The following is a 144,179-nucleotide window of genomic DNA, read 5'->3' on the forward strand; positions in this document are numbered from 1 at the left end:
CTGGACATAGTTGTATATTCTTAGTTGTGGGTCCTTCTAGTTGTGGCATGTGGGATGCCGCCTCACTGTGGCTTGATGAGCGGTACCAGTCTGCGCCCAGGATTCAAACCGACAAAACTCTGAGCCGCCTGCAGGGGAACGCACAAACTTAACCACTTGGCCCCGGGGCCGGCCCCTGTTCAACCACTTTTGTAGTTATGAGGAGTTGGAGACAATCTAGGAACGTTAAGTATCTATCTGTCTTGAAAGATCAACACATTTTTGGATTTTTACTGTTATTTACTTTTCTCCTATTTTTTAATCATTGGAAAAGAAATAATCTGTAGCCTATGGACACTCTTGGTAACCTGCTCTAGTAATTTGTCATTTTCCCCAAAAACTTTATTTGTGTTTAACTTTATATATGCTTCTGTATTCAAAACCATTTTTCCTGTGCTAACACACATGAGTATAAGAGGCAGACATCAGAGAAATACATTACAGTAACAGTTTGAGAATTTACAGAAAGTAGACTACTGCTTTCTTCTTTTCTCATTGTACATTTGTTTATTACTTATGTTATTATATTATGACATGTTATTTGTGTTTTTGAATTTTTAAATGTTTTATGTTTTATTTTTCTCAACTATTCTCCACAAAGAACTTGAATTTCTTCCCTTTCTTTCTTCCTCATACCTCTTGCTTCCTCTTCTACTTAATCTCTCCTGCCCTTCTTGTTCATTGTTAACTAATTTCTTAGGGAGATAGAAATCTCTTACAATTTGGAAAAAGTACTCAGTGCCTTCATTGAAGTTACCAAAATGCAAAAAGGAAGCCAGGCACACACTCGGAGCTATTGGAACACTAGTCGAGAGTACTTCTTCCCCTGCCAAGGTGCAGGTAATGAGCACAACTTGTTTATAAAACCTCCCCAGTACATCACATTCGCTGTTACTTAAGTAAACAGATAGTTCACAATAAATCAATTGTGAACTCGAATTAGATTGGTAAGCCCTACTCATATAAATGCATCAATTAAATAGAAGTTGTCCTACACATAAAGTAACAGCACAAGCATTTCCCAAGAAAGACCTTGCAAACATCTAGTTAATATAAAGATCAATTTTTTCTTCCATGCTTAAAAAGTATACAAATCATCTAATACCTAATGTAGTGTAATATAATTTCAACATAGCTTAGGCAAGTAAATTATCTGTCAGGACTTTCATAATGCTAACTAATCAAGTTAGCTTGTGAAAATAATTAGAAAGATAAATTACAATTCTAAATATCTCCATAAGGGTGAAAATCAATTATCACAAAATTTAAAAATTCATAATCTTATAATTTAAGGAACTCATTTTACCATATAAGAAAATCATAACACAAAAACCTACAGCAGATTAAGTGGGAAATTAGTTCAATTTATTACAGCAGCCAATCTTATTCATATGATCCTTAAGTAATAGATATTATTAATTGCATGTTAGTTTATAGAAACCAAGAGAAATAAACCAAACCAATCATTTCATTTATGGACGGTTTCATCTGATTTGCATAAACCAATTCACTGAGGCTATATCTGTATAGTTATTAAATTGTCATTTGAAGAGAAATCAATCAAAGATTTGTTTTTCACAATCTGCCAGTTAGCTCATGTTTTGAAATTAATAATAATAAGGATAATGCAATTATGAACGTTTAGTATGTTTCCAAAGACTGTATTTTACACTTAATGTTAATTATTATTTTTGCTCAGAATGCCCTTTAATGGGGTTCTATTTTTATCCCCATTTTAGAGATGAGAGATGTGTGGTGTGGCGCACACCTCGCCTTGCCCTTTGTTGTAGAGGTACCATTTGAATAACCGAGATTTGAATCCTGGCCATTTAAAAATACCACCTTGTACTCGAACATAGACCAATACACAATGTAAACCAATTTGGAAACAAGTTTGACAATTCACCACCATGAGAAATGAAAAACAGATGTTCAACAGAGTTGTGTATTCATATACATCAAAATTTTATTTATAATAACCAAATATTGGATACAACACAGGCCATCCGCAGGAAAATGGATGAACAAATTGTGGTACGGTTATATTCGTGGAATGGAATACTACTCAGCAGTAATAGCAGCAAACTATTGCTACATACAAAGTGGAAAAATCTCAAAATCAGTTCATTGATTAAAAGAAGACGGAGAGAAAATATTGTATATGATGTTAATACATTTTCATAAAATGCTAGAATATGCAATCAATTCAATGGTGGCACAAATCTGAGCAGTTTTTGCCTGGGGATAGAATAGAGAGAGGGATGTGCTAACAGGGTCATGAGAACCGATATGGTTTGATAGAAATGTTTAGTACCTTGAATATGATGGTGGCTTAGTATGTTCTAAATATGTCAAAAAATCATCAGAATGTACAATTTATGTGCAGTTTATTGTACATAAATGAAACCTTATTAAAGTTTTAAGAGGATTAAAGTCTTAAGTTTACATGAGATCTGACACCTCTGGTCTACATTATAAGCCTCAAATTTTTTTGAAGCTTTTCACTTAATGGGAATAAGAGATGATGAAAGATGTCATGCGTCTCATGGTTATTGTGGTGAAATAACTAGGCCTTTGACCCACAATGACTAGATTAAGTGTTTAATGCCAAGTGCTGTTGTTTCCCCAGCAGAGGGCTTGCACATATCCAGTGGCCATCTGTCTTGCCACAGCAAGACATATGATATGGAAACATGGCACACAGTAAGGATTTTTAATCTTCCTCCGCAATGCAGCTGAGAGCCTAGGCTGGTTATGCAAAATATTACATAACCTGACAACGGATGAGTATAGACAGTGAATAAGTGCCAGCTTATTCAAGGAAAGGCAGAATCAAAGCAATGTTTGTAATCGAATGCAAATGAAGTGCCTAAGATGAGAAATGAGAGTTAAGTCTAGCTAGTAAGAAATAAGGTGATGCTTCAGCGGAGTTAGCAGCACAGAATAATCACATGATAAGTAAGAGTGTCTAAGTCAATGACTACATGTGGATCTGGCAAAAAAAAAAAAAAGAGAGAGAGAATTTAATTGACTAAAAAAAAAAAAAGAATGGTGTACAAGATAACTCTGGGTTTAGTTTTATAGTGAACATTTTACTCTAGAATGATACCTTAACTGAATCTTGATAGATGCATGGGATACAAAAAGAAAAGGCACATTCTAGGCAGATAAAAGATGTGAGTATAGATTTGAAGACGTAAAATATTTTGGTATGTTCTGGAAATGGAAGAAGCCAAAAACAACTATAGTTTAAGAAGTGAGAAAAAAAATGGGGTATAGATTACAAAAGTAAGAAGGAGTAAATCATAAGGAATCTTCCCTTCCATTTCTAGAAGTTTAAGATTTATTTTGCAGTTAACAGAGGCCACTGAATGATTTTAAGCAGGGAAATAAATTACCTCAATTTGCACTTTTTTAAGTACCTAGTTTGCAGTTGGGAAAAGGCATTTTGTGGGGCACTCCTGGTCACGTGTCTTTACATTATAATGCTAGATACTATCACAGTACGTGCTAATGTCCAAGACACTATGAGACCAGAAACTGCGGAGGTAAGGATAGTTGATATATTAAGTTAAATAAAGAGAATTTGATAAATAGATCTGAAAGAAGGGATAAACGGTGCAAGAGTAGTCTAAATTGCTTCCGTAATTTCTGATTTGAGCAAGTTGATAGTTTATGGTGTCATACATTAATATAGGAAGTAGTAAGGACAAGTATGTTTCACACTTGATGAGTTTAGTTTCACAGGTCTTTGGGGGAGCTGGGAGAAGATGTAGTGCATTTAGTTGTATGTTTGTCTGGAGCTCAGGATAGTGACCTGGACTGGAGCTACACATCTAGGAGCCTTCAGAGTGTGACTAGTAAGCCAGGGAACAGATGAAATCATCAAGGGAGGCATTTTAGATTGAGGAGAGAGAGACAGAAGGAAAGACAGAGGTAACAACAGGAAATGGAAGGAAGAGGAGAAGAACCAGGTGTGGGGATTGAGAACAAATGTTCATAAACAACGAAAACTGCACAAAACTGGTTTTGCATGAGCAAAACAGGAGACAGTTTCAGGAAGAAAATTATGAATAATAGGTTCCAATGTGCAAAGAACAAGCGAAACATAAAGATTGAAATAATTCAGTAGAATAGGAAAATTTCAGTAGTGAAAGATGCCGGATTTCTACTTAATTAGAAAGTATGGGACCAAGATTTTCAGTTTGACTGGGTCCTGTTTGATGTTGAGTTGGAGAAGAAAGGAGGTGGAATACAACACAGTCAGAAACTAGTGCAGAGTAGAGACCAGAAATTTTACTCATCTAGCTACTTAATTTTCAGTTTATAAACATCCAATATTTATTCAGCACTAGGCATTTATCGTCACTGAGTACACAAATCAACTGACCACCTTTTTCGTTCCATTCAGTAAGAGCTGCTTGGATGGAATCTGAGTTAGTTTATCCAGTTTCAGGATCAACAGTTCTCTGCTCAGGGAGGTGGTGAAGGACGAAAAACACAATGAAAAACGAGAACTGACTTGGAAATGAGTAGGTAGGTTAAAAATAAGCCTTGAAAAAAGGTTTCACAGCTATTATTCTTGTGGAAAAGAGAATCAAAAGTGCTCTAATCCATTTTAATATTGTAACCTTTACTTCTTTATCTACTTTATATCATAATTCCAAACACCAAAAACACATCATAAAAAAGTGGGGAAGAGACCCATACGCAGAACCCCTAACATTTGCCAGGACCTATTATATGACTTACGTGGACTTATTGTTCTATATTTCAATAAATTTTTTGCATGTTATAGAGCCCTTTTTAATATATTATCTCATTTGATCCTAACGACAGCTAAGTAATTAGAATATCACTTTTTTTGCTTTGTTTCAGGTAAAGAAATTGAGGTTTCAAGGGCCCTGGGGAGTAGATTAAGATCATTATTCCAGAGTTCAATGCTTGAAGATTATATAAGAGCAATAAGCTACAGACATTACTAATATAGACTCCCAATTTATTCAAGTTTAAAGGAAAAAGAATGTAAGTAAAAGGTGTATTAGCATTCAGCTTATCAGAGTTTCCCAGTACACAGTCCTACTAGATTAATGATTCTCTAAAAATGGGCATTTAAAGCAGGAAAGACAGAAGATCGGCAGTAAAGAAGACTGTGGAGGAGTCATCTGTGGGGGTGGGCATGGCTGATGAGTCATGCTTCTTAGGGAGAAAATTGCTTGCTGAGCCTTTGACACTCTGTGCAATTAGTTTACGAGAGGCATTTGCAAAATCATTTTTTGCCTTGCTCTTGTGTTGCATTTCTGCTCATGCCCTCCAAGTTATGCTTTAATATTAACCACATTTTGATATTATCTAGCCTTAGACAAAATAAATGGTTTCAAGTTTAGGGTAAGTCTTCAACATAGCCCACTCTTCTTCAGATATATTCTAGTCTGATAATTTAGGATTATGTAGTTGAAAGAGGGCAGGGGTTTTATTTAGGTTTTCCTTTTCCAGATGCCACTTGCACCTCTTCCTTATTATATAATTTTGGGTAAGGCACTTGAATATCTCTGACCCTGATCATTTTTATCCATACTTTTGAGAATATAATAGCTGTCCTGACTACTTCACTGGGCTATACTGAAAATCAGATGAGATCACGGATGCATTAACAAAACATATATTGGAAGCAACATGGTACAATGGTAAAGAGCACAGGCTGAAGAACCAGATTCTGGGGTTAAATACTGATTTTGCCACTTTCCAGCTGTGCACTCTTACCAAGTACCTCAGCCCTCCATGCCTCAGTGCGCTTATCTGTAAAATCAGTCTGATAATAGTCGTTCTGATCTTATATGACTATGAGGATAAAAGGAAATAATGTTTCCAATGCTCTTAAAGACATGTCTAGAATATAGTAAGAATTATTTGAATGTTTGATGATGATGATGATGTGCCAGGAAATGGGGTACAATGGTGAAGAATTCACAATCATTTCTGTCAGTAGGACACCAGGAGAGACACAGAAAGCTCAAAATTATAATGCCAAAACTCTGTTAAAACCTCTGGTATTTCTGAAACGGAATGCATAAAGTCTACATATAAATTTAAGCTTCTTCAAATAATTTACATATTAAATCAAATGTAAGCATGTTGAGCCACTCTAAATTACTTTGTTTTGGCAGAATCCCCCTGTTCCCAGACTCTAAATCCCTAGGGATTTAAGGCAATGGGACGTGATATAAAGGTCTGAGATCTGCTCAACCAACTTTGTGTTGAGATCTTCTTATCTGTGAAACGAACTTGCCGAGTAACATGTTTCCTTAGGTCCAATACAGGCTGAAATTGAACCCTCTAGTCATTCTTTTATGTACAATTCTACAACTGGGTATGCAATCTTTAAGGATATGACCAAATATGGTAAGATTGGGTGTGAATTAGTGACTTAACTCTGGAAATACTGAGCATTAATACACATTTTTAAAAAGATATTCATACCACAAAGAAATAAAAAGGGAATTTCACTTAGCCTGATTATTTGGCACCATTGAGAACTCCAGTTTATTCATTTTGAATTGGCTGACTGGATATCCTGATTTGCTGGGATAGTCCCACATTATTTCTCTTGTCCTGGAACATTTATTATTAGTGCTCTTTTCACTCTCAAAAGTATTTCAGTTCACATGTAAAATATACAGTGACTTAATTTATAATTTGAATGCAACTTCTAAAGAAATCCAAATTAGGTTAAAGTTAGTATGTATGTCTTGATACAGAGTGCTGTTAGAGCTAATAATGGAATTCAGTGAAACTGAATCAAGTAAAGGTTGAGTACAGTTCATTCCATAAAAGGAAAGTGATTGGAATTTTGAAGATACTGAAGCTATACAATGCTCTCATAACATCGCCTACAACACAGTATTATTCAAATGTTTTATGATGTTGATGATGATGATGATGTGCCAGAAAGAAGAATACAATGGTTATGAATTCAAATAATTTCTTTCAATAGGTAGTAAATGGATGTGAATTAGAAAGGTAACTCTCGAAATACTGAACATTAGCACATATTTTTAAAAAGATATACAACACAAATAAGAGAAAAAAGAGAAGGCTTCCTAATTGTTCTAATTAAGAACTTCACATAATAATCATAATTCAGCAAGACACTGCATCTCACAGTGGTACATGAATTTTGAATTCAGACATTTTCATTTAATCTTGACTTGTGTTTGAGACCTTAGTTTTGTGTTTCTCACTTTCACACCCTGGGAGAATTAACTAAACCTCTTGAGACCTCAATTTGATAATCTATAAAGCAGATAATAACACAAGTCACCTCAAGGGATTGTTGTGGAGATGAAACGGCATGATGCAAGTGTTTAGCAGACTGACTGACATCGTTTAAATATAAATTATTAGCTATTGTGGCTACCAATTTTATGACAATGACAATTATTATTTTACAAACTACTTCAGAAAAGGTAATGACTTTTTATTGCAAATAAAATTCAAATGATACTATCTTAAGCATTATTAACACTAGTAGCAGTAGTAGATATAGTATTATCAGCAGAAATAATACTGATTATCGTAATTATCATAACTAAGTTTTATATAGGGCTTTTCCCTATCTGATGTTAGTCATTTTTATCTTCACCATAATCCAATGAGATAAGCACTGTTATTATCCTATTTTAAAGATGAGGGAGCTAAGGGACATGACTTGCCCAACTTCTGGTTAGTAGGAGGGCTGAAACTTGAACCCAGGAATATTCACTTCCAGAGCACATGCTATTTGTAATGATTTTATAGATTATTTATAATTTAGAGAAGCTCTATATTAGAGTTCCAATGGTATTTTTAGAAAAACTGACTGTTATTGCTTAACTAAACAGATGGAATCACTTGCCCGGTGAAGCATGTTTCACACAAGTACAATGCAGGCTAAACAAATACTTTAAATAACATACATCTGATACTTTAAATACTAAGACTTTCAATAACAGCATAATTTCCTGTTGCTGTTTCCCATTTCCACTGTAATGAAATGTAAGAATTTTATTTCTTGAGTGCCTTAATTGTGTAATGAACGTTTGCTATTTGTGCATATTCTACTTTATTTCACCATCTGATTAAAAGGTGAGTAGAAAAAATAATTTAATAATTGTGAGAAGCTTTGCAATTCTGGAGAGGATATTAAAATTGAAATTATCAACATAATTTCAATTTTTGTGAAGTATAATGCTTTCCAAATTCCTCATTTTCTGTAAAAAAAACTATTTCCTAAGTGTTTCAGGACAAAGAGAGTCAATTTTTCTTGAAGATACCAATGCGTTAGACAACTATTGAGAAAAATTCAATTGACTTTGAGGCTTCTCTCTGCCTACTCACTCTTGCGCCGATGGTCTAGTTTGCAGCAGAAGCTAATGTTTTTTGAATTATCAAACCATAGGTTTACTATTAACATTGATGAAAATTTCAAAAACACGTCTTACTACAAGAATAATTGTGAGGGAAAATAAGGTGCTATTGAGATTTGCACTTCATATTTTCATATTATAACAAATATAGCATCAACATGAATAATTACGGAAATATAGACACTGGAAATTATATTTTTTGGGCTCTTGGCAATTTTCCATATTTTTGTTAAAAACAGGCATTTTTAAGAAAAATAAAAACATAAAGAAGCAAAAGAATTGAAAAAATTTATTCTAACCAGGGTGGCTGTTACCACATAATACATGAGACAAACTAATGAACTTTACTGATTTTTTCTTGTTCTTGACTGTGTAATTTAGTGTTTACCAAATTGTTTATATTTTATATTTTGAATATCAACATTTATTTTGCCAGTTATAGACATATATGTTTAAATTATTAAATTAGAGGGTATGAGTTTCTATACAATTTGCATTTTTACTTAATTTTGTACTATCTTTCCATATTAGTAAATCTTCCTAAAAGTGAAATTGATACCACCCTATTTCCAGTTTTTTACAATTGATCCCTACATGTTTTAACTGATTTTCACTCTAAGCTTCAGCTTGTAAGGAGTCTTTTTCTTTACCCCAGCTAACAGTGTGCTTTATCACCAATTTAAAAATTTTAGTTTTGAAGAAAAAAATCCTATTTGTGCTCCACTTCTTCATAATGTTTTTTGAATCATCTTACAAAGTATAAATTACCCTGCAATGGTGGTTACATTTCAAGTAAAAAAAACATCTTTAAGTGAATATTTATAAGGTATTAATTTGTTGTTTTACTCCCTCCATTTAGAATTATTATAGGAGAGAGATCCAAGAGGGCATCTGAGGAAGACTCTGAACTCACTTCCTCACATGGTCACATTAATCTGTACCTAAATACAGAGCAATTTCACCTGAAGAAGAGCTGAGGACTGATTAATCAGCTTCTGTGCAACAAACAATAGAGGGACCACATAGAGATGGGTGGAAGAGATAGAGACAAGGTATCAGTGGGAAACCCACTCCTAACATGATAAACTGCAGCAGGGGGAGGAGCACTGAGGGGTCTGTGCTCAGGCTTGGCTTTCCTGGGGCACAGTGAAAAAAACAGCAGTTTGAAAGGTGCCTGGACTTTTCATGAAGGAAATTCATTTACTACCCTTAGGGCATTTGCCAAACAGGCAGGGAACTGCTGGAGCTTTCTCCGGGATCATAGGCACCAGTGAGTGTAATTTTTTGAGTTAAACACCTCTTTGACAACGAAGGCAGGAAAATGACCCTGACACTCTAGCCAGCCCACTAAGACTGCCCCAGCATACCCTGGGCCCCTGGCCCACACTAGCTCCTGCTGGCCCACAAAAGGGCCCTGCGCATGGGGAGCCCTAGGACTCCCCGAGCCCATGACCACTCCAGCTCCAGCTCTAGTCAGCCTGCCAAAGCCATCAGGCACACACTATCTACACAGGGGACACTGTTACACAAGGCCACTCCTTGAACAAAAAGAGAGGTAGCTCTTTGGTTTAAGTCATAGAAACACACCGAGAAAGTCAAACAAAATGAGGTGATAGAGAAATATGTTCCAAACAAAAGAATAAGACAGAACCCAAGAAGAAAAAACCCCAAAGAAACAGAAAGAAGGAATTTACCTTATAAAGAGGTCAAAGAAATGGTCATGAAGATGTTCATCTAACTTGAGAGAAAAATGGAGGAATATAGTAAGAACTTCAGCAAAGAGTTAGAAAATATAAGAAAGAAGCAATCAGAGTTTTAGAATAAAATAACTGAAATGAAAATTACACTAGAGAGAATTAACAGCAGATTAGATAATACAGAATAATGGATCAGTGATCCAGAAGACAAAATAGTGGAAATCACTTAATCAGAAAGGCAAAAATAAATAAAAAAGAATTTAAAAGAGATGAGGACAGTTTAAGGGGCCTCTGGGACAACATAAAACATACTAACATTTGCATTATAGATGTCCCAGAAGGAGAAAAGAGAGAGAAAGGGACAGAAAACTTATTTGAAGAAATAATGGTGGAAAACTTCCCCAACCTGAGGAAGGAAACAGACATGTAGGTCCAGGAAGCAGAGTCAAAACCAAAATGAAACCAAAGAGATCCACACCAAGATATACTATAATTCAAATGGCAACAGATAAAGATGAAGAGAGAATCTAAAAAAGCAGCAAGAAAAAAATAAGTTCCATAAGACTATCAGCTGATTTTCAGCAGTAACTTTGCAGACCAGAAGGGAGTGGTGTGATATATTTAAACTGCTGAAAGGAAAAAATTCCTATAACCAAGAATACTCTATCTGGCAAAATTATCATTCAGAACTGAAGGAGAGAGAAAAGTTTCACAGACAAGCAAAAACTAAAGTTCATCACCACTAAACTGGCCTTACATAATATATGAAAAAGTCTTCTTTAGCCTGAAAAGAAAAGGCCATAACTAGAAATAAGAAAATATATGAAAGAAAAAATCTTACTGGTAAAGGCAAATATAGAGTAAGGGCAAGGCATCAGTCACTTATAAAGCTAGTATAAAGGTTAAAAGACAAAAGTAGTAAAATCAACAACTACAATAGGCAGTTAAGGTATACACAAAATAAAAAGATGTAAAATATGACACCAAAAACATAAAACATGAGGGGTGGAGTAAAAATGTATGGTTTTTATTACGTGTTAGAACTTAAGTGATTATCATCTTAAAATAGACATTTTTATATATATGTATACATATATAGTTCAGTATATATGAACCTCATGGTAACTGCAAACCAAAAAACTATAGCAGATACACAAAAAATACAAAGGAGGGAACCCAAACATAACACTAAAGAATACCATTAAACCACATGGGATGAGACCAAGAGAAGGATAAAGGAACAAAGAAGAACTATGGAAACGACCAGAAATTAAATCTTCTTGGACAAAGGCAACAAAAGCAAAAATAAATGAATGGGATTACATCCAACTAAAAAGCGTTTGCACAGCAAAGGAAACTGTCAACAAAATGAGAAGGCAACCTACTGAACAGGAGAAGATATTTGCAAATCATACGTTTGATAAGGGATTGATATCCAAAAGATATTTAAAAACTTACACAAGTTAATATCAAAAAACCACAGAGAATCAGACTCAACTTGGCATAGTTGTGTATAGCAAGACTAATAACTGAGTCCAAAGAAAATGAAAACACTAATTCGCACCCCTATGTTCATTAAAGCTTATTTACAAGAAATAAGATACGAAGTAACCTAGGTGTTCATTGATAGATGAATGGATAAAGAAGATGTTGTATACATATACAATAGAATTTTACTCAGACATAAAACTAATGAAATCTTGCCAGTTCTCATAACATGGAGGGACCTCGAGGGTATTATGCTAAGTGAAATAAGTCAGACAGATAAAAACAAATATTTCATGACTTAACTTATATGTAGAATCTAAAAAACAAAGAAAACAAAACAGAAACAGACTCACAGATACAGAAAACAAACTGGTGATTCCAGAGAAAGGAGGTTGGGGGATGGACAAAAAAATAGATAAACGAGATTAAGAGGTACAAACTTTTCAGTTATAAAATTAATAAATCATAGGAATGTAATGCACAGCATAGCAAAAATAATGAATAATATTGTAATAACTTTGTATGGTGACCCATGGCAACTAGACTTATTGTAGCAATCATTTTGTAATGTATACAAATATCAAATCACTATAGTGTACTCCTGAAACTAATATAATACTGTATGTCAATTATACTCCAATACAAAAGAAATATTATAAATATTATAACTATAATTTTCACACCAAGGATATTGTAAACAGAACATATAAGTATATGTATCTGTGTATATGTGTTTGCACATAGGAAAAGAATAAATATAGAGTCTACAATGTTTATCACTTGGTTGCATTGATGTGATTTCTCCTTTAATTCCACTAAAACTTTACAGGTTTTTTAGTGTATTCCTTTTTTTTTTTTTTTCTGAGGAAGATTAGCCCTGAGCTAACATCTGCCGCCAATGCTCCTCTTTCTGCTGAGAAAGAGAGATCCTGAACTAACATCCGTGCCCATGTTCCTCTGCTTTATATGTGGGATGCCTACCACAGCATGCCATGCTGTGCTATGTCCATAGCCGGGATCTGAACCAGCGAATCCCGGGCTGCCAAAACAGAAAATACACACTTAACTGCTGCACCACCGGACCAGCCCTAGCGCATTCCTTTTGATTGGGATTTAATTTTGATAAACTATTGGAAAAATCATATAACTTGACCACGCAGAAATCTTGCTTTTGTCGTAGAAATGGACTTTTATCATATGTCATCATTTGATCAACAAGACAATTCTAATAGATGAAATAGGAGTTTCTCTTTTGCACGTGCTATGTTGAAGATCAGAAAAAAAAGTCTTGTCTAAAGTTCACAGCTAATATTCACCAGAATTTGGATTCTAAATGTTTTGACCCAACTTGTCCTTTGCCTTGTTCCACCAGCGTGAGAATAGAGACACGGTTTTGTTCATCACTCTATCCCAGGACAGTCAAAGAGTGAGTAAGCTCTTGAAGCTTACATATATTTATGTATCTGTTAAGTGTTTAGTGTTAAATATATACCTGTTAAATGTTTAGGATTAAAATCTGCAGAGAAAACATAAAATCCCTAACAAACTTAGCATTTAATTTTATTTAATAATTAAGCTGTGGCAGAGCTCTAGATAGAGTTCACTTTGAAGCTGTGAATTTTCTCTTGGTGATAGCCAACGTGAGGACCAGCTGTGGAATGGAGTGTGGAATGTCGGGGGGAAGGGACCGCAGGGAAGAGGCCGAGGCCTCCAGAGGCTGAGGGGACCGCCTGCTGACTTCAAGAACCTTAAGAGCAAATGAGAGGTCTTGACCCGCAGCCTCTAGAGAGAAGCCTTCCTTTTCACCTTTGACAGGGCATATGACTCTGTTTGAACTTCGAGAACTGAAAAGGGTTAGCATAGGTATGCAACCCAATTTTCATTAAAAAAAGATGACATCAAAAAATCACATTAAGACAGTAACATGATCATACCTAAACAAAATTAACAGTGATTACTGCCATCAAATATCCACTCAGTATTCAAATTTCCAATTGATAATGTTTTTGATTATATTTTTTCTCCATTGGGTACCTTGTAAATTAGTCTTCATTTCCAAGATTATTGTCTTTTATTCTCACTTCTTTAATTAATTGAGCCAACTCTTATTTTATATCCCCCCTTTATTTGCCCATTTGTAGTCAGAGATTTTGTATTTCTGATTTGTGGTCTTATTTCAATTCTACAAATGGTTGTTTAATTACATTTAATTCATATTACAATGGTGTGTTACACTTTTCCTTTTTTTCTTACCTTTGTTTTGAGAACTTTTTTTGGTTAGAAAATATAATGATAGTGCTTTCTTTTATTCTTATGGTAACTTTGATGCGTTCAGTGTTCACCTTCTGTTTGGTGTTTTTCATTATTGTATTAGATTTTCTGGGAATAGCAGTAGAAGGAGATACTATAGGGGTGAGGTTTGCTGACTTCCTTTATTTCTCAGTTCAAGAACAACCTTTCCTGTGGCTACAGTGATTTATACAACAAATGAAAATAAATGCAATCTCTTCTCGTCTAACATTTTACGATTCGTTGCTGTTTTCTAATATCGGCAAGACTTTGATTTTCAGCCACTTCTTTATTCGTCCTCACCACCAAGCCTCCAAGGAGCCCCTTTCCAAGGAAACTCCTTTGCCTCCATAATTAATGCCTGCACGACACTGCCATTTTTGGTATCATATATTTTTGAAGTGTTTTCCATTTAACTCCCTATTAATGTTCTCTGTGCTTTCTTATCTTGGTTAGTTCCCTCTACTTGTGAAGATGAATATCATTAGGTGTTATACGCAGTCATCTCCACTAGGACCCTATAGCATTCTCCTGCGTTCATCACAATTGCCCGTGGTTCTCCATTCAGATGTGGGCCCCACTAAGTACAGCATTAAACACACTCTGTAGTCTTGGGTAGTTATTTACCATTCAACTAAATTGAAGTAAATAGCATTCTCTCTGTCCTAGTTATGCTGTGGATATTAAGTATGGATGATTTTATTATCTAACCTTATTGATCTGCATTTTTCTCCCTTGGAGGTTGTGCAGATTTAAATTTAAAAAGCTCCTATTATCCTCGAGGTACTTGGAAATTCTACAATAATATTTGAATGGAACAAAGATGCCATAGTTTAGAAATAATTCTAAACCACAAAGTCCTCCAGAGAAGGAAGACAATTATAATTTACAAAGCAAAGCTTTTATTACAGGAATAATTCTTTCCCTCATTCAAAGTCCTTTCAATAGGCAGGATATGAAAATGAGACTGTTGTAAGTAATATAGTCCATACTGTACTGCAATCTAAGATGATGAAACCAAAGAAGACAAAGAGAACTGGAAATGTTTTATTTTGTCAAAAAGCAGAACTTGCTTGAGTTAAAATGTCTCATTGCTTTAAAAAAGGATTTTAAAATGTGTTATTCAGAAGAGATCTATTTATGGATAAAGAAATCAGATAAAAATATTTAGAGTTAGCTTATAACAATCTTTGTATAATTCTCCTTAACTAGTAAAATTCAGAAAGCATTTCAACAACTGGAAAAATTGGCACTAAAATATTTAGAAGACCTAAGATGAAATCATTTACATACCTTTAAAAATAAACATTATATACTATATTATTTTTGTCTGTTTATGACGATTTTTATTTTCTTTTTATAATTACTTTTGCATAATTATTTCATCTGTTGAATAAAATAACCACATATCTTAGTGTTTTTATTTAAATTATTCTTTGGTATTTAATATGTTCCTAATTTTTTAAATGTTTAGTTTAATTTTTAATTAATTTAATTGTTTTATGAATCTTGAATAATATTTGCCATATAGCAGTGTTATTAATTTGTTATTCCAAGAAATAAATACCTAAAAATGCCTCGTTTTATTATTTTCTTCTGTCATCAAATCAATAAATAGGATATATAAATTCTAACTGTAAACAGTCCATTACAAAGAAAATTCATTTAATCCAACAAAATTTAGAAAATAAAAATTAGAATACATGGTGAGTTTCAAACGTAAACAGCTGGAATAAGTATAGGGACATAAGAAATCACAATACATGTGAACATGTTAAATTACAAGATTCAAAGGAGAAATTCCTACATTTTTATATGTCATATAAATGATGAATAATCATAATATCTATGTTTAGCTACTTAAATTACACATACCTAAAACTAACACAAAAATATTAAATTTAAGGAAATTCACAGAAAAGCACCAGGTAAATACAATGCAGAAGCAAGCAAATGTAGTCAATAATAATGTCAGTTTAAAATTTGCAATAATATATCTTATATGTAGAAAATGTAACTTTTTTCACAAATATATAATAAATTTAACTTGGTTAACAAGCTTCCATTTCTACTTTTGGTAGAAAAATTAATCCTGCCAATTCCATTCTATTTTTTAAAAAGTCTAATTTTGGATAAATATACTTTCTAGTTTAGGATTCAGTCCTCTCATCTTTTACTGATCCACGTATTTACGGTAGCTTATGTGCTGTCCCAAGGGGGTGGGGAGGGTCTCCCGTCCTCGTGCATTACTCCTTCCTCTGGTCGCCACCTCCATGTCACTTTTCTGCCTTATGTCACAGCTCTGTCCTGGAATAATGTCCACACTCACTAATATCGCCTCTCTGCATAAAGTTTACTCACTCTGCAAACTCTTTGTCTTTAGTCTTTTCCACTGAACTAATCCTCCTAGAATTTCTTCCACTACAGTAGTATTTTTGTCATTGAAATTTTGTCCTAAGATCCAGATGCAGAGAGAACCCTCAGCAATCACTTCTGTTGCGGGAAACACGTCTAATATGAATATCCCCTAAGAGATTTCAAGATCTTTTTTCTACATCATGAAAGTGAAACAAAGTTCTCTTCTCTCAAATTTTCCTACTTCTCTGGACTTCCATGAGGGTAGTATTGTAATAATTTCTATCAGTGTGTTTATACTCAGGGAGATAATGTTTCTGAGCCCCTTTATGGAACCTATCAGCTTTAAAACCCAAGTCATGAGGATTGAAATTTTCTTCTCTTGTTTGGTTTTTCAAAAGCATATTTCTATTTGGGTGGAAAATGCTTCTTCTGTCATCACATGGTTGTCCATACTTCATGGATCCAGGAATAAACACTGTGGTCGAGGTGCTTAAATCCCTGGCTCATTAGAATCTAATATTTTTTTCTTTCTCCACAAATTATTAGTTTTGCAAATGGAAAATCTTGCTTTCATGGCTATTGTTTCTGTAATGCACTTAAGCTTTTACTAAAGATTTAATTGTCTCCTGATTTCCATTTTATAGATTACTGTTGTAAGAGTAGTGGAAACAAAGAAGGGATTGCAAAAGTGTAAGGAGAGAAAGGGAAACAACCTCTTTTAGAAATAAATGAGGTATAAAAATACCAACAAATGTATTACAAACTTTACCCTTCTGCACATAACCATAATCACAGAAAATATAGAATGCAAGAAATAATAAACAAAATAAAGAATACATAAGCTATAGACAAATTAAATATCTCAACTACATATTACAACAGTAGAGATTTGTGAATGATGAAAAAGACTAAGCTTTATCAAAAGCGAGTAAAACTGTCACAATAATTGATTGAATTAATCCTCATATGTTCCAATAGTAGAAATTTTATTGGTCATAGTCATGGATGTTATTAGTGAAGGAAAGTAATACTAGACGGTCCAATTTAAAAAAACCCTAAACCTCAAAGTTTTTTTTATATCTCAAATAAAAATTCACTGTGAATCTGAGATTATGCATGTATACCTGCAGAACACTTATCCCCACACAGCCATTCTGTAACTAAATACCATCACTTAGTGCACTGGAATTTTCCATCTATCCTCTTTATCAGATGTGCAAATGGAGATAAAGGAAATATGGAATGTCCTGTGAGAAGTACTTATAACCCAGTCATAGAAGTAGTGTATGTCACTTCCATCCATAGTCCATTGGCACAACTTAGTATTATGGCTCAACTTCATTCCAAAAGGCACAAGAAATATATTCTAACTGAATTTCCAGGAAAAAGAGTACGATGGGCTTTATGAGCACAGAGTAGTCTTTAACAAAAGCTAACATTTTGCTTACCAAGTCTGTATTTCACTCTCCCTCTCTTAGAATGTATTTAGCCACTTGTTAATGAAGACGCCCCACAATGTCATCCAATTCCTGCATATAATTCAAGTTCAAGGCTCTCTAGAGGATGTGCAATCCTCTCTGTCAGAGAGTAACGTGGATCTTTGTGTTTGCCCAACATAAGAACTGGAGAGTTTTCTATGTACCACCATCCTAAACAATCAAATTGCAGTGATAGAGCAGGAAGAAAGAGCCATAAAGGAGGAGTAAAACCAAGATATCAGAGCAGTAACCGGTCGCTAGCAATTCTTCCACCTTGCTTTCATTGGGGGAAGTTTCACTTTGGGCTCTGATTGTACTCTCTGGAAGGAACCTCTGTTCCTATTTTTCCCATTCCTGATTCCACTCTTGGAGGTTACTGCTCATGTGCTACCTTCTCTGGCTGTATCTGAAATGGACATTGGGGAGTATCCCCTTATTGCTTATTGGGCAGCCCTCACAAGCTACTTGGCAATTGCTTTAGGATCAATTGAAGAGTTACAGAATGTTCTAGATCAGGTTTATGATCTCCTTGGTAATACGATTCTCTCTAAATTTGTCTTAAAAACTAAAACCTAAAATGATTGTTGCTGCAGGGTATTAGTAAGTTTTCGCGAGCTTCCACTACTCAAAAACTTTTATAAGCTTATCTATTACAGTTTTAGTTTTATAAATGTGAAAATTTGCAAAGATTTTGTGCCTCAAATTGTAGGTCATCCGCTATTCCCTTTCCTTTGCTAAATGACCAGTTCTTTCCTGAATTTATATATTTTTTGCAACACTTTATGGATGCAATCAATAGTGGCTAATGTGCAATTCATTCTGACACTTCAGACTACTCTTAGAGCTAAGAAAACATGTGCACAGCTTTCTCAGTTGTTGCCAGTGAAGATGTACTGAAGATTTTGTCATGGCAAACAAATCTAACATTCTAACCTCTATTATTCACCAATTTTAAGGCAAAAGTACATATTTAACGTTTTATGCTAACATTACACTTCAAGATATAAATTTATGTATTAATTAGGAAAAGAGAAGCTTGTTTACTCACAATTTCTTAATACCTTTTGCATTTCTTTTTGTTAAATATAACATACATAAAGTAAATGACCAATCTTAAAGATGCATTTTGAAGAAATTTACTTATGTATACTCCTGTTATCATCACTCAGATCAGGATATAGAACAAATTCCAGCTCCTCAGAAATCTCCTTAACACTCCGCTCTACCCAGTTGCTACTCCTTTTATTACTATAGATTAGTTTTGCCTGTATTATATAAATGAAACCATATAATATGTATAATTTTGTGCTTGGCATTTTGATTCAAGACTCTGCTTGTGATATCCATCAGTGTCATAGTCTTTGGCAATGTGTGTTCTTTTCAAGGCTATGTAGTATTACTTATATAAATGTACGACTATTGTTTATTTATTTTACTGTTGATGGACAATTTAGGTTGTTGTAACTATGCCTCTATTATGTATAGAGGCTCTATAAGCATCACTGTACATATCTTTGGGTGGGAATAAGCTATCATTCTTCTTGGTTATATATCAGAAGTGAAATTGCTGGATTATAGGACATGCAAATGTTTAACTTAATAGACATTGCCAAAATTTCTCAAAGTTGTTGTATGAATTTATATTCCCAAGGCAAAGTGTGAGATTATTAGTTGCACCAAAGTCTTTCAAATAAGTGTATAGTCAGTTCTTTTGATTTTAGACATCCTCATAGTAATGCAGTTGTATCATGTGGTTTTATTAATATTTTCTTGAAAAGTAATAATTTTTGGCACTTGTTCACATGTTTATTTGTCAATTGCATAACCTATATTTGAAGTTCTGGTTAATATTTGGATCATTTATGTTATTGCAGTATTTATCATAAGTTTATAAAACTGTGCATGATGGATATGAATTCATTGTCTGATGAATGTACTATATGTAACTGTTTCCTTTGAAGTAGATTTTTGCAGCTAATTTCTTAATTTAGATTATAAATCTAATTCAATTTTTGACACAAATTTTTGAAACTGCATTCTTAATTTTCTTAAGTATAATTTATCAATTTGTTCTATTATAGTTAGAGAGATTATGATCTATGCAGTTAGTTTTGCCCTCCCTAAGTTTAAGAAGATATTTTATTCATTTAAAAGTTCCCTAACTTTAGCTGTCACTTTTGGGTTTATAATATATTTTGATTCAATATTTTGTATGATGAAATATAGTAAGCAAAATGCTTTTTAGTTTATATATATTTATATATATTATAGACCATGAAACATTTATTGAAAAGGCAATTCAGTTCCCCACTAAATTGTAGTGGTGTCTTTCATAAATCTGGTTACTATATTTGTACAGGTTATATATGTTAACTTGTTTTATTGATTATATAAATTTCATCACATAACTATCATATAACAAGCCTGATTATTTGGTAGATAATAAATCATCTAGTTTTGGTGTTCATAAACAAAATTTGGCTAAATATTTTCCATATAAATTTTAGAATCACCATGGCAGTTTCAAAAAACACATCACATGGAATTTTAATTAGGATTGTTTTAGTTTATAGATCTATTTGAGAAGAAATAAAATACTAACAATATTAAATCTTCCAATATATCTTCCAATCCATGATGACAAAGTTATATCATTTTATTGGTTTAAGGCTCATTTCTCACAGCGGTGATTTGTAATTTTTATTGTAAAGAGCCTCCACTTTTTTCTAGATGGATTTCTACATATTTAATATGTATAGGTAATATTTTTAAAATTTGGTCCTCTAATTGTTTGTACTACTGTATAGAAATACAATTAGCTTCATATTTAACCCTATATCTAGCAGTGTTTCAAAATCCATATATTAATTTTCATTGTTTGTTGGTAGATACTTTTGAAGTCTACATGGTCTCAGTCATGTCACTTGTGAATAGTAATAGTTTATTTTCTCATAAACTGGCTTGAGAAGTTTTGTTTTATTTCCCAAGTATTGGAAGAGTTTATAAGATTAATAAATGTTGAAAGAATAAACTAGTTAACTGTGTGTAGATTGTGTATAGTAGGAAAATTTTTAAGTAGAGATTGAATTTTTTGATAGCTATACAACTATTTACAGTTTCTATTTCTTTTGTTGTCAATTTTGGAAATCAAGGAGTCTCAATTCGTTTTCGTTCTCAAATTTATTAACATAAGTTTTTTTAGATTCTTCCTGTTATTCTTTTAATGTTTATAGCTCCTGTAATTATTTCCCTTTTCTATTTTGATATTAGTAAATTTTTATTTTCAGTCATCATCTTTTCATTATTCCTTGTTTATTTCTCTATTGTATACCTGATGTTGGGTTCACTAACTCAATTGCTTGTTGTTTCTAAATTAATTAATTTTCAATATCTTTGGAGGTTTTTTACTGTATTTGTCTAGCATTTTGAGAATATATATCAGATCAAGAATTTTATCTTTTATCCTTTTTGATGTGTCACCTTTTCATTATATTTCAAAATATCTTCTAATATCTGTTCTTATTCTGATTCCTTTTCATCCACAGGCTATTTTAAAATGTGCTGACTAATTTTCAAGCATTTACAAATTTCTAGATAACTTTCTGTTGATTTCTAGTGTAATTTCATTCTATTTAGAGAAAACCCTTCATTTACTTCAAGGTTTTTAAATGTTTGGGGCTTACTTTGTGGCCCATCATATGGTATATTTTTAGAATGTGGACTATATTCAGTCAAGAAGAATGGTTTGGTAGTAGTGTTTAAAAATATAAATTATGTGAGGTTGATTAGTGTTATTTCTCTTTGATATATTTATTCACTATTTTGTCTGCTTGCTCTATCATTTATTCAAAAATAGTGTGCTAAAAACTTCCAACTATAATTTTGAAATGTTTATATCGCTTTTTAAGTCTTTAAACTTATGTTTCGTGTGTTTTAAACTTGTCTCATTAGGTTCATATAAATTTAGGATTCTTATGTTCCTTTGAACAATCCCTTTTTTCATTATGAAGTTTTGAACAATCCCTTTTTTCATTATGAAGTGTTCCTCTGTATCTCTGATAATGTTCTTACATTAAAAAATATTTTTCTCTTTGCTTATTTTCTGTCATTTTGGATAATGTTTTCATATTGTTTTCTTGTCCATCTTATTACATTAAAGTTTCTGTCCTTTTACATATAATATGTGTTCATTGCAAATGTCCTATGTTTATTACTGATACAATATAGTGATATTTATCTTTCACTTTGAGTGTTTAATCCACTTACATTTGATATGAGTGCTGATATAATTAAGTACTTTTAAACTCACTTTATAAGTGGTATGATAGCCCCCAAACCAAAATTGGACACAGAATATCAAAAAGTTTACACTAAATTTTAAACACGAATACAATTATATAAAAAACTATCATACTGAAACTGCACATTACACATCATGGGCAAGTAGATTTTATTTTAAAAATTCAAGAAATTGGGGGCTGGCCCCGTGGCTGAGTGGTTAAGTTCACGTGCTGTACTGCAGGCGGCCCAGTGTTTTGTTGGTTCTAATCCTGGGAGCAGACATGGCACTGCTCATCAAACCACACTGAGGAAGCATCCCACATGCCACAACTAGAAGGACCCACAACGAAGAATATACAACTATGTACTGGAGGGCTTTGGGGAGAAAAAGGAAAAAATAAAATCTTTAAAGATTCAAGAAATTGGACATTGGGAAATTCCCCCAATTAAAGGATCAATAGCATAATAAAATCTCAATGAATGAAGAAAAGGCGTTTGATAACATCAAAAACATTTCTGATTTGTTTTCTTTACAATTGTAAAATGGGGCTGAAAATAATTTTACTGTGCTGGCTATCTATTAAAGAACCACAACATACCATATTTAATAAAGAATTAATTGAAAGCATTCACACTAAAGTAAAAAATAAGAAAAGATGCTACTATTTCCTATTGATATGCAGCAATTGGTTGCTCCAAAAAATATCAAGAAAAAGAAATAACAATTATAAATATTTGAAAAGACAAACACTTATGTCATTATTATTTAATACAGACATTTAATAAGAATAATTTCATAAACGTTTTCCTAACAAAGGAGTTTAGTGAGTATGACAAATTCAGACCTCACACACAAAAATCAATAAATATTTGATACACTGGGAATAAAAACTTTAAAATATAATGAAATCAAGATCTATCTTAATGTGTATGCTGTTGTTTTAAGAGTAAAATTGATCTCTGTGTACTTGCAGGAAAAGTTTTCCTAAACATACTTTTATTTGAAGCAAAATAAAATAAAAATATTTAAACACAAAATAACCTAAACTGATGAATAACTCACTTTAGTATTAACCTGTAAATTTAAAATAGACATATAGTCAAAATCAAACTACTGCAATACCTCAGGTTTCAGTTTCGGTTTCAGACCACCTGCAATAAAGCAAATATCTCAGTAAAGCAAGTTACACAATTTTTTGGTTTCCCAGTGCATCTAAAAATTGTGTTTACACCATACTGTAGTCTACTAAGTGTGTAATAGCATTATGTCTAAAAAAGCAATGTACATATCTTAATTTAAAAGTATTTTATTGCTAAAGAATGCTAACCATGAGCTTTCAGCAAGTTGTAATCTTTTCTCTGGTGGAGGGTCTTGTCCTGATGTTGACGGCTGCTGACTTATCAGGGTGGTGGCCGCTGAAGGCTGAAGTGATTGTGTCACTTTCTTAAAATAAATCTGGATTGGAGTTTGCCACATGGAGTGACTCTTCCTTTCACCAATGATTTCTCTGTAGATGCTGTTTGATAGTATTTTACCCACAGTAGAACTTCTTTCAAATTGGAGTCAGTCCTCTCAAGCCCTGGGGCTGCTTTATCAACTAAGTTTATGTTATACTCTAAATCCTTTATTATCATTTCAAACATCTTCACCAGGAATAGATTCCATCTCAAGAAACTACTTTCTTTACTCATCCATAAGAAGCAACTTCTCATCCATTAAAGTTTTATCATGAGATTATAGCAATTTAGTCACATCTTCAGAATCCACTTCTAATTCTAGTTCTTTTGCTAATGTCCACCATATCTGCAGTTACTTCCTCCACTGAAGTCTTGAATTCCTCAAAATCATCCATGAGGGTTGGAATCAACTTTTTCCAAACTTTTGTTAATGTTGGTATTTTGACCTCTTCCCATGAATCATAAATGTTCTAAATGGCATCTAGAATGGTGAATCCTTTCCAGAAAATTTTCAATGCACTTTGCCCAAATCCATCAGAGGAATCACTATCTATGGCAGTTATAGCCTTATCAAATGTCTGTCTTAAATAATAAGACTTGAAAGTCAAAATTGCTCCTTCATCCATGGGCTGCAAAATGAATCTCGTGTTAGCAGGCATGAAAACAACGTGCGTTAATCTCATTGTACATCTCCATCAGAGCTCTTGGGTGACCAAGCGCATTGTCAATAAGTAGTCATATTTTGAAAGGAACTTTTTTCTGAGCAGTGTGTCTCAGTAGCGGGCTTAAAATATTCAACAAACCGTGTTGTAAACAGATGTTCTGTCATCCAGGCTTTGTTGTTCCATTTATAGAGCACAGGAAGAATAGATTTAGCATAATTCTTAAGGGCCCTAGGATTTTCAGAATGGTGAAAGAGCATTGGCTTTAACTTAAAGTCACCAGCTGCATTAGCCCCAACAAGAGAGTCAGTCTGTCCTTTGAAGCTTTGAATCCAGCTGTTGACTTCTTTCCGGCTATGAAAGTCCTAGACGGCATCTCCTTCCAGTAGAAGGCTGTTTCATCTACATTGAAAATCTGTAATTTAGTGTAGCCACCTTCATTGATGATCTTAGCTAGATCTTCTGGATAACTTGCTGCAGCTTCTACGTCAGCACTGGCAGCTGCACTTTGTGCTTTTATGGTACAGTGAAGCTTCTATCCTTAAACCTCATGAACCAACCTCTGCTAGCTTCAAACTTTTCTTCTGCAGCTTCCTCAGCTCTCTCTGCCTTAAAAGAATTGAAGAGAGTTAGGGCCTGCCTCTGGATTACTCTTTGGCTTAAGGGCCTGGATTGATCTTCTATCCAGATCACTAAAACTTTCTCTATATCAGCAATAAGGCTGTTTCGCTTTCTTATTATTCATATGTCCACTGGAGCAGTACTTCTAATTTCCTTCAAGAACTTTTCTTTTGCATTCACAACCCGGCTAACTGGTGCGAGAGGACTGGCTTTCAGTTCATCTTGACTTTTCACATGCTTTCCTCACTAAGTTCAATCATTTCTAGCTTTCGATTTAAAGCAAGAGATGTGCTATTCTTCCTTTTACTTGCACACTTACAGGCCATTGTAGGGTACTTAATTGGCCTAATTTCAATATCGCTGTGTCTCAGGGAACAGGGAGACTGGAGGAGATGGAGAGAGACTAGAACAATCAGTCAGTGGAGCTGCCTGAACACATGCAACTTTTATCAATTAAGTTCAATGTGTTATATGGGTGTGGCTCCTGGTGTCCCAAAACAATTACAATAGTAACTTCAAAGATCACTGATCATGGATCACCATAACAAATAAAATAATAATGAAAAAGTTTAAAATATGCTAGAATTACCAAAATGTGACTCAGGGACTCAATGTGAGCAACTGCTGTTGGAAAAATGACATTGACAAACTTGCTCACATCAGGGTTGCCACAAATCTTCAATTTGCAAGAGATGCAGTATCTGTGAAGCACAATAAAGCGAAACATGATAAAGCGAGGTATGCATGCATATATTTTTATATGTACATATGTTTACAGAAACAGACAAATTAGGAAAAACTATTGTGTTTTCAACCAGAGAAGATAATGGAATTTGAGATAAGTAGATCAAAAGATACATTTCCTTTTTTTCTATTTTTTAATGTTTATAAGAATATAATTGTGAAATTAAAATTATTTTTAAGACATATTTCATTGTAGCTACTTTGGCAAAATTTTCAGAAGTAGGAGGAAATTTTTTAAATAGTTTTGAAAGCCTTCTGATCATTTAACAACTGGGTATTTTTGCTGGTCAAATTTTTGCTCGGCCACCTGTGTTAGAATAGGTTTCTCTACCAGGCAATAAAGTCTCACCTCTCTTTTTGTTTCTTCTACTGGCAATTCTGCTTCTTACAGAATATTTTAATTACTCTTGATTCCTCCTCTGGCTTTCATGATGTTCCATCTACTAATTGCTGGGTGATGTAAATTTCTAACACACGGAAATTTTTTGTTTTGTAGTGCGACCCAATTTGGCAATATTGTCTATGGATAGAAATCACTCAAGCTAAAATTTTATGATCCTTTTCTGCAAAAAAACACTCCACATGCATGGTATAAAAGAGGTATTTTTTTTCTGATCATATAATTAAACAGGAAATTGAGAACAGAGATGTACTGATATGAAAACCTAGCTTACCTTGTCCTTACTGGGAAACCCTAAAATGTAATAAATAAAGAAATTCAGAGGGCCAACCCTGTGGCCTAGTGGTTAAGTTCTGCATGCTCTGCTTTGGTGGCCCAGGTTCATGGTTTTGGATCCCAATCATGGACCTACACCACTTGTCAGCCATGCTGTGGCAGCAACCCACATATAAAATAGAGGAATATTGGCACAAAGGCTAGCTCAGAGCAAATCTTCCTCAAGCAAAAACAGAGGAAGATAGGCAATAGATGTTAACTCAGGGCTAATCTTTCTCACCAAAAAAAACAATTAGTAGTAAAATTCTGATCAGCCGTTGAATACCCATGGGTCTCAACAAGTTAAATCATCACTTAGAAACTATTTCTTTTTCTTTTTTTGAGGAAGATTAGCCCTGAGCTAACTACTGCCAATCCTCCTCTTTTTGCTGAGGAAGACTGACCCAGAGCTGACATCCATGCCCATCTTCCTCTACTTTATACACGGGATGCCTACCACAGCATGGCTTTTGCCAAGCGGTGCCATGCCTGCACCCGGGATCTGAACCAGCGAACCCCTGGCAATGAGAATTGGAACATGTGAACTCAACTGCTGCACCACCTGGCCAGCCTGAGACTATTTCTTTTATAGATGCCACATTTATCAAAACACCTTATCTACTTTTTTTACACAGATTCATAGTATTTTAAAATTAGTAGGTTTTATGGAATATATCTAATTCAATATTTTAATTTTTCACAAAGAAAAATTAATGATTATAGGCCAATCAACTTGCCCATGATCAAATTGCCAATTAATTATATGTGTATATTTGAACCTAGTTCATATGCCTGGTACTAGTAAAATATCTTCATTTTGTTTCTTTTTCTTTTCTTTTTAATAATGTGGCTAGGTATATGTTCCTGTTAAAATGAAAATATCCTAATTAAATAAGAATTACCATATAATCTATATAAATCATTCATGGACAAGGACCCTCACTATGGTGATATACACAGTCCTACTTAATAAGATCCACTCATTCTGAAATTCGGTGCATTGAGAAGATTCACTTATCAGTCAATTAAGTTTGTCTAAAAGATTAATCTTCCTCAAAAGGCAGTACTACAAAATATTTACATGTTCACAGACCAGTTCCACAAAAGCCTGCAGAATCTATAAAGTCTAATTCTGAATTTTAGATGCTTTAAAAGGGTAGACTGGATAAAAAAACACAATCCAGGGGGTGGCCTGGTGGCGCAGCAGTTAAGTGCGCACATTCCGCTTCTGGGCGGCCCGGGGCTCCTGGGTTCGGATCCTGGGTGCGGACATGGCACCGCTTGGCACACCATGCTGTGGTAGGTGCCCCACATATAAAGTAAAGGAAGATGGACACAGATGTTATTTCAGGGCCAGGCTTCCTCAGCAGAAAAGAGGAGGACTGGCAGTAGTTAGCTCAGTGCTAACCTTCCTCAAAAAAAAAAAAATGAAAGAAACCACAATCCAGTGGAATCTGTTAGTGGCTTAGAGCAATAAATAAACTCATGGTTTTGAGAAACAAGTCACCAGGACTTCAGGGAAACCACACTCCTTCCCATAAATGACTCAGCACTGTCCTCGTGGCTCATGGGAAAGAGTTTAAAAGCTTGTTTAACACTGCAACATGTTACTTACCCTTCAGATCTTCATCTGAATTTGTTAAATTAGAAAATCCACATCCTTAAAAAAAAGCCTGAAAGATTAAATCGATTAAAGAGCGTTATTTTTGGAATAGACTCTATTCCTAGTGGTTCTGTAACGAATCATAAGTATCTGTTACATATCAATGTGGCAGTATTTTCTATTGATACATTAGTAGATATAATTTAATTTTCTGTGTTATAGAAAACGAACACACACATTTAAATTTATGTTTATATATTTATATTTACAGTTATATATGAAAAACAAATTATATGATAATGAAAGCCTGCAATCCTTTAGGTTATTTTTTTCCTCAGATAGCACACAGGTCATAAGGAGTCATTTTGTCAACACATTATTTCTTACTTTTGAGTCACTGACTTTCATTAATGCTTCTCCCAGCCCTTCCAATGACTGTATATATATTTTGGTTGTTCATAACATGAAGTGAGTTCAAAACTAATGACTGTATTCTTGTAAATAAAGCAACTGCACGTGTTCAAGTTGCAGTTTCATTTCAGTGTCATTAATGTTTTCACTTGGGGCTATTCAGCTCTTTTGGGATTCCTGGTTGTTGGAATCATTTTTCTACTGTAGCATGAACTAGTGTAGCTTGGCATAGGAATCTTGCAACATGCATTTCTTCTCTTCCCTCTACTACCGGATTATGAGTATAGTCTTTAGTGATTATCAGAAATGAATGGAAAATTTCTTCCTACCTTCTCACACTAAATCTTTGAAATTGAATGATGTGTCTAAATAAACATGGCAATCTGAATATTCAAACCAAGTAATTGGGACTAAATTTCAATTAAGTCACATTCTTATAAAGCAGGCATCATATGTGAGGACAGATGATATATATTGAAGTTAATGTTTTCATGCACTACTTTGGTTCACAGAAGAAATAAAAATGAAACAGGAGTACACCAAACTGGAAATGTGTCACCCTAACCCTAACTCTTCAGTTATGGAAGAAATAACAAAATTTAACTACCACATCACCAGACAGAACAGGGGGCAAAAGATTTTATAGCCCCTGATGTTTAAAAAAATCACAAAGTTTGGACAGATGTCTTGTGTGACAATGAGTAAGGAAAAGCAACCAGTTAGGGTCCAATGGGGAAGAGGTACTGGAGAATAGAGAACACTGATTCACTGAGAAAACTCACAGAGGAGAGTAAATCTCTGAAAAGGAGGGCTGCAAATCTCAGGAGAAAAGTTCAGGAAGCTGACAGACTCAGTAAAGTTCATGATCACAACCTTTATGAAGCAGGAGCCGACACAAATAAAGAATGGGCTGGAATGAAATAGGACATAGTACAATAAGGAAGTACTGATAGGAAACTGTACATTTCACACTAGAAATGAGAAAGATGCATAATTTTAAAGAATCAGAATTTATACCACAGAAAATGGGGTCATCAGTGTGGAAGACATACATTTGAAGCTTTTCCAAATCTAAAGCAACAGGATAAAAATACAAAAATCTTAGAGCAAATATAAAATAAACATAATTAGCAAAATGAAGGGAAAAGGGCAAAAACAGAAATAGTGATCAAAGGCATTTGTGCTAGTCTCTGACTGCTGCCATAAGAAATCACCACGAATTTAGCGACTTAAAACAACACAAATATGTTATCTTGCAGTCTGGATATTGGAAATCCAAAATGAGTTTTATGTGGCTAAAATCTATTGGCAGAGTATCCTTCTTTCTGAAGGCTCTGAAGGGAGAAGTAGTCTCTTGCCTATTCCAGCTTCTGGAGGAGCCACACTCTGTGGCCCATGGCCTCTTACATCTTCAAAGCCAATGGTGTAACTTCTTCAAATCTCTATCTGAGCTCTGCTTCCGTCATCACATTTTCTTCTTTAAATCTGACCCTCCAACCTCCCTCTTATAAAGATCCTTGTGGTTACACTGGGTCAGCCTGTATAATCCAATTGTACAGTAATATTCCCATTTTAAGACTCTTGACTTAATCAAATGTTCAAAGTTCCTTTTGCCAAGTAAGATAACATCTTCACGAATTTTGAAGATGCGGACACGGACATCATTGGGAGGTCATTTTTCTACCTTCCACAGCAATAGAATAAAATTTTCCAATTGTGAGTAAGATAGCTTCTATGAATATTACAAGAGCTCACAATGTTCCAGGCAACGTAATTGAAAAGACATCCACATACACACACATATTGGTGAAATGTTTGAGCTATAAGAATAATGATAAAATTTAAAAATGCATTTTAAATTTCAAAAAGGAAAAAATAACTCACATTAGCTAAAAACATACAACAATCAAGCTTGACTCCTAATTCTGTCTCTTGCGAAAAACAGATCACAGTACAACTTTGGGTGGCCTAACTGGTACATATTTACTTGTTTTTCCTTTTTGAGACTCCTGAATTTGTGCAAGTATCCACATCTTTCTGTTAGGCAGTTGACCACATTATCAGCTCTGAGAATAAATACGGATTAGTTTAAATGAATAAACAAGATGTTTCCTAAAACTACAATTGTTATCAGAATGTGCACATGCTCAACATAGTACATTTAAACCAAAAAAAGAGATTTATCATTCATGAATAGGAAAGAGATTTCTTATTTTCTTCTTGCAGGTGAACAAAGGAACATTTATTCACAACTGCCACTGGAAGGTGTCTTGACAGAACAGGAAGCATGTCTCGAGATGAAGTTAAAGCTGAGAATAGCAGAATGAAGAGAGAAGAAAACATGGAGCAGTCCTTAAACCAATGAAGTGTTTATAACAATGTGCCTGCAACCTCTTAATTTCAAACTTTCATTTCTTTGAGGCATTAAGTTAATTTTTTAAGTGAAACAGTTTCAGTTATTTTAAATGAAAAATATATTAAACAAATAGAGTTTACACTGTTTTTTTTTTTTCTTTTTAGATTTAACAAATGTAAGCCTTCTATTTATTCACTTCAGACCATTTTTGTTTGGGTGTTTGTAACCACTCATTGTGATTGCATCTAACACTATCCTTTCCCATCTCTTTTCCATCCCTCCTGCCCTCCCCCCAGAGTCACTGCCATCCTGAATTTTTTGGGAAGTGTTCCCATGAAAGTTTTCAGGCTTTCACTCTATGTGTATATGTCCATGAACACATATAACAATATGTTGTGCTTTAAAATTTCACATGTGTGGAATCATATGTACCATTTTGCAACTTCAACTCGATCCTGTCTCTTCAATAATGTTTCTGAGATTTATTCACGTAGATCTTGTTCATTCATTTCAGAAGCTGCATAGTATTCCATTATATGAATAAACAACCGTCTATGCATCCATTCCTTACTTATGGAAATTGAAGTTATAGTCCATTTGCCCCTATTTCAAACAGTGCAGGAAAGAATATCTTTGTGCAGTTCTCCTTGGGCAAAGGTACAATTGCTCTAGGCTTGAAAAATGTACCTAGAAGTTTGATTAACGTGCTATGTACACTTTCAGCTTTTCTAGGTATTATCATATTGTTTTCCAAAGTAGTTGTGCTAATTTGTTCTCCTACACATAATATATAAATTCTCTTTCCCCACATTCTCTCCAACAATGGATCTTGTCAGCTGTTGTATTGTTTTCCCCCTAAATTCCATTGGTATGTAATGATTTCTCCTTGTTTTAATTTGATCCTAATAAGTTTGCCTGTCTTTTCTCATACTTATCGGTCATTGAGATATCTTTGTCCATAGATTGCCTGATTATATTATTTGCTTATTTTGTTTTTTTCTGTTAAACTTTTTGCATTTTTCTTATTATTTGCAGGAATTCTGTGTATATTCTGAATACTTTACCAATTACATATTTTGCAAATATCTTCTCCCAATATGTGACTTGTCTTAACTTTGCTTATGGTGACTTTTTTGTGGTACAGAGGATTTTGATTTTGACGTATAATATGAGTTATCAATATCTTCCTTTATTTTTTTTAGTATTCTGCCTTTTAAGAAATCTGCCTTAGAAACTGCTGTTATAAACATACTCCACCTATATTTCTTTTTGTAAAGGCTTAAAGTTTTGGTTTCACATAGAAGTTTTATATTCATTTTGTACTTATTTCTGTGGATGAAGATAAGTAGAAATCTACTTGTATCTTTTCCTTTTGCATAACCAGTTGTCCCAATGTCATTTACTGAATAATCCATATTTTAACTTTTGATTTTTTAAAATTTAGTTTTTATTTCAGGTCAAATTTATATATGTACAAAATATACATATTCAAAAATTTTACAATCTTTTTCTTAAAAATAGAAAATAGGAGTTCCCTGCTATTACATCCCTTACTATTTCCCCCGTCCCAGACACAAATATTATTTTACTCTTTTAGTTTTTATAAAATTAAAAAAATCTTTTATCTCTTAATAATATGCTTGTATTACCAATTCTTGATTTTTTACTTTGAGACATTATTTTTGTTGTTGTTGTTTTGTTTTCATGTGAAGCCATGTGTTTATTAAAACTTAAAACTCTTCAAATATAGATCAGATTGATGGAAATTAAATTTACAAGGCAGAAACCAAAGACCAATTATGAACAGAATATAACATTTGCTATTATGAAAGACTAGATTATATTCTCAATACTCTGTCAGCATAAAATAGGAGTATAGCTGGAAGTGTATTCAGTTAATATAATATCTAATAAAACTTACTCTTTACCCTAACATACTCACATGTGATCCTAATAAGTTTGGATCCTAATAAGTTATTTACTCACATACTCTAGTGGTATGTGATATAGGACTGGTGAATTCATAATCTCATTGTAAAGATTAAATGCCATAGGAAACAAAAGTTAAACATGTATCTAAATCTTTTAAGACCCTGTTCCTGGCAATTCCATAAAATTCTATAGTTAGAAATTCACTTCATGCTAGCTTTGCATCTTCTGTTTCTCTTTCTTGGCTTCCTTGCTAGAGTCTACTGACTTCTTGAGAGCTAACCATTGCTATCTGTGGATTGTTACGTTTAGGGTTTACACTCATTTTTAATTGTTAAAGTTTTTGCTGAAGAAATGTCATGCAGTGAAAGAATGACAGTCAATAGTGAGAGAATTTAAGATATATATATATTACTTTGTGCAATAAAAAATGATGATATAACAATATCTGAGATACAAAGTAAAAAGTGAAGAGCTCAAAAATAAGATAAAGTTGTTGCCTATGTACATGGAATTAACTTCCTTAATGAAATAGTTATATTCTGGGTTTCTGTTTTTTCTTGAGTTAATTTTGATAATTTGCATCTTTCAAGGACTTTGTCCATTTTATCTGATTTGTTTAGTTACCATCATAAATTTTATGATAGTCTATTATTTTCATTTTACTATTTGTAGGAATGGTAGTGATGCCTCCTCTTTCAATTATTGCATTGACAATTTATATCATCTTTTTAAACTTTTATTTTTACTAGCGAAAAAAGTAATTTAATTGTATTATTATTTAAAAACTCAGGTTTTGAATTCTTTCTATTGTTTTTCTGTTTTTTCTTTCACTGATTTTTGCTTTTTATTTTTTTCCATCTTTTTCCTTGCATTTATTTTGCAATTCATTTTCCTGAATATGAAGAAAAGAAAGAAAAAATAGCTAAAGTTATCTTAATTTTTGTGAGAATACATTCCAGTTGGTCACGTTCTTGAGTGTGTGTACACATGTCGTACATAAACACACTCATACACACAGACACACCTACCCCTACCTTGACAGGAATAAGGAACAGTTTATTCTTATCTAGTGTTTTACTTCTCACAAAATGTATAGATTGCTACCTTTCTCGATTCTTGCCTTTTTTTTAATGAAATGTTATTTTCAAATGTAAGGTGTTGCACTGATTAATGTGCAAGATAATGGTGTTTGACTATCATTTATTAATGTGAATATTTGTAACTCCTATCTATGAGAAGGATTATTCACTACTTTATTCCATTAAGCTGTCTATATCATTCTCTTGCCAAAAACAGTAATTAATAATGGCGATAGCTTAAATTATTATCATTATCATCATTGTCAATCAATATGCATATAATGCACCACTCAGGACATTTATTAATTTAGTTGCTTCCTTAATTTACTACAAAACTATGCATACAGTTGTCTTCTTCTCGTTACCTTTCCATTCCCGACTAGGACATATTGCTAACAATTGTATACCCAGAATTAGACTCTGAATTGATAAAAAACATAAAAATTTCCTGAAATATGAATGGCAGGACTACTTGTCAAATAATTTTCAAATTTATTTTGTTGTTTCATTTCTACATGTTTGTATGGTAAATCAATAGGAAAAGAATAAATTTCAGATTGTACTTCAAACAAAAAAGTGAGGGAAGGCCAAGATCAACAAAATGAAAATTCTGCTTTCTATGTCACATTATCCAACCTTTCTAAAAAGTTATAGCGATGCAGAGTGCAGACATCTATTTAGTTCCTAAAAGAGACAAATCCATGAAATGTTTACTACTCTTTTTGTCTCAACCCAGGATGGTGTACACTGTCCAAAGCCCCCTCTGCTCTCGGGTATTCATTATGATTCATCATATTCTTTGATAATCTGTATGCCTACTAATGTGTTTTAATCACCTTAGTGTCTTCTCCTGTATTAACAAATTGATTCTACCATCTATTTTCAAAAGCATCTCTAATCCAACGTGGACAGAGTGGTTTAGCTAAAGCAGGAAATCTTTTCCATTCATAGTACTTTTGTTTAATCCCATTTTGCTTAACTTCTATCTTGAGGCTACGGAAAAGTAGAGTGATTACATGAAAATAATAGTGGATTTTATAAGGTTTTATAAGTGATGGTGAGAAATTATTTAAATTTGAAGGTGCATTTAGTGTAACTGAGTGTCAACCAGATATGATTATAGAAAAATTATGAACATCAACTTCATTGAGAAGAATATTGCTTTCTTGTCTCAAAATTGTAGTCTTAAGCCTATGTTTTAGGGATTTTTACAAAGGATTAATGAGAGTCTAGCAATTAATTTTGTGGCTCTTCTAAACGGGTGATAAGTTTACCATGTTTTTTACAGCCTTTTGAGTATTGTGTGACCTGTATGATCATGTGATTTACTGTTTGTGCCATATACTTTTTGAGAACAAAAGTAATGTTAACCAGAGACAGTGCTGTGACAATGAAAATAAGTCTAGATTCTCCCAGGCAAACTATCATTTATGATTTATTAACCCACCTAATTTTTAATCTTACCTATTATTGGGCATACATATATATATATATATATATAGAATATAGAATAAAATCTAATATATATTCTCAATATCTTCTTTCTTAGAATCAATCAGTCTAATTCAAAATGCATTAGCTTTCTATTAATATTCCTTCCCTTCCTTCTTTCTTTTCTCTCTTGCTTTCTTTTTCTTCTTAAAAGAAATTTTCCTGGGGCCAGGTCTGTGGCCTAGTGGTTAAGTTTGGCACTCTCTGCTTTGGTTGTCTGTGTTCAGTTCCTGGGCACAGACCTACACCACTCATTGAAGGCCATGCTGTGGTGGCAACTCACATATAAAATAGAGGAAGATGGGCACAGACATTAGCTCAGGGTGAACCTTCCTCAAGCAAAAGGAAGAGAATTGATAACAGATGTTAGATCAGGGTGAATCTTCCTCAGCAAAAAAAATAAATAAATAAAATACAGAAAAATAAAATTCCTAAAGTAAAAAGCAGTTCTTGAAACATGGCAGTGCCAAGGTTTTCTTCTGGTATTTTTGCCATTTACTCTTGTTCAACTTTAGCAATGTCGGAGTTTTTATATATGAGTAATTATGTCAAATTCTATAGAAATAGAAATGCAAACAATGCCTCAAATTGCTTTTCATTTACATATATTTATTATTTCGATTAATATATATTACATAATATTTACATCTTGACAATGAAACATAGTTTAGATCAGTAAATTATATCTCTATGCTCTTAAATTTATTCAGGGAGTAAGTCCTGAATAAAGGCAGAAGAATGGCAGTGTTAACAGATTCATTTAATGTTCAGTGAAAGGTAAAAACTACTTGCCTTAGCGTTCTGCCTTCACAAATTTGTATTAGTATTTTCTTCTATATGTTACTTATATATCTGATAAATTTGCTCCTTTAAAGAAGTAAAGAAAAATTAATAAACAAAATCAGCTACAAGGAGCTAAAGCCAATATGATGAAATTAGGAACTTTAGTCATAGAGAATATTTTCATCTTTTAATTGTGTTTAATTCTCCACATGATCACCACCCTACTACACACAGTTTTACTGATATTTATGGCTTATTTTTCAAGATTAGAAAAAGATATTTATGAGATAACATATCTACCAAAACAAGAAGCAATGACTCCTTAGCCTAAGAACATGGAGAAGCCTTGACGTCTTTGGAGCAGGTGAATGACATGTCCTTTCACATTTTGAAAACTTCCTCTGTGTGTCACTGGAACACTGATGGGAATGGAGACAGATGAAACCAGGGGACCCAGGCAGCTGACAATTGTAGTTATCCAGGAAAGTCAGCATGATCTGCATTAGGGGGATGCTGCTGGGGTCGAAGGGGAGTATTTAATATTAAAAGGGGTAACATTGACAGCACTTGCTGAATTGTTTTTATTTGAGGATATGATGAGAATAAGCAAAATATTGTATTTCTGGCTTTCAAGACTGAGTAATATGTGCATACAATTTCTAAAATAATTCAGGAGGTAAATCTATTTTTTGTATTTGCGGTGATTTTCCTCCCTTATTATCATTAATTCACAATCAATTATTTTTTTTTCTCAGACTGTCCCTTATTTTTTACTTTGGAATTATGCAAATGTTTAACATTTAAAAACAAAATTAAAATGATATAAAAACCTTAACCCTCTAAATTAACAAACAACAAAAATAAATGCATTAAGCTATATATATAAAATTGGTGACATAATCATTGGGTGAAGAATACTTTAATACTTTAGAATACAGTATTTTGACCATACTTCCCTGGAAGGATAAATTGTAAGAATCAAAACCAAAACTAAAATACAAAGAAAATCAAAACAAAATACTCTTAAACCAAATTCAGCAATCTTATAAGTCATGACATTTGAATCATTAGATAAATAAAACCAATAATAAATTATAGTAATGTCTTTAGAAACTAAATGTTTTTAAAGATTCAAGTATAACAATCAAGATAGTTAAGTATAAACCATGTATTGTAACCTTTGATTGGAAATGTAGTATAAACTCATAATTTATCTTTTATTTCTAAAACAACATGAACTACCTCTCTTCACTGAGATGGCTTTAAAGCAGTGACAAGTGCATTCTAAGTGCCCAGATTGTGGTTTCTAAATACCCCAAAGAAGCAAGAGATTCTCGGGGGAATAGATAATGCAAAGTATGGGGCATAAAAGTTACAAGATAAGCCTTGGATAAGCTGTAATGCCAAAAAGTAATAATACTATCATAGAATAATGGAGTTTTGGCAAAAAGACACAGTATCCAACTTGAAAAGTTTCCAATGAGACCATTTAGGCACCAAGAAGAAAATGACAGCAATGTGGTTGAAACACACAAATGTGTAACAATCCTTGACTTCATAACAATACAAAACAAACTAATTGGTTGTCTTGGATAGTAGCAAAACACCATCTCAGGATTCTGAAAAACTAAAAAATAAAAGAGAAAAAAAGCAGGCATTTAGCTTGCTTTTCATGTACAAAATTTATTTCAGGATAAATAAATTATTGATAAATAAAGTTTCCTCTTTAGAGAAGAATTATAGCTAATAAATGCAGGAGGAATGATAGAATTAGAAAAATCACCATTTCATAATCCCTAATGACAGCAGTAGATCTAAAGCAACAATCGTCAATGGCTGCTGGAACCTTCATATGAGACATTGATGGGGAAATTTATCATACATGGACCAGGCTGACAATACCTGCATCCACTTCTATTAGCTTTCTGCTATTTATGCCTAAAAAGTAACACAAATTTAGAAACTTAAAACAACACAAATTTAATATCTGTGCAGTTCTGTAGGGGAAAAGTCCAAGTTAGTTTCACTAGGTTCCCTGCTCCAGATTTCAGAAGGCCCAAATCAAGGTGTCGGCCAGCCTAGGCTCTTACTGGGAGGCTCTGGGGAGAATCTGCGTACTCACTCAGGTTGTTAGTGGAATCAAGTTCCTTGTAGCAGTGGGCCTGAGGTCCCTTTCCTTGCAGGTAGTCAGCTGGGTACTGCCCTTAGCTCCTAGAGGCCTCAATTCACAATCAATTAATAAGCACCTGCTGCAAATAGCCTTAGACCCACAGAGGGAGTTGTTTTCTGTTTAATAGAGGTGATAAGATGAATATAGAAACAGCAAAGGGAAGAACATAAGCTGTAGTAAAGGTCATTTAAAACGGAAGATAAATCGTTACGAAAGTTCACAGGAAAGAAGTGTTACTTTAAGGGAGGAGTTTGTTAACTTAGTTTATTAATGACCAGATTAGTTTAAGTTTTAGGCTTTTAAAGCCAAAAGGCAAAATCGAGACTAGTATGTAGGTACTTATATATAAATCAAAGAAACAAATTTTCACAAATGTTTTATTGTTGAAACTGAAAAACATAATTGTATTAGTCAGTTTGGGCTTTCATAACAAATAACAAAGACTGGGTGGCTTAAACAACAGAGATTTATTACCGCATAGTTCTGGAGGCTCGCTGTCCAAAACAAGGCGCTGGCAGGTTGGATTTCCCCTGAGGCCTCTCTGCTTGACTTGCAGATGTCTATTTTCATGCTGTGTCTTCATGTGGTCTTTTTTCTATCTTGGCGCATCCACCGTGCCTCTTCTGAGAAGTTCCTAGAAGTCCTATCAGATTACAGCCCTTACCCTTATGACCATATTTAAACTTAGTTATCTCTTTAAAGACCCCATTCCCATATACACTGGGAGTTAGGGTATCAGCATATGAATTTCGGAGGAACATAGTGCAGCACATAACAACAATAACAACGAAACAATAATTATTTAAAATTATGTAATATAGGTCTATTAATGAGAATAATGGTAGTATTTTGGGGGGATAACATTTTGCTTAATTAGGGTTCAAAGTTAGTGTTTCCTATACCAAAATCTACTGCAAAAGTTCATTTGTTGATGTTCATGTGTAATGAGATTGTGTGTTTTTCATCTATAAAAATATCTTTTCATCCAGGTAAGTGATACATGATATACTTGAAATATTGTCAAATTATTACTGTATCACTGAGATTTGTAACACAGGAAGGCAGACAGGCAGACAGGTAGGCAGGAAGGAGGGAAGGAAGGAATGAAGGAAGGAAGGGAGGAAGGGAAGACAGAAGGAAGGCCAGAAGGCACAAGAACAGAACAGAAGAACATGGTGTTTTTATCAAGAGATTCTCCTCCTGTCTCCTTTGCAAACACCATTGAGTTCCCATTGTTAGAATCACCAGCAGAATAATGAAAAGCGAATACATTATCTAACATAATTAAATTCCTACAAGTTAAATGGCTGCTCCAACACCAAATGTATCATAAGTATAAATTAAGGCAGGTAATAGGCAGTAAAATTGATTAGAATTAGAATCTGAATTAATGGAAAGATATATTTCTAGTCAGATCTCAAATGTACTTCTATACATTGTTTCTGCTAAGTGATCATCCCAATGAATAGACCTGGTTAAGTGATTGTTTCAATGTCCTTCTATTGTTTTCTTCTTATCCAATTCAGTTTTATTCTTATCTTAAAATAAGAACTTTTTTTTATTCTTGTTCGATTTTTATTTTTTTGTCCACTTCAGGTACAGGTTTTTATTCAGCAATTTAATTGTTTGAGTCTAACTCCACTTTTCAACCCCCACAGAAATTCAAAAAGTTACTTCAACTACAATTTCAGCAAAGGACAATTGAAGTTGGGGTGATGAGGAAATGTAAGAAATAATGTGGCTAAATGTCCCATGAACAAATCATTTAACTTTGAGTTTTATTGAAAGAAAATCTGTCAGGAAAGGAAAGCACAGAAAATGTGCTGCTCTAGAGCCCACACCCAAGATAACCAATGGATACTTTTAGTCAAGTGAACATGTATTATGCTCCAAATGTTTTAATACCTAATAATTCAAAACAATGACTGCATAAAAGTAATAAAACATAATGCATGTGATTAAAAAAATCTTCAAACTCTTTTTATTTTCAAAATTGTAGTCAGTTTTTCAAGAACCAAATGCATTTTATGGAAATTTATGATTGCACATCAACATAACAAAAAAAATACATGTAAGTTTATTGTATTACACCAATAAGAATGCCAAATTTATTTAATCAGTATTTCAATCTTTGGATTTCTCTTAGATGCTATTTTGAAAAAATTATATTTTAGATTTTTGATAACATTATTTTAAACATTCCCGCCTATTTAAATATATAATATTATTTAAAACATGAAGTATAAAAGAAGCTATTTCTTAATAAAACTCCACTGAAGTTAAGTAATGATGTATTATATAATTCAGTGCATCAGATGGATTTCCCTGCAGGTTTTTTTAATGGATTATAATAAAATTTTGAAAGTATTCTGAGACAGAGTTAGAAGAAACAACTATATGTCATACTTTTTCATTTGAACAAGGGGCATATGAAAGCTTCCCACCACTGTCAACATTTATCTTTTCATGCTTGTGATATTTCAGGGAGAATCTCTTCTCATCAGAGATGAAAGTAAACTATCATTGCGAATTACATTGTTGAAATTTTTAAACATAAACATTAGTTGTTTTATGAAAATGTGATGCAAGATATTGCACGAGAGCACAATCCTTTGAAATTTGAAACATAGCAATTTCTATTTTCATAGAAGAGAAAAATTACACTAGGAAAATAGGCAGTTTGACAGAATTTTAGATTTCTGAAATATAAAATATATCTTAATTAACATTTAATAAAAATTATAGGACCTTGCTGTGTGGTCTGGTGGTTAAGTTCAGCACACTCCGCTTCAGCAGCCCAAGTTTGGTTCCTGGGCATTGACATACACCAATTGGTGGCAGCCATGCTGTAGCGGTAACCCATATACAAAAAGTAGAGGAAGATTGGCACAGATGTAAGCTCAGGGCAAATCTTCCCAGCAAAAAAAAAAAAAAAAATTATAATGTATGTATGTTATGAGCCACACTTAAAGCCATTTAGTCCAGATGTGACATGATGATATCTTCTATACATTATTTTTGCCAAGTGATCATCCCAATGAATACACTGAGGGATAAAAACTCAACATCTGTTAAGACATTGCATTCTATCTTTGAAAACCATATTATTACAAAGTTATCCTCAATGGAAAAAATAAAGAAAATGTTAGTTGGAAAATCTGGGAAAGAATACAAGGTTTCTGTGGATAACAATTACAACAATTTGAAATGATAAATGCTTTTTATCCTATTCGGTCTTCCTTATAGAGTCAATGAAGGAAATGTAAGTGGAAAGGATGATCCATATCACAGCATTGCAGCATATTTATTCCTTGCCTAAAGTATTATTTCTCTATTTCTATGTTCAGTTGGGTAAACATGCAATACTTTTCTTTATTAAATTATTTCATAGCTCTAAGTATACAGTGCTGATAGTTTATGCTGTAATTGTGTTCCTGTCTTTTAGAGTTTGGCTCAGTATTCAATTGCATTCTTTTTTATACTAAACTGTACATGGCATACATTAGGCATACTACGACAGTTGTTGAGTAGATAAATGACAACCTTACATGATTTCAATTGTTGTATTCATTTTACTCTCCTATTAATTATTTAATTCAACTTAAAAAGCTTAATATAATATAAACTGCTTACTGAATTTTTCAGTATCATATTAACATTTTATTATTATAAAAGTAATATATGGTAATTATAGAAAATTGTAGGTTATGAAAAATACACAGAAATATTTCTCTGCCTAAATAGAACCACTGCTCATAGATTTTTACACTGGAATTTTAAGTTAAACCACATGGGCTTTCAACACTTTTTATATATATTTGCATCATTTCCTTTTTCTAATGGTAAGGTGCGAGTACGAATATACTAACTTCTAATTTTCCTCTACATAATGCTCTTTAGTGAATACTATACAATGCACTCAATTCTCAGTTATGTCCTAGTTTTTGTTTTCAATCTTATTCTCCAGTATTCTTTTCATGTATATAGTACTCCATGATAATTAGAACTTACGCTTTAGCCAGTTTCAATTATTCCCTACAAAGAATTTCTAAACCAAGACCCATAGCACACTGATGTGTTTCTAAGATTATGTTGTAAAGAGGTATAATTATCACTATAATGTGGAATTTCATATAATCTCTCAAGGTAAAATACAGGGCAATTGCTCATTTAGAAGATTGTACATGCTGTGTACTGTAGTGTAAGAGTTGCTAAGAATCATTGTCCCATAGCACTCTTCTTCTATTGTCCTATGTAAATACAGAATTCAAAATAAAACACATTTATTCAGCCCTTTCTCAAGACCAGGCAATACGCTAAGCCTTTTATAGAAATTATATTGTTTAATCCTTACAAATAAAGTTAAATTATTAACCTTATACCTCAGAAAAGGAATCTGAAGCTCCTTTTATTATTATTAAAAGGATTTAATAATTTTTGGATGTGACATAGCTAGTAAAAACAAGGCTGGAAGTTGAAAAAGATTCTGTCTTAACTGAGAATCATAATTCTTCATGACTACTTCTCTATAAAATTGAGCTTTCCATTCAAAGAGCTCGAGTCATATATTCATCTAACTGCCTATTTCATACTGCTATAAAAAGGTATCTCTCAAAACTTTTTTAAATGAATGTGAAAAAAAAAATGAGAATTAATTTAGAAAAGAACAGCCAAGATGATCAATGGTATAGAAGGTAGGTGTAATAAGCCAGGAGAAAGAAAGGGTATCAATACAAGATAAGATGTAAACTAAAATTTCTAAAAATTTGTTCTGTTGCCTCATGGCTGATTTGATTGCCAGTTATAAGCTTATGGAACTGGGATTTCCATGAGAATTGTTGATATTCACATCTACACATTCAAGGGGAGCCAAATAGGATGAATTATTATTTAATGAAAGGAGAAGATACTCTTTAGACATTTATAGCAATCTTGAGATTGAAAGTAATAAATAATCAAATAGGTAACTGATGTGCCTATTTTTGAAAAAAGTCAAGAAAAAGGATAAAAAACTACTTGTGGTGGGTATGATAATGACCCCCTCAAAGTTGCCCACATCCTAATCATCAGAACCTGTAGGTATGTTAAGTTACATCAAAAAGGGGAATTAAGGTTGCAAATGGAATTAAGGTTACCAATAAGCTGACTTTAAAACAGATGGATAACAATGAATTAGCCAGATATGCACAATGAAATTAGAAGAGTGCTTACAATTGGAAGAGGAAGCCAAAAGGAGAGGTTAGCGATGAGCTGTGAGAAGGATTTGACCTTCTGTTGATGACTTTGAAGGTGGAGGAATAGGGCCATGAGCCAAGGAATAGCATGAAAACAGATTCTCCCCTAGAGCCTCCAGTAAGGAACACAGCCCTCCAGACATCTTGGTTTTAGCCCTTTGAGACTTGCACTGGACTTTCGACCTCCAGACTTGTAAGGTACTAAACTTGTATGGTTTTAAGCCACTAAGTTTGTAGTATTTTTTTTTTTTTTTTTTACAGAAGCAATATAAGAACAACATAATACTCTAGGGAAACAATATGGGCTATTGTAATAAATATTTTGAGCATTTTCATAATAATATATTTTACTCCAAAATAATTTCTGAAAATATTTTGGGAAATAAGGCTATTTTTAAGGCCACATATTCAATTTATTTCAAAAAATAAGTCAATTAATTATAAAAGCCATCTTATTTTAAATTTACAGATTATCTGCATTTTTCTAGTTATACACAAATTCATAGGGTAAGAAATTATATCTACATTGCTTTTTGAAACTGCTCATATTTTTCCATATTATTTTATAAAATTCTATTTATCTTTGTTTTTCCTGTCCTTTGATGTAAATTTCATTATATTCATCATTTTAGAGATTTACTGTTTCTCTTGAATATGTAGAATGAAGTGTTGCATCACTTTTTAAATAGTCCATATTTCTTTATTTCTTCTTTTCATTTCCCTACTCTTCTCTTTCTGGAAATTCAATTAAAAATATTTCAGATCTTCTGACTATTTCCTGGATGTACTTTAGCCTTGCAAATATATTTTCCATCATTTTGTCTCTCCCATTTATTTCTGGAATTTCTTTTACCTGATTATCAGTTCACTAATCTTTCCTTTAGCTGTGTTTAATCTGCAGTTAAACATATTCACTGATTTATTAACGTCAATTTTTTTCTATTTCTCAGTTCTACAATTATATTTTATTAGTTTTTCTTTCGTCGGCTATAGTTCTTAGTGTTTTGCTAGGATTTCAATAATTTCTTTTATCACCTTGAACATAATAAAGTCCTTTTAAAATCTGTTTCTAAAAATAGCCATATCTATACTTCATGTTATTCTATTTTCTGATGTTTCTTCTGCTTCTCATTTATGATAGTATTGTCATAGTGTCCCTGATTACATTTTATTGTGTGCTTGTCTTTGTTTATAAAATTTTTTTGTAGAAATAAACTGAGGCCTAGTTTCATTATATCATACTCCTGATTATTCTTTTCTGATTTCTATCTGCTATTGACCCTCACCTACTGACACATGCAATCTTATTTCTCCACAAAAAAATTTGAGACTGAATATCTTAGGGCCATTCATCTGTGTTTAAGACAAACTGCAGTCCATGTAAGAACTTGTTTATTTTTAGTTCACCCTTAATCTTAGAGCACAGCCCACTGTAGTCCCATACAAAGCACAAGTTGTTTACTAGTGCCCTAATTCTTGGCAAGCTATGGATTTCATTTTTTCCCTAATCCTTCAAGGTTTTGGGATTTGGGCAAGTAGGAATTACCTTTGCATTGAAAACTTTGCAAAACATAGAGAATTTTAGAGGCAAGTAAAAAAACTACCAAATGACTAAAAGGTTTACAATATAAGGCCTTTGAGAAAACTCAAAAACATTGCAATTATGTAGTTAGGAAGGGTAAATCTTAAAGACTATTTAATGAGATTTCAAAATATTTGTAAAGTCAGATATGCAAGCATAGCTATTAGCCTATTTCTATAGAATATAAGGTAATAAAGTGCAACCAAATCATTTAAAAAGTATGACAAAAAATGGAGACACTAAAACAATAAAAAAGAGAGAATATGCATCTATTCAAAGTAGACAGGCACTTGTGTATATGTTTGGGTCCACAGAGAAATAGTCTAGAGAAGCTCTTTCTCTGTGTCTATATTGACCTCCAATGAACGATTTTTTAAGTTGATTAAAAAGCACTATTTTACGTTATTAACCTATTAATTTTTGTGTAATTCATAGATAAAGCTTTGTCTGTATTGGGTTATAAAAGCCTATTAATCCAGGTTTCAGTAAAACATCTATTTTGAAATGATACTTTAGAATCACCCTACTTAGTAGAATTAACTCTACTATTTTTGAATGTGTTACATAGGCAGATTCATAATCAATACAAGGCAAAGGATGTCAAATAAAAATTAAATAAATAAGTAGGTTATATAGGTAATCACATAGAAAATGCATATAAGCAGAAATAATTGAAGATGATATTAAGATGATACTTAGCCATTTTGACCATTGAAAGAAGTGTTTGCTGATGCCCGTTTGTTATACAAAATTGTGAAATATTTATAGCTAATTTTCCTACATAATTGTCAATTTTATATGTTGCTCTGTGTGGTTTACATTGATAAATTGCCTCGAATTGGGTAAGTCCATCCTTAAGTGGTCAAAATATTGAACAGAATTTTACTATGGTGTTGAGGGCCAAGAAAAATTTAGATCTGTGTCATTACTAGTTTGCAGGCAAAAAACAAATAGATTCAAAAAATATAAAGAAAAATAAAGATAAATAATAAGGAATATTATATTTATATTTTAAGTTTTGCTAAGAGAGAAAATCGCAGCAACCAAATCTTTCCCCTACCTCTCCTATGCTCTAGATTTTTCCTGAAGATCAAATTCAAACTTTAAAAGCACTTGAAGGCTGGGAAACATTCTGTTTTGTGTTTTGTATATTGACATAATCTGTGCTAAGTATTTTGGACTATATTTTATTTAAACGTATTAAATGATGTCGTGCTGTGTTCAAAACATTGTGTTGGGTGATAATGTAAATATAAAGCTAAATATGACACAGTTCTTGACCTCAGAGTTTACAGTGTTGAGGAAAAAACAAGACATAAACACAAGTAGTATTGTAAGCATTTTAAAAGAAATGCAGAATATTATAACGATAAGTCTCCCTAGCAGAACGTGGCAAATCAATTATGTAGATCCAAGATATATTAGTAAATCACAAGAGAGAGTTGTTATTTTCAAATGTTTCAAGTATATTATTTCTTTGGGCCTTGAAAAGTATCTTTTCCATAACCTGTAACTTCATACAATGAGTGGTGTTTTATATTTAACGTTGTGAAAGTTTCCAACAAAATAATTTGTGTATACATGTTTACTATGAATTCTATTTTTATCTTTCACAAGCTGTACTCTTTGATTTTCCAAATTGTATTAATAAAGTTATAGTCTTTTATATGTAAATCAATTCAAAATTCATATCCTAGAAACTTTTAAGAACCTAATAATTCATTTAAAATGGAGCTGAAAAAGAAGAGCATACTTTCAGAAGAGATGAGAATAAGGTATAAGTAAATCTATTATGATGATGAAAAATGTCAGTCAACATTTTCATTAAAGTGTGGTATTTCTGAATGAAAATAAGATCAGCTAACAAAAAGCAGAAAACTCAATATAACTAACAAATAATAAGGTTAGCTTTTGGAAAGATAACTGACTAATCTGATTCAATCAACACATCAAATGGTATTGAGCATATATATATAGCCTAAGGTAGATGAATTCCATTTTTAGTAGGCTTTTTTGAATTCACTTCTTTAATCCATAGGTGAATTCAGGAGTATTGCTTCTCAAGGGATAACGATGAATGTAGTCCTATAACTTTGCTTCAAGCTTTCAACAAACCTCACTGGGAGTGATGGCTGCCTGCTTTCTTCCTGCACTCAGTGTCACCCTTTCACATGGAAACTCCTCCTCTCAAACCAATTAAAGATTTGGTAAATAAATGCCTTAAAAATTACCCTACCCAGGGCCAGGAAGCCTGCAAATGATTGGAGCCTCTGTTGTTCCTGATGGCCTTGCCTGTACTTGGAGATACAATGTGTACTGGGAGTGAACTTATTCAACTCTGCTCTTGTGTGTAACACATTAATTTAGACCCTAAATTGGTCCAAGACTATGCACATTTTAACTATTTGTAGATATATGGCAAAAGCTGATTATCACTGACAAAAATAAGTAACATAACTCTTCCTATAGTTTTTGTAAATCAGGAAACGTAATTTTAACAACGTTGTATTTAGGAAACAATTATATTAAAATCCTTATTATGACCACACATAGTGTCAAGGACTGTGGAGACAACGAGTTTACATTACATACAGGAGGGTAGATTTTTCCAGAGAGCTCAATGCACCAAAAATCGAGGGAATCCCAAGGAGTGCTTCTAAAAAGCGCATATTTCTGAGTCCCAGTTAGAAATGCTGAATCAGAAGCTTTGGTCAGGTGATTATGTGCATATTATAATTTGAGAGCCCTAGTAGAGGGTAAGGGAGGGATGTGTTATAAAGATAAATTCTATCTCATATTCATCCTTTATTATGATTGTTAAGAGAAAGAACGAAGCACTCAGAAAGTTCAAGAAGTGAGATGACTTCCTAGGACCAGTGGCTCTGTGATATGATTTTGAAGTAAAGTGTATTCCAGGTAGAGGAAACACATGCAGACATGTAACTATGGAAGCGTGGACATGATCACATAAAGATGAATATAACAAGTTAAAGTGTAGGGTGAGGAGTGTAACAGGAACAAAAGGAAACAGAAGATTACTTGGGGCCATGACATGGTCAAGTTTGAACGGTGGATGTATTAGTTTCCTATTGCTGCTGTAATGAATTACTATGCACTTGCCGGCTTAACACAATTTTATTATATTTCTGGAGGTCAGCAGTCCAAATTGTGTTGGCAGAGTGGCATTCTTTCTGGCAGCTCTAAAGGAGAATTTGTTTTCTTGCCTTTTCCAGTTTCTTGAGGCTTCCTATACTCCTTGGCTTCTGGACTCCTTCCAGCAATGGCATCATTCCAAGCTCTGTTTCCATTGCCACATCTCCATCTCCAACTCTGACTTTCTTATGTCACTCTTCTCCATTTAAGAATTCTTGTGATTACATTGTGCCCTCTGAGATAACCCAGGAAAATCTCCCCATCTCGAGATCCTCGATCACATGTGCAAAGACAATTTTGCCATTTAGGTAGCATATTCACAGAGTGTGGACATTCAACCGTGGACCTCTTTGGAGCTGGTGGGGATGTAGTATTCTGCCTAGCACACCAAACTGAATTATGTAACTACTTGGTCGAAAGTCTCAGACCCTGAATGTTTCTGCAGAGAAAAGATATCTTATCAGAACATTAGGTCTGAACTATTTGATTAAAAAAAATTAAAAAACCACTTTGGTTTAAATTTAACAAACTATTTTATGAGCAATCTCTAGGTAACACATTATTCTTGGTGAAAATTGACATAACACATTATTTGGAGAACCCTATTTGTCTATGCTATGTGTATTTTGTGGGTCAGACATATCAAATAACTGTAATATTAAAAATAAAAAGTAAAACTTCAATATAGGATTGTTGTGAATTTCAGTATATCATTCAGTGACAAATATGAGGATTCTTTGATGAAATAGTGTTAAAGTGTAAGTAGGGTATTGTAGGCCCATATAAATTATGATTGGGGCCAGTTTAATTTTTTCTGGGGTTACATATGAATGAGAAAATGGGTGTTAGCGTTTTTATGAGGTCACAAAATGTCAGTTACTGAATAATGACTATGAATAAATATCCTATCCACAGAATTTAAATCCTTCTACTGTTCTACTTTGAAGGAACCGCTTCGGTAATGGATAAGGGCTTACTACCTACCATCTCATTGCAGGACTCACTTTAAAAATGCACTTTACCATTTAACAGCCACTTTATACTTTTATTCATTTTACGTTAAAAAGCAAGTTATGTCCTTGCTATCTCTTTACTATGAATCACTTGATATAATTAATACAACAATGTGAAGAGTGAAATACAATATGATCCACGCACATCAGACAGGAAATAATTAATGGAAAAGGATCGCTATATCATGCGTTTGTGTAATCAGAGCATTTTATTTTATTGTATTTTGGAAATTCTACTTTATCTGATAGTGTGCTGGGAGATGGTGTCAAAGTGATCAAACGGAAAAAAAAGTAGAAGTCGTTCTTCGGCTATAGAACTTCAAGAAGATAGATTTTCTCTACAAAAGCTGCCTCAGATGCAATGTCAGCTACTGAGGCACTGTTTTAGAAAGACCCTTAATACCTAATTATGCAATCTAGGCTAAATTGGCTGTTAATTAGATTTGGACTAGCAAAAGAAGGACATGGCATACCAACTAGAAAAGGGGCTAAAAGATATGTAGAAGCATTATGGAAAGGAAAAGAGTTCAACTAATTACTGAAGGAAAAAACAAGGTTGCCCTTACCTGGGGACCTTGTCCCTTCAAATACTCCTTGCCAACTGCTTTGTAGCATCAGTCTTCTTTCCCCAGTTTTACTGAGATATAATTGACATATAGCGTTTAGTTTTACATGTACAACATGATGATCTTATATAAGTATATACATTGCAAAATTATCACCACAGTAAGTTTTGTTAAGATGCATCACCTCACAGAGTTATAATTTTTTTTCTTGTGATGAAAACTCTTAAGATCTAGTCTCTTAGCAACTTTCAAATATACTATACACTATTAACTTTAATCACTATGCTTTACATTACATCCCCAGACCTTATCTATCTTATAACTAGAAGTTTGTACCTTTTGACCATCTTTACTCATTTCCCCCACTACAATCCCCTACCTCTGGCAACCACCAATCTGTTCTATCTATGAGTATTTTGGGGGTTATTTTGGTGAAGAAGTTTGGCCCTGAGCTAACATCTGTGCCAGTCCTCCTCTATTTTGTATGTAGGACACTGCCACAGCATGCCTTGATCTTGTTTTTTAACATTCCACATACAGGTAAGATCGTATGGTATTTCTCTTTCTGTATGGCATCACTCTTGATGAATCAAGATGGAGGAATGAAAAGAACATTGATTCTTGAATCAGAGAGACTGAGACAATTCCTGGTTCTGTCACTCACCATATGAGATCTTTAGCAAGCTATGTAAACTTTCCAAGCCTCCGTTCTCTGTGCTTTACCAGAGGGATAATGTTATGTACATTAAAGATTGTTGTGAGGATAGATTTATGTGTGTAAATATTTAAGATTATCTAGCAAAGAGCAAATCTTAAACGTTTGGGACTATTTTAATTATCTTCCTTTGCAATTGCAATTGCAAATTTCAATTGTAATACACCATGCAATGCTTGCACATCGTAAACATTCAACAAATGTTTGATGCAGTGATATAAAATTTTAAAAAATGAGTAAATCTAATTATAAAATTTAGTTGAAATAAATATAAATCTCTTACAATTCAGGAAAAGCACACATGTGGCTGTGAAGGAGGAGGATAACATCTGCCTAAGAAGTTAAACAACTTAAATAATATTTGGTAATCAATATTTTAATTATATTCCTCTCAGCTTGCTTCTTAATTTTAATTTTTAAGCATATTTGTGCCTTCTTCATTCTGAAGACCTATTCTCTAGTCTGTGATCTCTCCATTAGCTATTCTATTTTTTTAATTCCTTCAATTTTTAATTCCCATAGTGTTCACAAGATTGATCTACCTCCATTTCCTTACCATCTTCTGACACCTTATACCTTGCTACAAGTGTCTTGCTCTCGCCGCACTATGCAATCTGTTGGAGGTCTGTCTGCTATGTTTCCTCATCCATTTTCAGTTCTTATACCACTCCCTTCCTTCTCAAAGCCTCTCTTCCTTTGGCTTCCTTAGCTCATTTTTTTTCTTGACGTTCTAAAGGTCTAACTGCACCTTCTCCATCCCATGCTAGACTCTTCCCTCATCTTGCCAACCTTAAGAATCTCACTCCTTAACATTATGCACCAGGTCTTTTCCAATTTTCTTTGAGCTCTCTTCTTAAATTAATCTGCTCCCACAAAAAACAACATGTTTATGCACCACTTCTGAATGACAGCTCTGACTTACTGAGTTTCAAACCTCTATTTTAGGCTGGGATAGCTATCCTAGCTGTTCAGAGCACATCACACATCCAGTATATTCAAGATGAAATGTTATTGGCTATCAAAAACTGATCCTCTCCTTGGGTTCTGTTTCATGTTCATCATCCTTTTAATTTCCCTAAATAGAGGTCTTGAGTAATTTGCAGTATTTCCTTTTCCTCACTAGAGCTTTCATCAGTTCTTGCTATTTCTTAGTTTTGACCTGGTGTTTCCACTTCCAGTCTATCACAGTTTCACCCTGTTTTTCAGAAAGAGATTAAGCTACTTTGCTCAGCAGACTTAAAAGTTTCCCAAGCAAAACTCTTTAGTGAGACATCAAATGTCTTCTTCGGTCTGATTTTGCCAATCTCATGTGGAAAATTTTATGCAGGCATCCTATGTCCCAGTTACATGGAAATAATGTCCATTCTCAACCAATTCATCTACATTTTCTCTTAACTTCCATTTCCTTTCCCATGCTTTTACCACTACGTGTGATGCCAGCTCTTCTTTTTCATTCTCCAGCTATTTCAATATAAACTGACCTCCAGAAATCATTTAGGATGTTGCTCAGCCTTCGGGAAATAGCCAGTTATGATTAGTTAGTATTGTTTAAGTAGTTAGTAGGCATATTGGTTTTTTAACTCATTTTTATTTTTTTATTTCAACATATATGGTACTTTATTTAATTAATTGTTTGTTACTCTCCCCTGCTAGACGGTAAAGTCAGATAGTTTTATTTCATCATTTCCCTCAATACATCATGCAGTGCTTACACATCATAAACATTCAAGAAATGTTTAATGCAGTGATTATAAATTTTTTTAAGAATCCAATAAATCTAATTATAAAATACAGTTGGAATAAATATAAATCTCTTACAATTCAGGAAAGGCACACATGGGGCTTTGAGGAAGGAGAAGAACATCAGGCTAAGAAGTAAAAAAATTAAGTAATATTTAGTAATCAATGGGATGGCAGATGTTGCAACATAATTACCCTCTTATTTTGGAACAAGTCTATATCCATGATATCTTCCTAATGGTCAAAAGGTAAGTTAACAATACTCTCCATCAAAGCTGTGCAAAACTTCTTATAACATGAACACAGAATCTAATTAATTTTCTATGTTTCAATTGTGAAGAAATCCAAAATCAGTGTTTAATTATAATTGATTCATATATGAAAATAGTAACTACTTTTTGGAAGTTGTGGTTATGGATGCTTATAAAAGTTTAAAATTTTACCTTGATTTTTCTTTTAAAGTTTTTTTAATTTTTTTTCCTTTTTCTCCCCAAAGCCCCCTGGTACATAGTTGTATATTCTTCGTTGTGGATCCTTCTAGTTGTGGCATGTGGGACGCTGCCTCAGCGTGGTTTGATGAGCAGTGCCATGGCCGCACCCAGGATTCAAACCAACAAAACACTAGGCTGCCTGCAGCGGAACGCGCGAACCTAACCACTCGACCATGGGGCCAGCCTCAATTTTACCTTGATTTTAGAAAAAGAAAGATCAATGAATCAGACTGAAAGCTTTAGCTCCAATGTGCACATTTTATGGAAGCTAAAGTTCACAAAATCCTCTTTAGAATTTTAGAGATTAAAAAAATTTAACTCTATTCTATTAGAAATAACAAAAGAATATTATTTATATTTTATTTTATTTCACCATAAACAATCAAGTCTTCAAGATAACATCCCCCAGGTAAAAATAGGTTAAATAAAAATAGATTAAATAAAAATAGGTTAAAATGAAAAACCTAAGTTTTTCTTAAATTTCATGCCTTTTTAATCCTCATTAACTGTCCTTCCTTTTCTTTCCTTCCTTTTCAAAACACTAGAAAGAGACGTAAGCCTCCATTTTCTTACAAGTATATGAATAATTCCATATCCCTATCCTCTTAAAATATAGATCTCTACAATTTGAGATTGACAAGAATCCTGAGACTTAACTAGCGCAGGAAAGGAGAAAAGTGTGCCAGCCCTTGGTCCATGCACATCGTCATTACTTTTGCCTCTACTGATGTACAATGCTACCCTCTGGAGTCCCTCCTATGTATTCTGGTCACTTTTCTATTAAGCTTATAAGTGGTCTCAGAGACTGGCATCAAGCCCTCTGATTATATTTCACATATCTATTGACTGACTTTCCATTTGTTTCCACAAATGAACCCATGGTGTTAGAGTTAAGCAACATTCCCAAGTTAGGTGGCAGATTATAATGGCGGTTCCATCACGAACTTGTAAGTCCCTACTTATTTGTGGCAACCATTAGTTTACTACTTTTTCAGACTTTATCTCTGTCTCTTCCTCTGTCCCACTTATGTTTTGCAAGGGCAAGCAGGTACAGGTAAATCTAATTAGTTGCAGCACTGCAGTTTCTCTGCTCCCTAAACCTTTCCAAAAACCAATTTGCAGGCCTGAGTTTTTGAATACATACTGTGGGATTTTTCCTTCTGTAATGTGTGCTAGAAATACTTTTTCTTAATTAGCCAATCTACTGAGAAGGGATAGTAACTTGGTTTGTGTCACTTGAATCTTATGAATTGCTCCACCCTCCCCAATTAAGCAATGTCCCTCTCATTTTCATTATGTGTCTGAGCTCCCTCCTGTATTCAGATTTTTGTTGGTGGTGCCCAGCCTTGTCATATTAATGGCACATTAAAGTGGGATACTAGATTCCTCTTGCCCCAGCAGCTCCATTTTAGGGAGCTTGAGGGAGGGTGCACTTACTGAATGCCCTCAAAGCCTGTAAATAGAAGTCAGGGCATTGAGCATCTTGATATGTCCTCAAGTACCCTAGATAGCAGCGACAGAATCCCTTCAGTATTAGGTTTCCCTCGTTTGTGAAGGTGGGCAGCTATTTCTTCTTACTTTACTTTTTTCCAACTTAATAACTGAAGATTATGGCTGTGTAGTATCCACTGTTTGTACATAGTTCTGCTCGGGCAAGCGTAAAGTCAAATATTGCCCTTAAATCAGCCACGACTCACCCTGCTCTACATGATACACCGACTGAACTATGGCTCCTCTTTCCATACTCTTGCAATGATGCTTTGTATTGCAAGCATACATCAACACACTTGCAGCTGTCCTCTGATGAGTGTTCAGAAAGCTGACTCTCACATCTCTGGAGTTCACGCTTTGCCAAATCCCTGGTTTAAAGTGCTTAGGTATTCAGACAAATCTATTAGTCATCAAATAAATTTGGAAAACATCACATACTCTATATCCCCCTCTGGAGATTTACAATACACACTAGCATCATAAATCCTCTAAACAAAATTGTGGTAAGGAATTCTGCTTAACTTTGTTTAACACAGCCTTTCTTAAAGTTATTTAACCCTAGAATCTTTTTTTTTCTCATAAAACTAGGGTTCTAAAGAACAAATTCTAAGAAATGTTGTTTTCAATCAGTAAACTGGGAGTCTCAATTTAAGGGGAAAAAAACCCCTGGAACACAAAGGGAATAACTAACACTACAGAAGAGTGACATTAGCCATTGGAAAAATTCACATGTGCCTAATTCTTCTATCCTTTCCACTTTTTTGCTGGTATTGCCCTTGGTACTGCCCAGTAGATGTCAAAAGGGTCAGAAAAAATATGGTGGAAACTATGAGCTCCCCCAAGAGCAGTATCTTTGCTTCCCAGCCTCAGCTGGTGTTATTATGAACAAAATAGAAGTTTAAAGTTTGCTTTAAAATTTTTTTTAATACAAAACATCTAGTTTATTTTGGAATTATTGCTATCCTTATGCAAACCACACAATGTGAAAACTGCAATGTATTATGTTTGATATAAAAATGTAAATGCTTTCTAAATTCCCTTATCCCAAAGAGTGAAGTTGCTCTTATTGAGCTTCTAAACAATTGATCTGTGGCCTTCAACTTTTGCAGCATTAGGTAGACTTAAAGACTTCAGATTACAAGGTCATCCTCTGGTGAGTCCTTGCTAGGTTCATCTCTTTAGAGAACAATCCATTGTAATGAATTAATGCTATCTTTTTACTTCCAACTCATAAGGACTTTCTAACTTGTGAATTCTTATGCTTTGAAGGTAACACTTTCATTTTCTTTTCAGTTTTTTTCCCTGATCAAATTCTAAACCTCATTTAAGGTAACAAAGAAAGACTAAGAAATTTGTGTTTCAATTTCAATTTTCATTAATATTTCCCTTTTTAAAAATACTCTTTTAAAGTAACTGTAGCTTTGGACAATGACAATCTTGTGAGGGGTGGAGTGATGCTTTTCCATTAATTTCAATTTTGCCTCCCTGTCTTTTCAGACTTATGCCACACCTATTTGCTATTCCTGCTTTGAGAAGTCTGGTTGGCCATGCTATAGCTAACATGCAATAAAGTGTGTGTTATGAAAGACTAATGAAAAAGTGACCTTTGATTTAAGCATACTGTTATGTAACATTTAAGCAGCTCCATAAGTATACTTTGCAATTTATTCCGCCGGTAACCACACGCAAATTTTACATTTTGAAATGAATTTCCCCTCCCACATGCCAACATTTCAATTCAATTCAATCCATCAGACATACGATAAAATCACCCTAAGTATTGTCACACATGTCACTCTAGGATATCAGACATAATTAAATCTCTTGCTTCCTCTAAGGGCTTCCAGGTTATGAGAAATAGGTAGACGTATAAATAAGTAATTGTAATTTTAAGTATGGGATCACTGAACAGGAAAACTCACTACCACTTTTGCTCAGAAATAGTTATCGAGAAGAGATCATAGTAGACCTAGGTCTTGAAGAAAGTTTCTTCTTATTCGCAGTCATCTACCTCATTTGAAATACTTTGCAGAGTGTAGGCCACCATAAAATTACTTATATTGGTAGACTCAGACGGCATTCAGTAGAGGCCTTAGATTATGTTTCAGAAGAATAGTTACAGATAATAAAAGAGGACTGACTCATTAGGAGCCTACAAGAGCCAACAACTTGTAAAAGCAGCAGGATGAGAAAAAAATATTGATTTCCTCTAAATGTTTAAAATAAAAATTCCTGGTTTTATACTTCACATTTAAAAATAACAGCTGTGTCACCTCAGCACTTTCAAATATTATGCCCAAGAGTTAGTTTATTTTTTACTTAGTGATGAAATTTTAATTTTCTGAATCATCAGCATGATCAACATTATAATCTCAAGTCAATTGATTGGATAATCATGCAATTTTGATATTACAGCAGCTTCATAAATACATAGAAAGCTTTTTAAAACAATATTCTATTCTAAATGAATATTAGTTTTATTAGTAAAGTGGAATATATCTTATTTTAATGTAAATTAAAAGTAAATAAACTTAATACATCTTTCATAATGTTGGTCTTTTGAAACAGTATCTTTGAAGCAAATACATGGGATTTCTTCAGTGCTCAATTCCATATTTTTCCTAAATACATCATGCTGAGTTATGAATCCTTAGTATCTTTAGATACGCTCTTCTGTCTTTTCGAAACTTCTCACCATCAATCCATCAGCTCAAGCCCTGTTCATCTTTCAAGTCCTGATCGAATAAAACTTCATCTGGAAAAGCAAGCCCTTGAGCTTCTACTCTTTCCCGTGTTAATCACTGCCTCCATAATGCTGACTCTGAATCTCATTTGTATTTCACATTTCTTTCTTATTACACTTTGTACTACAATTTGCTACTTATCTACCTCACCTTGTTTTGTGTTTCTATACCTATCTACTAGCACAATATTGGTATGTCACACGTGCACCAAAAAGGAAGTCAATATGAATAGTTTAATTCAAAGTATACTCAAAACTACATCCAATCTGTGTAATTACAAGGATCTTTTGTCCTGGGAGAAATAACCCGCTTTCCAGCATTTCTCCCTCTCAATTTCCATGACCATAGATATCAGTCTACCTTCCTTCTGTATTCTGGAAAGTACTCAATGTTGGAGGAGAATGATCAGAAATTCTGTATTAGGGTGGAGGCGGGTGGTACAGTACAAAGTACAGACTACAAGAATAAAACTCACATATTAGAACTGTCAACCTAAGGAATGTTTAGATTAGAGGCTTCTCCAACTGAATGGCCAGACTTTTGTAAATAAAGTTGCCAATGTATATCTATCTTTATTATGATATATTACTCTATCCTAGCTTTATGTTCTTCAGTTGTTAAATCATAGGACTTATTTTCCTTGTTCTAATTTCATGCTTACAAAGCATCTTATTGATTCCAATTTGGCTTCTTGTGTCTTTTGCCTATAATGAAAAATATATGCTAGCCTGACAAGCTGGTTCCGGTTCCATGAACAGTTAAGGGATTTTCTAGTAAATTATTCTATCTGTATTCTATTTCATTAGAACCAAAACAGGCAAAATTCTTGCTCGTGTGGTATGTGTATTGGAAATACGCAATTCCTCTCTTACACTTTGGAAAGTGTTGCTGTTTATAAGTTCTGTGTAAAAACGTGTAATATAATTGAACTTATCAGAGTTTCAGTTCTCCATTGTTTGGGGACATTTGACCTCCTTATGCTTTCTCTATCTCTAGCTCTCAGTCAAGATTAATGGCAAATTACCAGCAGAGCAGGATCTAGAAAAGCAAGGGCTTTGGAGGGCAATCCCACTTAGATGTACTTAGCTGTACCCTAGCGTTGCCCCAGTCATGTGTCCACTCATTTATTCATCTATCCACTAATCAATTATTTACTAGGATGTGCCAGTGCTAATGGAAGAGATATAAGGAAAAATAAGATACCATCACTATGTCACGGAGGTTACAGTGAAGTCCAAGGAGGAACTAAAATGTACTGGATGCCATGTTAGAAGTATATGCGAAGTATAGGGAAGGCACAAGGGAGAGAGTAATCACGTCTATTTGTTGAAAGTGGAGTAAATGTGAGTAAGTATTAAAAGCAATAATAGTTTGATATGGTTTAGAAAAGGGGTAAATGAACAGACTCAGGATCCCCATCATGAGGTATCATCTGTAATCATGCTATCATAACTACACCACTTTAAAGAATTCATTGTAAAATAAATCATGTTTTCCCCAATATATTTCAGGATAATGTTGCTAGAACTGTAATTACTGTTCTCTAGAGGTGCTCTAATATTCTTGGCTCTGGAGGTCTAAATGTGGAAAAAACTTCAAATTGCTTTTCTTTCTCCTTAAGGAATGATATAAAATTTTCAAAATGAACTTTAATTACAAACTGAGGAAGAATAAAATAGAACTAACACACACACAGAGACAATAAATAAAAGATTGTTCAAATTAGTATATACATCTACTGAAAAGTTCTACTTAGCTGTCTAATAATAATTTTAATCCTCAAACTTTCAAAACAGAAATCTTAATTCCAAAGGAAACTTGTCCTTTGTGAGTCAAAACCCTAGGAATCATCTTTGATTCTCCCTTCTCTGGAGCCTACATGAAATTCAAAAACAAGTGCACCACTACTTCCTGCAAAACATACATCAAGTTCCTGTCTCTTCTCTCTACTTCCATGGCCCTCATTTTAGCTAGGTGTCATCTGGATTACCACAATAGCCTCTTAATTGATCCCATGGATTCAACTTCCATTCACCATTCTCTAGAATGCATTCTCCACATAGGAATTACAGATTACTTTAAAAATATAAAATTAGGTCAAGTTCTTAAAAGAAAGAAAAGGAGAAGGTGAGGAAGAGGGAGGAAGGAAAGAAAGAAAGAAAAGAAGGAAGGAAGGAAGGGAGGGAGGGAGGAAAGAAGGAAGAAAGAAAGAAAAACATTGCAAGGTTTCTCCATTGCTCTTCAGATTAAATCTAAACTTATTACTGGGGCCTGTAAGATCCTTTTACCTCTGGTCTCTGCTAACCTCTCAGCTGTGGTCAACCATAGTATGCAGCATCCATGAGCTATGCTCTAGCCTCACTCACTCCTCTAGGTTGCTCCCATAGCCAGCACTTTCCTACCTGTGACTTTGGCACATGCTCTTTTTGTCTTCCTTGAATGCTTTCCCTTCAGTGTTGCCCTTGGCTGGTTTATTCTCAAAGATCACTATTAACTCTATCTATTTACTCTGTTCACAGAACTTAGAACGTTCTGGAATCATCTTTATACATTTATTTAATTTTGTCCCTCACTAGAATCAAGCTGTCTGAGGAAAGAGCAGTGTCTCTTTTGCTCATCACTAGGTCTCCAGTAGTCACCATGTTATCCAGTACACAGTAGGGATAAAATAAATTGTTAAGGTATGTATTAGTGATGTTAAGATAATTCAATTAGAGCCGTATACTATCTGGTTTGTCTTATTAAATGTACTTTTATGTTTCTTTCCACCACAGATGCCTCTGTTTCTTCAAGCAAGATTCACCTACGTAAACAACAAACATAAGACAGTTGCAGATGGAAAATGTTGATTCCACGTAAGAGTCTCAGTTTCTTGGACAACCTTTCTCATGTCTGCTTCCTAGATGTGTTCAGCAGCCTACCTCCTCCAGGGCCAGGCTTTGCTTCACTGCTTCTCTGCCTTAACTTCCAAGAGCCTTCCTGATCCTTAGTGGACTCAGGAGAGAAGCCTGTATCACACTTGGGCCTGGAGGCCTCTCCAAGTAGTCCTATTCTGTCCTTGGGCACAGCTCCATCCCATCTCCTCTCTCAGGTGCCTCATCTGAGAATTTCTACACCTTTGACATTTACCCTTGAGTTTTCAAGATCAGACAATGTCTGAAGTTTCCCTTTGGGTTCTATCTTCCAGGACAAAGATGCCTGACATATCAGACACTCACACAATAGTCACTATCTTTTCAAATCTACTTTTCAAACTCTCCTAATTTTTAAACTTCTAAATAACATTTCCTCAAATTAATAATTTAACACTGATTTAAAAGTAAAACAAACACACACTCACTGTAAGTAAAGACATGCTAAGGAATCATCTTTCATCAAAGTCCTGGCCCCTGTGTATGTCAAGCTTTCAGCAATAACATGGCATTGGAAGGAGCTGACTACTGTTAGAAATGCTGTCACATGAAGGTTGTTGATAAAGGTCACCTGCAGTAGAAACAAACTCTGAGATATGTCGGCTCCTTTAAGAGCAGTTGCCAAATCATCTGGAGTCAAAATTATTTCTCCTTCTCCATCCTTCATAGACTGCATTGGAAATGTCCAACAAAAAAATATTTTCTATAAATAGACTTGATTTATTACTTAGGAACTGCTATATTAGTGTATATCCTAGAAATGTGATCACCACCAACATTCACAATATTTTTGAGCACTTACTTGCCTATAATAATTTAATAAGAATTCTTAGAGTAACCCACATATTACACTGAACCCTGGGAATAATCCTAAATCAGGAAACCCAGATTTGGATATAGGTTCAAAACATACAGTTACGTTCAATCACAGTCCTCTTTTTTTATAGCCTCATGATTGTAAAATCTTAACATACTGCCTAAAGCCGACTCACCATGGACTTGGTATCTGGACATTCCTATATTCTTTTCTTTTTTTCAATTTTCTGAAAGTTTTTCAGTGAAAGAGAGATTGGAGAATTGATTGTCTGAAAATAAAGTTTTTGTTTTAGGCAAGGAAATGAATAGAGAAACTCTTCTTCAAAAACTTCGAGTTCCTCAGATTGATGTGAATTGATTCTTTCATATTTTAAACTATATTTCTTTTTCTTTTTTTCTCATTTCAACTGTGGAAATCCATTTTTAAAAACTGTGGCTCATATATACATTTTAATAGTGAAGATAAAATATATACTTTATACACACACATATATATATAGTCATGCATCACTTAATGATAGGGATACATTCTAAGAAATGCGTCATTAGCCAATTTCATGGTTGTGCAAAAATCAGAATGTACCTACACAAACCTAGATGGTGTAGCCTACAACACACCTAGGCTATATGGTACTAATCTTATGGGACCACCATCATATATGCGATCCATCATTGACCAAATCATTGTTATGTGGCACGTGACTGTATATTTTAAGAGAAGGTAAAAATGGGGAAAACGTAGGCAAGTCTTTCAAAATGAAGGTCTTTAAAGTATGTCTTTAATCACTACTTTCTAAAATTTAAAAAAACAAAGATATTTTATCTGCATCTGCAAGAGCAGATGTAAGTATTAATGAGGATCCTCCATCCTCCTCGCTCTAGTCAAGCATTTAGGCATTTACGTGAGAAAAAGCATACATCAGCACAAGGAGGAAGTATTTGGTTTCTCACTCATTTTGTTTGAATCTCCGTCATCTGTCTTTTCGCTCTTGAATCAGTGTATAAACATAATGAACAGATTTAAACACTCAAGTATGCCAGAGGCAATAAGCAATGAGCAGCATATTTAATAGTGAAAAGAATACAATCAACTGACTTTATGGCATTAGCTCTTCACCTCCCAATTTTCACTTAATCTTTAAATAGAGACAGTCATGTGATATGTCTTTTCCTGCACAGAGAAAGCATACTGCTCTGTATTGGCAAAAACAGAATCAGCACTGACACTGATCTTTTCTTCTGCAGAGAGCACAATTACTAGCAACAATTTCATAAATAAACCCATTAAATGACTAAATTTTCTTGGGCACTTTGTAAACGACTGCCAGCAAGCTTAGATGCATTTAGATGCAATTACACGTTTAATTATATCAAAAAATCTATGAATGAACACTATCACTAACCATATTTTATGAAGGAAATTGAGGAAATTGAATCTTGAGTATATTAAGTAATTTTAGCATTATTTAGTTTACTCAATTACAAACTCCCTGTTAGCCATCATTGTAATCAGTAATTGAATTTGCAGCACACATTTTTTTCATATTTTTACATAATTTTAATCTAGATGCTTCCCCTTGATGGCATAGTTTGTTTGTTCATACTCATCAACAAATATTTCAATAGGTATTTACTACATACTTATTATATGCTAGGCATATTCTAAATGCTGATGACACAGCAGATAAAAACAGATGCAAAGTGTAACATCTTTCACGTCTCCATTCCCCTAAACAACTACTCTTCTCCCAAATTACCCTTAAATAGTCCCTCCTTTTGATTATTTTTCTCAATTTTAATTCATAGCAATTTATTTTAATCTTCTCCTACTATCAATCCCGCTTAAATTTTGAGCTATTGATAACAATAAATACTTGTCTATCCATACGTCTCTACCCCAGATCTTCCTGTCCTCAATCTTGCAAACTCTCCTTCTAGGCCTTGACCAGCCAGCCAAGTCATTCTCCACTGCCTATGATCAGTGTGTGTTCTAAAATAGGTTTTCTTTCTATTCAAAGTGGATGACCAGTCAATACTCAAGGTTCCCTCCAGTGGGAAGATTTCCTCTTGTCACAGTATTCAAGGTAACCCATATACCAAACTAATCCATTCATGAACCAAACTGAATTCTTCCTCCCTCACTGATCATAAGGGAACCCCCATAAGGCATAAATGTGAGCACCCTCAGAGATTAATTTAAGAGGTGCTGGTGCAACAGAGGTTGACATGTGGTTGACATGAAAGATCTTAGTCACTTGGACATGCTGCTTTCTTATGTCCTCTGGTACTGCTCAGGTGATATCCAGGATGAACCACTTCATCCTACAATGGATTGTTCAGTTGTTTCTGGTGCTACATGACCTGTGATTTGGTGGGTCTGACATTAACCAACTCAGGATGGGCAGTTCTGGCCACACTTCATACACTATGATTAGGCCGCCTGTCTCTACCAGGGTCCAGCAGAATGCCAGAAGTTTTTGAAAGTTGTATAATTCTCTGATATATGTAGTGTGACTTTACTCCAGAACTCTAGTGGGCTTATTCCAATAACTTCGGTGAACTCTAATATCATAGGATCATGTTGGATCACATTGCTCGAAGTGGCAGAGTCTTTCGTACCATATAGACTGTTTACAGTGAAGAGCCTATCCTTGTTCTGGATGCCGCTGAAAGTTGGCAGTCCTTCAGTCTATGGATAAGAACAGTATTCCTGATTCAGAGTATGCTGCCTCTAGAAACCAAAGCAGCTTACAGGAAATTGTACAACCTTTCTCCTAGTTGAAGGAACAAGATAAAAATTATATCCTTTAACATTAGATGAGACTGTGATTTATTTCCCACCCTCTGAAAGCCTGTGTCCACAAAGGTCACTAATGCACTACTTCTCATCTGGCTTTCTTAACTTCGTGCTATTGATAGAGTGATCCAGTGTAATATTCTGCAGAATGTCCAGCTGATCCAGATCTCTTTAGATCATATTATGACAGAGGGCAGAAGAGTTATATAGTCCTGAGGCAAAGCTGTAAATGTAAACCACTGGCCTTTCTAAGTGAATGCTAACAGTCTGTAATCCTATTTGAGATAGGCATGAAAAGTACATACTTACCATATCAAGGACTCAATATCCTGCATGTGAGCCTGTGTTAATCTGCTCTAGCAATGACACGTTGTCTAGCACAACAGCTACAACTAGGGCTACTATTTGTCTGAGATTTCAGGCATCCACTGTCACCTACCAATTCAACTGGTTTTTACAGGCCCCAGGTTGGTGAATTAACTGGAAAGAGAATTATGACAGCTTACTGAATTCCCTAGATTTTTAGAAATATCACTTATTTCTGCCATCGTTTTAAGGATGGGATGTGTTTTACTTTTACTATCCTACCTGAGAGGAAGACGATTTTAGAGACTTATCTACTTAACCTTCCACAAAACACTCTCACCCTACACAGGCTCAACAGCAAATGTTGAAATTTTGCAATGTATCAGTATGTCAGTTCCAATTATATATTCAGCAACCAGGAAAATGACACTGGGTGTGTCCTCAGACCCTCTGGACCCACTGTGAGCTGGACCTAGACCAGACTCTACTTATTACTTCATCCTCATACACCCCCACTCTAACTGGAAGGTCTTAATACATTAAGACTCTGGGGATCATCGTTACCCTGTGTCCAACAGTTTCCAAAACATTTCATTTTGTCTTTTTTTCCTCGGTGTGCAACTACCTAAGTAAAATGATTGTAGTTCCCTTTGGGGAATCTTCACTGTGTACAATTGCTGTGGAAATATAGGTCATTCCTTCTGGGATTTTGATTGTTCCTTTAGTCTTTGTGTTTTCGGTCCAAAAGCTGGCTCAGTAATGGAAATGGCACAAGGAATTGTGATTATCTTTTCTTCTTTCTGCTCTGATCATCCGTTCTTGGCTGGCTTGTTTTCTTTTCTTTCTCTCTTTCTTTCTTCCTTCCTTCCTTATTTCCTTTCTTCCTTTTTCTCTCCTTCCTTCCTTCCTTTCTCTCTTCTTTCTTGTTTTCTTTCTCTCTCTCTCTCCCTCCATCTTCCCCCTTATTTTTGTTCCTTCTTGATTTCTTTTGATTGGAGAGTTTGAGTAGTAAGACTGTTGGCTGCTCATCTACCTTTCCCTTAAGAAGACTCCATGCTATTAACACACTTCATAACTCTGCAAATTAGGTTTCCATGGCTGCCACTGTCACTTCTCTGTTCATTACAAGTTGGTCTGCCCTCTGATGATTAAGTGCTACTGTATAACCTGTACTTTTTTTGGTCAAGTGGTGACACTTAACCTTTGCTGTCTGGGAGCTCAGTTCTTTTCTGGCTTTTTGTTGTTGTTACATATCAGGTACGCCCTATAAAGAAGAGCAACCAGAGGACTTCTTAGTGAGACTGGTACCTTCTCATCAACAGGTTCTTTTTGGATTTGAGAAATGGTGTATGCTTTGAGCCTTATATGGAACATGGCTTTTCCATGGGATTTTTGATCTTACATAGTATGTCCACATGAGCAAATCATTGCTTTTAGCCTTTTAATCCTTATCCCATCACCTGCAAGAACAAAGTTGGTGTTTGTACCTCAGTATATTAATTTCTCATTGCTGCTGCAACAAATTGCCACAAACTTGGTTAAAGTTAAAACGGCACAAATTTATAGTACCCGGAAGTTAGAAGTCCAAAATAGGTATCATTGTGTTAAAATCAAGGTATTTGCTGGGCAGCATTCCTTCCAGAGGCTCTAGTGGAGAATGTGTTTCATTATTTTTTCCAGATTTGAGAGGCTGACTGCATTTGGATCATGGCCCTCTTCCTCCATGCTCAAAGCCTGTAACATTACAAAAATTCTTCTCATGTTGCCATCTGTCTGTTTCACTCTCCAAACTCCCTTCTCCACTGTTAAGATCTCTTGTGATTACATTAGGCCTACCAGGATAATCTAGGATAACCTCTATATTTTATGGTCAGTTTATTAGAAACCTTAATTCTATCTACAATCTTAATATGCCTTTTCCTTATAACCTACATATTATAGTTTCTGGGGATTGTGACATCTTTGGCAGCCATTCTTCTGCCTTCCACAGTTAGTGTGGGTTATCACTCCTCTGTGCTTCTAGTAGCCATCTTATCAGTTTTTCTGCATCATCTCCCAGAGTTTCTGTCTGGTTGTTAAATCATGCACCCTTCGCTGGATCTCAGCTATTCTTACAATTAGGTACTGGGACCTGTTCTCCGTTTACTCTGTTCTCCCACTGCAGGAGATAAGAATCTCTTTGTATGATACCAAGGAGACCCTCTGGCTTTCATACTCAGAGTCAGCATTAATTGCCAAACAATCACTCTCACTCTTTTGCTATCTTTTCCCACTGCAAGCAAGCTTAACAATTCTACTGTAATTAATATTATTTATCTCATAATTCTCCAAAGCCTTGTACATTTCACCATTTACGTATTCCCACCAATAATACCACCCCCATGCACCACAGGTGACAGTGTCACTGCTCTCTTGGGCCAAGAACTCTTTCTTCTCCACACCACAGGGATGGGAGCCTCATTTCCAGCTAAGAGGCAGGTAATCTAGCTCCAAATCCCATCTAAATGTGTTCTTTTCTGGAACAATTCTGCACCAACGTTTCCTGGATTCCCCAGAAAGCAGAAGCTAAAATGCAGAGTAGCATACAGGAAGTATATTTGGGAATATTCTTGGATTAATTCTTTTGTAAGGGGAGGGAGGAAACAAAGAAAGGGCAAAGAGACAAATCAAGCAATACCAATGGAAACCCCACAAAATGCTATGAGGAGTTCTCAAGATGGTATGGAAGAGTGATGGCCTTGGGCCAGATGGCTCTCTCCCCCTGAAGCAATTCCTGAAGGATACTGAAAGTAGAGGTGGAGTAATAAATCCCACATTCCTGTAGGGGAACTATGAGAATCATAGCATCCACCATGTTACTGTATCTCTAATTCTCCCTTCCTCTCTTTTGCATTTTTTAAAACTTCCTTCCTCTCATTTGGATTATGTTTTTAGAAATAAAAAGCCAGAAAAAACTCCCACAAACCACCTCAAAGCAAGAAGGCACATACGCTATTAATTATTTGAACATTAGAAGGGGATGAAAGATATGCACGTAAAATACGTAAATTAAGATCTGCAAAGTTATATGTCATATTTCAGTTACTAGTACAGAATTTATTGAAAGTAGAAAATTGAAATTCTAGTAAAATTATCTCGCACTAAACACAGAGCCAAACTGCTTTCTTATATTTTTTAGCCAGAGTGTGCTCTGGGAATTTTACATAGTCGACTTAATCACCAATTATTTAAGTTAAAAAAATTTAGCCACCTGCTATGTGCCTTACCCTGACCTAGGTGTTAGGAATTCAAAAGGGTGTAAACAGAAAAGAAATCCACATGATGCAATTCATTTCCCATGTGGAGATAAACTGTAAGTAACAAAATACCAGGTTTAAAAAGCAAAAATAACAATCTCAGATTATAAGAAATTATTTGAGGTAAATAAACTGGGTGATATGATAAAGTATAATTTGGGAAGATATTTTAAATAAGAAGTAATTAATATTAGTCAGGTTACCAATAATCATTATTATAACTTTTAACGAATTAAAAGTTGCTTGAAGTCAAATATCCAGTTTGATCCTTACTCTTTCACATTTCCTTCCTTCCATTCACAATCCTTCACAACCCTTCCATGAGTTCTGACAAGGTTCTAAGAAAGTAGTGACACAGCACAAGGTTTACGTTAACTCTGAGATGTTAGAATATCCTAATCTATACCAACAGCTCAACAGCTCTTTTCTAGGATATAAATATCTAATATAGGCACTATACTATTGCTTTATTTCTAAAATTCATTTTCATTCTCCTTTCAATATTAATGGAAATAATTGCTATATTATTATTTAAAGGATTATAAACAATGACAATTAGTCAACAAAGGAAGTAGAAATTAATATTTTTATATATAATGTTGATTTGTTGTTTTGTGCTTTTTGTGTGTTTATCGTTTTTGCTTTGTTTGCTGTTTCTTAGTGGCCCCTCCTTGAGTCACTTTTATTATGCTCCAAATAATTTATCTTTCCTGCCATGGTTTGGCTGTGATCCTGTCATTACTAGACAGTAAAATGAAAGGAATCTGTCAATGTAGCCAACAAAATAATCTTAAAATAAATTGACTGCAAGAATCCCAAGATATGGAAAGTAGTGTTGATGGTCACTGATTTCACTCTTAAACCTTTTCCTAAAGAAACGAAACTCTGTAACAATGCCTAGACTTTGACAAGAGAAATATACTAAAAATAAAACCAAAAAGCTCAGGGACGCAATTTCTCATGTGTTTTGAGAACGTTAGTAGTTCTGCCAAATGAAGTAAAATTTTTTCTGAATATTTTCATAAATTAGTATTTGAATCAATATAGAATTTGTGTTTTCAACATATGGCAGACTTCATTCATTTTTTCTGTTAAAAAAATCCTAGATTGTTTGATTTTTGTGAAAATATAATCTAACGAGACTTCTTCAATGTTAAAAGAAAAAAGACCTTAATTATGCCTATGGATTTCAACATTCAACAGTTGGTCCATTGTCACTAACACTTTAAAGCCTACTATTTACTGTAATATTAGTTAAAATTTAAAGGAAAATAGGTTTACTATAATATTTTTTGTAAAATGAATATATTAGTTCAATTTTTAGATAAATTTTCCTCGAATATGATTGTATTATAAAAATAAAGCATATATGTAATATAGGAACTACTAGAGATTTAATATAAAATTAAACTATTTAAACTTGCATGTACATTAGCCATAGGATGATTATTATTTGTTTAGGAAATATGCATCTCATGAGATGGTAAAAATAAGATATGATTTTTTTATATAGACAGATCCCTTGTATGTATCTAGAAAAAATCCTTTTTAAAAAGAATACCAGTTACACATTTAGATATATGGATCTATACACATTTTAAAATAAATAATTCCAATCTACATAAATTCCTCCTCCAAATTTCTAGAAAATATTTTAAAATCCAGATAAAAGTTAGGCTTACAAACAGTATTAAATATTTCTATTCTAAGGAAGTGATTGATATAAACTTGCTCTACCTGCTGCTTCCCATAGGGCTTTCTCACCTCTTTCCAAATAAATTGCCACGTCATAATATATTTTATCATTTCCTACACTTGTTTCTCATGTTTATCTGTAACATCTGGATTAGAATAATATTTATTTAATAGTAAGGATCACTATTTTAGAAATACTGAAAAGTGTTTTGTTATCAATTGTGCTTTGTAACCTAAAAAGGGGTAACTAACAAAAATCTGATTCTACTTATTTACTTTGATCGATGTAAATGTTAGTGAAATACGTCCTTCAGATACAAATTTTATTATACAATCTCCCTCCAGAAAACTTTACCTTAATAATCCCAAGCATATGGGTATTTTAATAAGTTTTGTTAAAAGTGTCCATTAAATTTTTTATTATGTTCAAGTTAAGTCACATAGAAATTTGGTAATTTTTGAAAATACATAATTTCTTTTGATAGGTGTGTCAGTCTGCTAGGGCTGCTATAACAAAACACCATAATCTAGGCGCCTTAATAGACATTGATCTCTCACAGTTCTGGAGACCAGGAAGTTCCAGATCAAGGGGTCAAGAGGTTTGATTCCTGCTGAGAGCCCTCTCCTGGCTTGCAGATGGCCACCTTCTCACTGTGTCCTCACATGGCAGAGAGAGAGATCTCTGTTCTTTCTCCCTCTTTTTATAAGGACACTCATACCATCATGGGGGCTCCACCCTCATAACCTCATCTCAACCTAATTACCTTTCAAAGGCCCCATCTCCAAAAACCATCACATAAGCAATTAGGGCTTCTACTTATGAATTCTGGGGGGACACAAATATTCAATCCATAACAGTGAACATCTACTAAAACTTGGAGTTTTGTTTTTTATGGAAGACATACAATGATAAATTCTTACAGCTAGAAGGAACTAACGTGAAAATATCTATTAAAATTCTAGTATTATTTCCTGGAACAGTCACAGTAAGGGGAGGTCATCCCATCCCAAGACGGTCCATTCTACTTTGTGGACAGAATAAACAGTGGAACAAAGCACTCTGTCTGTTCTGTACTAACTGTAACCCCAGGGCAGGTTGGGTAAGCTTCTGTGAGCTTCAGTTTCTGCATCCGTAAAACAGATATTAATAAAACATCCTCTTCTTTCCCTCCAAATGTTTAAATACACAAATAAAATTGAAAAGCTTACATCATTTTTAAAAGCAAAATACCATAAAATTGTAAGATTAAATTATTAGTTCTTAATTTGTTTGGAAATAATAGATGAGAAGATCAAGATTCCTCTGTGTGTGTGTGTATTTAACCAGCTCTTTATTATATATTTTTGTGCTATATTTTATTATTTGTTATTGGACTACAGTATTTACATTGTACTCCTGTCTTAGCACTAAGAATAATTTTAATCTGGAATAAAAATTCACCTCAAGGTCAAGTTAAACCTTGAAATGTGTAGACAAGAGTCAATGCTTCTTTAAATCAGAGAGTTTTATCTGTCAAACACAAATTCCAAATGAAAATCACTTGTGAATATTAGAATAATATAGAAGCATGACATTAAAGTTGTTTGTATATGTTTTCATAACCCCCATGGGAAATTCCATTATACACTTGAAAAAATTCCATTGAAAAAGACCTAAGAGGAAGATGGCTGTTCCATGACATAGCCATACTTACCACCAAAACTTCTCAATATGATATATTTTCCTTCAAAATAGAAGAGAAGATACCTACTTCTCAATATATGCCTTTAAAAAATTCCCCATTCAATCATCTCAGGCAAAGCATCATAGTTGGACCCAGTGTTCTATTTCAAGAAGGATCATTTCATCTAATAAAATGGTTATATATGGAGCTTTGTTTTACACCTTTTCAATCATTAAGCAGTCGAGGTTGGTGACATAGGAAGGTGGGTAGTCAAACTGACAGGTAGATATGCTCTCAGAGGCAATTTGTAGAAAGGAAGAAAGGTCACATCACACTTTTTATTGTCTTTGCTTCTAAGAAAGAACGCTGGTTTCCTAGGCATCTGCACTCCAGCATTCAGTTGAAAGTGAGGCAATTATTTTAGGCAAAAGCATTTGCAATGGAAGTGTTCAGTTTCAATGCAAAACAGGGATCTTGTTCTGTAACCTCAAGGCTCTGACTTCAGCTGTGTCAGCTGAAAGAATTCTGATTCTGAATATAAAAATCAGATTCATAACGAGTTTGACACATGCCGCTTCAAAGAAGTGAAGGTGCCTGCAAGTCTCCTTCAGAGCTACCGCCTGGCAGAGATTTCACTTTTTGTCTTCTAAGTTGTTTTTCTTTCACCCCTTTGCTTCAGAGAAACCAGAAAATGAGTGTGAGAGGAACTGCACGCTGCAGCAGATGTGCTACACATAAACATACAGAAACACACAAGAGCTCTGGAGAATCGAGCTCGTATCATCCATGGAATGTCAGTTACATCAAACTCAATCCATAAAACAAAAAGAAATATTACACTGATCTTGCCAATTATGAACAAAAGAGCTTTACCTCCTAAGTAATGACTGTGAAAATCTGTGAGACAAAGAGAAAACAAAATCCGAAAGTGGACTATTCCTATAAAATACCAAAAGAATCAGTAGAGAATGTTTATTTGTTAGTAATTTTCCCTTTCTCACACCCCTGTGGAGCCATCTGATTTCTTCTTTTTACTGAATTGACTAATTGTTTAAATACCTCAACGTAATGAGAATTGTTAGCTTAAAATTATCCCAGTTCTGTGTACAGCTACATTTTCCATAGCTTCAGTTCAATTCCCTTCATTACATCAACACCCTCTAATCACAAAAACGATATGTCTAATTATTTGTGCTTCACTGTGTGCTGTAGATTGAAGGTGTCCCCGATCCTCAAATTCGTATGTGGAAAACCTAATTCCCAAAGTGATGGTACTTTGAGGTGGGGCCTTTGGGAGTTGATTAGGTCATGAAGGCAGAGTCCTCCTGAATGAGATTAGTGTCCTTATAAAAAAGACCCCAGGGGCCAGCCCAGTTGCATAGTGGTTAAGTTCATGTATTCCACTTTGACAGCTCAGGGTTCATGGTTTTGGATCTTGGGCACAGACCTACACACTGTTCATAAGGCAATGCTGTGGTGGCATCCTACATACAAAATAGAGAAAGATTGGCACAGATGTTACCTCGGGGACAATCTTTCTCCAGCAAAAAGAGGAAGATTGGCAACAGATGTCAGCTCAGGACCAATCTTCCTCATACACACACAAAAAAGAGTGTGACTATTCAAAAAAAAAAAAAAAGAACATAGCTTATCTACTCTGATTGTATTTAAAGTTCATCCTATTCCAGTTTTTGGCCATTTAGCAGACAGTTGTTTAAACCCTAGTTGCAATCAAAATAGTTACATTTTATTATTTAAATATTTAAAATTATTTTAACTTTGACCTTCAAAGAAGATTAGTTTCTGTAATCTAAAGAACATGTTAATCCCAAACACTTTATTTACTAATGAAAGCAGAAGAATATATATATTATAAATCTATATAATATATTCTATATCTATATAATCTATTACTACATTTGGGACCTGTATAAATGATGTCTTTATAAATGTGTGACCATCTAAAACACTAATCAACTCAAACCTATTGGGGACAGAGACTTTGTCCTATTACCTGTACCTATCATCATTCAAGACAATTTAGGATTTATTTAAATTAGTGATGGATTGAAATAAAGAAAAAAATAATCCATCAACCTTCTGTTTCTTTGACTGAGTACATGTGGGAAAAGCATTGCTGAGACAGGTAAATAACCAATTGTTAATTTAATAGACTTCTTAATCTTTATAAAATTCTAATTTTAATGAAATCCTAATATTGATAAAACAGTATCAAGAAAGAAACACTGCATAAAGAAATAATTCTTTAAAAATCATAATTTACCTATATAAAACTAAGTTGGATAGTAATAGCAAACAGATCTTCCTGGATTGACCTAACTTTTCCTGTAAGAAGTCAAAAATATCTATCATCAGTGAAATGCCTGGAGCTCTCCATGTGATCCCAGAAGAATAGGTATACAACAGAATAGTCCCAGAACAAAAATACAGAGCTTTGTACTAATTAGCATGAATTATAACTTTGACTTGTATTGTGACCAAAATAAGCAAGAGTGATGGGTTATGCAGGTGAGAAAAAAGGGGTAAAAATTAATAATTTTCATTGAATCAGTCAAACAGTGGTATGAAATTTGGTAATTACTCAATTCTGAGACCAGCACATTATGTATATAAATTATAAGTATTACATACAAATTTTTGAAAAACTATGCATTGTATACACTTGAATTTCTTATACAGTGATATATTTTGCTCATGTCTGTATTTTCTTATTTCTGTTTCATATTTCTCTGTATTTTACTTATTTTGGTCTTATTTCTGTTTATTTTATTAATCTGGGAATATAGTTCACACTAAGATTTATAGACCATTAGACTGTATATTTCATGATGCATAGTTTTCTCACAGCGAATAAACCCCTCCCTGACTGGGTTTTGGCAGTCTCGGCCCACCTCTGCTCCCATAAAACAAACTCAACACGAAACCAAAGGACACAGTAGGATTAAACACTGGATTAGGAAAAACGTTATCCACTCAAGTATTTTGAGGAATAAAAAAACGAGGAACAACTAGAGAGCACAGTGGATTTACTCAGGAATCAGTAGCCAATGATTAAAACCCCTGATTCTTTGCTATTTGGCTTTCAATAGGCTGAATGATTCCTTGACGTTGCAGTCATGTTAATATCACAAAACAAACAGAGTGATCGAGGATCCATTCTCTCTTTTTCCTTCCTCTCATGTCAATTACAAAGAGGGATACTACAGACGAAAGACTTAGCAGCTCCGTAGAGTTAATGACGTGTCATTGTCAAAATAGTAATATCACCTAAAGAAAGATGTTTCTCTTAAGGGAATAATTACGAGAAATGAGGATGACTATGATCTTTAATCTTTAATGGGTTTTTTAAAATTAGTCCTTGTTTAACACAAGGGTAACAGGACGGTTAGTTTTGTGTTAACTTGACTGGGCTGCAGGATGCTAAGATATTGGTCAAATATCATTCTGAGTGTTTCTATGATGATGTTTTTGGATGAGATTAATATTTAAATTAATAGTCTAAGTAAAACAGATAGCTCACCCTAATATCAGTGGGCCTCATCCAATCAGTTGAATAGAATAAAAGGACGACATTCCCCTAAGTGAGAGAGAATTCTGCCTGCCTGCCTGCATTCAAACTGAAACAACTGCTTTTCCTGGATCATAAGCCTGCCAGTCTTCAGACTGGAACCATATTATCCGCTCTCCTGCTCCTCAGGCCTTCAGATTTGGACCAAAACTACACCATAGGCTCTCCTAGGAGCTTGCTAATTCACCCTGAAAATCTAGGGAGTTGACAACCTCCATATTTGCATGAGGCAATTTCTTAAAATAAAATTCTTTCCATATATATATATATGGAATATGCATATGTACATATACATCTGATTGGTTCTGTTTCTCTGGAGAGCTCTGACTAATACAACTAAAATGAAATACTTTCTATATTTTAATCTTAGCTCTTGAAAGCCTGCTTCTGGAAAAAAAAAAATTGAAGGATGTTTCATACTAATTAACCACTAAGTTAAGTAGATAAAAGTAAAGTGTAAATGATATTTATCAGAATGGATGCTGTATCTACCGAGAAGACACTTCAATTATCTTTTTTCTCTCAGCAGCTCCTTAATCTATTATTATTATCCACATTTCCTGTTGACTGAGAGGATATCAGAGCATTTGTGGCCTGTGTGTTTCAGCTGTGTTGCGATAAAGGGCGAAGCAATAGCAAATAGAACTACTTTGGGACAAGGCATTTTCTTCAGTAAAATGTCCCTTAGCCTCTGAGCTGCCTGAGCTCCCTCCCGTCCAAGTATGAAAAGACCAGAGCTTTCCACCGAGAGGAGCCTCAGGGAGCATCAAAAATGATTCATTGAGGTAAATAAATAACAGAATTTATATTTCTATTTTTGTGTCTAGAAGTTAAAATATCTTTACTAATATTTTGTATTCAGGTTGACCCTGTGGCTTTCCCTTGGTACATTTCTCAGACATCACATGTGATGAGGTTTGGGTGAAGAATCAAGAAGGAAAGGTAGATGTTGTAGGGGAGAAAGCCCTTGACAGCGCTTCCGTCTCTGTTTCAGTCCCTTCATTTGCAATTTATTGAGGGCTACCTATGCCTGGTTAAGTGTATTTAGAAAGTGTATTATTAAGTTTTAACTAAACTAACTCTCACAAATAAGCAAATGGGTAAGAAAAGAAGTCTTCAAAGAGACCACAGATTGAATATATCTCTGAAAATACAAGCATAAGCGAACAAAAAGAAAATGGTGGTCTGACACTAGACACAAGTCTAAGACAAGTGCTTTGGGCAGGCATTGAGGTGAAAAAAGTCGTAATGTGTTTAAGTCTGATAAGTCAGTCATGAAGTCAGAAATTCCCATGGAAACAAGCTTCAACATGGATTGACAACCACGATTGTTAGCAATGAACAATGAACTTTACACTGTGTTTTTTGAAATGCCAGTAAACGATAAAGTCCTCATATTGGAATAATGTAAGAAATTATTAATTTTCATTCAATCCTTTTAAAATTTTACTTTCGTGGTATCATTAAGCATGTGAATTATAATCAAGTTAATAAATCTCTATATAGTAAATGCATGCTGTTTTTAAGTGAATGGACCTATAAAATTAAGTTGAATTGAAAAGAGCATTATCTCAGAAGTCAGTATACAAGACTCTTCACAGGTGACTACTATTTATTTAGGTCTTAGCTCAAATGTCAGAGCACATAAACTCAGAGAGGTTTCCCTTGATCCCTTGATGTTAAGAGACATCCTAATGAAATCAATCTCTCTCATATTACTTTTTTCCTTCATGGTAATCTATGATTTTCTGAAATTATATTATTTGTTTATTAGAATGCATGTTTCATGCAGGCTTCTTATTGTTAGTCCCTGCTCTTTTCCAACTCCAACTATTCTGTCAAGCAGAAAGGAAACTATATTTTGAATAAATGATCGCAACGATGTTTTAAAAACCATGGGTTTTGTATTGGCTCTGCCAACTTTATGAGGAAATCCTAAGTATCTACACATTTCTGTGCTTTGGTTTACTCATTGGTTAAAAAAATTTGTTATCCTGGAATATGTCTAGGTTAACTGGCTTAGAATTTACAGTAATAAAATCTGACGGCTATTTTCAATGATAGAGTTCCTTCATTTGCTTCCTAGTCACTTCTTGAACAGATGCTTAAGCCCCTTAGCATCTCTCTTCAACAGGGTGAATTTCCAGAGGAGAGATCGCCTATCTATATAACTCAGAAGTGTACACCCTGTACATCTCACGTCTTCAACATACTCATTTACTTTTGTCTCTCTTGAAAGTGAGAAATTGTTAGGTCCTTCATATAAGAAAAGTGGTAATAAATTACAACTTTGTGAAACAAAACTTCCATCAGTGAAGTGAACATTAGATGAACTCCTTGTTTCCATCATTGCAGAATAAAGCATCACATCTGGTTTTCCGTATTCATTGTTTCCTGCAAGATGGCTGTTATCGAAAATGACTGAGCAAGTTTAACAACTTCCTGACTTTCCACAAAAAGTGTTCCACGTATTGAGCAGGAGCCGAGGCAGAAGGCTAAATGATATTAGTAGGCTTGGCAAATTCCATTTTGACGTTTTAAATTAACCCTTATGCTACAAACAGAAGGGTCAGTTAGGACCTACCAATTTCAATAATCTACTACAAAGGCTATAATGAGGCAACAAGTATCACATACATATTATTACTCAACAAAATGAAGAAGAAAACTCAAATAATTTTACTCTGTGAATTCTGTAACAACACACTGGAATAAAAATTAGGCTATAAGTCTCATGCGTTGGTGTCATTAGATTATATTTAAAGAGCTAGTTTGTATCTCTTCATCTCAGATGAAGTGGTCCCTTTCCTTAGACTTCACTATTCTGGATAATCATCATTGCCGTTGGGACAGCAATAATGAACTATTTGATTCATTACTTTTATTTATACTAATATAACATGTTTTAGAGGCACCCTTTTTTTTTGAGGAAGATTAGCCCTGACATAACATCTGTCGCCAATCCTCCTCTTTTTGCCGAGGAAGGCTAGTCCTGAGCTAAATTCTGTGCTCATCTTCCTCTACTTTATATATGGGACGCCTACCACAGCATGGCTTGATAAGTGGTGCCATGTCAGCACCCAGGATCCGAACTGGGGAACCCCGGGCCGCCAAAGCTGAATGTGCGAACTTAACCACTGCCCCACCAGGCCGGTGCTGGGAAGCACACATTTTGATTGTGCACATATTCATATGTTTGCCTATTAGGTGAAACGATAAATAAGATTGAATTGTAATATAATCACAATTTTGTCTTTTGTTTTAAAAATAAAGAAATGAGTCTCCATTAGCTTCTCTGAGTCTAAATAACGTCAGTTTCTCCTCTATCATGAATAAATGTGAGAAAAATGTGTCTTTTTTAGAGACATTGTTCAAAAATGTACATTGAGTTTATAGAAGGACAGATTTTTATTTATAATTTTAAAATTTTAATTGAACTATGTATGAAAGCCTTCTTTCCAAAGTAACAAAAGTGAAAATTTACCTTCTATATCCAGAAGCTTTTACATCCATAACCATATGGAAGGAGCTATGATTAGTAGCTCACTGATAAAAACTATTTGAGAAAATTACTCCCAAGGAATCGGGGTTCAAAAAATCAGTCTAAGCTTTAACATCAGATGGGTCCTAATTTACATAACTTCATGGCATCATAGTCCTTTCCTCAGTGCCATTTCTTGTGTATAGTTATAGCCACAATCTCTGAGAAGCCTAATCTCTGAGTGTATTATCAAGTTAGTAAAGTTCATATACGATGACAAGCTTTGACTAGTCCAGATAATGGTTTATAAGAATTCTAACATGGATCTTTTTCATTGACTGGACCTTTGAAATTGTGGATATGATTTTCTGAGTTTTTATTCTAATAATAGTATTCATTTCAGAAATCTATCAGTAGTTTGTTTTAAAAGTATAGAAACTATTATTTATTAGGCATATATTCCAGGAACTATGATAATGATGATCATATCATCATCATCTGTTACTCAACACATTAATGACTCGGTATCCATTTAACCAATCAATATTTTGAGAGCTATTCTCTAATACTTTCCTTTAAAAATTTCTTTAGTGATTTTTATTTCTTTAGAAGCTTTATGAAAACATGAGTTCTTCTCTCCTTATTAATTCTTTTTTTTGAGGAAGATTAGCCCTGAGCTAACTACTGCCAATCCTCCCCTTTTTGCTGAGGAAGACTGGCCCTGAGCTAACATCCATGCCCATCTTCCTCTACTTTATACGTGGGATGCCTACCACAGCATGGCTTTTGCCAAGTGGTACCATGTCCGTGCCCGGGGATCTGAACTGGCAAACCTGGGGCCACTGAGAAGCACAACATGCGAACTTAACCACTGCACCACTGGGCTGGCCCCTCCTCTCCTTATTAGTTTTATTATTTATATCACTTTTACCGAAAATTGTAATATATATATTATAACTACGGTTACTCGAGATTTTTAAAAAACTTAGTTCTGTATATATACTCATTCTGTACTCACTATCAAACTTTTAACTTAATTTTCTCATTCTATTGGAAAGTTACAAACACATTGATCAGAGGCACTGAGAAGCAGACACCAAGATATTGCTGGGAATGCAAGAGATATACCGAGAGAAAGCAATGTATTTAGAGATTTATTGAGAGGAAAAACAAGAGGGAGAAAGCCAGAAAGGAGGGGTGATCAGGTCCGAATTCTGTGAAGGAGACAAGAAAGGAAGAATTTCAGACTGTAGAGCAGTTCTGGCTTTGGTCAGGCTGATGGGGAGTTCTCAAGCCCACGTCATCATTTAGAGGAATTCCGCAGTCTCACAGGAATAGGCCTGCCCTCTCTCCCCGCCTCACCCAGTTAATTTTTGGAAGCAACCATGGGAAGCAAGGGCTTCAAAACTAATGTGGTGATGGATTCTGAGTGCAGCACCTGAGGCTATCAATTACGGTCCCTGCTGTTAAACTTCATAAGCGCATTTCCGTGATCACCACCATCCACTAGACTTCTCTGCCCCGTGTGGAGGAGCAGCTCCTATAGCGGGTTTCTCTTTATGACAGGAACCACAGAAAAGAGACATTAGTGGCATGCACTATAGTCCCTACCGATGCAGCCGATCTCTGGGCTACACATCTTCCTCCTGTTAAATTAATTAAACAAGGAGCCCCTTAGAAAGAGATAGCTTTAATGCCTTAGTGGTTTACAGAGCAAACGGAAACCTAAACCTGTAACGCCTGGAGATGAGGAACTCGAAACCTAAGGGCAGCTAATCACAAGCAGCCAATAGGCTTTCTCACCGCTTAGTCTGTAGCCGGTCAAATAATTTATTTGCTTCGCCTCTACTTCTGTAAAAAGTCTTTCCCCCTGGCTTCTAGCAATGATATAAGTTTTCAGCAGTAAAGAAAGACAAATTTGGATTTTCAGTGGCTCGCCTTGTGGGACCACCAGCAGCTTTAGTGTCCACACTTTTTTTCTTTTAGCTCCCTATCTTTTCGAGTTTTTTAGATTTTTTTAATTGTTGAATATCTCTTGATAATCATGGCAGAATTTGTATATATATTTGTTTGTTTGTTTGTTTCTGACAGATGCCAAATCCTTGTAGATTTCCCCTTCTCTGGCGAACGTCCTAATACTCTGGGATCTTTCTTAGAAAGGCAGATATGACTTAGGTGCACCTAAAAGTGTGTGCGTATTGGTGAGGTGTATAGGATTTCCACTTCTTTTCACACATGTCTGGGTAAGATCTCCACATGGATTCCTAGAATCTTTTATTGTCTTTTTCCCTCGTGACAGCTTTTTAAATATTATGGCTGTGGTTTGAAGAGTTTCTTTACTTTGAGGTGAGTACTGCTGCTACTTGCTTTCCTTGTTTTAATTATTTTGTTCATTTACCTATGTTTGAGGTTAGAGGAATACGTTATGGTATCATTTAATATTTTATTATAAACTGGAACTCTTTATAGAGTCTTAAATGTCATAAAATAAAAGGAATTTGATTTTATGTTAAAGGTTTTACTTGCTGTAAGTAGTTTTGTTTAAGTAATTAGTTTCAGTTAGCAAAGCAATTATTTCAAGGAAATCACTAGAATATGAATAATTTTAGATTCAGGTAGACTCAAGTGACTATATTATTGAATAAGAACAGATTTATTTACTCATCTTATGAGTTTTAAAACTAAAATGTTTTGTAGAATTATTTTTTTCTTGAATTTTACCCTTAGAAATATGTGTTAAGAATAGTAATATAATGCCATCTACTTGTTACTTTGGAAAATGACTTGGTGAAATTTTGTCTTGCAAGTCATAATATATGAATATATGTGCAATTAGCATAGCTATTATATACTATAATAGGATAATACATTAAATCAAAAATAATCATTCATATTCTTTAATATTTCTTTCTCCCTTACATTTTCATGAATCTAGCATTTGCAGTGCTGATATAAATTTTTGAAAATCTGTATTGTCAGTTCTCATATTCTGACAATGCAAATGCTTTGTAGTTTATGAAATTTCTTTCCATAATATTTGAGTGTTTTGCTTAAGGGTACTGCTAGACTTAAATCTTCAAATTCAGTACTATGCACAAATGTTTATAGGCTTATTCCTTTGTGCTTTATTGGAAAAACAAAACACCCCACAAGTTAGAACTCTTTTAAAGACATTGTTACTAATTAAGTAACAGTTTTAGATAAATACAAATGGATTTGACTTAAATTACATTAATTTATTTTTATTCTCCTGTTTTGCCATCATAGAATTCAGCAATAAAAATGCCTTTCAAAAGTGAAAAACACTTGGGGCTGGCCCAGTGGCACAGCAGTTAAGTGTGCACGTTCCGATTCTCAGCGGCCTAGGGTTCGCTGGTTCGGATCCCAGGTGTGGACATGGCACCTTTTGGCAAAAAAGCCATGTAGTGGTAGGCAACCCATGTATAAAGTGGAGGAGGATGGGCATGGATGTTAACTCAGGGCCAGTCTTCCTCAGCAAAAAGAGGAGGATTGGCAGTAGCTAGCTCAGGGCAGATCTTCCTCCAAAAAAAAAAAAAGTAAAAAACACTATATATTCTTCATTTGCTTCTAAGTAAATACCAATCTTTTCTATCATGAGGCCAACCTTTTGAGGACTTTGATAATGTAATTTCCACCATCTGTTCTCCATTCTACATTTTTAGATAATAGACATTTTTGATGCCCCAAAACTCTGTTGCTTCAGTGTAGGGTTTTATTTCTCTTTGTATAACTTCTAGTGCTCTCATTCTCTATATAATCTGTAGCCTCCCAAGGGATGAACATGGAAAAGGGAAGGTAAATAAGATACAAAGAAAATAAGAATGAGAAATAAAAAGAATATGTCCAATTTTTATGTGCGAACATGTTACCTAAAAGTAAAATGAGAAAGTGTAGCCTTTCTTAATCTTGCTTAGTTATAGAAGGAGCTTAGGGGCAGGGACACAGCAGCATTTTTGAGATGCATATGGCTAAAATTTGTTGCTATATAAAATGAGACAATCATTCAGATTCTATAAACAGTTATTCCTAAGTAATATTTTACATTTCCTTGTGTGTTATCTCACTTAAGTGTCACAACTCACTTGTGAAGTAGGAATTATTATGCTTATGTCACATATGATAAACCAAGGCTCAAAGAGCTTCAAAGACTTGCCAAAAGTCATTCAATCAGTAATTTACCCTGCTAGAATTCCAACTATATACAGCAGAAAAGAGAGGCATTTAGATTCTTACTTGTCAATGCAGTCAAGAATAAATGATGAAAAGATCTAATTACTTTATACAAAAGCCTAGACTAATAACATTATACAAAGACATATTGGTCTAAAAATTCGGGAATAAGAAGACAGAGCTCAAATTGCTGTTGAGACTGACTCTTCCAAAAGCAAATCCTAAAGACAATGGGAATTGGACACAAAGAGCCCAGTGTGCATGCCTATTGATTCAAGGGTCTCCTAAAATGCTGACGAGCAAAGATCTTCAACATGATCTTGGCGTAATCTCCAGAATTGTCAGAGGTTGACATTCTTATTCAATATCTAAAATAAAGAACATAAACCTAAATGTATTTTTACTATAATTAGGGAGAGCTTGCTGGTCAAGCATAGTCTCTCCAAAGAGAGCCGACTACTGATTTTCTATGAAAGCTTGGAATCCAAGGATTGGTGGAATTTTACAGATGAGTGGGTTGACAAAATGTGTCTAGAGTGAAATTGCTGTTGAGTGGTTGACATTCACGAGGGAGTCTACTTTTAATTGCTTGACTTTTAGAAGCGAGGAGCCCTCATTGACTGGTAGGCATGCAAAAGTGTGTTCACTAAGGTGAGGTATTGTTACTTACTGATTAAATACTTTAAAAATGGTTCCAGTGACTATGACAGGACCACGGCTATGCGATAATCCATGTTTTCCTAAGAATGTGGGAATATTTTTTAATCATATATAAGTATTTACTGTTATTATTATTATTATTATTAATTTAGGTGCTCTGTGAAATATATTATACCCATATGTTTTTAAATGTGCACTCTCCTGAGAAGAATGTCAGCTGGTTTGACAGATTTCATTTAAATTAAGGCCTGTGTTTATCTACTTCAGCTTTACTTCTGAGGGCACAGTTGTGTTTTTAACTCATGTCAAGAGTCCTTGTTGCATAGCTTCATTACTTTTCAGATTATTATATAACTCTACTTAAGTTAATGAAGACTTCTAAGCTGCTACAGATATTATGAATTTACAGCATGGTACGTGATGGTCGGAGGGCTAAAATCTTCCTGGATCAATATATTTGTTCAATTTCCTAGTAGAAAATTTGTTTTTTTCCAAAGTTCCTAAAGAATAAAAACCTCTTCTTTTGTAAAGCTCATTAACTAGGAAATGTTGATAATATGGGCAAACGCTAAGAAAATGCATGCACTTTATAAATAAGGATGTTTCAATTTAACTTAGCAATGTAAACAATATTATGCAAGTAATAATTATTTTAGTTAACATCAAAGACCTTTCAAAGATGGATTTTTATGCAAGCCGTTAATTTAGCACGAATAATTTTTATTTATGGCAATTAATTTTACTTGACCGACTTCATTAGCCTGGTTAAAGTTAGTCTTCATATAATAAACCACACTGAGAATATAGGGCAGTCTTTTAAAAACGCAAATTGGTCTTCATCCAGGTAGTCTAAATTAACAGTTTTAATGAATGTGATCGAAGTAATGCAAAAAGATAATCTAGAATTAGGTGTCAAAAGGTCTTAGTTCTAACCTTAGCACTGGTACTAACTAGCTGCTTGACCTTTCACAAACTAATTGATCTTTCTGGGCCCTCAAGTTTTAACAAGTACTACAACTAATTTTGACAATAAAAAACAGAGCTCATAACATATATAAACATACATATACATATGTGTATATATAAATATATATAAGCATATATGCATATATATAACATTTATTGAATAATTTTGATGTATGTAGAATTAGAATATTCAGCTCATTCACAATAGGAAAAGGATTTATAAATTTTGCTCAGAAATATTCTTATTTTCCTTTTAACTCTCAGAAAAATGAAACAATTAATTGCAAAGCTCCTGGATCAATAGGCAGAAGACCTCTGATATTTGAGGACATTATTTAATAATGGAATGTATTTATCACAATAGCAAACTTCATAGGTGTTCAATTAGTGATAACTTCAATCTGCAGAATAACATCCGAATTTCTTAGAAAGTTATTCTGTAACCTGACTCCATCCTATATTTCTTGTATTTTCTCTCCTCTTTCTCTCTCACACTGTGTTCCAAATAAATAACTGACAATTGCTTGTTTGTACCTGTTCACCTCCATGCTTTAGTCATACAGCTTTTCCCAGTGAAACAACCTTTAACCTCTTCTGTCCTTGTCTAGTCTAACCCATACTATTCCTGAGGTTCTCTTCTTTCCCCAAATCAAAGTAACAGTACTATCTCCTCCTGCCAAGTATTGGAATTGTTTTTTGCTATCTCATACAATTTCGATAAAGAGACATTAATAAGTAAATAGCATCATTTCGATATGACTTAATTCCTCCATATATCTAAATTTCTTAATTATATATAAATAGTTATAGTCATCAATGTAAATGATAAAGGCAAAAATATTTTCACATAATAATCAAATTTGGGGAAATTAACTTAGTTTAGAAATATATGTTAATTATCTACTTCTATTTCTCAGTAAGAAACATTCTTAATATAAGAAACAGCTTAGGAGAATCCATTGAGAGTCGGTGGTTATAAACATAATCACATACAGAATTTGCTAATGGCAGAGGCAAATAACAAGTGATGCTGGAGAGGAAGAAACGAGATTCTAATTATTAATCAGAGTGATATTTTGTAGAAAAAGTCAAAAAATGGTCATTAATTTACATTTTAAATAACTTAGATTTATTGATCAAGTACAGGGGCAAGTTTCTACAGCTGAGATAATGAAAAAAGTTTAATTTAATGAATTCTTATGCGAATATATATATCACATTTGCTAAAGGTGCATTTTTTCTCAGATAAAAATTACCTTTAATCATCCCACACTAGGCTTTCACAAGTTCTAAAAGATGATTAAATTGTAATGAGACGATACATCTCAAAGTACTGTAATACCAAAAAGAGCTGGAGTAAAGGCTGAAATGTTATGGTTTGTGGCTTCCATCAAGATTTTCTGGGGATTTTTTTGCTTGGAACTTAAGCTTTAAGCTTTTGATAGTGAATCCTGTGGTAACAGAATTATTATTTTAGCAATTATTTAAAAAACAAATAGCATCTTCATTCTGGAAAACATAAAAGCTTGGTACATTTGAATTCCTTATGGGTTTTGTGTTTGAAATATGGGTTCTGAGTTAAAGAACAATGTGATGTTACAAATTGAAGCACATGAGAAAAATCACCTGAGACATTACAAAAATGCACATGCCCAAGACTCTGCCAGATAATCTGATTCAGTAGACCTGAGTTGGGGCCCAGGAATCTACTTTCTGGGTGATTCCAATACTGGATCAAGGAAAGAAGGACAGACTTCCCCTGAGAAGAATGTGGACCAAGGTTAGCCCCCTGTCACCAGTCCCTTAGAACAAGAACCTGCAGAATAGAAAGAACCCAATACAGTCGGCCCTCAGTATGTGCCCCCGGGCATTCGCTGATTCAACCAATCATAGATCAAAAAGCCAAAGATGGTTGCGTCTGTACTGAGTATGCACACTTTTTTTTCTTGTCATTATTCCCTAAACAATACAGTGTAACAACTGTTTACATACCATTTACATTATATTAGGTATTATAAGTAGCCTAGAGATGACTTAGAGTATAGGGGAGGATGTGCGTAGGTTATATGCAAATACTATGTCGTTTTATATAAAGGACTTGAGTATCTGTGGATTTTAGTATCCACGGAGGTCCTAGAACAACCCCCACCCCCCCACCCCCCGCAAATACTGAGAGATGACTGTGTGTTATTTGTCCATCTCCCTTGCCCCTAACATAGTAAGATGTTTTGGACTGCTGTTAGTTATAATAGCCCACAATCTCTCTAACGGTAGACAATCAGGTCCTGCTTGGAAGGGGCCTGTGCGTTCTTGAAGATGTCAGGTAGAGACAGTGCCAGGCACTCCAGAGCTCAGGAAGCATAGTCATATTGTGAGAACATACTCTTAGCTCAAAATGATTAACTGAGCAGCTTTGGGCATTCAGTGATCAGGTGGAGTGCGTTTCCCTGCAGGGATAGTGGAAACCATGTTTGTTGGTTATGTAACCAAAAGTTTGGTCTCTGAACCCGATGCCAATGCAAATAACGAGAACAGAGTCTTGAGTGGAAGAGGAAAGGTTTTTACTATGCCAGGCACAGGGAGCAAAGCAACGGCTCATGCCTCAAAAATTGCTAGCTCCCCGATGAGGAATGGGTGGGGATTTTTATTTGGGGTTTTGGGTGGGGGAGGGGGAACATGTAGCTTGTGTAGCTCGGTGCTTTTCCACCAGCCTGCGTTTGGCCTTGAGAGGCTACTTGCAGCCAGGCGGGGGTGGGGGGGTGGGGGGGGTGGAGGGGGGATGGTGAGATAGGAGGATGGCAGGTGGGCTCCTTTGCCTTTGTCTCTTGTCTCGTCTTCCTGTTTGAGGCGGGTTCGAGCGCCGGGAGTCCAGGAGTTGAGGTCTGGGAAGCCTCCGCTCCCTGATATTCTTGAGACAGCGGCTTTCCTGGCAAGCTCAAGGACACATGATTAGCTAAATTGCTAAATTTTAGTGTGCCTCCAACTCCAGGCCACCTGGGCTTTTCACAATTTGTCACTCCCATTTAGTTTTAAAGCTCAAGGAGTCCAAGTTTAAAGAAACAGGTATTTACATATGAGTGGAGCTAGAAAAGCAGGAAAGGGGGTGGTGGGTTTTAGTTTTACCCCCATATACGCTGGATTCATTGTGGGGGAACTGATATCGGGGCTGATGTTAAGAGCCTGTAACAGTTACTATAAGTAAACAAAGGGAGAATTTCTAGCCACTAAAGTTTAGAACTATCCAATTCAATTAAATCTTCTGTACCTTAATCTTATGTATTTCTGGAGCTTGATGAAGACAGAGTGTTTATCTTGGCAAAGGCATTATGAGAAAGTCATGATTTCTCTGTAACTTGAGAGTTAAACTCTGTTGTATATAGGTTCCTTCTTTTCCCTGAGACTGATTTAAGTGGAAGCACCGCGGACTAGGAAGAGGTGCCTGACCCAGGGTTATCTTCATTGGCATCCACTGGGGTCTATGGTCCTCCAGATCAACTTTCGATCATCTGATCTCCTAGTCCTGTTGATAGTAGCTGGAGCAAAGTCCCACTTTCCTGTCCACTTGGGCAAACTCATCTCCATTCAGCCTCTGGTATGCAGGATCTGCCCGTCACAACCATAAGACTGGTTTAGACACATGGCAGCCCTCCCTCAGCCAACATCTAAGCCCCCTACCAAGGCTTGGGACCTGGTTCTGCACTTGACCCTGGGCCTGTAGGTTTAGGTAAGGTTGTTTTTTGGCTCACTCACCGGATGTCTCACATAGCCATTGCTTCTGGAAGACCAAGGAACCATGTTGAACCTGGGTTCAGCTTTAATGGTTGCTACTCTTACCGTCATCCAGTATCTTCTCTGTGACATAGGGAAAGGATCTCTCTCTACCTGGTCTCTGAGACACAAGCTATTTTCCTTTCTTTCTCTATTGCTCTGTTCCCCGTTGCCTCTACTCAGGGCCAGCATTCGCTTTCTCTATAGAATACTCCACCGTGGGCCAAGATAGGGGAAATTTCAAGAAAATAAACATTTCATTCTGACCTATATTCTGCTTTGCCTGTTGAATATGTTAGTATCCTGCCTTAGGAATGCTCAAAAAGCCTCTTCTGTAATACTTTTGTCACTGTTCTGTTTGTCTTGAATTTCCAGAGTTTGTACAGAAAGTGAAAAACTGACTTTCTTTTTCTTTATACCTGCAATATCATTCCTCTCCTCAACTAGCTGTCATTCTACATCAGAGGAAACGTCAAACAGCACAAGTTCCAGCTGACCCTCATCTCAGCTCCAAGTACAAAACCTGGAAACTGTCCAGATTAATTGCCCCTGCAAGGGACTCAATGTTTCTGGCCCTCTCCCTACAAACTCGTGTATATGTTGAAACCCTAATCCCAGTAGGATAGTATTTGGAGGTGGGACTTTGGGGAAGCAATTAGGTCATGAGAGGGGAGACCTCCTAAATGGAATCAGTGTCCCTCTAAGAAGATGTCAGAGAGCTAGCTGGCTCTTTTTCTGCCATTTAAAGATACAAGGAGAAGTCAGCAGTCTGCAACCCAGAAGAGTGCCCTCACTAGAACCTCTCCATGCTGGCACCATGATCGCAGATTTCCAGTCTTCAAAACTGTGAGAAATAAATTACTGTCCTTGATAAACCACCCAGTTTATGATACTTTGTTATAGCAGTTCAAACTAAGACACCTCATTACCCTTCATAATAATGGGGCTGTTTGTAGGTTACTCTTTTTCTATTTATTAGTTTGTTTTACCGCAAATTGAAACAGAATATGAGAAAATAATAATAAAATAGTAACAGTGTAATCTAATGATAATGATGGCCATGATGATAAAGTGTTAAATGTCAATTCATTGAGTAGCCTTTGTGTTCTAAGCATTTTTCCTGAGGAATTTATGTGAATGAACACGTAGAGTTTATCACAACAACTTTATGAAATAGGCATTCTCAAGTATTCCCATTTTAAAGATGATAAAATTGAAGCAAAAAGTTAAATAACTTGCTGAAGGTCACTCGACTAACAATTTAAATAATCAGAATCTAAACCTGATATTCTGGCTCCAGAGGCTGTGAATTAATTCATTGTGTTATAGTCCTTACACCACCTAAGTGTCCAGTCCTATATTATGCAAATAGATGGACGTAGATCTATGTCCCAGTTTTATCGGTTAATAACTGTGTGTCCTGGAAAAGCTACTGATGATCTGTTTCAGTTCTCTTATCTATAAAATGCAAATAATAATATCATTTTCAAAGGTTTACTTAAATTCTTTAAGACAATTTATTCATTTATAGAAGGAACAAGGCCACTCATAGATTTGTAGTTGAAGTCAAATATTTGTATATAAAGTGCTTAACCCCCTGCTTAATTCATGATAAGCTATCAAAACATGAAATCAAAATAAATTAGAATATGTAGATACTATACTTTTCTTATAATTATATGTGTGTTAAATATGTAAGATCATAAATATTTAATAAAGACATGCATAATTCTGATTATACTATTTGGTATATATGTGTTACAAGTGAACTTTGCTTTGCCAGCCACTTTATATCTATGGTATTAGCAAAGCACATGGCTTCGCTTACTTAGTTTTCAAAGTGGGATAAACATAGCTTTTGCAGACAGACAGAGATTTAGCATTTTCTAGCTGTGTGATATTGAGCAAATAATTATACTCTCTTAGTCTCAGTTTCCATGTCTATGAAACTGGAACATAAAAACTACAGCTCAGGGTTCTTTTGGCAATTTGAGAAAAAATGTAAAGTTCTAACCCAATCCCAGGAGCATGGTGGTGTTTAATAGATGGATTATAGTTACTGATGCACATATACATATATATATATATACACACACACACACACATAATGATATGTATATATATATGTATCAGTAACTATATATATATTCATATGTATATTCATATATATATTCATGACTGAGCATTTTACACATATATTCGCACATATATATTTAAAAGAGTGAGAGTAGTGTGTGTGTGTGTGTATGACAGGGTAGAGAGTAAATGGAGAGAATGGTCTTTAATCTCATTGGGAACAGATTCTTGGAGAATCTGGTGACAACTATGTAATTTCCCTCAAGAAAAATGTGCAAAAACACCTATTCTCCAAAATTCATCTATGTTTAAGAGATTCACAGACTCATATTAGCCTTTCTATATCCTTCTATTTTACAAATCTGCTCTCCTGGAAGTTTCTTTTGAAATCTTCTCTGAGTCCCAGTAGGTCACAGAGTTTGGAGCAGACACATAGCTCTTGTTTTGTATTGTTTCCTATTTTATTTTGGTCAGGTTCATAACTAACAACCCATCTACCTACGTGTTCTTAAGCCCAGGATGATTAGCAAGATCTTTCAAATGATTTCGGTTTGATGTTATGACTTTTTTTACTGATTTGCCCCTAAAACTATGGCTGGTATTCAAAGGAAAAGGCCAAGGACTTGATCCTGAGGCAGAATGGTTTTCTGGAGGGGGCTCCAGCACTGGTTCTGCCTGAGGCCAGGACAACCAAATAATGGCCAAAATATTGGCACTTGATGTAAATCGTTTGATATTTGGGTCATCGATTAAACTCTTCTCTCCCCGTTTGGCCCTCTATGTCTAGAATCACAGAGGTTGAGACACCTGAAGGTGTGAGCCACCCCACCCCTCACGGCCTGTGTAATTTTGTGTATGAGCAGGAAGCCAGTTTGAGAAGTAAACAGTTGAATTGGGCAATGGCCCATTGACAAAAAACCCATGTCATGGACTCAGGAATATGAAAAACTGTTGCTTTCAAAAGCAGTATGTTTTCAATAATCCTGATTATTCCTTTTCATTTTGGCTCAACTTTTAGTAAGTTTATCTAAATGTACTCTTTAAAAAAAGATTTTTTTAAAAAAAAGTATTTTCTTTAATACCTACTTGAGGAGTAACTCTGACTAACATAAATAGAATTCTGAGGATATGTCTCTCCCGATAAATTAAATTCTAGAATGATTTAGATGTTAAAGTAATGGTTTTGAATTTGTAAGAGTTTCTTCAAAGAGAGGATTTCTACAATATTCAATCTTGGCGTACCACCAAGAATAAAGATACTTCTTTCCTGTAGCTATTGTTTGGAAAGGAGAGAGGGCACGAGTAACATTAAGGATTCACTGAAGCGCAACTTCAAACCACATAACTAGTTGAGACCTGCTGGGAAACAAGGTCTCAGACAAATGAGCCTGGTGGGTGGCCCTGAGGAGCCACAGAGTTGTTTCTAAGCATTACCTGCAGGAAGAAAACAAGGGGAAGAGGTGGGGTCTCAACCAACAACAGACTGTGGCGACAAACCAAGGAACGCTTCATAAACACACCGAGGGTACAAAATACTTGCTTTTTCACTGACATTTCCTTTAATAATAATTTTTTCCCAAAGATACACTGATACTCATATTCATGTATAAGTATCACAAACATATAAGCAGCACATACAACCTATATTTTACCACGATATGGAAAGAAGAGTGAGAGAGGAGACGCTTTCCCTCAGGAGTTAGAACAGAAAACGTCCTAGTCTCACAGGTATAGATGGGAAATTAACTCCTCAAGAAGGTTCCTAGCTATTTTAAGTCCACTTAAAGTATATATACGTAAAAAGGACTTTTCTTTTTCAAGAATCTCTTTTGAAAAGGGAGAGTTTTTCTCCAGAACTCTATTATGAGGTAACTGGCCTCTCACCTACCCCTAAGATCTTGCAGAGGTCCAGCCTTTCCTCTTCATCAGCTCTATAATATAGCATGTTCTGACTGTGACCTGAGTGTGGCAAGTCAAAACACCTGACCAGTGAGTTATACATTCCCAGAGCATCACCCTCCTTTCTCCTTTCTCTCTTTCTTCGCCATCTTCCTCTAACTCTGTTAATGCATAAACTTTGAGCCTTTTCTCAGATCTTAGAAATCAGTAAAGTCTCAAGTTCCCCTAAAAAGAACATTTTTCAATGACTTATCCAACTTGTTTTCTCTTCTACTTTTCACATCATTCTCCATTTCTAAAAAAAAAAAATGAGCTTCACACTATTGCCCCACTTCTGCATTTCTAGATCTGTCTCCCATTATGTCTCTCTGGGCTAGCCAAACTATTCACTGTTCCTTAACAGCTTGCTACATTTCCTCTTCTACTATTTCGTTTGTATTATTAACCTAACAGAAATCCATCCCATAGTTCCACTTACCATAGACTCATCATGTTGCAAGGATCACCTCACAGGCCTTCTCCTCTGGTAAAATGTCCCTGATTCCCTTAACCATATATGGTCTCACTCATTCATTTACATATCAAGCCCCATATTGGTAGCTCTCTTATGGACCATCTCTTTCTTCCACATCTGACAAAGTGGCCTACATACAGAATGAGTAAAAGCATTTTTTCACTGACGACTCAACTACTTTTTAGAATAAATCATGAAGTGTTATTAGAAGCCATCTTGACTCTTGGGAATGATGAGTTATATAGCTGACAAGAGGAAAAACTAAAAATCTGCTAAAGAAGCATTTCCAATTGTGGCCAGCTGTGGCTGTTAGAAAATGATTTATTAAAAATTTTCGAATACTCGAATAAAACTATGACAAGTCTCTTAATGTCTAGAATCTCCAGATTAGACATATACATTATACATATGTAGTCCTTTACAATGCAAACTGCTTTGTCTTAAACACATTCTACGCTGTCTATATCTAGGGAGACCCTATAATTTATTGTCCAAAGCAGAACACTTTTGAGAATGAAAAGGGCCTCTATTGATAATTATTTCATTAAATGTGTGTAAAGCAGGACTGTGCCAGGCTAACGATTATCTATATCCCTCTCAAAGTGATGTAGCTAGAATTCAACATGATATCGCATTGTGATCTATTATACAGTAAAATGTGAGCATGATTCTTTTTTTCTTATGTTTACAGAATCAAATTTCTTTTTTTGTTTTAATTTTTTATTTTTTTAATTGCAATAACATTGGATTATAACATTATATAGCTTTCAAATGTACATCGTAATATATTTCAAATTCTGTGTAGATTACATCATGTTCACCACCCAAAAACTAATTATAGTCCATCCCCTCACATGTGAGCCTAATCATCCCTTTTGCCCTCTCCCTTTCCCCTATGGTAACCACCAACCCAATCTTCATTGCTATGTGTTTGTTTGTCGTTGTTTTTATCTTCTACTTATGAGTGAGATCATATGGTATTTGACTTTCTCCCTATGACTAATTTCACTTAGCATAGAACCCTCAAGGACCATCCATGTTGTCACAAATGGCCGGATTTCATTTCTTATGGCTGAGTAGTATTCCATTGTGTATATATACCACATCTTCTTTATCCATTGGTTCCTTGATGGGCACCTAGGTTGCTTCCAAGTGTTGGCTATTGTGTATAATGCTGAAGTGAACAGAGGGGCGCATGTATCTTTATGCCTTTTCATTTTTAAGTTCTTTAAATGAATACCCAGCAGTGTGAAAGCTGGATTATATGGTAGATCTATTCTTAATTGTTTGTGGATACTCCATACTGTTTTCCATACTGGCTGCACCAGTGTGCACTCCCACCAGCAGTGTACAAGGGTTCCCTTCTCTCCACATCCTCTCCAACAGTTGTTGTTTCTTGTCTTGCTAATTACAGCCATTCTGACTGAAGTGAGGTGATACCTCTTTGTAGTTTTGATTTGCATTTCCCTGATAGCTAATGAAGTTGAGCATCTTTTCATATGCCTGTTGGCCATCCATATATCTCCTTTGGAGAAATCTCTGTTCAGATCTTTTGCCCATTTTTTTAATTGGGCTGTTGGTATTTTTGTTGTTGAGATGTATGATGCATGATTCTTATTTTAATATCACATAATATAAACTTCGGTTTTTGGCCATCATAGTGTAACGTTCACTTCATTCATTACTGTTCAGTGAGTTTTTCATCAACTAAAATTGTTACATAATTTGTTTCGAATTTCTGCTCGCTTCCTCCTCTGCTGGCCAGTTTCGTTTCTTAGACCCAAGTGACCTTTCAAAATATATATTTGCTAAAAGATTTAAACAGAACAAGTTCAAATAAACTATCCTGGATCACACCACTGTAAAATTTATTCCCAGGGGTCAATAATTGAACAGAAAGGTTAATTATGTGAGCAGTTATACAAATTGTTCAAATTTACATAGACATGATTGAGATAACACAAAGGACATCAGATTCTCATATTTTTCATCCCTTCTTTTTCTTAGTCATTATGATTCAGGGCTCTGAAAGATAATTCTCTCAGCAAAGGTGTGAGCTGACACGGATGATTGGATTGTCAAATCAGACACACAAATCAGAGATCTTATTTAGTATTAAGCTTTCTAATAATTGCAAGTGCACACATAACTGAGCAGCACAAGAGAATGAGAGAGAATCTGGGACCATTTAACCCCCAACTTTCTAGAGCCTTTCCTACCACATTCAGATAGACTCTGGTCAAGATTAACAAACAATGGCTCTAAGAGATGTCTGCAGCCATCACTCGTACATAAGGGAGCTGTTTGGTCACAAAACTTTTTATACTCGGTTAGTTAAAGGTATGTGATATTTCAGACAGTGTCATTTCTCATAAATCGATAGATTCCAAGTTTCTTCACCATAAGCAATTCTCAACAGAGCAGGTTCCTCCTGCTAAAGCATTCCATATGGAAAGACACCTCCACCGAAACATCCCTTCAGTGACTTTGGCAGGAGGTTTCTCATTAGCACATTTGCAAGGAGACTTAATTGGGTCATCTCTCTCTCTTTGCCAGGGATCTCTCAGTAAAAGGAGAGAATGGATTATAGGCCAGCTGCTAATCCTTTCCTACTCCATAGTGGGTGAGGTCAGACAAACATGATTTTGTTTGTTTTAGTTTTTTATTAGGTCACCTTCTCAAGAGCAGCTGTGAGCTTCTTGATGGCATTTCTGTGGAGTGTACAACTGTGTAGTTCAGCCAAAGAAGGCTGGGATGAGTGACTCCTTCATTTGCATTCAGGATCTGGGATATAAGTTAAAACAATAGCTAGTTTTTCATGCTTCTTAACTAGGTAGACACACTAAAAATCGGTAAAACTAGTTCTCTCACTAATTTGATAAATATTTTTAATTAATCTTAATTGCCTCTACCTTCATTAAGGGCTGAAAAATTCTTAGACTTTCTCAACAAAATTGGTATTTGAAGAGAACTCATTCGTTTTCCTCAAATAGGTATTTCTCTTACCTTGCTGTCTTGAGTATGCCAATCAACTAATTAGCCACGTGATTGAGACATGCGTTTTAATGGTTGAGGAAGTCTGTGGCCCAAATAAATGTAACTTCCAAGAGCATTTTAAAAATCCTAAAGAAAAAATAATTTAAGTTAAATTTCAAGAGACTTATCTTAATAAAATTAATTTTGCAGCAAACATGACTCCTATTATTTTATTCTACAAAATTATAAAATGATACCAGAAGTTTATACTTTTGCATTTAATGATATATAGCCTGGAGCCATTTCTAGCCATTTGAAGATGAGAACCAATGAATAGTCGGCCAATCAAATCATTCAGATTGCTCTAACCAGCATTCTATTTCATAACATGGTCTTCTATGATAACAGAGAATCTGGCCTTCAGAAATTTTGTAGCTTTTTCATTTTCTTGTAAAGTAATTATTATGGAAAATTTTACTTTTTCACTGCAAGGCACTAGAGAGAATGTCAGTCTATTGCTTATTTAATGCAAAGAAGACTAAACATTGATTGAAATATTGATATACAATTTTGGCCCCTATGCAGTTAGAATTACTATGGAAACCACTCCCATTCTGATTATGCACTTTGGAATTTGAAAAACCATTTTTGTAATACACAGAGAACATGAAAAGAATACAAATTGAAAGTCCACACTCACTCTGCCAATTTTTATCCTCCTTTCCTCTCTTCTTACTACTCTCCTTCAAAAAAATTACAGTTTCTTTACAGTGATTCATACATATATAATTCCCTCTGAGATTTTAGATACCTGGATGGTAACAGAAGCCTTTCTGACTCTGGGTGTACTCCAAGCTACCATCCAAAGGAAGAATGGCCATTACAGGATTTTTAAAGTTCATAAGGGATGTTTCCATTAGAACATGAGTAATATAATATAAACTACTTCATGATTTACAATAATTGTTTTCAAACCATTTATTTTTATCTTTTCTCACTAACATCTGTATCACATTGATATCCTCCATAAGTAAATATGCAAAATTATATGAATCTACCTGAAGCAAGATAATATTATGTTGCTTATAAAATACATATATATTTAATTATAACTAGTACCACTACACATTTGACAAGAAAATTAACGATGAGAATGTAATTTTTCAAAAGCCTCTGAGCGGGAAGAAAACTGAACCATAAATCAATGTGTTAAAATTTATATATTTTAGAGGAGAATGTATCAGGTCGTTTACTCTCCTTTTTAAAATAGTTTAAATTGTAAGTTTAGTTATCTAGGTTAGAAAAAGCCTTGCTAGGAAAAAGGGGTTTTATTAAGACATAAAGTGACAGCTAATAGCCTAAAAAAGAGAAGGAAAGAAAAATAATACTTTCTAGCACAAAACTCAAAGTAATGAAAATCACATTATGATTAATAAAGGAAAAAGTAAACACTGTGCATTAGTTTATAAGCTGCAGTGCAATAATTGAATCAATGACAATAACTCTGACATCAAGAAATGGTTCATGTAATGTGTTCATAAGGATATATATGTATATATAAAACATCATCATAAATGCACGCCATTCAAGTCCATATCTGGGTTAACACTAGAACAGAGTGATTAAGGTCCTAGTCTTTACCCAGTCTGAATTAAAAGTCTAGCTCTAAATCTCACTGGGTCTCTAAGCATATTGCTTAACTGTTTTTTTTTTTTTTTAATATTGGCACCTGAGCTAACATCTGTTGTCAATCTTCTTTTCTTTCTTGTCCTTATTCTTCTCCCCAAAGCCCCTCAGTACAGTATATTCTAGTTGTAGGACTTTCTGGTTGTGCTATGTGGGATGCCGCCTCAGCATGGGTTGATGAGCAGTGCCATGTTGATGCCCAGGATCCCAACCGGCGAAACCCTGGGCTGCCGAAGTGGAGCTCATGAACTTAACCGCTCGGCCACAGGGCCGGCCCCTTGCTGATCTTTTATATGCCTCCTCTCTCACATGTAAAATGTGGATTAAAAGTAACTTACAGGGGCTGGCCCCGTGGCCGAGTGGTTAAGTTCCCGCGCTCCGCTGCAGGCTGCCCAGTGTTTCGTCAGTTCGAATCCTGGGCGCGGACATGGCACTGCTCATCAAACCACGGTGAGGCAGCGTCCCACATGCTACAACTAGAAGGACCCACAACTAAGAATATGCAACTATGTACCGGGGGGCTTTGGGGAGAAAAAGGAAAAAAAATAAAAAAATCTTTAAAAAAAAAAAGTAACTTACAGATTTGGTGTGAGCAGTAAAGGAGTCAATACATCTAAAGGTATTAGGCTGAAGCCCAACACAAAGTAATTATAAGTAAATTTTTAAAAGTAATCATTCATATGAATAACCTCATTTAATTATCACCATAACTTTATGAAATAAGTAGAAGTGTAAAAGTTTTACAAATTCTGAAATAGAACCTATAAGGGATCAATTACATTTGCCAAATTACACAGAGTTCACCTGAAGACTTTAATTTGAACACTGTTTCATTTATCTCCAAAACCTATAAGCTTACCTGATACAGAATATCACTTCACAATTAATATAGTCATTGAATGCATAGGAAGAAAACGCATGCAAACAGACATAAATAGATAGAAATAATTAATTGATATTCATATATAGTATAGATCAAGGAAGTTTTGGTGTTTTTTTTAACATATGCACATCCAATTGTTTCAGCACGTGATTCAAAAGATCTTCCCTTTCCGTTGAATTTCCTTTTCAATGTCAAAAATAAATTGGCCACATATGTGTGGGTAAATTTCTCGACTTGCCTATTCTGTTTCACTTATGTATGTATCTATAATTTAACCAATCCCACACTGCCTTGATAATTTTAGCTTAATATTAACTGCTAAAATAAGGTAGGGGATTCCACAAACTGTTCTCTCTCTTTTTTAAAAATAATTTTGCCAACTCTAATTTCTTTATCTATTTTCCCTATAAATTTTAGATCCAGCTTGCCGACTTATGGAAAGCATCCTGCTGGGATTTTGATTGGAATAACATTGAATCCATATATTAATTTGGGGAAAGTGATATCTTAATTTTGAGTCTTCCAATTTATGATCAAGTTGTAACTCTTTAGTTATGTCTTCTTTGATTTATTTTGTCAGTGATTTGTATTATTTTGTATACGAAATTTTGCGTATATTTGGTTAGACTTGTACCTAAGTGTTTCAGAGAACTTGGCACTATTATAATGTTATATGGATAATTTTAATTCAAAGTCTATTTTCTCATTGCTAGTATGTAGAAATACAATAGATTTTTTTAATACAAACCCTGTCTCCTGCCAATATGACAAACTGAATTATTACTTGTAGTAGCCTTTTTGATTAATCTTTGGGATTTTCAATGTAGTCAGATATATTTTCAGCAAATATGCACAGTTTTGCCATTTTTTTTCCAATCTGTATGATTGTTTTTGTGTGGGTGATTTTTTTTTCTTTTGCATTATTGCAATGGTTAGGATGTGTTCCAGTTTGGAAAATTTCTATTGACCTGTCTTTAGGCTATATCCTCAGCTGTATTTATCCTGCTAATAAGCCTCAGCAAACAATTCCTTATATTTGAAATAATTGGCATGTGATGGTTACCCAATTAATAGTTCCATACATACATAGGTACACGTACACATGCACACATATATATGTGTGTGTGTCTGTGTGTGTGTGTACTGACAGAAAACAGAAGAGCTCTGGGCCAGAGACAAAGACAGTTTATTACTCACAGCAAAGGCAGCAGTCAGAGCAACATCTCAAGAATGTTCCCTGAACCCCAAAACTCCACAAGGCGACTCCCTGAGGGCACATACAGTGTGCTGTGTTACTGGAGAGAAACTCAGACAAGGAAAGTCTCATTTAGTGACCTACCTATCCTCCCCTCTGGAGAGAGAGAGACCTTATTTTTACTCTGAAACTTAAGCAAAGCTTCTCCAGGGAGGTTAAATAGAAAACTTTAACTTTACAACACTGGAATGTTCCTGGAAAGGGATATATCACTAAGCATTACTGCTGTGGAATGTTTCACACAAATGTCAGCCACAACCATGAATGGTTAAGCTAGAAAAACAGTCTGTCTTCATATTAAGCCAACATCATTTTCTGGACTTGTTTACATCTTATAAGATTTGAATAAATATTCTCCTCCTAGAGTTTATGCTAAGAATTAAATGAAAACACCTTTGAGAATGTTCTTTTAAAGATACAACTTGTCATAAAATTTCAGAGAATTTTCTAGAACCATTGAATGGCACTTTCTGGATCTGTAGTATACTTAGAATTTTCTAGTTCTTTACTCTTTAAATCTCATTAAGTCCTGTGGTGAACAGTCAGCCAACTAGGTAGAGAAACCTGTGGCAATATTGAGTGTAGAATTTTTCAGCAACAATGTGCTAATAAGTCACAGCACAAATGATTTAAAAGAGAATTTTATTTGAAGTCTAACATATGTATACACACATATGTATTTGCATATAAACACGTGTACGTGCAAGTGTGGGTACATATATACGTATGTGTGCCTATTAAAATCAAATTAGTCTTTGGGTGGGTAACATGATATAATCCACACAGAATTTGAAATATATTACGATGCACTCTGAAATTTGTATGATGTTATAGATCAATATTACTGCAATAAAATAATAATAACTTAAAAAATACAAAAAAGTTGTCCTACAAATTTTGTATCCTATCATCAGTGAATAAAGAAATTTAATTATAGTAAAATGCTATATTTTGTCTGTGAGTACTCTCATACACTGGTGGTAGAAGTGAAGCTTCACATAACATTTGTGGAAAGCAATTCTACAATATGTACTGAGATCCTTCTAATCTTTAAAATCATTGGCCTATGTGTCCCACTTTTGGTAATCTGGACAAATAAAAAAGTTAAAATTGTAAGACAATGATTGAAAGATGCTCACTTTAGCATTATAATATTGTTAAATGATGTTAAAATTAAAATTTCAATCAAGACACAAATATAAAATGCACATGAAATTCCATGTACGGATTAGTACAGTCACATTTTACAAAGCACATTTCCAGAAATCAGTTCCATGTCTGTTGACTCAACTATGTCATAAATTTAAAAAGAAATCAGACTAGAGAAAAAAGAGAAGATGTTGTATACAGATATTTCTTTAAGGAGAGTTGGAGGGCTTTGAGAAGGCCATGCCCCCATCCTCCTCCTCCCTTCACAGAGCCCCGAGAGGGTAGAAGAGGGACAAATTCTCCTCTCCTTTCTCGAGCTTAGTCAGAAGACTGTTTTCATGGAGTCACTCAGAGAGATGGAAATAGTCCCACATTGGGGGTATAGATGAGCTATTGCCTGACTTTCTGCAAATTTTCAAACATGGCAGAATAGAAGTGATTGTGACATAGAAGGAGGGTACTTTCAAGATAATCAGGGCAAGGGGTGTTCATGAATTTCCTCTGAGCCAGAAGTAGACTAGGGAAAGCAAAGATCGCCAGGAGCTGTTGACCATAGTGCCCAAGAAAGTGACTGCCAGAAGGCAGTGAGATTCCTACAACAAATGTCTACACGAGGCAGAAAGAAGACAAACAGGAGCCAAGGAGGCATCCTGAAAGAGCCACTGAAGCAGAAAGGAAGTTGCTCATTCACATGAATTAAAATTGAGGAGCTGCAGTTGGCAACTCAGAAGAGTCTCTGAAACCTCAGGGGTTTTCACCATCTCAAGGCCCAGTAAGCCTGAAGACACAGTCAGACCAGAAGAGTTTCATCTCACTACCTCTACCTACCACATGGAATCCCACTTAAGTCTGTCTTGCACACTTAGAGCTAGCAAGCGGGGACAGAAGTGAACTGGGAAAAGAGGAGAAGCCAAGCAGCATGAAAGAAAGGTGGAATAAATCTTACCCTTAAATGTTGACCAATTAAGCTCTACAATAGTTGAAACTCAAGCCCATAAATTATGTTCTCAATCCAATTTTTATAGCTAAGATTTGATATAGTGGCCAAACTAAAATTACTTTATCCCAGGTCTACTAAAAAACCTTGGTATACTGATATAACAAAATAGTATAGAAATTATTTAAATAATTACATTTCAATAGGAGAGGTGTTTTAATAAAAGTGTACTTTTCACTCTTAGAAATTTCCTTTTAGTACTAAGGACAGTATTTTCTACCTTTCTAAAATGGTAGGTGGGCTTTTTTCCCTCAGGAAAAGGAACGTTTTTTTGTTTGTTTGTTTTTCGGTGAGGAAGATTCGCCCTTAGCTAACATCTGTGCCAATTTTGCTCTATTTTGTATGTGGAATGCCACCACAGCAAGACTCAATGAGTAGTGTGTAGGTCCGTGCCTGGGATCCAAACTGGCATACCCCAGGCCACCAAAGCAGAGCATATGAACTTAACCACTACACCAACAGGCTGGCTCCCTGTTATTTTTTTTTAAACTAAAAATCTTGTTGTATCTATGAAGTAACTTAGCTTGATTGGAGGTGATGAATTAGGTCAAAATGATTTCTACAACTATGGACCACTGACAATTTTTTTCTCCCCTGGGAAAGATTCACCATGAGCTAACACCCACTGCCAATCTTCCTCTTTTTGTATGTGAGACACTGCCACAGCATGGCCACTGACAGATGAGTGGTGTAGGTCCATGCCTTGGAACTGAACCTGGGCCACCGGAGCAGAGCATGCTGATCTTAATCACTAGGCAATCAGGGCTGGCCCAGTAATTGTTTTTAATTTCAGCCCTTCACACATCTTGTGACCTCCATTCTCTCTAGTGAAAAGATAGCTTTTAACCATCTCATTGTTCACTCCTCATGCTGTGAATCATTTTTCTCTGGCTACTGTCAAGACTTTTCTCTCCAACTTGGGCTTGGAGGAATTTGACTATGAATTGCCTAGGCACTTTTTTTTTTTATAATTTATTAATTTAGATTCCTGGATCTAAATTTCAATGTCTTTCATCAAATTTGTGGCCATCATTTTGTCAAATATTTTGTCTTCTCATTTCTCTGTCCTCTTCTTTTTGGAGTACCTATATTGGGCCTGTATTGGTCTATATTGAAACACTTGCTATGTCTCTGAGATGCATATTTTTGTTTTTCTAAAAATATTTTTGCTCTCTATTGTTTGAGTAGATGATTTCTATTGATTTATATGCAAATTCACTCATTCTTTGTTTTTGCCATGTTCAATCTGTTGTGTTCATCTAGTGAATATTCATTTCACTTACTGTACTTTTCATCTTTAGAGCGTCCTTTTGTTCTTTTATTTCCATTTATTCTTTTCACTCATTGAAATCAGACTTTAATTATTTTCACATATCTTCCTTTAATTATTTTAGCATATTTATAATAGCTGATTCGATATCTTTAAGTAAAATCACAAAAGCAACATCTCAGAATCCATTTCTATAAACTGCTCCCCTCCCATATGAGTCATATTTTCCTTTTTTCTTTGCTTGTCTAGTAGTTTTTGGCTAAAAGCTGGACATTTTATATAATATTTTGTACCAAGCTCAAATTCTGTTATAGTCTTATAAGATGTGTTGGGTCTTAGTTCTAGTAGATAATTAACTTGTCTGGACTCAAAGTGAAAACTCTATTTCACCTGTAAAATGATATCTCTTTTCAGTTCTTTCAGTTTCTGTATGTTACCTTTAGCCTGGCTCCTAAAGACCTTCTCTGTGTGTACACACATAATTCAGGCAGAGTTTATTCTCAAAATTTTGGTCTCATCTATCTATGATTGTCTTATTTCTGGGGTTTCCTCTATGATTTCCAGCTTCTCTGCCATCTGTGTCCTCCAACCTGAGACTTCAAGACAATAAGGCTTCAACTTTCTGCTCCTGAAGCAGATCGTATGTTTCCGAATGCACAGTCAACAAAGCAGCAAACTTGCAAAGCTCATACAGTGCAGTTCTTTCTTTCAGGGGTAGATTACTCTCAGGTTTCTGTTTACTGTTTGTGGGAAGAAAAACCCTGAGGTCTCTCCCGGGCACTCACATGTTAGCAATCAGTGAAGCATTTGGGAGGCGTATGTACAAATTTTGAGTCTCATCTTTTCAGTTGTTCTATGGTACTCTTACTTCTGGGGCTTTCTGCTTAATTCCCAGCTGATCTTACATTCCTGAACTCTGCTCTCTGCCACACTGAGCATGTGAGGCTGTGGTTCTCTGCTGCTATGGCTGTGGTGCTGGGATTTGCTACTGGAGTGTCAAGTAAGACAGCCACCAGCTGTAAATTCCATGCTTCCTTTTCTAGTCTTTCAAAGGTAACTACATCCAAGTTTTTATCTGCTCTTGGTCACTTTCCAGTCATTTCCAATAGTTCTACTTTCTTATATTTTGTCCAAATTTCATAATTTTATTTCCTGTGTTCTCCTAATCATGTTTCTTCATCATTACTCATACACCTTTTAAACAACTAGAATGATTAAAATTTAAATGCCTGAAAATACCAAGTGTTAGTAAGGAGACAGAACAATTGGAACTCTCATATACTGGCAGTAGAAGTGCAAAATAGTATAACCATTTTGGAAAACTGTTTGCCACTTTCTTATAAAGTTAAATATACATCTACCTTAAAGCCTAGCATTTCCTTAACTAAATACTTACTAAAGAGAAATAAAAGCCTATCTTTACACACATAAAAACAATAAACTTGTACATGAAGATTTATTACAGCAGCAAAGTAGACACAACCAAAACATCTATCAAGAGGAGAATGGTTGCGGGCCGGCCTCATAGCTGAGTGGTTAAGTTCATGCGCTCCGCTACAGCGGCCCAGGGTCTCTCTGGTTCGGATCCTGGGTGCAAACATGACACCACTCATCAGGCCACCTTGAGGTGGCATCCCACATACTACAACCAGAAGGACCCACAACTAAAATATACAACTATATACTGGGTGGATTTGGGGAGAAAAAGCAGAAAGAAAAAAGAAAAAGAAGATTGGCAACAGTTGTTAGCTCAGGTGCCAATCTTTAAAAAAAAAAATGGAGAATGGTTAAGCAATTTATGGTATATTCATACATCTGAATACTACTAACACCACAAATAAAAAATGAACAGCTAGTGCACACAACTATATATATAGATTTTAAAGCACTATGTTAAGTGAAAAAAGATAGAAACAAAAGAATATACTCTAATGGGCGCTGGGTTTCATTTTGAGGACAAGAAAAGTTCTAAAATCAGATTGTGGTGATGTTCTAACAACCCTGTGAATATATTAAAATCATTGAATTGTACACTTTAAGTAGGTGAATTGTATCTTATGTTAATTGTATCTCAGTAAAGCTGCTAAAATATAGTCTATATGATTCTTACCATATGTTCTATTTATTGTACATATTTATATTTACATGAGATGTTCTATACATTGCTTTATATCTTATTACACTTATGATCTGGATATTTTACTGAACATAAAATTCTCCTGAGTTATAAAATAAGTCTTGTTACAATATTGTTATGAGAAAATAAAAAATGTTTAACGTTTGTAAAATTCTTTGTTTTAGATACTATTGTTATATTATTCTTTGTATAATCTCTATGTATTAATTTTTTTAAAAAAATAGGCAAAGAGCTGTGGTTTGTGATGTTGAATTTAATTTCTCCAATAAGTAAACACATAGTATTCAATTTGAGTATGAAATAACTATGGTAAATAAATTTCATGCCCATATTCCAAAAGAAAATGTGGAAAGCAAATTTCGTTTCACTGATTCCCACTTTCTCCACTGTCTCCTTTCTCAAATTCTATGTCTGTGTTTCATTCTTTCCAATAATTGTCAATCTATATTTTGTTCATATGTCCTTTATGTTTTTTCTAGCCTTTATTTCTCTACCTTTTGCTTTTTTAGTCACTCATAGGTGTAGGTATATAGCCATTATTGGCAGGGAGTGAGGATTATATATGTGACTATTTTTTAATAAACCTACATTCTCCATTGGTAATTTTTTCATGAATATGATCTCTAATAAATGAAGTTTTATTAACTTTATCATAAAAAACTGACTTCATTTTTGATGTTTAACTGCTGACACCTTTTAAGCATCACCTTTTCCTCTAGTCTGTTTAGTCAATCAATGATAGCAACAACAATTCCTTACCAAGGTAAGGAACTGGTAAAGAACTGTAAAAACACCTTGCCTCCCAGGTATCTAAAATATAAATATAGATCATACATGTCTCTACACTTGTAATACAAGCCACATTACAAGGCCTCATCAAGACACTCTTTATCTATCCTTTTTAGAGTTCCAGACATCATTGACAGTGCACTAGGCATTCGTTTCAATTCTCAGAATGTACAATGCTAGGCTCTTGAGCAAGGCATGCAGTAGAACTTTTACCTCCCTTACTGACCTTAGGTTGCAGGTCTCATAGATCACCATAATAACCTACTTGAAAAAGTTCAAAATCAATTAAATGCAACATAGCATGCTTCAGTCATTAGGCAAACATCAGAGGTGAACTGTAATAGAGACTCCCAATTTATTTTTGATATTTGACTGCTAATCACTTTTACAGCTCACACCCATCTCTTCCCTCACATATGGACAAGCTGATAAACAGCCTTGGTGTTCGCTCCTTTGACACCAGTGGGAAGTGCAAGGCATGCATGGGAATCCTCACCTGGCCCCACCCCTAACTATCTTTAAAAATACCCAACCAATCTCCTTTCCTTGTGCTCTCAAGACATTTTTGTACCTGCTTGGGAGCTGTCCTGCTCTCCCTGGAAAGCTTCATTATGTGAGTAATATGGCTGTTCACACCCTGTTAATATGTGGCTGGCGTCATCAGACTAGACATCCAAACCAGATATAGTTGAACTAGATGTGAACCCTCTGCAGGGTGGCCACATTTCTACTTTTACGTAGACATACTTTATATTAAAAAAGAATATTGCTTCTCAATTAAAAAAGCAAATAAAGGTGTTTGGTACACTTACAGCAGTGAAATTGGAGCCATTCTATTTTTTAGCAAACATTTCAATGCACTTGCACTTAAATTCAGTTAATTCTACTCTCCACATTGCAGTTAAGTAAATTTAGGCAGCCTAGGAGAAAAGTAGGTAAGTATACTTTAGCAAAAATAGAGAGAAGGCACAAAATCATATTGATGTAATACTATTCACATTCGTTAATAAAATATGCTGTGCCTGTTATCTGTGGTCTTCATAACCTTGTGAAACAAACCACACATAAATTCAATAGTGTAAAACAGTATATATTTGTCTCTGAAGTTTAATTGGGATCAGGTTTGGCTAATTGTTCCTGCTCTAGTTCACATTTCTGCAGTCACCTAACAAGCTGGCTGGGGGCTGGATCATGTCTACCCAGCAGGCTTCAGCCAGGATGAATTGGCCCTGTTACACATCAAATGTCATCCTCCAAAAGGTTTGCCGGGGATTGTCCTCATAGTAGTCTTGAGAGAGGAAGTTACCCTACACAATGCTTCTCCAGACCTAGCCCTACAAAGTTACCAGAACTAGCACGCTACAAAGTTTTATGCTTCTTTCTGGGAGGGAGGGGTCAAGTTGAAGCAAGGCACATAGCCACTCCACAATCTAAGAATGGAGCAGTAGGATCTATTTCTTGAGGAAAGTCTTTAAGGGCTCACATTGCAGGACTGTGGATACAGAAAGGTAATCTTCGCCTTTCAGGGCCATCTTTGTCAAAAATCCCTCACATTGATGTTGCGTATAAATATATAATCACTTGAAGAATATATTTAATGATAATTCCCCGTGTCCCTCTCCTCAAAATCTTAGAAAGAATCATGTCTTCTGGAACTTGAAATAGAAACCGACATATGGGAGATGAGAACATACCATTAACTGTCTCCTTAAAGAAACAAAATGATTTGTAGCTGAGAATAAAACTTGACATTAACTAAATTTATGGTATACACACATAAAAAGAATGATGCCTTCAGAGGGAAGTATGGTGAGGAAAAAAAGACAAATAAATGGGACTGAATTAGCAGTTGATTCTGTGAAGCAGTAAACCTGGCACGTTAATTTGAACGTCTATTGCTTCTTGAAGGCATATACATTAGTTTTGAATGCCACAGATTATACTTCTCGCCAAATGTTTGTCTTGTTCTGGCATCATAGTTCAGAAGTACTGCAAGATGGCCAAGCAAATCTGGTACAGCATTTTACTCAGCAGTTTCCAGGTGATTTTCCAGCCAGTCTCTGCTTTCCCAGTTGCCAGAGTTACTCTATTCAGGTGTTAGAATTCACTCTCTGGGAACTCATCGATTTCCCTGGTGATTTTGAAACTACTAAGGTGTAATAACCACTGAAGAACAACAACTAATGTGCTATTTCTCACCTCCGTACATTCTCACAGGCTGCCTCCTTTGCTTGGAATACCTTACTTTTGCCTTTTATATCTGAATAATTCTTTTTTGTATTTTAAAATTTAGCCCAAGCATCATTCCCTGTGGGAAAAATTTCTACAACTCCATGAATATAATTCCAATCACATCTGATACTCCCTTAGCTCTCTGTTTACTTGTATTACACTGACCGTGATTGTTGGTCTATTTTATGTCTCCTGTACTTTTAAAGTAGACTTCTTGAAGAAAAGATCCTTGTGGCAACGACAGTTCCTGGCATATATTTAATAGACAAAAGGCTCCCTCAAAGTCTATCATTAGTGACTACAAAATCTTGAGGGCTTTTCTGGAGGAGCCAGAAAGAAATCAGAGCAAACACTGCTCCTCGTTAAGCCATGGGATTTCCATCAGTCATACTAAACTCTAAACTTTCTGATACTAGAAGAGACCTGATACTCAGTGGAGTCTGTTCAGAGTACTGTTGATATACTGTGTAATTCACTAAGTACAGAAAATAAAATAAACACAGACGAAATAAAAACATAAAAGATTTTGTTTCTATCATGTAAGTGAAACCAATGCAAGACAATTGCCATTTAATATAAATTTTCTACTCAAAGAAATGAAATAAATCATCTTGGTTTTCTCTATACCATGCTACTAATCCGTGTTTTCCCAATAAGCAGATGGTTATTTAAAATTGTAGAGCATTCCAAAAATATTTTAGCCTTTTCTCTGAATATTATGGCACTTTCTAGGTTTAAGATTTAGGTTAAATGTGGTTTATATTAGATTGCCTTTCTATTTTATCCAAATAATTAATGGATTTTTACCCCAAAGAAAGCTACATGTATAACCTTCCCTTCAATTTTGAAATATATTTCTACTGAATATCAAATTACAAATTTGCAGGTTTGTTTCTTTCAGAACCTTAAAATGTTTCAACACTTTCTTATGGCTTCCATGTTTTCTGATGAGAAATATGGTATTCTCCTTACTTTTGCTCTTTTGTACAAAAGAAATGTTTTCTTTGACTGCTTTTATAATTTTATCATTATAAATGGTTTTTAACAATTTAATTATCATGTGCCTTGGTATTGTTTTATACATGTTTCTTGTGTTTGGGTTTGTTGAACTCTTTGGATCTGTGGGTATATATGTTTTATCAAGTTGGAAATTTTCCAGATATTATTTCTTCACCTTTTTTTTGTTAGCTCCTCTCTCTTTTACACTTCAGGGACTCAAATTACACATATATTCAGCCACTTGAACTTATCCAACAGTTCAAAGATGCACTTTCCATTTGTTTTAATTCTTTTTATTTGCATGTTTCATTTTGGATAGGTTCTATGACTACTCTTCAAATTCACTAATCTTCTCATCTGCAATATCTAATCTGCCTCTAATCCCATCCATTGAAGTTTTCATCTCAGACATTATCGATTTCATCTTCAGAAGGTTGATTTGAATCTTGCTTATGTCTTAGATATCTCTGTTTAACTTTTTGAGTATAAAATCTTCAATAATAATAACTATTTTAATATACTCGTGTCTGTTATTCCTAATATCTGTGTAGTTCTGAGTCAGTTTTGATTGATTAAATTTTCTCCCCATAATAAATCTTATTTTCCTGCTTCTTTACATGCCTGATAATTTTTGATTGAATACCAGGCCTTGTGATTTTACCTTCTTGAGCTTGTTCTGTGATGCAGTTAAGTTACTTGGAAACAGTTTAATCCTTTTGGCTCTTATCTTTAAGGTTTGTGGGATGAGACCAAAGCAGTCTTTAGGAATAATCAGTCCCCACTACTGAAGCAAAACTCTTCTCTATACTCTATCCAATGCCCCGTGAATTATGAGGCTTTCCAATCTGGTTGAGAGCAACAGCACAATTCCCAGTCCTGTGTAAACACTGGGTGATGTACCCTTTAATACTTTCAAATGGTTCTTCTCCAGTCGGGATAGTTTCCTTACAATTATGCTCCAGTCAGTACTCTGCTGAGTACTCAAGGGGGATATTCTGCAGGTTTCTGGAGTTTTCTCTCTACATATCTGCCTTCTCTCCAGTACTCTGTCCTTCAAACTCTTGCTGTCCAGATTCTCATTTCCATTTCCTTACTCAAGGAGTCTTTTAGGCTCTATCTGGGTTCCTCTTCCCTCTGCCACAGCCACAACTTCTCTAAAGATAGTAAGATAGGAAAGTCATAGGTCTCATCACATTTGTTCCCTGTCTCTCAGGGATGACTGTTTTATTCTAGCCTGATTTACAGTGTTTTGCAAACCATATATTTTTCCTTCTTCTTCTTTTTTTTTTCTTTTTGTAGGGGTTGTTTCAGATGAGAGTATTATCCAGTTTCTTCCTTGGGGTGGGAAATAGGGAACTGAGAAAAGAAAACTACCTAATATTAAGAAAAATGGGAGAATAATGATTATTTTTCAATATTAAAGATCAACTTGAGGTTTAGGACCATGAATTTAAAGTGAGACTCTCTCATTGTGCTTGTATATTTTTCTCCAACCAAATTTAGTTACACAAACACAGTTATACCATAGGCAAGGTAGATTCTGTAAAATTGCAATTTTTCTGAGCATACGGAGAAGCAAGTAGATGTCCAGGGGTCAAGGAAATATCAAGGGAATGATTAAATATTAGCCACAAAATTTAACATGGCTAATGAGGGAAGTTAGAAAATCAGATATCTGAAAGGTGATAAAAATGTGCTAAGATAAAATGATTATATGTCCTGGTGTGGTCAAAGAGTATCAAAGTTGAGGCATTAAGGAGAGTGGTCTGGAAAAATAGGAGTCAGAGTGACATAAAAATAGTGTTTAAGGTAGAGTAGAGGACAAAGTGAGTGGAGAATTAAGACAGAAGTGTGTTTGGTAAGAACGACTGTGAGCCAGAAGGTAAGATTGCAAAGAAATGAGGGGAATGTTCTAGGGATTGGGAGATAACTGCAGCAATGAGGGTGAATGGGCATCTGACATACAGAAACCAATTCTGGGAGTTTTTAGGGAGCAGAAAAGGGAAATTTCTAAAGTTGACAAGAGAAACAATAAGGATATTTATCTGCCCCATGTCCTCCCTGACTTCCACTGCAGCTTTAGAGGTAGATATAAGTACATGAGAGACAACCTCTTTAGAATGCCGCAATGTCCTCAGGGAGAGCCAAGTTTTCACTGGAGGAAGAAAGTAAGAGAAGTGTTTGGAGAATCGATTGACAATCTAAAAGGTTTTACTGAAAATGAAGAGTGAATTTCAGAAGGCACAATAGACAGGTTTCAGGATTTGGAAAGGTCTGATAGAAGAAAACAAAATAGGGAATGTGCACAGTGTCTGTGAAAGATTGAGATACTATATTGATCTTTTGGCAAACCCCAACAGGAGAATCACGATCACAGCAGAGGGTCCCTGTGTTTTTGGAGCAGAGCCATTCTCTCTTCAGCAAGTAAATATGCTCCTTTTGAGGAAAAGCTGCTGACTTTCTGCTAGCCCTCGTGGATACTAGTACCTGACCACAGGACACCAAGAGACTGTGTAAAACTTAAGCAATTCAATACAAAATAGGTGCTAAATGAGTCACCTAACATAAATGTGGGCATGTCAAAAGCATACAGCCCAAATTAGGAGAATATTAATCTACAATTGAATAGCCCCTGAAAGCTCTAACTGGGTGGAGGCAATTTATATCAACAAGATTGCCTACTCTGTGGAAGTCAGTGAGCCTCTTCCCCAGGTCCCGGAGCACTTCCTTAGTGGGCATACAAACAAAGAGATCCTGTAGGCTGTGCATGGTTCATCCTTCAACTATGCTGCTGCCCCTCCCAAGCACCCAAAATTCCATTGGCAATGATCAATCATGTGTCCTCCAGTTGATACTATACCCAAAGAGCATCAAGTTGATTGGAATAGATTATTTTCATTATGGAAAATTCAGTGAAATCTCCTTACCAAAATAATTGAGAATTTAAGTTTTCTTTCCCTGCTTGTATTTTGTTTGCCTTATCATTTTTTAACTTAATGACTGTTTCATGCATTGTTTTGGTTTAGGTATTAGAGTAGGCCAGACCATTCTTTCGTGACAAATAAACCCAAAAATCTCTTTTTGTATGGTCACATTCAAATTTATTTTTTGCTTGTGCCATAGCTCAATTCAGGTTGCTTGATTCTCCTTGGTGGCCCTCCTTCAAGCAATATCTCAGGAATCCATCATCCTTCCATCTTTGTGTCACTATAATCTTAAACAGATGGCCCCCAACTTACTACAGATAGGACAAAAGACAGAAAGCATTATTTACTAAGAAAACCTGGGGGCATACCTGGAAGTGGTATACACTACTTCCTAGTATATCCCACAGGACAGAATATAAACCTATGTCCCAAACCATACAACAAAGGATATTGGAAAAAAGAGTATGTGAATACTGGAAAACTATGTTTATTTTTATTTTGGACTAAACATTATCTCAATCTCTTTGCTAAATTTGGGAAATTCTTTTCCAGATGAGTTTTGGTAGTATGGATACAGAATCCAGCTAATTCACTCTGATGAGACAGGAAAGAAATAATGATGCTTAGTTTCAAATATTTCTCCAAAGCAAGCCGAGGGTCTTATATAATGAAAAGAGCCAATTGTTAAGACGTAGAAATCTTCTGGGATCTGATATTCATATAACAGAATGTTAAAATTTGACAATAAAATGAATGACTTTTGGTTTCCAGTCCAGCACATAAGGAGCTTGGAAGTAATCACTCTGATCTTGTCAAGAAAAAGCTAAATAAACTGAAAATCAGCAACTCTGAGATTCATCAGAGAGTTGAGGTCACAGGACAAACTACTGCCCCAGAAAATCAAGAGGCAGACGCAGAGAATCATAGCCCACCAGAGAGGAAGCCCAGCAACAGAAGCTTCTCTGGGAACCAGTACTGGGGTAGGAAAACTGAAACTGTAGCTGAATTGCTAGAGGCTCACTGTAGACAGGTTTGAGGCTTAAAAACTCCAGGGGAATCCAGTCCTACAAAGGGTCCCACCCATTCATGATTTTTACTTATAGGTGCCCTACCAGGTTCTCGTAGTGAAGATCAGAGAAAAATACCTTCATGCTACTGGAAGGAGAAGGCAGAAAGTAGCCATTTTGAAATATGCCCAAAGCATTCTGTTCCTCTTAACAAGGTTTGCCTTCAAAAGAAACTGTTTTACTAGAGCCTAACTGATCGAGGATTTCCCAGAGCCTAACCAACTTTGGGAAGGGAAATAGATAATAACAGCTCGCCTAGCTTTCCACATTGGGGAAGAGAAATACCTACCTCCATACCCTCTGAACTTCCACGTGGAAGAAAGGAAATGCCCAGCCCCAATAAGGTTAACTTTCCTCTCTCGTGTAAGGGGAGGAAAAACCCTAAAACTAAGAAACGCTTGTGAAGGTCACAGCCCATGAACACAGGCTTATGTAAACACTGAGACTATTCATAGGATTATAAAACATTTCCCCTCCACCTACACCTTCCCACTATAATAAAGGCAGAGCTGAGAAAAGAATGTGAGTCCAACAAAAGGCAACAAAAATTTCCAAAACTGAAATGAGAGGAAAAGAATGAAAAATGCAGAACAGAATATCCAAGAATTGTCAAATAATTATAAAAGGTGCAATGTATGTGTAATGGGAATACCAGAAGGAGAAGAAAGAGAGAAAGGAACACAAGAAATATTTAAAACAATAATTTTCCCAAAAGAACAATAGACACCAAGCCACACATCCAGGAAGCTCAGAGAACACCAAATAGGAAAAATACTGAAACAACCACCCCTGGACATATCATATTCAAACTGCAGAAAATCAAAGACAAAGAGATAATCTTGAAAGAAAAACAAGGAGAGAAATAAACAGTTTAGCAATAGAGGAGCAAAAAATAAAATTACGTTGGACTTCTCTGCAGAGACTATGCAAGCAAGAGGAGACTGGAATGAGACATTTAAAGTATTGAAAGAAAAAATCACCAACCCAGATTTCAGTATCCAGCAAAATTATTCTTCAAAAGTGAAGGAAAAATAAAGACATTCAGATAAATAAAACTTGAGGGAAATTTTTGCCAGCAGATCTGCCTTACAAGAATTGTTAAAAGAAAGTCTTCAAAAAGAAAAAAATAATATAGGCAGAAATGTGGATTCTAATATTGAAAGGAAGAGTGGTAGAGATGGAATAAATGAAGGCAAAATAAAATATTTTATTTTTCTCATTCTTAATTGATCTAACAGATAACAGTTTGCTCAAAATAATAACAATAATGCATTCAGTGACTACGGCTCATGGATAAGGGAAATGAATGTCAACAACTTTATAAGGAAAGGGACAGCGGAGTTGGGATTCCTATGTTATTAGGCACTACCTGTGAAGTGGTATAGTATTATTTGAAAGAGGACTTGAATTTGTTGTAATTGTATGTTGAAGACTCAAGGGAAATCACTAAAAATAAGTTCAAAAATTATAATTGATATGCTAAAAGAAGACAAAAATTTATATAAAATGTTCAATTAAAACCAAATAAGGCAGAAAAAAACGTGAGACAAAAAAAATAAATGAATAAACGAACAGAGACAGAAAGCAAGCAAGCAAAAAGAAAGAGTGAGAGAGAGAAAGAAAAATAAAGGAATAGGAAATCTTCTATGCACAGGTAACATTGTTCTCTCATGTACCAAAAAGGATTCAATTATTTTCATAATTATATGGCAATTCTGCTGTATATATTCCTATACCTAAAGTTTAATTTTAAGTCAAAAATTTTGAATGATTACATTTAAACATTGCATATTAGTGAAACTTGTATCAAGCTTCATTTCCAAAAATCGTATCCTTTACACAAATGTAATTACCTATATATGTGTGTGTATATATCTACACACACACACATACACATACATATATATGTGTGTCTGCAAAGAAGTACATTTTAAAATGTTCGCTCACATTTATTAGTGCAGTAATGCATCAATGTAAGAAATAGCTAAGGTGACAACATTTCCTCACAGTCTGTGATCATTCTATGAATATATGTGTTGTATGCAGAATAACATCTCCCCCAAAGATGCTCACTTCCTAATCCCTGGAACTGATGGGTATGTTATCATACATGGCAAAAGGGGCTTGCAGATACGATTAAGTTAAGGGTTTTGAAATGAGGAGATGATCCTGGAATATTCCTTCTTCCACTGAGCCCAATATAATGGCAAACATCCATGTAAGTGACAAAAGGAGGCACAGGAGTCAAAGTAGGAGAAATGACAATGGAAGCAGAAGTTAGAGTGAAGCAGTTGCTGGCATTCAAGATGGAGAAGAGGCCATAAACCAGTGAATGCAGGTGGCCGATGGAACCTGGAAAGGAGGTTTCCTCTAGAGCCTCCAGAAGGAATGCAGCCCTTCATTTTAGTCCAGTGAGACCCAGGTTGACCAGTCTAACCTCAAGAACGTGGAAATAATAAATTTATGCGGTTTTAAGCCACTAAATTTATGGGAACATTTTATAGTAGCAATAGGATACTAATACTATATACATGGAGGTATGTAGATACAGATAGATACATCCATTAGGAGAACTCATTTTAGTAATAGGTACTAGAAAAGAGGTTACCTCCCTTTATAAACGGTTACATCTTATTATACTAAGAACTGCTCACATCTTTGCATATACACATTTTCAGTATGGGTTCAAGGAAGCCACATAAAAGTATATGCTTGTCTTCAACTTCAATTTCCAGTATAATAATTTTCCTACCATTGTCCCATTATTACATGACTTTCCATTACAATGTCATTTACTGTATCTGCAATTGAATAACTATATCACATTCGCTTGTAGAAATAGGTAGTTATGAATGTCAAAAAAGAGAATTTGAAAGAATGGACAATAATATGTGATTGATTTAATATGTTTCGGTGAGGGTAAAGAAATAAAATTTGACTGTCAGAGTTTGAGTGTAGGTGACAATTTTAGAAGTTTTAAAGTTCACAGTTAAACTTTAAAGTTAGCACTTGGTGTGTGAAATTGCAGCTTTAGTTCTCCATAACAGAATTCAACTTAGCTCACGATCTCCCATTTACACTGAAAGTAGGAAAAAAACTCAAACCAGGTAAAGGAAGGTCACTTTCCATCAACTCAAGACTTAAACTGAGGCAAATTCATGGTTCTTCTTGCCTCTCATTTGCTCCTTTCTCTGAGTGTATGTGGGAATAGAAGGGAGCTACAAATCATCTTGTCATCAGGGGAGTGGTTTCTGAGCTTGAAGTAAATATAGTTTCCCCTGAACAGTCTGAAATCCTGCCGTCAGCTCCACTGTAGTCACTCCGCTGTAAATTACAATTTACCGGGCAGTGTGACTTGCGGTATATTCTCAGCAGCCAGGGCCTGGTGGGGAACTCGGAGTCTGCCTACTTGATCACTTGGCTCCATCTTTTTTAAGTCTATTTTCTGGCTTTGGATATCTAGCCCATAGCCTCTGCCCTCGCCCATTCATCCCATGCCATCGTTTCCCTCAGATAACCGCATTGTTTCGTCCTGGTGCTGTTTTCTCTGGTGCTCACAGAGGAGGATTGGGGATGAGGATACACTTTTCAGACCTTTCCACACCCCAGAAAAGTGGTGGTGGAAGGTGCTACTGGAGTCTTAGTATGTGTGCAAAAGGCAGAGACATTTCTGTTCTTGTGTCTGCCCAGGATGTGAGGAGCTCTCTGGCGGGCTGAAAATATGCTATTTCATCATTGTCTTGCATCGTCTCTTTAATGAGGTCTTTGTTTTTTAATTTTTCATTTTTTTAAACATTTACAATCTAAATTAGCCTGATTCTGAGTCTTGATGTTTGATAAAATTTTGAAATTAAAAATAACAAAATAAAACAAAAAATTATTCCTCTCTATCAAATGCTTTTAAGAAAAATTGCTTCAATTAAGTACTTAACAAAGGTGAATTTGAAACTCAAAGCTAATCCGGCCCCCTGAAGCAAAGACAGAAATTGATTCAATCAGTTGAATGCTATGGAGCAATTAGCAAAACTGAAAATACTGGTAATTAAAGCATAGCATATTTCAAGACCTATGTCTCAATCCAGACAGAAATAGTGAAATCAAGGGATGTACTTTGAGGAAGAACATGACTAGTCTGTCTTCACATGCACTCACTATAATATTGGAGAACTCAGTACTGTACAGCATTTTATTTTCACCATATCACTGTACAGTAGCATCAAGGTGAAGGCTTTGTGTTCTATAGATAGTATTTTTGAACCTGGGCTTGCCCACTTGCTATCTATGCGACCCTGTGCAAGATAATTATCCTTTCTAAGCCTCAGTTTCTTCATCCTAGCAATGGGATAATATTAGTTCTTGTAGGATAGCTATGAGTGAGTATGAAATGGAATAATCTATACAAATAATCAGTTGCCAATTCTGAGCACTCCTGTTCTATTGTTATTACTAGTATTATTATTGGTATATTTGAAATCAAAAGAACACTTCTCAAATACACATTCCGTCATACATAGATTCTTATTGGAAATACTGTTAGATAAGTTTTCTACTCTTTTTATAGGCTAGCTTCCTCTCATTCTACTAGTTATGGATTCTCAAGTGATCTTAACACAGGAGAAGAAAGTCATGCACGTTTGAATAAAAATGATCACAACATACTAAGTCAAATACAGAGCCATAGAAGAACACAACTTCTGCCCTTTGTGAGTTTTACATTCAAAAGCAACAAGATATTAGTATTTCTCAAAATTCTTATTTTGGTTGAGATTAGCAGATTGTTTGCTATGTGTAAAAACAGTCTTCTTTTCCATTTAAATGGATTATTTCTCTCTAAAATTTTTTGAATTATTTGACAAACCAGCCATCTAATTTTAAAGCTGTAAGCTGTAATAAACTTTGAAACATTTTAGAAAGAGACAGGGGATTTATTGAAAATTTTAGTGATGAATAAAATACACCAAAGGAGGTGATGTAATTTTTCAAAAGTTGCAGAGTGACATAATTCAGGGTAAATAATTAAATATTTCATAATTCTTCCTTTTGATATTTTCAATGTTACATAGTGTTTATTTCTGTTCCATTTATTTCTTTTCTACTGAAAAGAAAAAATAAACTCAGTAGGTCACATGAGGAAGAACATTTTTTAGATAAAAAAATTTCAAGAAGAGAAATTTTCCATTTTCTTACAATTTGAGAAGTTTGTGCAAAGTAGAGTTTAAGAAAAGAATTAAGAAAAGTAAATGATTAGAGCAGATACATAGTATGTACTCTAAGCTTTAAGGTTTGCAGTTTTATTTTTCAATAAAAAACATACAGCATTTGAATTTTGTCATTGTATTTTTATTCTATTTTCAAAAACAAAAGTTTGCTTTTATTGGGATATTATTGTATAGTGTCTATTTTAAGTTTTGACCTTACTGACTAATGTAATTTACTATTCTGTACTCTACTTCTAATTCTAACTTTACAATATGTTCACAAGCAGGCCTATGCTCCTGTTGTCATATTTAAAACTCAAACACGAAGCTTCTACAAATAAGTTTGGCATCTGTTGGATAGTTTGTAAATGGTTAGGTAACCCATGTTTTACCATCTTTGGCCCCCCCCACCCCCGCCTTTTTTCTGAGGAAGATTAACCCTGAGCTCACTTCCACCACCAATCTTCCTCTTTTTGCCTAGGAAGATTGTCCCTGAGCTAACGTCCATGCATATCTTCCTCTATTTTATATGTGGCATGCCTGGCACCGCATGGATTGATAAGCCGCACATAGGTCTGCGCTCAGGATCCAAACCAGGAAACCCTGGACCACAGAAGAAGAGCACGAGAACTTAACCACTGCACCACAGGGCCGGCCTCTTTTGTCTCCATTTTTTTTAATGCACAGTCTCAACTTTCTGCCAGAGTCTGTTGCAAATCTTGCCAAATACATCCTTAGATGACTTCAGTACACCCTTGAAATAAACCCAGCATCCCGATACTTGCTTTCCTCTCTCTGGTTTCCCCTCTTCTTCCACTTTGCCACTCTTCTGTGACTGTGCCCTTCTACTTTTACTAAGCACCATTGCATCCATTGTGTGTCTGAGTTGAGACTACTATCTTCTACTAATCCTTCTTTTTGGTGGTAGTAACCCCATTTTGCTGGGCTCTCTTTCATGTGGGAGTGGCTGTGTGCCTAGCCTTTAACCAAAGTGATATGAGGAAAGTAATAAATACCACTCCTTGCAAGTGCCTTAAAAAGATGCTACATGCCTCTGATGTGTTTCTGTCTCCTTCACACTATCATGAGCAGTCTCAGATGTCCCACAAGATAGCAATAGGAGCTATGTTCCATCACCTAAGGAATGGTAGAGCAATAAGACAGAAGACCAAGTCCTTGGATGACCTCATGGAGCAAAACAGCTCTCCCGCTGGATCACCTACCAGATCAGATGTTTATGTAAGGCAGGTTTCTATCTTCTTTAAGCTGCAGTTAAAGAAATTGAGCCAATATCTTACACCATTTCCGCTTTTCAGGTCTTCACACCTCTAAATAGACATGGCCCAACCACTGTTGTAGGTCATTTTGGGCATTGCCACTACATGTACTGGGCAATTGTGAACATTCCTGCGCCTATAGAGACCACAACTCATTCTGCTGAACACCACCCTTTATTGGGACCTTTTTGTCTATTAATTTCCCCGCTGACTGCCATTCAGGTGGTGTCACTGATGCACTGGGGCTCTCAATTTCCTGAAGTTCTTCAGTATTAAAATTAAAAGAATCTCACCTTTTATTCTATTATATTTGGAACACTGTGGTTTATCGATGAAGTAATGTCTTATTTACTATGTTTTTGCAGGAGTTGCCAATTAAATGGCCATTTCAACTTTTATTCACAGCCCTTTCTTTCCTTGGCATCCATAATGAATCTTTGGGAGGCAGAGCCAAATCTGATAAAATCATGGTATAGTCATAATTATTATTTCACTTTATTGATTCACATTATTGAGTCTATATTTCCATGGAATGAGCTCTCTCAGGGGATATATCAATCTCTTATGCAACTTTTGGTGGCCCCAACACAACAGTTAGTCAGATATGACAAGAATTCTCTCAACAAAAACCCCAGCTACAACTTTAGAGTCAAGTAAGGATTCTTACTAGGGAAATAGTTTTGCTACAAAGAACATATATTTCTTTAAACAGCAGGCCCTAATGGTGCTAAATACTTGAATGTCCCTACTAAAAGGCTCTTACTCTACAGTGAAGTAATCTATCTGAGTGTTCGCTAGCTGATAGATGTTTTCCAAATGATGCACTCAGAAATCAAGAAAATATCACTGGGTAGGTTTATGAATCCATTGGACCTGCTATAAATGAGATGAGGCCAGGATTACTTTATCACTTGACCTCCATAAACATCAAGTCCTATAAAGGACATGATGGCATGCTAGAGCTCCTTGTATCAGTGTCAGGTTACACTTTTTTATTTTGCAGCCCTGAAAATATCTGGCTATAACTCTCTGCCCTTTGAATTTATATTATATGTGGCCACAGGTCACTTTGTTCAAAAAAGGGTCAGGGGAGTAATGATTTTATATGTTTGTGGTGGCATCACAGGATATTTCCTTAAAGTGAGTCAGCATTCTATTCAGTTAGTGGGCTCTGGGTCAGTGAATGGACTTAGATCTAGAAAAAAACTTAAAGAATCATTATTTTTTTGTTTCTCATGTGGAGGCACATGTCAGATCTGTTCTCCAGATCTAGTATGTTTTTCTTTCAAGCTATATAAATAATTCCCTTTTAGATACTTTGCCTGTGTTGTCCCTAGAAATACCACATCTCTGCGGGTCAAGCCACCTTGACTGCCTCAGCCTTTGCCATCGTTAGGATAATTATCTAAGTTTTCTCTGACATTTAAGTGCTTCCACCTAGCTTCTGCCCTTCTCAAATATTATTAACAACATTTAAACTGGATAGTCTAGATTGAGGACAGTATCACCTTCTATCTATTCCAGCTTAAAGAAGTCAAAGGACACTACCAAATCACTTAATGATGTCTTTGGCCACATCACCAGCGAATTTATTATTGCCATAGTGTCAAAAACAATCACAGAATTTAGCAAGATTGCAAGATATAAGAGCAATAGACAAAATTCACTGCATTTATCCATAACAGAACAAACAATTTACAGTAATTTTTAAAAAGTTATAGCATTAGTGTAGACTGAGAGTTAAAAACTCGAGGGAGAATTAGTCATAGAGAGGCCCCTATAATATGGTGAGATTTATCTCCAGGAGCATGACCAGGTTCCCACAGCAAATATTGGAGAAAAATTTCCTAGTGTTTCCTGCAAGGGGAGGGAAAAATAAACCATTTTGAAATATGTCAGAACACTGTTCTTTTCAACAAGGCTTGCCTTCAGCGGAAACTAGTTAACTAGAGCCTAACCTGCTGGGAAATTATCAGAACCTAACTGACCTAGGGGAGGGGAAATCCCCCCAACTCCTGCTCTCTCTAGCCTTCCACAAGGGAGAAGGTAGACCCAACCCTAGCTCACTCTAGTCATCCTGTCTAACCTAAGGGGGGAGAAAAATACTGAAACACTTGTGAATTTTGTAATTCAGAGACACAGTTTCACTAAAAGTTTGAAACCTAATCATAGGACTATTGAATACTTCTGCTCCCCCAACACCACATCACCACATTACTAAAAGCCTTTTTACAGCAGCTTTTTTTACCCAGTACATCACATCTAGCTATCAAGAAAATTTACAAGGCATGCGAGAGGCAAAAATCACAATTGGAAGAGACAGAGCAAGCATCAGAATCAGACATGTCAGAGATTTTAATTATCAGACTGGGAATTTTTTAAAAAAACTATGATTAATATGCTAAGGGCTCTAGTGGAGAAACTAAACAACACGCAAGAATAGATGGACAATGTAAGCAAAGAGATGGAAATCCTAAGAAAGAAAAAAGGAAATGCTAGTGATAAATATATATATATATATATACACACACACAGTATAGCAGAAATGAGAATGCTTTTGATGCGCTTGTTAGTAGACTGGGCGTGTCTGAGGGAAGAAACTCTAAGCTAGAGATTATATCAATAGAATCCTTGAAAACTGAAAAGCAAAGAGAACAAAGACTGAAAAAAACCACCAGAACAGAATATCCAAGGACTGTAGGAGAACTACAAAATGTGTAAAATATGTGTAATAGGAATACCAGAAGAATAAGAGAGAAAGGGATAGAAGAAATATTTAAAACAATAATGATAGGGAATTTCCCTCAATTAATGTCAGACACCAAACCACAGATCCAGAAAGTGCAGACAGCACCAACCGGGATAAATAATAAAAATACTATACCTAGGAATATCATTTTAAAACAACAGAAAATCAAAGATAAAGAAATAATCCTGAAAGAAGCCAGGAGAGAAAAAATTATCTTATCTTTAAAGGAACAAAGAAAAGAACTGCATGAGACTTCTCAGAAACCATGCAAGTGAGACAACAGCAGAGTGAAATATTTATAGTGTTGAGAAAAAAAACCCCACCAACCTGGAATGCTATATTCTGCAAAATTATCCTTCAGAAGTGAAAGAAAAATAAAGATTTTCTCAGACAAATAAAGTTGAGGGAATTTGTTGCCAGTAAATCTGCCTTGCAAGAAATATTAAAAGAAGTTATTTAGAGAGAAGACAAATAATATAGGTCAGAAGCTTAGATTTACAAAAAGCAAGAAGGAGTATCAAAGAAGGAACAAGTGAAGGTAAAATTAAAATTTTACGTTTAAAAATTCTTAATTGATCTAAAGGTAACAGTTTATTCAAAATAATAATACCAACAATGTATTCAATTGTGTTTGCTTATGTATATATTTAATGTGTGTGTGTGTGTATATATATATATATGCTTATATGCTTATATGCATAAACATAATAAGCAACAAGAGGGAAGAATTAGTATTATTGTGTTATTATAAGATACTCACACTGCCCATGAAGTGGTATAGTGTTTGAATGTGGACTTGGATTAAAAGTATATTACAAACTCTAGGGCAACCAATAAAAAAAAAGTTAAAAAGTAGTATAATTGGCATGCTAAGAAAGGAGAGAAAATGGAGTCATATAAAATGCTCAATTAGCAATATAAAATGCAGAAAAAGAATGGAAGAAAAGAATAGGAACAAAGAACAAGGGCAACAAAGAGAAAACAGGAATTAATATTGTAGATATTAATCCAACCATATCAATATTTACTTTGAATGCCAATGGTCTAAATGTGCCAATTCAAAACAGATATTGTCAGAATTGATAAAAAGCAAGCCCCAATTACAGTCTAGAAAACGTCACTTTAAATGTAAAGACATATATAGATTAAAAGTAAGTGGATAGAGAAAAATATGCCATGTTAACACTAATCAAAAGAAAACAGGAGTAGCTAAATTAATTTCATGCAGAGCAGACTTCAAGGAAAGGAAAGTTATCAAGGATAAAGTAGAGCATTACATAATGATAAAAAGATTCAATTCTCTAAAAAGACATATTAATCATTAATGTGTATGCACCTACCTATAGAGCCTCAGACTATGTAAGATGAAGACTAATAGACTTCAAGAAGAAACAGATGAATCCACTATCATAATTAGAGACATCAATACCCCTGTATCAGGAAAAGGACAGAAGAGGCAGTAAATCAGTAGACAATTAAACTCATTAACACCATCAATCATCAACTGGATATGATTCATATCTTTAGACTACTTTATCTAACAACAGCAAAGTACACATCAAGCTCTCAAGAAACATTCACCAAAATATACCTCATTCTGGGCTGTAAACACATCTTAACAAATTTAAAAGAATATAAATAATGCAATGTCCCCTTTCAGACCACAATGGAATTAAACTAGAAATCAAGAACAGGAAGACAACTAGAAAATTCTGAAATACATGGAGATTAAACAACACATTTCTAAATAACATATAAGTCAAAGAGGAAGCCTCAAGAAAAATTTTAAAATATTGTAAACTAAATGAAAATGAAAACACAACTTATCAAAATTTGTGGGACCCAGCAAAAGCAGTGCTTAAGGAAAATGTACAGTATTGAATGTATATATTAGAAAAGAATTTAAAACCAATGATCTAAGTTTCCTTAGGAAAGAAGAAAATGGAGAGCAAATTAAATTCAAAGTAAACAGAAGAAAAGAAATAGAGAAAAAATCAATGATATTGAAAACAGAATATCAAGAGAAAATCAATGAAACCAAACTCTAGTTCTTTGAAAATATCGGTAAAATTGATAACGTCTAGCTGGGTTAACTAAAACAAAAAAAAAGAGAGGACACAAATTACTGATATCAAAAATGAAAGAGAGGAGGCCAGACCTGTGGCCGAGTGGTTGAGTCCACATGCTTGCTTTGGCAGTCCCAGGTTTCACCGGTTCAGATCTTGAATGTGGATATGGCACCGCTCATTGGGTCATGTTGAGGTGGCGTCCCATATAGCACAACCAGAGGCACTCACAACTAGAATATATAACTATATATTGAAGGGCTTTGGGGAGAAGAAGAAAAAGAAAAACTGAAAGAGGTAACATCACTATAGATCCCATGGACATTAAAATGATAGATGAACACTATGAAAAATTGTATGCCAACAAACTTGGTAACTGAGATGAAGTGGACTACTTCTTCGAAAAACACAATCTGCCAAACATTCTGAATAGGTCTGTCTCTACTATAGAAATTGAATCAATAATAAATAATCTCCCAACATAGAAAGCACCAGGCCTGGATGAGTTGGCTGATGAATTTTCCAAAAAATTTAAGGAAGAAATAACAATTCTCTACAATCTCTTTCAGAGGATAGATGCAGAAAGAATACTTCTTAACTCATTGTTTGAACCCAGCGTTACTCTAATACTAAAACCAAAGACATTACAAGAGAACTATAGACCTATATATCTCATGAACATAGAGTTAAAAATTCTCAACAAAATATAAGCAAATTGAATCCAACAATGCATGAAAAGAATTATAAACCATGATCAAGTTGGATTTATCCCAGTTACCAAGACTGGTTTACCATTCAAAATCAGGTAATGTAATCCATCACAGCAACAAGCTAAAGAATAAAAATCACATAATCATCACAAGATGCAGAAAACGAATTTCACAAAATCAAACACTTATTCCTTTTAAAAACTCTCAGTAAACTCGGAATAGAGGGGGACTTCCTAAACTTGATAAACAATATACAAAAATTAACCTACAACATCATATTTAATGTGAGAAACTCAAAGCTTGACACTTATACCAGATACAAGGCAAAAATTTCCCCTCTCACCACTCCTTTTGAACATGATACTGAAAGTTCTAGCTAATTCAATAAGACAAGAAAAGGAAATAAAAGGTATACAAATTGTAAATGAAGAAATAAAACTGTCTTGTTTATAGATGACATGATCATCTATGTAGAAAATTGTTTTATAAAAACAACTCCTGGTGGGGCTGGCCCCGTGGCCGAGTGGTTAAGTTCGCACGCTCCACTGCAGGCGGCCCAGTGTTTCGTTGGTTCGAATCCTGGGCGCGGACATGGCACTGCTCATCAGACCACGCTGAGGCAGCATCCCACATGCCACAACTAGAAGAACCCACAACGAAGAATACACAACTATGTACCGGGGGGCTTTGGGGAGAAAAAGGAAAAAATAAAATCTTTAAAAAAAAAAACAAAAACAACTCCTGGAATTAATAAGTGATTATAGCAAATTTGTAGGATACAAAGCTAGTATAAAAAGGCCATTGCTTTCTTATATACCATCCATAAACAAGTGGAATTTAATATTTGGAGCACAATAACATTTACACTAACATGCCCCAAAATGAAATGCTTACATAAAAATCTAACAGAATACGTACAAGATCTATTTGAGGAAAACTATAAAACTCTGTTGAACAAAATCAAAGAATTAAATAAATGGAGACATGTTGCATGATCATGTGTAGGAATACTCCATATTATCAAGAAATCAGTTCTTTCCAACATGGGCTATAGGTTCAATGTAATCCCAATCAGAATCCCAGGAAATTTTTTTTGTGGACATTGATAGACTAATTCTAAAGTTTATTTGAAGAGGCAAAAGACCCAGAATAGTCAACACCATACTGAAGGATAAAAATAAAGTTGGAGGACTGACATCACCCAAGCTCAGGACATATTACAAAGCCAGAATAATCAAGACAGTGTGGGGGCTGGCCCCATGACCGAGGAGTTAAGTTAGTGCACTCCGCTGCAGGCGGCCCAGTGTTTTGTTGGTTCAAATCCTGGGCGCAGCCATGGCACTGCTCATCAAACCACCCTGAGGCAGCGTCCCACATGCCACAACTAGAAGGACCCACAACGAAGAATATCCAACTATGTACTGGGGGGCTTTGGGGAGAAAAAGGAAAAAACTAAAATCTTTGCAAACAAAAGACAGTGTGGTACTGGCAAGAAAATACACAAATAGATCACTGGAACAGAACTGAGAACACAGAAATAAACCCACATACATATAGTCAACTAATCTTTGACTAAGAAGCAAAAAGGCAGTACAATGGAGAAAGACAGTCTTTTCAATAACTGGTACAGAAACAATTGAACATCCACATGCCAAAAAAAAAATTATAGACACAGAAGTTACACTCGTTAGAAAAATTAATTCAAACTGGATCACAGGCTAAATGAAAAATGCAGAATTATAAAACTTATGGAAGATAATGCAGGAGAAATCTTAGATGACCTTGGATATGGCAATGACATTTTAGACACAACACCAAAGACACTGCCCATGAAATAAATAATTGATAAGATGGGCTTCACTAAAATTAAAAATGTCTTCTGTTTGAAATTCACTGTCAAGAGAATGAGAAGACAAACCACAAACTGGGAGAAAACATCTGCAAAAAACACATCCTATAAAAGATTGTTATCCAAAATACATGAAGGAAACTTAAAACTCAACCATAAGAAAAGAACAACTTGTTTAAAAACTGAGCCAATGACCTTAACCAAGACTTCACCAAGAAGATACACAGATGGCAAATAAACATATGAAAAGATACTCCACATCATACGTCATCAGGCAAATGAAAATTAAAACGACAATGGAATACCACTACACACACATTAAAATGGCAAAAATCAAAATACTGACATCACCAAATGATGTGGAGGAATGGGAACTCTCATTCATTGCTGGTGGGAATACAAAATTGTACAACCACTTTGGAAGACATTTTGGCAGTTTCTTGTAAAACTAAACATACTCTTACCATATGATTCAACAATCATACTCTTTGGTGTTTATCCAAAAGAGTTGAAAACTTATGTCCACACGTAAGCCTGCACATAAATGTTATAGCAATTTTATTAACAAATGCTAAAACTTGGAAGCAACCAAGATGTTCTTTGGTAGGTGAATGGATAAATAAACTATGGTATATCCAGAAAATGAAATATTGGTCAGCTAAAAATAAATGAGCTATCAAGCCATGTAAAGATATGGAGGAACCCTTAATGCACATACACTAACTGGAAGAAGTCAATCTGAAATGGCTATAACTGTATGATTCCAACTATATGACATTCTGGGAAAGGCAGAACTATGAAACAGTAAAAAGAACAGTGGTTGCCAGAGATTGGAAAGGTAGGGATGAATATAGGCAGGGCACAGAGGATTTTTAGGCAGTGAAAATACTCTATATGAGACCAAAATGATGTATACATACCATTTTATATTTGTCAAAACCTGTGAAATGTATACAACACCAAGAGTGAACCATAACATAAAATGTTGACTTGGTTGATGATGATGTGTCTATGTAGGCTCATCAGTTTTATCAAATGTAGCACCCTGCTGGGGGATTTTGATCATTAGGGAGGCTGTGGATGTGTGGGAGCAGGAAGCATGTGGGGCATCTCTATCTCTGTCCTTCAATTTTGCTGTGAGCTTAACAATGCTTGTAGAAAATAAAATGTTAAAAAACAAAAAAAGAAATAGCCACAAATAAAAAAAAGTATGGGAAGAAGGAAAAGAGAGAGAAAAGAAGGAAAGAAAGAAATAATATTTTTCTCTGGAGCTAGGAAAAAACCCAAACCCTCTAGGGATTCTCTAGGGAGATAATTGTAAACTCTAATAAGAAACATTAAAAGAAACCTAAATAAAATGTGGTGATATATACTATGTTCATAGATAAGAAATCCCAACAGTATAAAGATGGTAAGTGTCCCTAAATTTATTTATAGATTTCAAATACTCCCAGTCGAATTCTGAATGCATGTTTGTGGAAATTTGTAAAGCTGACCCTAAAATTATATGGGAATGTAAAGGATGAAAAATAACAAAGATACTCGGGAAAAAAATGATGGGAAGACTTGCAATGGGAACACAAAACCTTCTTATAAAGCTACATTAATTTAAAAAAGTGTAATATTAGTGAAGTTAGAAGAAAAAAATGAACCAATGGCACTAAATAGAGAACCCATCTACAGGGTTTTTTTTTTTTACTTGCACATTGGGTTCCTGGGCTGGGGTGACTCCAAGACTAAGACTGTCAATGTAAGTGTCCAAATGTGGCCTCTTCAAGTTGCTTCTTCACAGCCTGACAGCCTTAGGGAAGTAAGATTTTTGCACGGCAACTTGGAGCTCAAGATTCCACATAGATGTGCTTGAGAGTGCAAGGTAGAAGTCACACCATCTTTCATATCCCCGGCTCACTAGGGATAAATTATGTCTGCTACACTCTATTGGTGAGGCACAGGTCCACCCCGATTCAAGGTGAGGGAACACAGAGCACACATTTTGATGAAAGAGTGACAAGGTCACATTATAGATCACATGGGATGGGCCATGTTCTCATCTTTTGTAAATATAATGTACCACGAAGGACTTGCTAATATGGTGTTCTAGTACTGCAGGTATCCATACGGCTTAAAAAAAGAAAAAGGCTTATGTCCTTATTCCATACATGCAAAACCATCAATTTCAGACAAATTAAATATATAAAAATAAAAGGAAAAACTATAAACTTTTCATAATAGAATTAAGGAGAATGATTTCAAATCTTGGGAGAGAGTAGAATTTATTTAAAAAGAGAAAAAAATCAGTAACCATAAAGAAACATAGATTGATATGTTTTACTACCTTACAATTAAGAAAATCTATTCTTCAAAACATAAAATTAAAAGAGTGAAAAGACACTCTACAAACTGAGAAAATATGTTTGAAATACATATACTAAAAAAAGGACTAAGAGCTGGATATTTAAAGAATTGCTATAAATGTATAAGTTACATATAAACAACTGGTAGAAAATGAATAAAACTCATGAGCAGGCATTTTATTATAGAAAAGGTTCATTAATTATTTATCAGGAAAATAGAAGTTAAAACCACAGTGAGATACCACTTAGTATGTCATAAGTAAAAAATAGGCAGGAAGTAAAAAGTCTGTTGGTCACAAACTTTGGTAAAGCTGTAAAGATGTGGAACAACAGATTCTCTCACCCTCTGCTGCTCAAAGTGTAAAATATTAATGATTCATATTCCTACAACTCAATTCTGTGTGTGTGAGTATGTGTATGTGTGTGTATATAATTATCATAGTTCTTGGACATATGACTTATGAGCCATATGCAAAATTATTCAATGTAGTTTGCTAATAATAGCTAGGAACTAGAAAGAAACCAAACATCTAGCAATGGAGAAATAAATTTTGGTACATTCACACATTGTCAAAAATAGATTCCAACCAAATACATTAACACGAAGCATCTCGCAGACGTAATATTGAGTGAAAAATCAAGGAAGTTGTCTACTATGAGATTGGATTTAGATAATTCATCAGTTTGGATATTGAAGTTGACTCTAATGGAAACAGGAGCCAAACAAGAAAAAGCATACATCAAATAACTCAAAGAACATACCACAGAGGTCAGAAGATGAAAACTAAGGAGTTAGACTATAAGGTAAATATAACAGAAATAAAACAGGGATAAAATGAAAGGATGATTTTGGGTGATGCTATAAAAATAACCTGGAGATAGTGATGATGATCCAAGAGAATGAAAACCTACTTAGCCCTAATGTAGGAGCAAATTTAAACCTTCAAATTAGAATAAGTTGTCAGGAAATTCACCTTACTCTGTTCTTTTGTTGTTTTAGAAATGTAAATGGTTTCCACTTTTATATTCTTCTGCAATCCCTCCCCTTCCTTCTTTAGATTTCTATTCAATGTTGCTACAAGAAACTATTAATTTTTATCCTGAGGAATGTGATATGTCATAAGATTCCAGTTATTATTGCTTCTTAGATTCTAGTTATCTGGTGTCCAGTATAAAGATGTGGGAACAACTTGATTTCTGAGGGACTGCAGTATTGACGGAAATTATTTACTTTGAGAAGCCTGAAACTTTTATTGCTACATGATTTACTTTATTGTTTGAATATCCACAAAATACCTAGTCTTATGATATCTCTATGTAGAATCGCCAAAATAATTTTATTGATATAAATGTTGTTTTATTCTGTTTCTTTGCATTTCTTTGTTCTCACTAAACCCTTTACATGGCCAAGAAGGTAAAGCTAGAATGAGAAAAGAGTGTTAGGATTGCAGAGAAAGAAGGGTGTGAAATTTATACATTCGTTTGCAAACACTTATCAAGTGCCTAATAAGCGCTAGACATTACAGCAGGTATTATAGATTACAAAACGGAACAAGACTTGGGGGTTTTGAGCCTCCATGAACTTTTAAAGACACAAAAGATGAAAAAATTACAATAAAGCATTGCAAGTAAAATAGGAATTTTTCAACGTGCTAACTGGAGTACATTAAAGGATTAGGGAGCGTTCACTATAAGAGACGAAGACTTGTTATCTTGCAGTTGGTTTATTTCCCAAAATAACTCCTTTATTTTTATAGACATTTTTAGAATCTGTGAGGTTTTATAGGCTTTATGTGTAATTAAAGGCATTTCTAAGAGATTTGCTTCCTCCTTAAGTGCCTATGTTTAGGATGCGGAAGACAGGAATATTGGAGAAAATTAGGGAAGAAGCAGTTTCCTTTGATAACATCTGTGTTAGAATAGAGCTGTGCTGTCCAAATTCCCCCTCCAGGAAGGACTCAGTGCCCACTGGCTGTAGGGAGTACCATCAGCACACAGACAGCCTCCAGCTACCAACTCCTTCAGGATCTGCTTCAGCTCTGGAGAACTGACCAGCCTGATTGACCAGGCCAATCTACATCGGTCAGACTCTTCCAATGCCTGATATTACTTCTGCCTCTCTTCCTTTCAGATGAGTTTACCTTTATAAAAATCTTTCAGTCCACACTTCATCCCAATATGCGTTTCCAGAAAGCCCAAACTGCAAAATCACCATTCGGTGCCAACGGGAGCAAGTGTAGGATCGTGAAAAAGCACTGGAATTGGAAGCAGATCTGCTTCTCCATATGTTTAAAACACTTTTTTTCCCAAAGTGACTAAAATTCCAAGAAACCTCTGTTTCTGTTTCTTCGCGGGTTTAATTGACGATCAAATAAGATAACATTAACTGTAAGATGTGGTGCAATCTTGACGAATATGAATACTATACTTTACACAGTAGGAGGGGTGGGATAAGATTTAATTCCCAATATTTCAAGTCAGATTTTGCATTATTTCCTACATTGGGCCACTAAAAATCTTCCTTGGCTTATTGGCGGGGGTCTGGGGAGAACCTATCAGTTCACAAGTAATTCAGGAACTGAGAAACTGAAAATCATACTCTGGAAATATTCAGTTTCTGTAGGATTGTTAGATACTAAAACAGAAAAAAAGCTGAGGTCAACATCAGCCCTGTGGAGGACTCCATGTTGTTAACACTAATCCTTTGACATAGTGCTAGGGAAGACATTGAGAGATTAGCTGGAGTCACACACGCAAGATTTCTTTCAAATGAACCTGGTATTACAAGGCAATATTTGAAATGTGAGGTCCATTGACACTGAAGGCTATGAGAACAGGTTGGTGCTTCCATTTGAAAACCGCCTTTCCCTAATCCATCTCTTCTTACTTTACTCTTGGAAGTTGATGGTAGGGATTAGATCTGGAGGTTGGCTTAGGCTAGCATTGGAAGATGAACAGATATCTAGGTTTCCAAATATTAGACAAGATATTTATTAGAGTAATTGCCATATTGGAGCCTTCTGCATGTTTTATAATTCTCTCAGCCCATAGTAATATATGACCTGTAGAGGTCACCCATATCAACTTCTTATTAGGAAGCCTAAGCACAGTATCCCGAAAAAATCAAGAAAGGAAGCTGAAGGTTATTTTATTTTATTTTTATTTATTTATTTATTTTTATTATTTCATTTTTTTTACTTTTTTTATTTGAGGAAGGTTAGCCCTGAGCTAACTACTGTCACTCCTCCTCTTTTTTGCTGAGGAAGCCTGGCCGTGAGCTAACATCCATGCCCATCTTCCTCTACTTTATGTTTGGGATGCCTACCACAGCATGGCATGCCAAGTGATGCCATGTCCACACCCGGGATCCAAACCAGCAATGCCCAGGCCGCCTAGAAGCGGAACATGTGAACTTAACTGCTGCACCACCGGGCTGGCCCCTGAAGGTTTTTTTATGGCTTAGCTATGGCAATCATTTAAAATAGCTTATACAATATTCTATTAGTGTAAGCAAGCAAGATGAGCCCACATTCAAGGAGTGTGAAATGAACTCCATCTCCTGATAGGCAAAGTAGGAAAGTCATGTTGCAGAGGGACACTTATTGTTGATCATATTTATTACCATATTTTGCAATTTACGCTAGCCCACTCTGCCATATGGCCACAATTATTTCCATTTCTTTCACATGCAAGATAAAACCATCACCTCCAAACCCCCAAAAATCTCACTTAGTTATGGCACCAGGCTCAAAGTTTAGTATCCTGTGATCTGTATCTGGTCTACACACAGATAAGGCCTACTAGGTGCACTCCTTCAGTTGCACTCCCTCCTATAACATCTCTCTTCTTCCTGTGTTGAGAATGGAATATAAATGACCAAGGATGGAAGCCAGGAGACTCCAGCAAATTCAGTGAGAAATGTTGAGGATCTGACCAGGGTGAGCAATGGAGGTAGGTATAAAAGGTCACATTTTGAATACTGATTAAGATACAGGGCAACAGATTTTCTGATGTGGAATGTGGGAGAAAAAGACAATTCAAGGGGAGTGACATCAGTGTCATGGCAGAGTGAGCTTGCCTGGGACTCTCTTCCCTCCAATGCACAACAAAAAGATGCAATCGTATTCCAACAGAAAATATCCTAATAGCACAGGAATCCACAGAGAGTCACAGCGGCCAAACGATGGAGGACAGAGAGGCTGGAGACTCCCTCAGAGGAGCTGGAATAGGGGAAGAGAGAATTTCACTCCCTTCCCTAAAGACTCTGGTCACTGCCATGGGAAGCTCCATGAGGGAAGGAGTAGGGGAGGGGTCATGCATTCGTGGGATCCTAACCCTAACCCTAACCCTAACCCTAACCCTAATTTTTCCAGACTGGATGGTAATCCCTAGGAATCCCTAGGGCCCTTGCTTCCTACAGGGAAGCTCTCTAACAGGGCTACAGCTTTTGCATGGGGTGACGTCGTCAATCAAGACCCCAGGAGACCAGACAGCAAGAGCTGATTGGGAAAATGGGGACTGCTCACAGGAGAAAGTGCCGCCCTCAATCCATGCCACAATGTGCTGTGGCATCTGGGCTGAAGGCAGAGGGTTCAGAATATGCAGCTCTCGACCCCATCCAGTGACAATAGGCTGCAACCTAACTGCAACCGAATAATATCACAATGGGAAAACCCTGTTCTTTCAGCATCAGTCAGTTCATCAAAACCCCAGACCAGAAAGAAAACAATAAATACCCCAAATTCTGTCCTGAGGACTCAGAAATAAGTAAACTAAATGACAATGAATTCAAAATAGCTATTGTCAAAAAACTCAAGGAGGAGCCAGCCGTATGGTGCAGTGGTTAAGTATGCACATTCCACTTTGGCTGCCTGGGGTCACCGGTTTGGATCCTGGGTGTGGATGTAGCACCGCTTGACATGCCATGCTGTGGTAGATGTCCCACATATAAAATAGAGGAAGATGGGCACAGATGTTAGCTCAGGGCCAGTCTTCCTCAGGGAAAATAGGAGGATTGGCAGCACTTAGCTCAGGGCTAATCTTCCTAAAAAAAAAAAAAAAAACCTCAATGATGTAAAAGAGAATATAGTGAAACAATTTAATGACTTCAGGAGCTACTTCAGAAGAGATAGAAACTATAAAGAAGAATCAATCAGAAATACTAGAGATGAAAGACACAATGGAAGAGATAAAACAAAATATGTATTCCCTGAATGCTCGTGTGGACACCATAGAGGAGCAAATCAGCATAACTGAAGGTAGACATGTTGAATTGCTCCATACAGAGGAGAGAGAACTGAGACTAAAAAGAAATGAAGAAAGTCTCCGAGAAATATCCAACTCAATTAGGAAATGCAACATAAGAATTATAGGTATCCAAGAAGGTGAAGAGAAGGAGAATAAAGCAGAAAGCATGCTCAAACAAATAACAGCAGAGAGGTCCCCAAATCTAGGAAATGAGATGGAAAGGTGTGTGGAGGAAGCTTTCAGATCTTCTAGATTTTTTAATGTAAAAAGACCTACGGCAAGGCATATAGTAGTAAAACTGGCAAAAATGAATGACAAAGAAAGAATAGTCAGGCCAGCAAAGCAGAAGTAAAATAACCTACAAAGTAATCCCTATCAGACTTCAGCAGATTTCTCTGCAGAAACCTTGCAAGCTAGGAGAGCAAGGAATGACATATTCAAAACTTGAAAAGATAAAAATCTTCAGCCAAGAATACTCTATCCAGCAAAAATGTCCTTCAGATATGAGGGAGAAATTGAATCTTTCCCAGACAAACAAAACCTAAGGGACTCTGTAGCCATGAGACCCACCCTACAAGAAATCTTCAAGAAGGCCCTCATACCTGAAAAAAGAAAAAAAAAGGAGAAAGGGGTCACAAAACACAGAGTAAGGAGACAGGTAGATAGACAGAATCAGAATGGGATAGCAAATATTCAACTATAGCATTAGGCTAAAGGGAAGGAAAACACCAAAAACAAAGACAATCTTATAACTTTAACCACAAACTCACAGTAGAAGTTGGAATTAGATATGAGAATAATAACTTAGGAGGGGAGGAAGAAAGAGACTGAATCAGTTTAGACTAAGGAAATAAGAGGCCATCAGAAAATGGACTATGTTATGCACGAGATTCTGAATACAAACTTCAGGTAGCCACTAAACTAAAAAGCAGAACAGAGACACAAAAAGTAAATAAGGAAAAAACAAGAAACACAGCTGCAGAATTCAATGGGTAGAGAAAAACACAAAGAATGAGAAACAAAGGAAATACAGGACAACCAGAAAACGAGAGATATAATGAAAGCTTTAAGCCCTCATACATCAATAATCACCCTCAATGTAAGTGGATTGAACTCTCCAATAAAAAGACACAGAGTGGCAAGATGGATTAAAGAACAAGATCCAACAATTTCTTGCCTCCAGGAAGCACATCACAACTCCAATGGCAAATACAGGCTCAGAGTGAAGGGGTGGAAGATGATACTGCAAGCTAATGGAAAACAAAAGAAAGCAGGTGTCGCAATTCTTATATCACACAAAGTAGACTCCAAGATAAGGCAAGTAAGAGAGACAAAGAGGGGCAATATATAATGATCAATGGGACACTACATCAAGAAGAAATAGCACTTATAAATATCTATGCACCCAACACAGGAGCACCAGAGTTTATACAGCAACTATAAAAAGCCTAAAATAAGATATCAAAAATAACACAATAATAGTAGGGCACCTCAACATCCCACTCACATCATTGGACAGATCACCCAGACAGAAAATCAACAAGGAAACAGTGGAATTAAATGAAGCTAAAACAGTTGGACTTAATAGACATATATAGAACACTATCCAAAAACAGCAGAATTCACATTCTTCTCAAGTGCACACAGAACATTCTCAAGGATAGACCATATGCTGGGAAAAATGCAAACCTCTATAAATTAAAAAAAAAAAAGAAATAATCAGAAGCATCTTCCCTGGTCATAATGATATAAAGCTAGAAATTAATTACAAGAGAAAAGCTGCAAAAGGGACAAAGATGTGGAGACTAAACAATATGCTATTGAACAAGCAATAGATCATTGAAGAAATTAAAGAAATCAAAAAATATCTGGAGACAAATCAAAATGATAACGTGCCATACCAACTCATATGGGATACAGCAAAAGCTGTATTAAGAGGGAAATTCATTGCTATACAGGCACACCTTAAAAAACAAGAAAAATAAACAATCTCAAATTACACCTCAATAAATTAGGAAAAGAAGAACAAACAAAGCCAAAAATCAGCAGAAGGAGAGAAATAATAAAAATTAGAGGAGAAATAAATGCCATTGAAACAAAAAAAGCAGTAGAAAGGATCAATGAAACAAATAGCTGGGTCTTTGAGAAGATAAATAAAATTGACAAACCCATAGCCAGGCTTACAAAGATAAAAAGAGAGAAATCTCAAATAAACAAAATCAGAATTGAAAGAGGAGAAATAACAACAGACTCCACAGGAATACAACAGATTAGAAGAGAATACTATGAAAAACTGTATGCCAACAAAATGGATAACCTAGAGGAAATGCATAAATTCTTAGACTCTTACAACCTCCCAAAGCTGAGTCAAGAATAAACAGACAATCTGAACAGACTAATCACAAGGAAAGATACTGAATGAGCAATCAAAAGCATCCCAAAGAATAAAACCCAAGGACCAGATGGCTTTCCTGGGTAATTCTACCAAACTTTCAGAGAGGATTTAATACCCATCCTTTTCAAGCTATTCCAAAAAAATTAGGGAAGATGGAACACTTCCTAACACATTCTATGAGGCCAACATCACTCTGATACCAAAGCCTGACAAGGACAGCACAAAATAAATGAGAACTACAGGCCATCATCACTGATGAACATAGATGCAAAAATTCTCAGCAAAATTTTGCAACCTGAATTCAGCAATACATCAAAAGGATCATACATCATGATCAAGTGGGATTCATACCAGGGACACAGGGATGGTTCAACATCTGTAAATCAATCAATGTGATACACCACATCAACAAATTAAAGAATAAAAACCATATGATCATCTCAATAGATGCAGAGAAAGCATTTGACAAGATCCAACAGCCATTTATGATAAAAACTCTTAACAAAATGGGGATAGAAGGAAATTACCCCAACATAATAAAGGCCATATATGGCAAACCCACAGCCAACATCATACTTGATGGGCAAAAACTGAGCGCCAACCCTCTGAGAACAGGAATGAGACAAGGATGCCCTCTATCATCACTCTAATTCAAGATAGTGCTGGAGGTTTTGGCCAGAGCAATTAAGAAAGAGAAAGGAATAAAAGGAATCCAAATGAGGAGGGAAGAAGTGAAACTCTTGCTCTTTGTGGATGACATGATCTTATATATAGAAACCCCCAAAGAATCCATTGGGAAACTATTAGAAATAATCAACAACTACAGCAAAGTTGCAGGGTATAAAATCAACTTACATAAATCAGTAGCATTTGTATACTCTAATAATGGACTAACAGAAAAAGAACTCAAGAACACAATATCACTCACAATCACAACAAAAAGAATAAAATACCTTTGGGTAAATTTAACCAAGGAAGTGAAAGACCTATACAACGAAAAACTACAAGACTTTCCTGAAAGAAATTGATGATGACATAATGGATAGAAATATATTTTATGCACATGGATTGGAAGAATAAACACAGTTAAGATGTCCATACTACCTAAAGAAATCTACAGATTCAATGCAATTCCAATCAGAATTCTAATGACATACTTTACAGAAATAGAACAAAGAATCCTAAAATTCATATGAGGCAACAAAAGACCCCGAACTGCTAAAGCAATCCTGAGAAAAAAGAGCAAAGCTGGAGGCATCACAATCCCTGACTTCAAAACACAGTACAATGCTACAGTAATCAAAACAGCATGGTACTGATACAAAAACAGGTGCACAGATCGATGGAACAGAATTGGAAGCCCAGAAATAAAACCACATGTCTATGGACAGCTAATCTTCAACAAAGGAGCCGAGGGCATACAAGAGAAAAGAAAGTCACTTCAGCAAATGCTGCTGGGAAAACTGGATAGCCACATGTAAAAGAATCAAAATTGACCATTCGTTTTCAACATTCACAAAAATAAACTCAGAATGGATCAAAGACCTAAAGGTCAGACCTGAAATCCTAAGGCTTCTAGAAGAAAATATAGGCAGTGCACTCTTTGACATCAGTATTAAAAGGATCTTTTCAGACACCATGTCTTCTCAGACAAGGGAAACAATAGAAAGCATAAACAAATGGGACTTCATCAGACTAAAGAGCTTCTTCAAGGCAAGGGAAAGCAGGATTGAAACAAAAAAACACCACCACACCAATTGGGAAAAATATTTGCAAGTCATATATCTAACAAAGGATTAATCTCCATAATATATAAAGAACTCACACAACTCAACAACAAAAAATCAAACAACCTGATCAAAACATGAGCAGGGGGCATGGACAGACATTTCTCGAAAGAAGATATACGGATGGCCAATAGGCACATGCAAAGATGCTCATCATCACTGATCATCAGGGAAATGAAAATCAAAACTGCACTAAGATATCACCTTACACCTGTTCGAATGACCAAAATAACCAAAACAAACAATAGCAAATGTTGGAGAGGTTGTGGAGAAAAAGGAACCCTCATACACTGCTGGTGGAAATGCAAACTGGTGCAGCCACTATGGAAAGTAGCATGAACATTTCTCAAAAAATTAAAAATAGAAATACCATATGACCCAGTCATCCCACTACTGGGTATCTATCCAAAGAACTTGACGTCAGCAATTCCAAAAGTCCCATGTACCCCTGTGTTCATTGCAGCATTATTTACAATAGCCAAGATGTGGAAGCAACCTAAGTGCCTGTCAACTGATGATTGGATAAAGAAGATATGGTGTATATATATACAATGGAATACTACTGAGCCATAAAAAAAGATAAAATCATCCCATTCACAACAACATGGATGGAGCTTGAGGGTATTATATTAATTGAAATAAGCCAGATTGAGAAAGACAATCTCTGTATGACTCCACTCATACGTGGAAGATAAACATGTAGACAAAGAGAACAGATTAGTGGCTACCAGGGGAAAGGCGGGGTGGGGGATGGGCACAAAGGGTGAAGGGATGCACCTACAATATGACTGACAAATAATAATGTACAACTGAAATTTCACAAGGTTGTAAACTATCATAATCTCAATAAAAAGTTAAAACAAAGAAAAAGGCGATTCAAGAAGGACTCCATAGTTTTTGGTCAAAACATCTAGAAGAAAAGAATTCCTGTAACCTGAGAAGGTGAAAATGGAGAGTAGAGCAAGGATCCCATTTGGTCATGAGCGTTAGATGTTCATCATGTATGCAAGTAGAGATGTTGGTTAAAGAATTGGGTATAAAGCCTGGAGATGAGAAGTTCTAGAAAAAGTTTGGGAATTATTACCCTATACATAATGCTTAAATTTGTTGGTCTGGGATGATTTTACCAAGGAAGTGAGTGTCATTTGAGAAGAGAAGAGCAATAAAGACAGCGTGGGAGCACTCCCATGTTAAGAGGTTTGGTAGAAAAAGAAGACAATACAAGGGACTGAGAAATGGATGCCAGTAATTTGGAAGAAACCTATAAATTGTCTAGGAAACTAAGAGAAGAAAATTACAAATAAGAGGAGGTGGTCCTCTGTGTCAAATATTGTGTATAAATTAAGTATAAATAAAATTTACTATTGGATTTAAAAACCTGGAAGTTTTTATTTCAAATTCGGGCATTAACTCATATTTGTTATTTATTTCAGTGTGATAAGTATTTTCACACATTATATTTCAGTTATTCCTCAAAGCAGCCCTATGATGCTCAAGGGAAGCTAAATAAATTATAATGACAATCAAATATTACTCCTACTGCCACTGCACTATATTACAGTGTTTTTCCATAATGACAAGAAAATTGGATTGAAAATAAGTTCACCTGGTTTTACTTCTGGTCCAACCAACAAATCAGAATATATGTATCTTTCATTATATAATATATAAATCAATCCATTCTCCTCTCAGAGTCTCAGTTTTCTAAAATATATTTTTAAAAGGTATATTATAGACTGATCTCTTTAGTAATATTCATTTTAACCTTCTTCCTTTATTAATGCAGCTCTTGAATTTAGGTGGAAACAGGTCATCCAACTTTACAGTCTATTTCACATCCTACATACAGCTAGATGTGGCCTTGTGACTGATGTAAGGCCAATGAGATTTGAGCAAAAGCAGCATGTGTTACATCAGGGTCAGTCATGAAATTCAAAGGAAAATACTCCTCATCTGAACTTCCAATCTCCTGCCGGCTTGTACGCAGATGGGACACAAGCTGCCACCAGAGACAAGGCCCAGAGAAAGAAGTGATGTTAGGATGCAAGAAGGAAAGAAAACAGGAATGAGACACTTACTTCTGGATTATTATTTTCAAAGAAAAAGACAGTTCTATATTATTCAATTCAATGAATTTTAGTTGTGTTGTTGCTATTGCTGCTGCTGCTGTTGTTACAGCCATATTGATTGCATCACCTTTTAGTAAAAATGGTATGAATCCTTTCTGTCTTAGATCTCTGAAACAGTCTATCATCTTCTGTGACATGTGAACTTTTATAAAAATTAAAATAGCTCCTTAACCTAGAGTTAAAAACAACATAATGAGCATATGGTAGGAAAGCATAAATATTGGAAAGACAATGAAATTACCTCCCCAAATAAGAGAAGATATAGTGTTAGGTGCACAGAAAGTTGTTGACCTACAGAACAAGAAAAATTATGAGTCATCTTTGTCCAATGTACAACCAAAAGGAGAAAAATTAAAATTCTAAAAGAAATTTTATTAGAATTTTCTTTTAATGAAACTATAATTAATATTGGCCTGCGTTACCAGTAATGTAACTTAGAATGCATTTTCATTTCAACAAATTCTAAGATCTAAAATACACTGCAATCTTCAAAAGAATAAAGAGCTAAAATCAAAACAGTGAAAATAAGTATGCATGTATACATATATATTTTTTTCCAGATAACTTACTATTCATTATGGTTTAATTAGGAAAACATGCTTAATAGTTAACTTCCATAGGTTTACCACGTGTCCAAGATTCTTTGTGAAAATTAAGTTTCCTGATTGTTTCTTCCTACTTTGAATACTTTCTAAAATACTTTGAAATAATTTTGGTCTTCAATAACAGGTAAACTGTCTTTTGTTGTCTGAAACTCAAACTTTATAAAAAGAAGGTGAAGTTTAAGAGGTGTTTAGTCTGCCCAATTTTGTTTCCACTGTAGAGTAAAATAGGTTAAAACTAGTGCCCAAGCATGACTCAAAGAAATTTAAAAAGACTTAAATAAATGGAAATACATTCCATACTAGTATTTATTAGTATTTAGTAAGGTTAAGATGATAATATTCCCCAAATTGATTCCCAGATTCAACACAATCCCTATTAAAATCTCAGATGATTTCTTTGTACAAATTCATAAAGTTATCCTAATAAGCTCTTATGGGAATTCAAGGAACCCAAAATAGTCAAAATAATCTTGCAAAAGAAAAACCAAGAAGGAAGACTTACCCTCCCCAAATTCGAAACTTACAACGAAGCTGCTGTGCTTAGGATACTGTGATATTGGCACAAGGATAGACATAAAGATCAATGGAATAGAATTGAAAGTTCAGGCACCCCCTAGCATTTATGGTCAACTGATTTTTGACAAAGTCACCAAAACAATTCAGTGGAGAAAAGAATAGTCTTTCAACAAATTGGGTTGTGACAAATGGATGACAAGATACAAAAAAATGAAGTTTATCCCTTATTTTACAGCATGTACAAAAATTAACTCAAATGAACCAAATAGCTAAATGTCAGAGCTAAAACTACATACTCTTAAAAGAAATATATGCATAAATCTTTGTCACCTTAAATTAGGCAATGATTTCTTAGCTATGATGTCAAAAGTACAAGCAACAAAAGAAAAACTAGATAAAATGGATATTGTCAAAATTAAAAACTTCTATTCTTCAAAGAATATCAACAAAAAAGAGAAAAAACTGTCCACAGAACGGGAAACATGTTTGTAAATTATATATCTTATAAGAGATTTGTACCCAGAATATATAAAAAACTAGTAAATCTCAATAATAATAAGATAAATGACCCAATTAAAAATGGGCAAAGTATTTGAATAGGTAGTTCTGCAAAGAAATTTGAAAATGGTTAATAAGCAGATGAAAAGATGCATAACCTCATTGGCCATCAAGGAAATGCACATCAAAACTGTAATAAGATACCACTTCTTACTACGATGGCTATAGTAAAAATATGGATTATAACAAGTGTTGGCAAGGATGTGGTAAATTGGAATGCTCACACACTGTTGGTGGGAACATAGAATACTACAGCTACTTTGGAAAACATTCTGACAGTTCCTCAAATGGTACAAAATAGAGTTACTATAACCCAGCAATCTCTCTCCTGGATGTATATCCAAGAGGAATGAAATATATGTCCACACAAAAATATACACAAATGTTCATAGCAGCATTATTCCTAATAGACAATAAGTGTAAATAATCCAAATGTCCATCAGCTGATGAATGGATAAATAAAATCTGGTAAATTCATAAATAGAATATTACTTAGCCAAAAAACAAACAAAGTACTGATTCATTTTACAGTGGGGATGAATCCTTTAAAATATTATGTGAAAGAAGTCAGTCACAAAGTACCGCACACTGTATGATCCCATTGCATGAAATGTCTGTAATAGACAAATCTATAATGACAGAAAGTAGATTAATGCTTGTACAGGGCTGGAGAGGATGGGGAGATTGGGAGGTAATGGCTAAAAGAAGGGGGTTTTATTTTTGGAAATTGAACATAATAATGAAAATATTCTAAAATTTCTTGTGGTGATTGATGCACAATTCTGTCAATATACTAAAAGCCATTGGCTTGTATACTGTAATTGAGTGAATTGTATGACATGTGAATTGTATCTCAACAAAGCTGTTTAAAAAACAGGGAGGATGTACATGGAAAACGAAAAGCTGAACTCATAGAAACAGAAAGTCATTGGTGGAGGTGGGGTGGAGGGGAAATGAGGTGTTAGTCAAAGCGTACAAACTTCCAGTTATAAGATGAATACATTCTGGGGATGTAATGGACAGCATGATGACTATAGTTAATGAAACTGTATAATAGACTCGAAAATTCCTAAGACAGTAGAACTTAAATGTTCCCACAGCCACCACCACCACAACAGCAAAATTGTAATTATGTGAGGTGATAAATGTCTTAACCAACTTTATTGTAGTAACCGTTTTTCAATGTATGCGTATATCAAATCATCACATTGCACATGTTTCACTTACACAATGGTATATGTCAATTATACCTCAATAAAGATGGAGAAAAACGTGAAGAGTACTAATACAAGCTCAAATTGTAAATTTTACTGCTGTAGCTATTAGAACATGAACAAGAGGCTCTTTTAATATGCTAGGCAATATATATCTTTCTATGTAAATTTATAGTCTTGGTTTCATGCTATTTCATTTTAATTTTTTGTACACTGTCTTCAGAAAATCCATCATAAAATATGTTATAGCAAAGGCAACTAATTCTTAGAGTAGTTGGATCAAAACATCATAAGGTTTTGAGATTTTGGATTTAGGACAGAAATGTAGAATGGACATTTTGGTACATGACAATAAATGTTAGTTATTTTGTTATTATCACTATTACTTTCTTGAAAAGCAAACATTGGAAGATTATTGTTAACCAATCAACAAATAAATCAAGTTAAGGTTTTGAGGTTGAAAAATTTATGGTTGGAAAAAAAAGACTAGTGAAACCAATAAAAACTGTAATTCAACTCAAATAATTACTGTCAATGGATTATAAAACTGAATTTAAGAGTAAAAATTTAAAGCAAAATTGTATTATTCAAAATAATGAAGAACAAGAAGACAATTGTAAAATGTTGACAACTAATAATTGGGAACATTTTTATATATCTACATCCTTTAAAAAAAATCATCTTCTACTTTAAAATCATATTTATTGAGACAAAACTTAAATACATACAATACACTAATTTAAAGCATATATTTCAATGGTTTTAACAAATTTGTGCATCCTTGTAGCCACCAACACATTCAAGATATAAAATATTTCCATCACCCTGAAAATTTCCCTTGTGCCTCGTTCTCCCATACCCAGAACCCAGGAAACAATGACCTGTTTCTGTTAATTCAGAATAAATTTGTCTTAAAAAGAGTTTTGTAAAATGTAATAATTCAGGCCTAAAACAGAATGGAATAACTCAGTCTTGGTGTGTGACTTCTTTTTTTGAGATGTTGAGATGAGGCCATATTGTTAGTATATTAGTAGTTCATTACTTTTATTGCTGAATAGTGCCTCATTCCATTTCATGGCTATATCACAATTTGTTTACTTATTCACCCATTGGTGAACATTTGGGTTATTTCAGTTTTGATCTAAAACCGTTACAAACAACCGTGCATATGTCTTTTGTAGACATACATTTCATTTGGCTTGGATAAATATCTAGAAATGGAATTTTAGGCACTCAGACTACTAATATAAAATAAATGGAATCAATTTCTTATGAAGATAAATTTCAGATGGCATAAATTGGGACCCTAACATTATGGGATGCATAAAGTATAAAATATCACTGTGGGATTAGGTAATTACTCATTGTCAGCTGGTATGAGTCTTCCTGACCCCAAAAATCTATGACAATAGAGAAGACAAAAAAGTCAAGCCTAGTTAAATCTCGGTAAAGAGATGAATTTTTTATAAAGACAAGATAAGTGCTGTCAATTTTTGAAAGAAATGTGATTATCTTCTTATTGCAAGAAACCTTTTAATGGTTCCTGTGGGTATAGCAAAGAAATTTCTCAATTAATATTCTGACAGTCATAATAAGGAGATCAAAGTTCTGAACACAGGCACAGAATATATGGACCCTGTGGATAACTCCGTGTCACAAGCACCGAGAGTGATAATATTCTTTAGTTATGCTTTTTAGCCCACTTTTTATCTAATTTAACGCATAATACAAATAGATGT

Source organism: Equus caballus, chromosome 19 (genome assembly GCF_041296265.1).
Source record: "Equus caballus isolate H_3958 breed thoroughbred chromosome 19, TB-T2T, whole genome shotgun sequence".
In the NCBI taxonomy this organism is placed as follows: domain Eukaryota; kingdom Metazoa; phylum Chordata; class Mammalia; order Perissodactyla; family Equidae; genus Equus; species Equus caballus.